Source organism: Sapajus apella, unplaced genomic scaffold (genome assembly GCF_009761245.1).
Source record: "Sapajus apella isolate SASKATOON/1434 unplaced genomic scaffold, GSC_monkey_1.0 scaffold89, whole genome shotgun sequence".
NCBI classification, from domain to species: domain Eukaryota; kingdom Metazoa; phylum Chordata; class Mammalia; order Primates; family Cebidae; genus Sapajus; species Sapajus apella.
This window is the reverse complement of record NW_022437029.1, coordinates 8392465-8534339: the sequence shown is the minus strand read 5'-3', so window position 1 is coordinate 8534339 and position 141875 is coordinate 8392465. Positions and strand designations below refer to the sequence as shown.

At 44.0% G+C, this 141875-nt stretch overlaps 2 protein-coding genes, 2 long non-coding RNA genes and 1 pseudogene across 18 annotated transcripts in view; 2 read left to right on the top strand and 3 right to left on the bottom strand.

Moving 5' to 3' along the window:
- Positions 1-21874: 21874 nt before the first annotated feature.
- Positions 21875-82830, bottom strand: LOC116534826. Of its 4 annotated transcripts, none has more exons than XR_004261890.1 (3): positions 82248-82761; positions 42657-42856; positions 21875-22198 (listed from the first exon to the last, which is right to left on the bottom strand). XR_004261890.1 is itself a non-coding variant. In XM_032255577.1 (2 exons), exon 1 carries the CDS (start codon positions 82728-82730, stop codon positions 82275-82277), a length of 456 nt encoding a protein of 151 aa, XP_032111468.1. In that variant the 5' UTR covers positions 82731-82830; the 3' UTR covers positions 21875-22198; positions 82248-82274. The 4 variants fall into 4 exon arrangements, 2 of the variants coding, with proteins under 2 accessions (XP_032111468.1, XP_032111470.1); XR_004261889.1 differs by lacking the exons at positions 21875-22198; positions 42657-42856 and adding exons at positions 80519-81231; positions 81313-82018; XM_032255577.1 differs by lacking the exon at positions 42657-42856 and having other exon boundaries at positions 82248-82830.
- On the top strand, positions 62135-70395 carry LOC116534827. Of its 8 annotated transcripts, none has more exons than XR_004261893.1 (6): positions 62135-63168; positions 63469-63628; positions 65940-68407; positions 68667-68773; positions 68918-69050; positions 69162-70395. It is a non-coding gene; the product is annotated as an uncharacterized LOC116534827 (long non-coding RNA). The 8 variants fall into 8 exon arrangements; XR_004261894.1 differs by lacking the exon at positions 62135-63168 and adding an exon at positions 63186-63344 and having other exon boundaries at positions 63585-63628; XR_004261892.1 differs by lacking the exon at positions 62135-63168 and adding an exon at positions 63186-63344.
- On the bottom strand, positions 77240-78789 carry LOC116534825 (annotated as a pseudogene). Its single transcript, XR_004261888.1, has one exon. The product of XR_004261888.1 is annotated as an uncharacterized LOC116534825 (transcript).
- Positions 77240-80341, bottom strand: POU3F3 (POU class 3 homeobox 3). Its single transcript, XM_032255576.1, has one exon. The coding sequence runs from the start codon at positions 80292-80294 to the stop codon at positions 78792-78794; it is 1503 nt and encodes a 500-aa protein (XP_032111467.1). The 5' UTR covers positions 80295-80341; the 3' UTR covers positions 77240-78791.
- Positions 82831-115862: 33032 nt separating the features above from the next.
- Positions 115863-141875, top strand: part of LOC116534828 — a 56346-nt gene continuing 30333 nt past the window's right edge. The window contains exons 1-7 of one of the 4 annotated variants that reach the window (XR_004261900.1): positions 115867-116142; positions 118435-118706; positions 119908-120105; positions 122497-122572; positions 122660-122921; positions 123131-123232; positions 127642-127911. This is a non-coding gene — a long non-coding RNA (uncharacterized LOC116534828). Of the gene's footprint in view, positions 116143-118434; positions 118707-119907; positions 120106-122496; positions 122573-122659; positions 122922-123130; positions 123233-127641; positions 127912-132227; positions 132376-141875 lie in introns of those variants that run through there. The other 3 variants (XR_004261899.1, XR_004261902.1, XR_004261901.1) reach the window with 3 other exon arrangements.

Here is a 141875-nt window from a genome sequence, read left to right as displayed (position 1 = left end):
AAAAAAAGAAAACCTCCATAAAAAAAAAAAAAAAAAAAAAAAAAAAAAAAGCCAGGTTGAAAATGATATATTCCTCACCAACCAATATTTGGAAAATATTAAATGCACAATTTTTGTACAATTTCTATCTGTTCTTTATGTTCCATTTTCTATCCAGAAAACATTCTGCACTGGTTTTAAAATCACATGATACGATTTCTAATCTTTAAGCAAAAGTCCTTGTCCTTTACATTTGGAAATGGGTTGATAGTCTCATCCCTCACCCATGGGAAGTTTGCAACGTAAAATTTTTAAAAATACTTTATTTAAAATAACCTTCCAGTAGCTGGCCTAGTCTTCTATGATTAGAGATTAGAAAATGCTTGAAAATCACTTTCACTTAGTTGGAAAGGAAAACTTTAGTCAACAATAATAATAACCCTTTAAACAAAAAAGAACATGGAGAATTCCAAACAGGCATGCATTGCTTTGTAAAAGCCTTTTTCTTTCCCTAGTTCTAAGGATAACTCTAAAATTATTGTGTATACCCACCTTTGGTTTCCTGAAGACTTTCCTCCCTGACTGCTAAAAAGCAAAAGTTAGGAAATTATGTCTGAGTTGTGTCAAATACGTTCCAAAGAATCATGAGGCTTTCCTACATGAGTATGAGGAATATTCATGTAGGAAGTCAACCCCTGAGCAATTGTCACCTTTTCTTATGTGGTGTTCCCAACTGCAGTGCCAGGCAGTGGGGGCTTTGGGAGCGGCTCCAGTTCCTGGGTGAGCCCAGGGTCTGCCCAGACGTCGGCCATCTCTGCAGGTGTATGGGTTGCGGCCCTAGGCAAGACTGTCTCTGCCTTCCCCAAACGCCTCTAAGCCCTTCTGCGGCCCAGATGGTTCCAATTTGAGGCCTACACTCAGCGCTGGAGCTGTATTGAGTTTCTTCCCCGAAACCAACAAAACCTGCTTCAGCATTTTGCTTGGATTAAAATATTTGTCCCTTTTTTTCACAGGGCAGAAGGAGGACTCCTGAAGCCTCCGAAGGAAGGAAATCATTACAGGGCCCTACAGAAGTAGGTCATGTGCTACAGCTGCTCATAGTTTAAGAGGAAGAAACATGGGACCTCAAACCTGGAACACGACTCTTTCAAAATGCTTGTGAGCAACCCAAGAAAAACATCCTCCCGAGGCTTATCTAATAACCATGATCTCTAATCGTCTCAATGTGTGCTCACGTTTCCCTAGGAGTTTGCACCCACTTCTCAGAGCTAACGAGATGCTGAAACAGAACACAGAAAAATGTAATGAAGGAGATTTAATAGTTTGTGTTAAAGCTAATATGGTCCATTAGGAGCTGTCATTTTTATAAACAATGAGGATATGTTACCTTCTTCTTTGGTGTAAAGTCATTCCAGGCAGGACCTGTAAACATTCAGTAATGATCTGTAGAACATGCGTGAACGACAATTAAAGTGCCACTTGAAAAGTCTGCTTTCCTCACATATTTGGTTTCTTGCTAAATAAACTTGTAAAGTTCACACATGTGTATGCATATGTTTACATTATAAAAAAAGTGTGCATTTCATTAAGAAAATCAACGGACAGATATCTTATAAGTGGTTTTGGTTCCCATTAGCTTGAGAAATATCAGAAGTGATTAAATGAGGAGCATAGGTTCTGTTTTAGTGTATACTGTAATAACAAAACGACCACTCTTTCATGGTAGCTTAGGAAGACAAAATTATAGTTCACAATGTCATGAAAGGCATGATTACAACCTTTGAAAGTTATAAGAAAAAAAGCTTCTATAAAACCTATCTGTTGCAAAAAGTGTATGTTCTGCAATGATTCAGAATATTTCTAGAATTTATATTTTAATTGTGGCTGATACCAAGCAGAGACAAGACTTGAGAACGTGCATTATTTTTAAGACTTACTGAATGTACTTGAGAATATAAAATCAGATTGACTCCCTCTGACTTTGTAAATAGAGTTTGCTCCCTTGCTCTTTCTCTCTTTTTTAAAGGACAAATGATTCCTTTTTATAGGTTTTAGGTTTGGCAGAATTTGATTAAAAAAAAAAAGTCTTATGGCCCCCTAACATTTTCTGCTGTGTACAAGAGTGGGTAGGGCATGAGGAATAAATAAAGGTCCAGATTAAAATTATTCTAGTTATTCACACAGACTTAAAAGCTCCAGTGACCAGTTTTGAGAAGTAGCCTTAGGCAGAACTTGCTATCAAAGAAGGCCAGGAACAAAACACATTTAAGAGCAGATTACGAGTCCCTCCTAACAAAGCAAAATCAAATCACTGATCGATAAGTGCAGCTGGGTTAAAATTGTTTCCTTAAAAAGGCTTTAAAAACTTTTTTGAGTGATAAGCTGGAGGCTGAACCTTTTATGCTTTTGAGCAAACTCCTTCTGGAAAAATCTTTTGCATCTCTTCCAGGGGGGCCTCTTTTGGGATGAGTCGGAGTTTCTCTCTTCTCACTTAACACAAGCAGGCCCTTGGCTGGAACAGGCTGGCAATGTGGTTTCCAAGAAAGGGAAAGATGCTCTTTGATCTAAGTCAAGCCCTCTAAGAAAGTCTAGCTACTAGTCCCAACAGCATAGCTGGATTCTCCATGGTCATCTATGAACTATTTGTGCAATGCTCAAGCTGGAATGACCATTATTGGTGTAAAATCAACTTGAAACCTAAAGAAAATCTTCAACAAAGAAAAGCCCTAGATTCCAGGTCACTTAAGCCACAAAAATGTGCTGGGTAGATTGTGGCTCGCTGTCTAGATCAAGGCCATGTGGACGACGTTGAGGCGTACCTCCCAGCATCAGACGTAACTCAGATGCCGGCTCTTTTAATGACTGATTTCAAACAGGGCTTTTAAAAACAAGGGAAGAGGGGGTAAAAAAGAAAACCAATGAGCAAGTGGTGTTCAATTTATTCACATATGTTCCAAATGGCACAGAGATAAGCAAAAAGGGTTCTGGTATGTTTTTTAATGATTTCATTATCACCAGACAAGAATGGAAAGATCATCCAGATGCTATTGAAAAGATAGAAAGAGAAGATTAAAAAAAATAAGAATAATATCTTGAATGGTCCCCTGCCCGGTTACATAAACAGTGAAAGCCGACCAATGAGATCTTTGAAGTTAGGTCTATTTGCAAGTCCATTTATTTAAAAACGAAGGTTAAGATGATGTAGAAAAAAGAAAACTTTTAGAAAAATTTGATCTTGGCCTGGCTGTCTTATTCTCTGCATGAGCATCGCTTGCCTGGGGTGGATTGTCATTTGAACCAGCGATTAAGCAGGGAGGGAGGGTGAAGCAAAGCTACAGTCCCCTCCGGTGGAACAGGGGCTTGGCCAGTGCCCTGCCCGGGAAGCTTGTGTCACACACAGTACACATGGAAGATAGGGATTAGTCCCACGGCAAAGGCTGTGGCTTGGGCCACAGATCTGCCCCTTCCCTTCTCGTGGCTGCTCCTCATCCATAAAAACCATCTTGGTGTGTTGAATTCCACACTGAAAGCAGCCTCTACCTATGAAATGATCGAAACAACACCTCTTCAGAAAGACAGCATGCCTTTTACAGCACCACAGTTCCCCTTGAATTTTCTTCCCGAAATCCGCTGGATTCCTCCATTCCCTGATTCTTCTGATTCACTGCCACACTGTCCCTGGGCTCTGTTAGTGTAAAACTTTCCGGTATCTGGCAAAAGTAGTGAAACCCTCATTTCACTGAAAGCACTGGAGTTGTATATGCAGGATGGATCCTCTTCATTTATGTTCGGTGTGACAGTTATTTCAACTGCTTCATCTCCATCAGGCCTTACTCGTGCTGTTTGTTTCATGGCCAAAATATTATCTGACCTATCTTGAAACTCTAAGAGAATTTCTCAGCAACAGCATTGTTTTCTGACATTGTAAATCATCTCTCCTTCCACACAATTTTGCATGGCCACGATAAAAAAAATGTGGATATCTGAATTTTATAGTTGAAAACATTAAATGGGTACTTGTAAATTAGATTCTCACAGTCCTAACAATATCTATTTATTGTTTTGCTTATAATTCTTTAATTTTTACCAAAGGGACGTCCTATCGCTTACAACGAAATAGCAGCAAATAAAATATCTAGAAGTGTGTTTAGTCCAGCTAAGGGCTGATCTGGGGCTGCCCGTGCAATCAAAACCTCTGCCTTGGCTCTCTGTGAGCCTTGAAAGGTAAAGCTCTCGCGCATTAACTCTCTTGGTTCACGGATGTGTTGCTGGAGATTTTTTTTTTTTTTTGCATATGGTACAAATCATATTGAAAAGAGGCAAATTAACCTCTTTAATTCAAAATCATTTTCTTAGTACCCACTATGTGCAACACCAGTGACAGAAAAGCTATATGTAAAAGCACATCAGTTTGGAATATGGTCATGTCCAGCTTCTGGTTCATGTAAATAATTGGAAACAGGGTGAGTGCTTCCCACTTCCATAACTGAGGTGCTGTTTCCCTTAACGGTTCTCTACGTGTTCAAGGGCAGGATCATCCCTGGTTTACTGTAGTTTTAGACAACACACTAACATTCACTAATAGGGGAAGGGAAATTAAAAATGTAAATAAGTGCTTGATTCCCCACCCCCAAATACATCAGATAACTGCTTATTTTTCACTAAATTGATGTGCTTTCAGGTTCTGTAGGCAGAGGCTAAACACATATTATTAATAGTATCCTATGTCTCCTTTTTAATAATCTTTGGGCTGGGTGACTGGATTTAAGTGACATAAGCAAGAAGATACGGAAAGTGAGAGAAATCCAATGTGAAAATCCCAGTGAGACCCTTAGTGCCCTATGGCCTGTCAGAGCAATTCTGCCTGCTTTTAAGTTTCTCCCTCCTCCATTCCCTCTTCTCCTGGAACTTCTGGTCTTGTTTTTCACTAGTTCAGACAGACACTGTGTCTTCTCACCAATCTCAGCTTCCTTTCGCTGCAGGTTTGTTCATTCTGGCCTGGGAACATTTCTCGTCATTCATTCGGAGTCTGTTCCACCTCATGCCCAAACAACTTTCTAAGGTTTTCATTTAAGTAAAAACTCTAGTACTGGTAAGCATTGGTTAAATAACGTTTATGAAATCAAATACATTTAGTCAAACTTGGGGCTTCTTTATCTGATGACAATCTATGTTATTCATTTTGTGGTGTTTCTAGAAACTCTCCAAATTAACCTCAGTGTAAATCTGGTCCTTCCACCTCCAGAGGGCCTTTGGCTTGTAAAATTTCAGTTTTCCAGTTTTATTATATTCGTGTTCTTATCTGGAGCAAGTGCTCTGCATGCTTGTGTGTGTGTTATTGTGCGTGCATGTGTTATTGTGTGGATTGTTAACTCCTGCAGGAGGACAGGACTATATCCTTTATCATCATGATCTTCTTCTTATTGTTTTTTTTCTCTTTTCATCATGAGTCCTATACTCACTGAATATCTATAATCGCAGAAGTCCCTCAATAAATGTTGTGAAATTATTGGCAGTTTTGTGCTTAGGCAAAATTCCCACGATGCCAATAAAAAACTTAACCTGGAAAAGAAAGATAGAATAGGGTAGACAGAGCAATCTAATTCTGAGCTAGTTGAAATCTATAATTATGTGCATCTAACAAGGAAGCTTAGTAAAAAATAAAGAAAATTATTAGTTTTAAACGTAAATTTTTTTCAAAATTTCTAATTTTAAATAGGGTTGGAAATGCATAAAGCATAGTTTGTCATCAGGTAATGTATTTTCCATTATCTGACCTACTTTGCAACCCCAAGAAAATTTTTCTGGCAACAGCATTGTTTTCTAACATTGTAAATAACCTCTCCTCCACAAAATTTTATATTTGCGTAGTTTAAAACATTTGTGGTTGTGTGTGTGTGCTTTATGAGTGTTATTCAACTGAATAAGTGATTACCAAAAATATAATTATATTGTTTTATTTTTTATAAGTATGGATAGGATTTGCAATTCAATTTTTTTCATTTAAAACTCTTTGGTATAGCAATTAGACCATCACACCAAAAAGCAACTGAGAAAGGGACAAAGCTCATTACCATTTGTCTTGCATTGAAGGAAACATATTTCGTAGGAAATAAAGAATACCTGCCTGCATGCATAGAGACAAAACAGTGGTGTCATCCACAAGGACAAGGTGGATCTAATGTATTCCCATCAGATGTCCTGGGAAAGCTTTCGAGTTTTGTTTTGAAATGTACTCAGATATACAAATCCCAAGTAGAGGGTAAACAGTGTACTGGAGTTCAGTAATCTAGGCGACATTTCTAATGTCTAACTTGAGAGAGAAGAAATGTATGAATGAGGTAAGGAATAGGCTCCTATTACTTCACCGGGAGATTTCTGCAGGGGATTTCTGCCAACTCCAGCTCATTACGATACGGTAACAAATGCATTTCTATAGAGACACCTACTACAATTCCTGATTAACTAGGAACAAACCCAGCTCCCTGTACATCTAATGCCACCGTATTTACCTAGAAGTCAGCAAACCCCACAATAATATACTATTATTTTCCTAAGTAAAAGTAAATGAATGTAAATCTAAACCAACCAACCCTATTGTGCTTTAAAAAGGCATATGTTGACAGCAAGTAACAGTGGGAACTGCAGAGTTTGTTGTCTGAATTTAATACAAAGTTACACACCTAAATGACTAAAATAATGAAAGTGATAGATTAGGATATTGATGCATAATCACTGCCTAGAATGCAGAACTTATGAGCAGCCTGATTTGGAGAACAATTACTTGTAATTAAAGCTGTGCTGGTTACCAAAAAAATAAATAAATAAATAAATAGAGAAGTCCTTTGTGTATAACACCAATTAATTACTTTTTTTTCAGTGAGAATAGCTCTTAAATGTCTGTGCTGCTATTTATATCTGACCATGTTCAGGAGTGGTATGAAATATGTATTGCCTAGCAGCTTTCTCGGAATGCTATTTGCAACTCACGCTTTTCAGTCAGTTTTCCTTAAACCCATTTAAAAAATAGTAACATCCGTAAGACTGTAATGTAAGAGCAATATTAAGATTCCTGTTTTCTTCGTAATTAATAAAAACAAACACCTAGACCCAGCTAGATAGCTTGTAAAACAATTTCTCTAGCTGACAACCCCACCTGAATAATGATTCAATTATAAACACAGTGATGCTTAAGTATAGCAAGTATTTTTTTCTTTGTAAAGACTCAAAATTTGACTGTGTTTTATTTAGATGCACAGCAGCTCTGTGGTTCTTAGTCAACCCAAAACAGGAGATGGTGGTTGTTGGTAATTGTGTCACTGAGCACTCTTTGGCTTTTGGGAGTGGGGCAGGGTCAGCTGGCTGTCAGGGGTTAAAAGAGGCTTGGCCACTGGCATCCAGCTGCCATCCCAGCTCCCAAAGGTCTGATTACTGGCTGGCTCATCCGCTGTCCCGATTTTGAAGTCCCTGTTGGAACTGTCCCTTGGGAGAAAGCCATGAGCAAGTATATCACTCATTCCCCTCCTCCACTTAGTGACAGAGCAAGTTCTGTATTTTTCAGAACAGTAGCATTTTTTTTCAGATGAGTTCATTATTTTCTGTGTAACCAAGAGTGGCTGAATTCCTTACCTATTGTGAATCTGTTCATAAACTAGACAACTGTATCAATTATGGGGTTCTATGTCTAGATCTGAAGTTCTGAAAAGAAAGTCACTGTAGGAAACAGAACAGCGTAAAGGTGAACATGAATTTTATTTGGGTGAATGATCTCTGGGTGTCATTTTTCTTCTTTTCTTCATTTTCTAAGGTGAATATAACATCTTTGCAAGGAATGGTGGTTGGTCTGTATTGTGGTTAGAAATGCAGGATCAGAGATTCTGCTGCCCGGGTTCAATTCCTGCCTTCATTCCTTATTGCTGTAAGACGTTAAGAGACTTATCTTCAGCCAGGAGTGGTGGCTCACGCTGGTGATCCCAGCACTTGGGAGGCCGAGATGGGTGGATCACTGGAGATCAGGAGTTCAAGATCAGTCTGGTCAACATGTTTTTCGACCCAGCTAGACAAACTGGGTCTAGTTTAGGACATTTTTCAAGAAGAACGCATACAAAACTCTAATAGCGATTTCCTCTGTGGAAAGGGAGGGTTGGGAGAAGAAAGAAAAACTTTTCTTTATCTTTTATATTTTTCTGTAGCATTTGAATTTTTACCTTGCACAGAGATATCTTTTATACCACCTATTACAATACTCATTAACCCATAAGCGGAAATACACGTTTTAAATTAACTAGTGGACTACAGGATTCTGAAAGACCAGATCCGGGAGCGAAGAAGCAGTGCAGGAGGCACAGAGGAGCCCCCAGCTCACCTTAAGGTATCACTGGGACACGCTGGGCCACTGAGCAATTCTGGGCCCCGGATGCCATTGCTGACCCCAGCATGCCCTAATACAGGCATGGCAGCACATGGGATTTGGACTTCAGTCAGACCTGATGTTGAACATTGTTCTGTCCATCAGTGATCTGTGTGCCCTTAGGGAAGTTGCTTAATTTCTCTGTGCATCAATTTCCTCACTGGATATCATTTTAAAAGGAGGATCATAATGTCTGCTTTCATTTCTCCATTTCTAAGTGTGCTGTGAATATAATACAAGCTCTGGTCTAAAGTAGGGTAGGGGAAAGTTAGCAAATCTTGGCTCTTCTTTCCCTCCCCTAACTCCTTGTCCAGTCAACTCGATATATATATATATATATATATACATATATATATTTTTTTTTTTTTTTTTTTGAGACACGGTTTCACTCTGCCACTCAGGCTGGAGTAGAGTGGCACAATTATAATTCACTGCAGCCTCAAACTCCTGGGTTTCAACAATCCTGCTGTCCCAGCACGCTGCAGCACCTGACCAATTTAAATTTTTTTTTGTAGAGATAGATGTTTCACTATGTTGCCCACGGTGGTCTCAAACACTTTGGCTCAAGCAATTCTAATGCCTTGGCCTCTCAAAGTGCTGGGATTATACCGCACCTGGCCAATTTTTTAAAAATTGTAGACATGCTCATCTTTATCAGAGAGTTAAATCCCCAACCTTTTCTCTCTCTTCACCTCCTCTCCTTGTCTTTCTCCCTGACTTCTCATCTTTGTTTGTGCGTGTCTTTAAAAAGTCACCAGAAGGAAGCATTCCTGATCTCATTGTTATGAACTGGATGCCTGTGTGTCCCCAAAAGCCATGTGTTGAAATTCTAATGCCCAAAATGATGGTATTAAGAGGAGTTTAGGTTTTGGAGGCAGAGCCCTCACGAGTGGGATTAGTGCCCTTCTAAAAGAGACCCCAGAGAGATCACTTGCGTTTCCCATCATGATAGGGCATAGTGAGGACAATCTTCCGTGAATCAGGACAAGAACCAAATCTGCCAGTGCCTTGATCTTGGACTTCCCAGTCGCCAGAACTGTAAGAAATAAACATTTGCTGTTAACACAACCCAGTTTATGGTACTTTGTTATAGCGACATGAACTGACTAAGACCCTTGTCCAAAATGGTTTCTTAAACAAACACACAAAATAGCTCCCCACTGGGAAATTCTGCCTCAAAGTCTAAGCACTTTATGGCTGGGCTAATTTTCTCTGATTCTGTCAGAGTGGGAGTTCAGCCAGAAGCTATTCTTCTAACTCTGAGGAAAATTAATAGTTTTTTCTCCTTAGCTTTTATTCTAGGCTAAATAACCACTAATCATTTAGCTTTCCTTTATGATATTACTTTTTACAGTTTTATTTTTTTTTTTTTTTTTTGCTTTTGAAGATGTTTCTCTTACACCTTCTCTAGGTTCTGCATGGCTCATAGTTGTAGCACTCAGTTCTGCATAATACAGACAGCATCTGTTTGATGGGTCCAGTGGCCTCTTCTCTACCCTCTTTTGCTTCTATTTGTGGGTTAGCGTAAGGGACACTAGTCAGGAGATTAAGAGGAAAGCTTGGGAATTTCTTACCCACTCATTTTCCTTCTTCTCTTATTTCCAATCTTACAAGCACATCCTTCCAAACCCGGAATCAATTCTATGTTCATTTTCATTTAATATCCTCTCACTTTATTCTCATGTAATGATCTGAGATACAAATCAACAAAAGTGTTCTCTAATAAACGCATAAAGGGCTACCTTTCCCAGGCACAGATGATATCCAACAATACCCACCAAAGTGAAGACTGGATTTGCTTGTGGAGAAGTTGGTTTCCCCATTCCTCTAACCACTTGTAGGCATGAGTACAAAATTCAGAATAGAAAGCCCTAGATTGCTCCAAGGTAGGCTAGGAGTGAGTATTCACTTTTCCAAGGATTGCCTTCTCATTAAAGGGCTTCATGATAGAACTTAAATTGCAAATTCTTTAAATTGCACTGAAAGTTGCTGGATTAAAATATCTTTGCAGTGCAAAAATTGCCATGTCTACAATGCTCCCTACTTTTTTTTTGAAATCTGCTGCAATTAATAAATACACAGGGCTATTTTCATAGTTCCCTAGATTCACAAAGGAAGAAGTGAAACTAATCACCTTTTACAAACTGGCAAAACTTCGGGACTGGTTAATGGAACTAGTGAATAGTGTAGCCTGCAGAGGTTACATTTCATGAAAGAGTTATATGCAGCTCAAACGTGAAATGCAAGATTTCAGACAAAGAGTAAAATCAATTCAGAAAAAGAAAGGATGAATAGATCAAAAGATGAAGACATGAGGTTATGAAGAGGTGGAAGTGAAAAATGAATTTGAAAACTGTTTTGTTTAGAGATTATAAAGGAGAAGGATTGATCATTATTCCATAGTGTTGAAAATTCTGTTAATATGAGTCCAAAGTTGTGAAATGCGGTACTTCTTGGAGACAAATCTTACAGTTAATCCAAAGTAATGAGAACAAAAGCATCAGCGTGGGCCGAGAAACGGCTGCTTGGGGGCAAATGAGTCTTTCCACGATCTTAAATAATCAATTGTGTTTGTAGACAGAAGACCGGGGTTTGAGTGTACTCCCCTCCCTGTCAATTCTGCATAGTCAAAATGCTTTTCTAAACAACTCAAATAGCATCATGTCCTTCCTTAGTTAGAACTGGTCAGTAGCTTCTTATCTTTCTAAAAGTCCAAAATCTTTCCATAGGTGACCTGTGTCCAGGCTTGCCTGGGACTGTCTGGTTTGTGCCTCTTGTTCTGGACTAATTTTTAAAATAACACATTATTAAAAATCATGGGAAAATACACATAACATAAAATTTGCCATCTTTATCATTTTTAAGTACACAGTTCAGTGGTATTAAGTACATTTACGTTGTTGTGCAATCATCACTATCATCCATCTCTTGAACTCTTGTCTTGCAAAACTGAAACTCTGTATCTGTTAAACACTATCTCCCCAGTCTCCTTTCTCCCCAGCCACCGGCAAGCACCATTCCACTTTGCCTCTCAGAATTAGACTACTCTAGGTACTTCATACAAATGGAACCATACGGTATTTGTCTTTTTGTGACTACCTTGTTTATAACCACTGCTGCTCTCTTCTGGTTACTATTTGTATAGAATATCTTCTCGTCCTTTCACTTTCAATCTATTTGGTTCCCAGAGCTGAAGTCAGCGTCTTAAGCATTGTTGAATCATGTATGTTTTTCTTTAAGTGTATTTTTGCCAATCGTCTTTTGATTTGAGATTTTAAAGTATTTACACTTAAAGTAATTAGTGATAAGGAGAAGCTCACTTGTGTCATTTTGCTGTTTGTTTTCTGCATGCCTTATAGCTTTTTTGTACTTCATTTCTTCCATTACTATTTTGTGTTAATTGATACTTTTTGTAGAAAAATGTTTAAACTCTCTTCTCATTTCCTTTTGTGTATACTCTACAGCTATATATTTTGTGATTACCATGAAGATTACCCTTAACATCCTAAGGTTATAACACTCTGATTTGAATTTACAGCAACTTAAATTCAATGAAAAAAAATCTGCTCTGCTCCTATATATACAGTCCCTTCCCTACCCCCAGGAAGTAGTTTTTTAAATTTAATTTCAAATTACATGTTTAAATATTGCATGGCCAAAACCAAATAAATACTTTTTAAAGGGATTAATGTCTTACATCATGTAGAAAACAAAATCGGAGTTACAAACCAAAGTTACAATAATACCAGCTTTTATAACTTCCCATGTATTTACCTTTACTGAGTTCTTTATTGCATCATACAGCTTGAAGATGCTCTTGAGTGTTCTTTCATTTCAACTTTAAGGACTCTTTTTGGCAGTTCTTTCAGGGTAGGTCTGGTGATAATAAATTCCTTAAGCTCTTGTTTATCTGAGAATGTCTTTTTTTTGTTCTTTTTTTGACAGAGTCTTGCTCTTATTGCCTAGGCTGAAGTGCAATGTCACAGTCTTGGCTCACTGCAACCTCTGACTCCCAGGTTCAAGCAATTCTCCTGCCTCAGCTTCCTGAGTAGCTGGGATTACATCATGTGACACCATGCCCTGCCAATTTTTGTATTTCTAGTAGAGACGAGGTTTCTCTGTGGTGGTCATGTTGGTCTCGAACTCTTGACTTCTGGTGATCTGCCTCCCAAGGTGCTGGGATTACAGGTGTGAGCAAGCATGCCCAGCTGGGAATGTGTCACTTTATTCCTCACTTTTAAAGAATAGTTTTGCAGATACAGGATTCTTGCTTGACAGTTTTTTTCCTTTAAGCACTTTGAATATATCAGCACATTGCTGTCTGGCCTCTAGAATTTCTGATGAGAAATCTGTTGATAATTTTATTGACAATCCTTTGCATGTGATAAGTTATTTATCTCTTGTAGTTTTCAAGATTCTGTCTTTGGCCTTTGACAGCCTGTTTATAATATGTTTTGATGTGAGTCTCATTGAGTTCATCCTACTTGGAGTTCATTGAGCTTCTTGGATGTTTATGTCTTCCATCAAATTTGGAAAACTTTTAGTCATTATTTCTTTCAAAAATCTCTTTGCCCCATTTTCTCTCTTTTCTCTTTCTGGAACTCCCAGAACGTATGTTGGTCCACTTGATAGTATCCCATGGGTCTCTGAGGCTCTGTTTACTTTTCTTTGTATTTTTAAGGGTCAATAATTTCAATTGTCTTAACTTCAAGTTAACTGATTTTTTTCATCTGCCTGCTCAAATTTACCTTCAAATTACTCTAGGACATTTTTCATTTCAGTTATTGTATTTTCCGTTCCAGAATGTCTTTTTGGTTTCTTCTGTTGATAGTTTTGTTTTGTTCATACATCATTTTCTTGACTTTTTCCATGATTTCCTTTAGTTTTTTTTTTTTTTTGTTAGTTTCTTCAAGACAATTGTTTTAAAGTCTTTGTCTAGCAAGTTTGTCATCTGGTCTTTCTCTGGGATGGTTTCTGTTGGTTTAATTTTTCTTTTTAAATGAACCATACTTTCCTGTTTCTTTGTATGCCTTATGATCTTTTATTAAATTGAAAACAGGACATTTGAATCTAATAATGTAGCAACTTGGAAATCAGATTCTTCCCCTTCCTCAGAGTTTGCTGATTTCTATTTTTGTTTTTGTTCTGTGATTTTTGTAGGCTGTCTCTGCACCAGGGATTCACATGAGGAATAAGCTTAAGGTCTTTTTAAAGGACTGCATCTATCCTTGAGCATGCACTGTGACTTTCTAAATTCCTGAATATTTGGTCACTTCCGAATGGCCTAGAGTTTAAATGTTTGGCTCCCAAAACAGGGAAAATGAGAAAAATGAAGTGAGAGGAGGGTACTGGCTCTTAAAATCCCCTGGAAGTTTCTTCAGTCAGAGGAGAAGGGTCCTTTTTGCCGACTCTGGATATCAGAAGCTGCTGGCAAGTATGGCTGCCTGTCTTGGGACTGGGGGCTGAGTAGTTGCTATGAGCTGCAATTGATCAAAACTAGCCATAATTTACTGTCCAAGCTTTCCCTCAGGGGAGGAGGTATGCCTGTCTTCCCTCTTCCTGATCCTGCTGCTTGGAGTATGAATGTGGAGGGAGACTTCTCGGGCTATAGGGCTGAGAGTAACACCTTAGAGACTATAAGACAACTGCAAATGACTTGATGGTGCAAAGCTACATAGCAGCTCCAGATCACTTACTGTTAGATAGTTATATAAGTGAGAACGAATGCCTATTTACTTTATGTCAGATTTATTTTATATCCATTTTACATATAGCTACATGTATAGCATTCCCAAATAAAATAGAATCTGATACTAGAAGTGTCTAAAATATGTGGCATTGACTTCAGGTGGAAGCCAGTTTCAAAGACTCAGAAATTACAGGCTGGAAGGCAAGTGCCCCTTTTTATAGTATGGTAGAATGTTTGGTAAAACCATCTTCTGCAATAACCTGGGAGCTAGATCACATTCTGACCAAATGTTAGCTCTAGGGAAAATTGGTTGGGTAAATTGAAAATTCTGTTGGGTGTTGGCTGCTTCTTGCTGCTTTTTGCAAAAGGCCTAAAAGGGAGAGATAAGCTCACATTGCAGATAGTCAGTTGGCAAGCAGTGATGGAAGGGGATTTTGTGCTGCAAAGGGTGGAACTTAATGTCTGTAGCATAAAATCTAGGTTGACTGAGAGACTGCATTCAAAAGTTAGCTGTGGCTGGGTGTGGTGGCTCACACCTGTAATCCCAGTATTTTGGGAGGCTGAGGCAGGTGGATCACCTGAGGTCAGGAGATCAAGACCAGCCTGGCCAACATGGTAAAACCCCATCTCTACTAAAAACACAAAAGTTAGCTGGGTGTGGTGGCGCATACCTGTAATTTCAGCTACTCGGGAGGCTGAGGCAGGAGAATCATTTGAACCCGGGAGATGGAGGTTGCAGTGAGCTGAGATTGTGCCACTGCACTCCAACCTGGGTGACAAAGCAAGAGTCCATCTCACAAAAAAAGAAAAAAAAAAACAAACCCAGAAGAAGAAAATAAAATAAATAAATACATCAGAAGTCAGCTGTTCCCGTGCCCCGTAATTAAACCATTGTAAGTGAAGCTACATGCTTAAGAGGAGATAAGTTTGTGATTCAAAGTCTTTTTGGGCTACCCCTGTGTGTGTGTAATTTTTCCTTTATGCCAGACAATGAGAGAGAGAGAAAAGAAGAAGAAGGAAGAGGGGGAGGGGAGGGGGAGGGCAAAGAGGAGGAGGAGGGAACAGGAGGGAAGGGGAAAAGACAAGGGAGGGGAAGAGGAGACTGGAAAGAGGGGAGGAGCGGAGGGGGTAAATAGGAGTCCGGTCAAATACATTGTGTGGCCTCCTTTCTTAAGCCTATTGTCTCAGGAATCTCCAAGAGCTGTCATTCAGTTGAGAGAGAGAGAGTAAATAGAACACAGGGCCAGTAAAGAAAAAACGAAAGCTGCAGGCTTAAAAACTGTTGCTAATTGCACATGGGATTGATAGGCCAGGAGATGACTGATGTTTTGAGGCAACTACATTGCCACTGATGTTTGGCCTGCCCAAACCTGTGACCATTCAACCCCTACAACCACTCCTGGGCCTGTGGAGTGGCGCTGGCAGGAATGGGCTCTGAAAGCTGGACAGCTGCCAAGGACAAACACACCAGTGCTCATCTCAGATGCTGCCACAGAGGCCAATGGATCAAGTCCAGAGGTCAAAGTCCAGGAATGCTGAAGACAATGGGCAGAGAAGTTCCTTCTAGCGAGCAGGATGTGGAGCTGCCAGATGGTCCAATGTGCACGCACACACAGTGCACACTATACTCCACAGGCAGGGAGGTGCGCGTAAAATGTTTTCATGAATGAGCGGTCACTGGAAATTTTTCATCTTTCTCTTTACAGATTGGGGCAGGAGAGTGTTATTACAATTACTCTATGTATTAGCCCACTAGGGCTACCCCAAAGTGCCACAAACTAGGTGGCTTAGTGTCATCTCCCAGTTCTGTGGGCTGGAAGCCTGAGATCCAGGTGTTGGCAGTATTGACTCCTTCAGAGACTGCGAGGGAGACTCTGCTCCAGGCCTCTTTCCTGGCTCCTGGTGGTTTGCTGGTGACCTTGGGTGTTCCTTGGTTTGTAACAGCATCATACCGTGTCTGTCTTCTTTGTTCACAAGATGTTCTCTCTGTGTGTTCCTGTGTCCAGGTGTCCTCATGTTATGAGGATACCAGTCACCCTGCATTAGGGCCCACCCTCCACTGGCATGGCCTCATCTTAACTAATTATAGCTGCAAGGACCCTATTTCCAAATAAGATCACATTCTGAGTGACTGAGGGTTAGAACTTCAACATATGAATTTTGGGGAGACCCAATTCAACTCATAACACTTGATTCCTTCTCTTCCATTGTATAAAAGATATGTCAAAGACAGATCATTTTTCTCTTAGTTCACAGGTCACCACAATAGAGTTCTACATCTGGGCCTGCTGGAGGGAATTCCAAATTGGAAGAATTTTATCGGCAAGAAATCCTGAGACTGAATCAGATGCAGTATCCAGATTTAGGTTGGGATTTTATGACTTGGGAAGTCAGTGAGTGTGTTCCAAAGAAGAGATATGCACAACTCTTTTCAGGGACAAAGGAACAAACCATAGCAGAGGTTATTCTTAGGTGCTATTGAGAACAGAATCTTCAGTTTTTATCTTGATACATGGGTGCCCAGAATAGACCATATTTCCACGATCTCTTGCAGCTAGGTTTGGTTATGTAACTAAATTCACACCAGGGTGCACCTTCTAGGTCATATTCTGAAAAGAAAAGGATAATATGTCTTTCTTCCTTCTCTTGCCCCATTCCCCAACTCTGCTGCTTAGAACACAGATGTGGGTGCAGCTAATATAAACTCTGAGGACAAGGGCAGCCCTCCAGCAAGGGAGGGATAAGAGAGAAGAATCCTGGCTTCCTGGACATGAAGCTGAATCATGACCCTAGTCCTGGGCTGCTTATTCATGTAGTGTTCCTGGAGAGAAAATGACTTCTATGCTACCTGAATCCAAGTGGGTAGTTTCATGAAGACACTGACCTTCCCTCACTTCCTTACAAAGCCAAGTTGCTTCCCACTTTGGAGCCTTTGCACAGACTGTGCCCACTTCTTCCCTGCTGCCCCCTTCTCGAACTCCCAGCCCTCCAAATTTCATTCAAACATCATTTCTTCAGAGGAAACTGTTACCTTCAAACTTGCTCAGGCCCCTCTCTTATATACCTTTGCAACATCCTATGCCTTGCCTCTGTAGCATATCAATCAATTCTAACTCAACACAGTGGAATTATTTGATTAACAGTTGTCTCTACAGCCGTAGTTGTTGTCTCTATGACAAGAGTCATCTCAAGCTCCTGGGAGCAGGGCAATTGTATTAGTCAGGATTCTCCAGAGAAACAGAACCCATAGGATAAGTAGTGCCATACCTATACATAGATTATATAGGAGATTTAGATTGCACACTGGCTTATGCAATTATGGAGGCTGAGAAGTTCGACAAGATGCCATCTGCAAGCTGGCTCAGGAAAGCTGGTGGTGTGGGTCTCATGCCAACCAGGGGAGCCAGTGGTGTAAGTTCTGTTTGAGCCTGAAGGCCTGAGAACCAGAAGCACTGATGACTGAGGGCAGGAGGAGATGGATGCCCCAGCTCAAGAAGAGATGGAGTGAAATCACCTTTCTGCTGCCTTTTTATTCTCTCTGGGCCTTCAGCAGATTGGTTGGTGGCCACCCACATTGGTGACAGCTGATCTTCGTTACTCAGTCTACTGATACAAATACTAATCTCTTTTGGAAACACCCTACCAGACACACTCAGAAATGGTGTTTTACCAACTATGTGGGCATACCTTAGTGCAGTCAAGTTGACCCATAAGATTAACCTTCAGGCCAGGCATGGTGGCTCACGCCTGTAGTCCCAGCACTTTGGGAGGCCAAGGCTGGTGGATCATGAGGTCAGGAGATTGAGGCCATCCTGGCTAACACGGTGAAATCCCATCTCTACCAAAAATGCAAAACATTAGTTGGGCGTGGTGGCTTGTAGTCCCAGTTACTTGGGAGGCTGAGGCAGGAGAATCACTTGAACATGGAAGGTGGAGGTTACAGTGAGCTGAGATCATGCCACCACACTCCAGCCTGGGCAACAGAGCAAGACTCCATTTCAAAAAAAAAGATTAAACCTTCACAGCAGGGTAGGACTTGCTGTCTCTGGTAGGCAGCCTCTAAGATGGCCCCAGACCATCCTTGCTGCCTGGGACTCCCATCCCTTCCCCTTGGGTATGGGCCCACCTTATTGACTTTCTATGCTAGAATATGGGAGAGATCATCAGAGGTCATTTGTGAAAGTAATGGAAAGGCTGCAGCTTCTATTTTGGGTATACCTTTTGGATCCTTCCTGCTGGGGGATGCCAAACAAGGCAGCCTTGTGGAGAGAGGCCTGCAAGAGTGAGCTTGGAAGCAGATTCCCCTGCCCTTGTTGTATTTTGAGACAAATGGAACCTCAGCTGACAGCTTGACTGTAACCTCATGGGAGATTTTGAACCAGAGGCACCCAGTTAAGCCATGCCCAGACTCTTGAACCACAGGAACCATGAGATAATAAGCTGCTAAGTATTGGGTTCATTTGTTACCAAGCAAGAAATGACAAATAGGCTGTTCATCACTACATCTAAGCACCTATCCTAATGTTTGGCACAGAGTAGGCTGTCAATTGATCTAGTTAAATAGATAATGTATAAATTAATGTATTCTTTCATCATAAACTCTTGTGCTCTCTAAATCTTGAGCTCTTCATTATTAAAGTGAGTAATGTCTGTCTTTAAATGATAATTAGGCTTCTGTATTAGAGTATCTTATAAACTGTAAGGGATGGCACAAATATTAAAATTGTTTCATTATGTATATTTGCTGTATGCTCTAGAAATGATCTGAGGATACTGATGGTTTTATTTTCAGTGAAGGGCCATCCTTGCTGTAGATGCATACAGCATATCATATTGCTTACTTTAAATACTTCACAATCAACCATGGATGTGAGGTGTGTGTGCACCTTTGCTTTAGAAGATGCCATTTAGGAATGGCAGTTAACATCTAAAAACCCTAAGCAGAACTCATACCTCAGGGGTGATGAGTTATAAGGTGAAAGATTTTCACCAGGAGCCCACACTCCAAAGGAAATGCTTCAAGTATCATTCTCTAAATGTGCCCTGGAGAGTCCAACCATTTGTGTCAGCAATGTTAGAAACAGCCTCTCATTGGTGAAATGAATGGCATTGGAGATCAGTGGTTGGCTTGAGGGATTTGGGGGATCCCCACCACCCTTATGCCTGTAAGGAGATGGTGTTGTTTTGGCCCAGTCCCCACTAGAGGACGCCTGCCAGTCTGCCACGGACATCACTGTGTGGGCCACGGAGCCAGCCTGTCATTCAGAGTACCAGACAGAGTGAGACTTCCCTACGCTTCTCAGAATGGGTCCCCATGATTCTTTTTTTATTTCTTGTGCTAAGAAATGTCTGTGTGGCATAATTTTGCCAGAGTCTTGCTTTCTGTGTAACAAAGGGTTGCGGGGCAGGAGACAAATAGCTTTCATCTACCCTCAGTCCACGGCCACTACTCAAATTCAGCTGAACAACCTGACATGGTTGAACTTCTCAGTTGTCTCAGGCTAGCTCACAAGAGCAAGTATCTGTAGGCTCTTCCTGAACTTCGGGGCTTACCTTGGCCACACTGTCTGCTACCTGAAACAGGGCACCCTGTCAAAACTCAGAAAGACTAATACAATTACTATTTAATTAACCCGATTTGCCCTAGGTCTCCCCGGATGGAGAATTCCGATGGGAATCAATTGGCTAAAAACCCCTCAGATCTTCAGGCTCTTGTCACGCCTTTGTGCAGGTCTCCAGCTCGTCATCAAGCAAGACCTTCTGAGTGACCCTATGCTACCTCATACCCACAGCTGTGTCTGCTGCCACCTATGAATACAAGTCCTGCAGGCACCTGAGGGGTTCAGGGCTCCATAGAGAGGTCAACAGACTGTCCTTGCTCCCCTCAACTCTTTGTCACCCTTTGTCACTCTAGCCCTGAAATATCCCTGCTTTTGCCATGGTCTCAGGGAGTCTCTCCCAGTTTGCAGCTTGTGCCAATGGCAAACTTCCTGTCAGGGTCAGACCTTCTCTTTGGGGGGAGAAGGGACAGGAGATAAAAACTGTCTCTTTCTCTTTTCTCTCTCCGTCCTTTTCTGCAGGGGACATCATGCTACAACCCTCTCCCTCCTCCTTCAGCTAAAGCAAAAGTCCCCAAGCTGTCTGGCTCTGAGTCAGCCAGTCTTCCAATCGCCAGACATACCAGATATACCCACACCCTCACCACTGACACTGACAGGCTCAAGCTGGGATCCTGGTTCCTTAATTAATATAATTTCATAGCAATGCTTAAAGACGTCAGACCCAAGAGGGTTCTTGGTTAGGCACAGACAGAGAATATTTTTCCCACTCTGTCCTCATAAAAAGAAGTCTTACTCCTCAGTTTCTTCCTCCAGTTCTCATGGTCCTGGCTTCTGCAGCTTGGGAAGAAATGGTCAGCTCCTATCCTAAACCAACCCAGCAGAGGAGATAGAAGGTGGAGAGGAGGATGTTTCCTGGTAAACACAAGAACATGCAGAAAGTGGCGCTAAGACTTTACATCAACAATTAGTCCTCTGTTGAGTGGATCAACACCGTTTATAAGTATGAACTCAAGAACGTACTGGAAAACAGACTCTCCAAGATGTATTGGATAGGGCCGTGATAACAGATTAACAAATTCTGGCCAACAGACCAGATATTCTGTTGTTTGACAAACTTAATAAAACAGAGATGCTCACTGATACTGCTTTCCTACTAAATAGAAATATTCCAAGAGCATATGCAGAGAGGATAAATCAGTATGTGGCTTTGACAGAGAGTTGGAAGGAAAACGGAATGTGAGAGACAATAGAAAACCTAGCTGCCTTTTCTGTACCTTCCAGGGGTTTCTCAGAAAAAAAAACTGGACATTCACTGTGAATGAGCCTCCATTAAAAGGCAAAAATTTTGTATACTTGTAGGTATTTTTTTCATTGTAACGATAGATAATCAAATGTGCTTAGCTTCTGTTTATTTTCAAAGTAGATAGAGAGCTATTCATCCCAATAAAAAGGATGTGAAAATAACGACGTGAAAATGTATCAGGCTGACGTTCAGGGTGCCTAGGTATGGGTACATTTTCTGTATGTGTGTTACATTTCAATGAAAAGGTTTAAAAAATGCCAATGCTGAAGATTGTAGCTCTCATCTGGGCCTTGGTGAACCAACTTTATTCACACACATGTGACTGAGTGCTCTGTCCTGTGTTAACTCCCACAGTAGTGCCTCTGATTGTGTGATTCCTGGACCAAGTGGCCACTTCAGCACTGGCCGCCTGAGTCTTCTGATAATACCTGCTTTTTGAGCTCTGATAGACACAGAGGATGTGTTAGGAATATCAACCACTGCTGAGGATTCTATTCTTTTCTTTTTTTTTTTTTTCTGAATTATATTTATTTATTTATTTATTCTTAGTAGATGTATTTTATTTTATTTTTTTTTATTGCATTTTAGATTTTGGGGTACATGTGAAGAACATGCAAGATTGTTGCATAGGTACACACGTGACAGTGTGATTTGCTGCTTTCCTCTCCCTCACCTATATCTGGCATTTCTCTCCATGCCATCCCCTTTAAAGAAAAAAAACAGTCAACAGGTCCACGTTCTGCATGGCATGTCAAGTCACAAGCGCTGCCTCTGGCTGTGGGCTGGAGAACAAAGCCCAACAAAGGTGTGTTTCAATTGCCCCGCATCCGAGTGGTTTGCAACTCTGTGGCCATTACTCAGTAAGCCCCACTACATGTTTTTCTTTTCAATCTAGGTAAGTGAAATAAAAATATGCATCTTGAAAGTAATAATTCAAGTAGTATGAAAATTTATTGGGTTTTAAAAGTCTAGAGATGAGTAATGCTTGAACACATTCCAGAATCTTCTGTCTGAAGCAAACCCAGACTGATCTGCAAGGTTACAGTAACATTGGCATGGTGAATGTCGCACATCTCAGAGTCAGAAGGGATGCCGACAGCATGGCATCCTCTTCCCGTGGGGTGCCCAGGGCTGCTCGCTGCCGTGTGTGCTCACCCTGGCAGGCAAGAGGCGTCCTGAGCAAACCGAATGACTGCACGTTGACGTCCAACCTGTCATGTTGTGCATATGAACCGGGGTCATGCTCAGTGTTCAGGCTTGGAGCACCCTTACATAGAAATAAAATAAAAAGAGAAAATAAGAAAATAAAGTCCATGTCTTGAGTCTTCTCTTTAAACTCTAAAGATAGGGGAGAAAAAATGGCTCCTTGGAAGTATGAAAGAGAAAATAAGCTACCCAGGTATTGAATTTGAGCAGATTATCCTTCTGTTAGCAACTCCTGTGGGGACTCCCCCTCACCACATAGTGATTTTTAAAGCATGCATTTAAATGGTGCTCAACAGCTTGGGGGTGGGAATGCAAAGAGCAGTCAAGAGGAGAAGCAGAGCTGGCTTCCCTGAGGGCTGAGTGGACAATGATGCCTGTGAGTGATCTCAGCTACAGTGGAGGCTTCCCCAGACCCAAACTCCCTCCTTCCCCCTTCTGTCATTTATTCAAAAAACACTTGTCAAGCACCTACAACACGCTAGGTTCTGTGCTTGATGCTTGCTCAGCCAATAGGAACAAACTCGGCACTGCTCTGTGCAGTGACAGCAATCAACACACTGCCCCAAATGCCTGGAGGGGATGGCTCCCATGCCAGGACGTCCTGGGTGCTGGAGGTGGAGAGGGCCTGTGGGGCTCTGGGCTTGGGCCTGTGGGTGGCGTGAACACCCAAAGAGCTGTCAAGAGACATGATGCAGTCAGGCTTGGTTTCAGGATAAAGACTTTTTGAGAATTGGCTCTTAAAATTTTAATATAATAATATTATATACTTGTATTTGCATGTTTCCTTACACAACATACTTTTCTGTGTTTCTTACAGCTTCTCCCCCTCTCTCCCATCTCTCTGTCTCCCAAGACCACTTGTGCGGGTCTCGGATAGGTGGAGTTCCCTGAATCAGCTTTTCGTGCTTCCAAGTCTCGGATGCTTCCTCTCTTTGTTGTCCTTTTCTTTCTCTTCCACATCTTTTCCTCCACTATCCTCCTTATCTTTGTTTTTTTAATTTGAAACACTCATGGGTAAATTCATGTTTTTCATTGTCTCTCTATCAGGGGGCATGTAGGGCTTTTCAAGTCCTCAGAGCCAGCCATGAACCCTCTGGGAGATGTGCGTCTCCCAGGCTTCCAGGACATGGTTCCCGTCACACTTCTTTTCCCAACCTGCAGCTTTATGTTCCACTCTGCTGTTCTACTCTGCCCACTGCCTGGGTCATCACAGGCAGCATCTCTCTTTCAGTGCATCCCTTGCAATGTCTTATGACTGTATGTAACCAAGTAGCACAATTTTTTTTTAAGATGGAATCTTGCTCTGTCACCCAGGCTGGAGTACTCATTAGCTCACTGCAACTTCCGCCTCCTGCGTTCAAGCAATTCTCCCTGCCTCGGCCTCCCAAGTAGCTGGGATTACAGGTGCCTATTACCACACCTGGCTAGTGTGTGTGTGTGTGTGTGTGTGTGTGTGTGTGTGTGTGTGTTAGTAGAGATGCGATTTCACCAGGTTGGCCAGGCTGATCTTGAACTCCTGACCTCAGGTGATCTTGTAGGTCAGGAGTTCAAGACCAGCCTGATTACAGGTATGAGCCATCGTGCCCGGCCCGTGTAGCACATTTTGACTATACAGTTGTCCGTCAGTACCCTTGGGCATTTGGGTCCAGGACCCCTTGGGCTATCAAAATCCATGAACTCTCAAGTCCCTGATATAAAATGGCCAGGTATATGCATATGACCTACATGTATCTTCCTGTACACTTTAAATCGTCTCTAGATTACTTAATAATACGATGTAAATAGTTCTTATACTGTATTTTTTAATTTGTATTTTTTTATTGTTGCATTATTCTTTTTTCTTTCTTTTTTTTCTGAGTATTTTACATCCATAGTTGGTTTAATCCATGGATGTGGAACCCACAGATACAGAGGGCCAACTGCGTACAGTTATCCTCTTTCTTAATCTCATTCTGCAAAAACTCCAGCTGTTTGTTAAACTCTCAATAAATTCAAAATCTTTCTTCCATTTGGAGAGCTTTATAATCTCCTTCAGTTACGGTAGTAAGATTAGCTACCATTTTTGGGGTTCTTCCTATGTCTTCAGCAGTCTACTAAGCACTTCACTGTCACAATAGTTGATAAATCATCTCTCAATTAACTCTCATGTTAGTACTATGAGGTAGGTATTGTTATTTTACATTTGAGTGAAATAAGACCTGGAGAGTTTACGTGATCTGCCTGTAGTTAGGTGCATGGCTGTCAGCGGAACAGGGAGAATGCAAGTTAAGGAAGGGCCCATTGAGTGGAGGAAAAAACTCAGACGTAGCATTTCTTTCCTTTCCACTTAATTCATACAGTAGAGGAGAAGCTGCTTGTAGACATTTTGCTCTTCTAAGTCTTAGGGGAGGCAAAGAGAGCTAGAACCATCACAGTTGCCCAATCTTGACCCTTTACTTGACCCCAGGGAAAGCTGAGCAGTCCAGAGAAGACATGGGCTGAAGAGCTTGAACCCCATAAAGAAAACCCACATCTCTCTGTTATAGCCCAATTTTAGTGCCTGAGTCTGTCATAGGGGCTACTGTGTTTTCCTCAGATACTTCATTATCACTAAAGCCAAGTTGTTGATTGATCATAATGTTATTTTTAGACCATCTATATAATAACAAAAATGATGAAATGGTGAAAAATTCAGTCAAGCACTTGATTGGACCTTTTTTTTTCTTGTTTATGTAATGTCCAATAAAACCAAATCTAATTTTTTACAGAATGAGTCGGGCCCACATTTTTCTATAAAAATAGATTTTCAGAGAAAATGGGAAATTGACAATTTCTCTAAGAATTATATATGAAGAAGTACTCTCTTGTATTTGAATAATGACAAGAGATTAGGCATTCCTGCATGCTTTTTTCCTTTTATTAATGAATTAGAATCCACAATTGATTTAAAATTAAATAAAATTCGCATAAGCATTGGTCACGTCTTCATTACCAGTCACTTGTGCTTTGTAAAACTGGATTTCCACTTATATGGCTTCATGTCAAAATGGGAGCTGACTGGCTGTGGGGAGCCCAGCTGGGAGGCAGCCTGATCTGGCCCAGCCTGCAGCCAGCACCCTGGCACAGGCAGCTGTGAGGGGCACAGCCAGGCGTGGGCAGACGCTGACGGGTGGGCACAGACACAGAGGGCCATGACCAGCCGGAACAGGGGCAGCATCAAGCTCCTAGGTAAGACTCCTGGATCATTGGTGCCTTAGAGCTTCTTCTCATGACACTGGCTTCTTGCAGTAACATGCACACCCCTTGGCTGGTGTTGGAGTCTTCCTTTTGTATCCCAGCGTGCCATCTGTGGGTCTTTTCCAGCATATCTTCCAGATTCTCATCCAAATTCTCAGAGGATCCTCTGGTCCCCAGTGGGACCATGGACATAGTTTTCTCCTGCATTAGGCAGTTTGGAAATTCTTTCTCAGGTGAAAGGCAGAGGCTTGGGCTCCAATGAAGGTCCTGGAGTGACTGTCTTAAGGACTTTTGGCCTCATGATTCACTAGTTGCATTGAAAATGTGAGAACACGCCGGGCGCGGTGGCTCAAGCCTGTAATCCCAGCACTTTGGGAGGCCGAGGCGGGTGGATCACGAGGTCAAGAGATCGAGACCATCCTGGTCAACATGGTGAAACCCCGTCTCTACTAAAAATACAAAAAATTAGCTGGGCATGGTGGTGCGTGCCTGTAATCCCAGCTACTCAGGAGGCTGAGGCAGGAGAATCGCCTGAACCCGGGAGGCGGAGGTTGCGGTGAGCCGAGATCGCGCCATTGCACTCCAGCCTGGGTAACAAGAGCGAAACTCCATCTCAAAAAAAAAAAAAAGAAAGAAAATGTGAGAACACAATGTTACACAATTAATTTTATTTTCTAATTCAGATTCTACTTTCAAAAAGTGACAGGTTTCAGAATAACTAAATAATATCTAATGTCATTTTTTTCTCCCAATATTAGTATCACATGTGAAACCTGGTATTTTGAGGGTTTTTATCACCCATCTGGTTCTCTAGGAATCTTTAAAAAGTGCAAATACTTAAAAAATAAAGAGAAAGAAATAAAGAAGGAAAATAATATTTTAAAATATACACTTACGTCCATCTTCCCTAAGGCTTTTCTAGTATTATCAGCAGCACACAATTTACTATGTGTCATTATCTACTCTTATGAAATAATTTAAATATTTTAGCATAACTGATGTCTCCATGCATTGCCTAGCTTAAGGATTGATTCTTACATTCTTTGCTGTAGACCATTGGAAAATCATTCAGGAAACCATGTTTAAACTGGATTTAAATAAACCTGAGTGGTTATCCAGCTGGGAGACAGGGAAATCTTCCTCACACTTGCTGGAATAGAGTTGATCCTAGCTTCTTCTACTCTGCTTATGTATCTGCATCAGATCATAGAGGATCATGAGGTCACAGTGGACTTCTTGATGAGTGAGGATAGACTAGCAGTGGGAGATTCCTCAGCTGCTCCTTTCTCCTTGGACAAGGGGGTCATGTGCTCTTGAAAATTCACTCATCTTTCTTCTACAGTTCTTGACTTCTTACTCTTAAGGCATGATTGAACCCTCTCATCTTCTCATCCAGAGCTATTTCTAAAAATTATCACTGTTTTACCATGTTATGAACCTGTGTGAAGATATAAGTTCTGAATCTCCGTTTCTTTTTCATTTTCTTTTTTAACTTCCCTTCTAGAGATGCTCTCATCCCAAAGCATATTTGTCAATGACAGCCCAGGAAAGTGAACCATCCGTGTCTGGGCGTACTCAAACATGTTGCTGCAAAGATCCTGGATAAAATATTAGTAAATAGAAATGCCCGGGTACTCTTTAAAAACACCAAATGGACTTCACCTCAGAAGGCAATAATAATTTAATACTGTATTAATAAATCTATTCATGCAATTCACCACTTTAATAAATTAATCACCAATAATTTGTTAACCCGAACAAGTACTGAAATGTGTCTTGAGAACAATATTTAATCCTGACTTTTAGAAATCTTTCTATAATAGGTCTAGATGCATACATTCTTAATATGATAAAATCACACACACTCGCACACACACACGCACACACACACAATCACACATTTTTTGTAGTATCCGTATCATAGTATCATGCTTTAGAGTAAAACCCTACAAGAGAAGTGTTTCTACTAAAGTCAATACCAACTCAAGAGGCCCTGTTATCACCAATATTATTTAAAATTATTCTAGAAGTACTAGTCAAAGTAATTAAAATAACAAAATGAGAAATATAAATGGTGGAAAGAAGGAAGCAAAATTTTTATTACTTGCAGATGATGTAATAGGATTGCATACATGGAAAATCCCATGAGGATTAAAACAAGTCTTAGTCAAAAGCAAAAGGAATAGTTACTTCAAAAAATAATAATAATAGCTTCTTATTCTGCAAATATAAGACAGGAGAAGAAAGTAGAGGCAACATCATCATATTTGCTTAATGCTTTTTTTCTTGAGAGGCTCCTTTGTACCAAGCCCCAGGGACACAGCTAAAATAGGAGAGTAGATTTTCTCCAGTCACTTGCTTTGTAATTAAAGGAAATAAGCAATGCACTAAAAGCAAATATACAAGTAGATACACAAGACTTTTCAGGCAACGGCAAGTGCTATGAAGGAATTCAGGAGAATAAGGGGATGGGATGTTGGAATTAGAGAGGTCAGGGACAGGTGATTGGGGAAAGTCCGGCATTCTCTAGAGTGGCCCAGAAAGGCCTCTCCTAGAAGGTGGAATAGGAGCTGAGATGTGATGGATGAGAAGTATCCACTTATGCAAAGAGCCAGAGGAAGGCAGAGAAGGCAGCACAAAAGAAACAGGGAAAGAGCTGCAGAAAAGGAGCTTGGCATGTTAGAGAGATGGGAAGGAGCCAGGATGGCGAGGAGAGGCCGGGGCAGGATCCCACAGGATGCCTGCTGGGTCTTTTTTCATGTTCAATATGCCACTGAAGGCCTGGAAGGTAGGGGTGTTGGTATGATTTTGTGGACTGCTGAGAAAGCCAGCCCCGACAGACATACAGAGAATAGATCGTAGAAAGTATGGGTGGAAAGCTGTGGCCCAGGTGAGAGGAAGATGGCGGTAGGGTGGCGACAGGGAAACATGCATAGGTTTGATGTATATTTCAGATGCAGAAAGAACTACCAGTACTTGCCAACAGATTGATGTGGAGAACGAGTAGGAGGAGAAATCAGGGTGTAATTCAAAGATTCCATTCACAATAGAAAAACAAACAAAAACACGACATGCTTAAGAATAAATTACTCAAGCAATGCCCAAAATCTCTATAGAGAAAACTATAAAAATCTGCTGAAAGACTTAAAGAAAAAAAATCGCATAATGGAGAAAAAACTTGGCTGGCACAGAGCAGATATTGACAGGTTGAAGAAGTCAGTCCTTCCCAGCACAATCCCAATAGAACTTCCTGTTTTAACATGACAAAAAGGTACCAAGGTTTATCTGGAAGAATGAATATTTATTTGGGATTAGCCAGGACACTTCTAGAAGGAGAAAAGAAGAGCAGCAACAGAAAACAATCTCTACCAGACACTAAAATGCAACATAAAGCCGCAATAATAAAAACTAGGACACATTGTACAGGGATAGGAATAAATGCGCAGATTAATAGATCCAATGGGCAGCCTAGAAATAAACCAACTACTGACCCATTATCTATATTATAAAAAGGACATTCCAAGCAGAATGGCTGGGGTATTACCTGCGGATTATGAGCTAGTCAACTGGCCCTTTGAAAAAAATAAAATTGGATCTCTGTTTTACTTCTCATCAAAATAAATTCCAATGGGTCAAAGACGCAATAGGAAAAAAAATGAATACACAGTGTTTCTTTAATCTTAAAGTGAGGAAGACCTTTCTGTGCAGCAAAAAAAAAAAAAAAAAGAAAAAAGAAAAAAAATTAAAAACTGTGAGGAACGATTGCCAACTGGAACTACATGAATATAGAAAACTGTTTGTATGCCAATGAAGTAAGCAAGCAAGCCAACAGAAAATTCTTTTGCCTATTTGTTCATGACTTTCAAACGCTACCACCAGCCAAATATGTTCCCATTGCTGTGGATTGAAGTATGTCCCCTGGAAAGGTATGTTGAAGTCTAAACCCCCAAGACCTGAGAATGTGACCATATTTGGAAACTGGGTCTTTGCAGATGCGATCAAGTTAAGATGGTCATACTGAAGTAGAGTGGGCTCTAATCCAAGGACCAGAATTTCTAAGAGAATATTTTGGATACAGACATACACAGAGGGAAGATGGCATCCTGCAGAGAAAAGCAGAAATTAGAGTGATGAAACTTATAGTTTCATCCTTCGCGAAGGAGGGCGAGGATCGCTGAAAGCCACTAGAAGCTAGAAAAGAGGCCTGGAACACATTCCCTCTTAAAACCTCAGAGCCACGGCCCTGCTGATACCTTGTTTTTGAACTTCTGGCCTGCAGAATACATTTCTGTTGTTTTAAACCACCCAGTTTGTGGTAATTTGTTACAGCAGCCCCAGAAAACGAATACAGCCATTAATGTCTAATAGGACACTGAGCTTAATTTTGTTAAAACAAAAATCTTCAGTTACATATTAATAAATATGTAAGTAAAACCTGATATACCATTCAGCAAACAGTTATAGTAGTTAACCCTGGAGGGTAAAAATAAGGGGACTTCCACTATATACATAAACTGGAAGCATGCAGTTTGTAAAATAGTCTATGGTCTATGTTAAAAATTGCAGATATTACTCTTATAACAGAATGACATTTTAAAAGAAAGAAAATAAGTAGTAAAAATCTGCCATGATGCTATGAGTGGAACCCAACAAAATCAATTATGTGAGATGAAAGGTCGTACTATTGAGCTAACAGACCAGGATGCACATGAGCAGCCAGCCAGCTAGGAGTTCCAGGTGTCCAGCTGCTCATTTCTAAATCCATCCTCATCCCAGCTGGGCCTTGTCACTGTGATGGCAGTTATCTGTGCCGGTTAAATATCCATGGGGTTCATACCAGGTCTTGGGGCTGGCTAGAATCTCTGGAATAATGGCTCCATTTCCTACCTGTTTCATGAGCTCACTGGGAGGTCCGGCCTGAGGAATTCAGTGAGCCCAGAGACCCACTCTCTGCCTTTCTCTAACCAAAGTGCATGATCCACCTGCCTGGCTCTCACCTCCTCCATGCTCTTCTCTTGCACCCCAGGTACACAGCCTTAAGACCTTCAGCCTTGGAGGGCTTGGAATGTGTAAAGGACAGGAACTGATATACATCAGACGTGTAAAGGACAGAAACTGATGTATCTCAGTATACATTTGAGTTTGCTTTTCTACAGGGTCTATTAAAGCAGTGTGTGTGCCGTGTCATATATTACACCACGATTTAGACAAGGAACACTATAAATAATGTTATTATATCCTACACGATTCAAAGCTCCAGTCTCACAATCCTAACGTTTGCATATTCTTGAGATTCACATTTCACAGATTATTGGTTATTAACTGGATTCATTCCACTGTATTGACCTTTGCAGTATATGCTCATTAATACTTTATCACTTGATTTTTTGGTTGATTTTGTACATAAATACAAACTCACATTTCCAGGATTTTTTGCTACACCCATTTCACTCCTCCTTTATGTACACTTTTCAGTGGCCCTGTCAGTGACATCTGATAGACTACACTGTAACAGGTTCAGATGAACTAAAGGTACATCATTTAATCACCTAAGAGAGTTTGAATGGTTCACTCTCTGATAATTAGCGCTTAGCAGTTGACCCTCCAACAGTTCCCCACAGCTGCAAAGTAGAGAGTGCCACTTTAATGTGTTACTTTGGGCTACCTAAAATATTGCAAGTCCAATTGCTGGCAACTTGCTCTTCTTCTGATAGAAATTCTGGCTTTGTAGTGTTTTGCAAATGCTTCATCCCAGCAATACCCTACCATGAAAGTCCTGTTTCATACTCTGGGCCCTCTGGAAGCTTCCCCATCCCAGAAAGCTAAGGCCATTCAGCTAAGAATCTGAATCTCACCTATGACTTCCAATCATTCCAACTTAACTTGGCCTTTCCTTGAGCAAGGAAAAGAACTTGCTGGTCATTCAGCAGACCAACTTGAGTAAGTATCAAAGCAAAATCAGAACCAGCTCTTGATGTAGCTGTTGTATGTACAAGCCAAAGAATGAAAAGCTCATCTTCCTGCAGGAACTCGCAGAGCCTCTTAACCCCCACAGACAAACGTTTTTCTAACTGAAAGGTTATAGGAAGGAGAGGCTGAATTTATTAACTGCCTCCTTGGCCTGTCACTGCCTGACTTCCTTTGGGCTCACCAGATGATGTTCAGGCGCCAGACACATATGCATGGTGCCATTTGCGTGTCTGTGTTAAAGTTGACTTAATTAGGAGAGTTTACCTCAAATAAATGCTTAAATGAATTCTCTTAGTGGTGTAACATTTTGTCTACTGCCTATTGCTGTGCCTTGTGGCTGAAACAGAACAGCACATATAAAGTGTGCAGCAGCTCTGAAGTCATGTTTACACGCATTGATGTGCACTAGGAAAAGAAAATGGGACTGGGGTCAGGTGAACTCCTGTAGGATAAATAGAGATAAATAATTCAGATTCTCATTATAATAGAGGCATATAGCACCGGTGCATGGAAGCACCCTGCCTTTGTATGAATTGGTATGCAGCGGCTGTTCAGAAGCCATAGCATGTAATCTAGCATTAATATTAACATAAATCAGAGGCAGGAATTAGCAATATTTCCAAAGTCTTATAGGATAACTGAATTCACACTATATTGTTTAGTCCTCCTGGGCATTTTAGTAATTGTGTAATAGAAATGTTGAGGTAGTTGAGATCTTCTTTATATTACACTATGAAAGGATCTTTAACACAATGTCTTTAGCAGACAGTTTTGATAGAACGCGTTGAACAAAAAGAAATATGCCTATTTTGGTAATATGGGTATGTTTCATTAGCTCAGCCTGCAGCGATATGACATTACATTCTAAAAGGAATACAATTAATAACAATGAGAGATTTTTAGCTCTCAGAGTGTCGCTGGAGGAACTAAGCACGATGTCAGGGCAATTAAGCGGAGGCCCTGCATTACCTTTGTCTGCACACCCTTAACATCACCCTGTCTCAATGTGGTGAATAGTTATTTCTTTAGTGGAGAATTTGTAATTTATTTTGATGTTTCTTATAATTCAGATCACCATTACAAAAATGATTTTTTTTTCTCCCTTTTTTTTCAGGTAAGAAAAAAAAATCATTAAACATAACTCGCTAGTATAAATTAACATTTCTTCAGATCGCCATAGCTGCCATTTTTTTGCCATAAGGGAATGAATGACTCCAAGGGAGATTCACACAGTCACTGCTAGGGATTCGCCTGTGCCATTCTCCTATGGGTACAGGAGGAAAGTGGAAAACAGCCCCAAAGCATGTACAGTCCACATATTCTATAACAGCAATCCAGGGGAAAAAGTTGTACTTTGAGACTATCAAAATAATCAGCCAGGGTATCATTTTATTCAGTGTTAACCTTTATGTTTTATGTTAAATGACAGTGAAGGTTCTGGAACACAGTGATTCCCCAGAGTCCCGGGAGCTGAGATTTTTTTCATTTCTAAAGAGACTTCATGCCACTCTGCAGTGCTGAAATGCTCTTGGCTCCCTCTTCACTGGTCAGTTTTAAGAGGCGCAACAAACGATAAAATGTTTAAAACATGAAAACTCTGGTTTTTAAAAACAGACGATGAAGAGACTGACTTAAAATCCCCCTTCTGAGTGTCCTATCTGCTTCACACTTTTGGAGTCATGATTGTGTTTGGGCAAAGAAAAGGTTGCAGGTCGTAGGTAGTGACGAGAGATGGGGCAAGCGAGAGAAGGGAGAGAGAGGGAGGTGGCGGGATGTAGGGGGAGAGAAAAAGAGGGAGCCCTCACCAATCATTCCTGACTCCCCAAGTTTCCCGATGGACTTTTCCTGGTGAACATCTACAGTCTGCAAGCGGGTGTCTAGAAATGTTGCTGCTGAGTCTAAGCCTTGGGGACATTAATACGCAACTCCATTTCCACTCATGAGTAATGTATTAAAATTTTGTAGCTAATAAATTCTTAATCTGAGAAGCTCCAGGTTATTTCTTACTTACACAGCGACTTGGTTAATGGAACACCAACCTGGACCTGGCTCTGGCTGCCTGTTATTTTCTATACTGTTTTCCCAAGGCTTTCAAACACAGTCAGCTCCACTGCTAACTCCCTCTGCCTGTGACCACTGCTTAGTTCCTGCATATATGCAGAAGCACACACCTCTTCAGACAATTAAATCACTCCAAACTGCTTGGGGACTGGAGGCCTGCGAGTGTTATGTGAGCGGTCCCCTCCCCTGCTAAGTATTATTGACAAATCCATCAAGGGCAGTGATGCATTGGTTTCCACCTTACCTAGAAGGACACTAGGGCAACGGTGACATGCTGTCACCGTGGTAACTGTGGCTGAAGTGAACAGCCTGTTAGGATAGGTGACCTCTGTTGGCAGTGCGCCTAGAGATGTAGCACTCACCCGGCTGCCGTGTCATGGGGACCCCAAGGAGCAGCCCAGTGCCCTCAAATTGATTCATTAGGCCCTAAACATATCGATCACTCCAATTTGCAGGAATTTATTATATTGATATTGGACTGATTAACATTTTGTGCCAGACTGGTTCGATATGCGCTTGTAACAGCTTTTAATGATTAATTGACTTTTATGATTCCATCTCAGGGCTGTCAGTGAGCTGTGAACTGTGGGCAGGCTCGCTCCTGGGCTGTCTCTCCAGTGGCACAGGGCAGTGATTGAATACCTAGGAAATTAGTGTCCTTGCTGTCTCATTTTATGAAAGATAAATGCTATGACATTTAATGCAGACCTTAATTTAGAACAGAACTAAGCAGATCATTTTGCAATTTAATCATAAACAGGTAAATATCAAAACTTGTTTAGCATTTTACAAGTTAAGCACACAGAAAACAGAAGTAAAGTCGAGCAGGCAACCGGGCGGGAGACAGCAAGGAGTAAAATAAAATAATATGGGCAGGAACTGCGCAGCATTTTAATAATCATGTAATTTATTAGGGCCAACATCCGAGCCCATTTTTCAGTCCAGAATATACTGCTCTCATTCAGTCGGTAGTGAGCAGAGGGTGTGCCACTTGGCACAGGCTGAAAAGTTAGCATTTACCTTCCCGGCCACAGGCAGCCTTGCAATATTGCCTGGTGAGTCAAGGAAAATACATTGATTCGCCACAAAAGTAAATAGCAGAATAAGGGACGGGCTTTAGTTTAATAATGCCACTGACATGTAATAAGGGGAATATCACATTCAGTATGGTTTATGTGTTACCTCAAACAACCATAAACATTATGAAAAGACGACAGGGGAAGATGAGATTTTATTGTGCTCGCTAACAACGGCAAGAGAAGAGTAGGAAGGCTGGGGGCTGTCAACTCACACCTTCTCGCATTCATATTTAAAGCGTATTTTCTTCCTTTCATTTTAATTAAAAGACTTAAGTTAGGGGGAAACTGTCTAAACATCATGTCAAATTATTCATGTTTGTACATATAAGGAATAAGATGGAATGGTTCTCCTGTTCACGGTTCTTCTTCCTTCTTTACCGTTCCATATTTTTCTGTGTAGCTGTGCAGCATAAGGACACCTTCACTTGATGTGCACGTGTCAGTTGCTAAAGTGTCATCTGACCGTGGGCAGTATACATCATTTATGGCCCTCGTCTGAGATACTCTCAAACCATAGTATTTTAATTTTATCTAACCCTCCTTTGGTGAAAAGAATTGAAAGTCACCCAGTCTCCCATCAGAGAGTCACTAGAAAGTCTATCTTGCTGCTCTGCCCATTTTCAACAAAGGCCAAGGCCACCTCCCTCCCTCAGTGTGTAGACAAGCTACCTGACATCATTCCATTTGAGTTTGGAACTATGGCATCTTGTGATTCTCTATCTGCTGGAGAGCAGGATTTAAGTGGGCTCCCTGCTATGTGCTTCTCCATACAGACACACACCCTCAAGGGCAGTCTTCGAATATGTGTATTTCACCTACGTGGTCGGGAGTGCCCTCACCCCAAGTCTGTCTTATGCCATGAGCCTGGCTTGGCATCCATTGCTGTTGGCCATACATGGCATCGCAATCCCCTCCCTGTTCAGCGCCCAAAGTGTAGATAGAATGAGACCTTGGAAACCCTCAAAGGGCCTCTCTCCTGTTTGGAAATTGAAAAAGCACACACATAATTGCTTTTGTTGGATCACAGTCCCGAACAGCAAGACATTTTCAACATCTGCCCTCCCTTTGATTGGTTCTACATCCTCTCTCTCTTTGGCTACTGTTCATTATTCTGCATTATATCTTTACCGAGAAATCTTCTCCAAGCCAGTATTTTCATTTGGATTCATTTGGAAAGATGACTTGGATTCAGGGTATTAACCTGATCGAGCCCCACACAAACCCATAATAGACTATGACACACCACATAGAGAATAACTCTGTAGAGAGAGCTGCGTTTCAGGCTTAAGGATCTGATCCTTTCTATTGTGCCAGAAATACCATATCCTCAGGTGCAGAGGGGGAAAATGCGTCTCCTAGTTCATCTCCTTTACTGAGGGAGAGGGGAAAGGAAAGAATCAGGGCTGTCCGAAGCTCTGCTCTGGGCTCACACAGCACTCATGCTGCAGCCCCCGAGTTCCTCTGTGGGTGTGGAACACACACACCCAGGCACACCAGGCACACATAATCCATACTGCTGATCTGTTGCTTATGTGTTGGTTCTGTGAATTTTCCTGTGTCAGGGAGGAATCATCCTTTTGAGGGTCTCAGTGGCACTTCATGCTTACCATGCTCCTTGATTAGAATTCAGATTTCTTCCCTTGGTCAAAGCTCATTGGTTTCATCTCACTGGCATTCATTCTGTAGGGAGAATTTTCAGGAGTCACTGAATACTCTCTGGCCTCCTTCCTTCCAATCACTAATCGAATAACTTTCTGTATCTATTTTATCTTCTGGTTCTGCTGTCAGATACCTGTCATACTATTAGCAGGAATTCCATGAAAAATTTAACAGGAAAAAAATGTTGATTCCCCAAAGTGTACTACTGGAATATATTATTTTCTTATCCTGTGGGTAACAGCCTTCAAAATGCATACCTTTTAGTGAACATTTTAACCCAGGCAGAAAAACGTATGAAAAGAGTGAGAAATGATCTCATTCTAAATCTAGCATCTAAGGAAGATATTCAAAAATTCAAGCAGAAAAATTGAAAGAGTCTTATTTTTAAAAAACACTTTTAATCTGTACATTTTGTTAGTAGGGTCTACCAAAGGACCACTGTTGTATGCTTTATTTCCTGATCATAAAATATGACTGTCTTTAATTAACTCTTTATATGTAACAGACATTCTAGTACCAAGTATTTTACATTTTGGATACTAGAATTTCTATTCTACATGGGAGCTTTACTTAATAATTATTGCCATTAAACTTGATGGCATAATCGATCACAGTGGCTTGAAGACTCATTTTGTTTTATTCTATAAACATATTTTTGTGCTTCTCATCTAAACAATAACATCCCCACAAAAAGGTATCTTCATTTAAGCATCTTAGTTCAGGCTGCTATGACAAAGCATTATAGACTGGGTGACTTACAAACAGAAGAAATTCATGTCTCATGGTTCCGGAGGCCAGAAGTCTGAAACCAGAGGACCAACATGACTGGGACCTGGTGATGGGCTCCTTCCAGGCTGCAGGCAGCCTACCTCTCCATGTGTCTTCACTGCGTGGAGAGAGGTGAAGCTGGCTCTCAGGCCTCTTCTTAAACGAGCACTAATCCCATGCACGGGGGCTTCACCCTTGTGACTAATCACCTCCCAAAAGCCCCACTTCCAAATGTCATTACATTGGGGATTTGATTTCAACATAGGAATTTGGAGGGGACAAGAACATTCAGTCCCTCATGTCACTTAGGAAAACATTTTTTTCTCAGACATTTCAGTAGCCACGTGAGTTGTGATTTTGAACCTAGCCAAGCTTATCTCTTAATCTGTCTTCATCAGGCTCTAGAAAGAAAGCCTTTATTAACTTCCATGTGTTTGGTCTTTGAAGGGATACTGAAATGTCAGTACCCCAACCAGCATTTCCAAATATCTAAACCTTGGTCAAAATGCATACAAACATCTGGTTTGAGGTGATGTCTCACATTTGATCTAAACATTTCAGCAGTGTGCAGACAAAAAGACTGACTTCTGAGTCATCACTGACTAATTCTCCATTCCTTTTCAGCGCTGATGATTTCTTTTGCCTGAGAGCAGAGGTATCTGTGTTCCCTGCATGGGTGGGGCTGGGGTTCATCCTGGGCCTCGGGGGGGAAGTTTGCATTGCTCACCACCAAGTGGGCTTGTGAGCTGGCTGGCAGTGCTCCTGGGGACTGGCTGGGTAGGCTGTAGGGGGAGGAGGGTTTGTCCCCTTCCTTCTTCTCCCTATTCCAGGTGGGAAGGTAAAAATAGGTGAGCAAAGGCATGCTCTGTTTTCCTTTCTCCCAGGTGTGGCTCTACCAAAATGAAAAATTCCTAAACACCTGCCAGGGTTGGGGAGTCCAGGTCCCCAGTTCTGCGTGAAGGAGCTCCTAGCAGCCTCTGTAGGAATAAAGGCTCAGTACAGTTGAGAGTTGAGAGTCTGGTTCTTCATTCTGAATTTTACTAGCTGTGTGATCTTAGGCAGCTTACTTTATGCTGCTGGCTTCTCTTTCTTTAGCTCTAAAGTCAGGTCCTTTCAACTCTAAAACGCAATGCCAACCTTAGCATCTCACTCCTGCCCTGGGGTTGACTCCCCTCCCCTCTTCCTCCAGTTCAGGACTATCAGGTATTCCTGACACAGGTCTGCTGGGATTTTAATGGTAAGCTTGTAGGGAGAGAGGAGGAAACGAATATTTAGGACAGAGACTCAAAGGTGCAATGCCAGCGTAGGACTGGTCCTGAAAAAGGGCGTCCAACAGCCGGAGTCCCTGGATTTGATGCTCTGGGGACCAGTCTGTGTTGTACCCATGTCACGGGGCCTGACCTGGTGATGCAAGCAGGCATCCAGATCCCACAGATGAAGGGAACACGACAGCGGGATTTGAGACCCTCGTGATCCCACATAAGTCCATCTTCACTCAAACAAGACCTCTCCAGGAGAGGCTGGGTGCAGAGGTCAACACTCAGGCTTCATCCAGGTTCGACGAGAGAATGAGGAGGAGAAAGGGACCAGGAAGTGGAGTGCCACAAGGAAACTGAGCAGAGGGGATGGTCTCACTGCAAACCAGGCTCTCAACCACATGATTCAGCCGCACAACCTCAGCCTTTCCCGAGGGTACCTTGTGTGCCACTTGTGGATGAAGTTGTAGAGGGATTTTTAAAACCTACTTAAAATGGAATTAATACAAAAGTATGGGGAACAATGCAGGTGGTAGAACCAGACTGAACTTTTGAAAGATGCTGTGGTATCTCATAGAACCTCCCTCACAAGCTTCTGGGGTTTCAGGAATTTTTGGCTTAGGATCCTACAGGGCTCTTTAGTCCATCTGGAATTAGACCCCATCTGGCTTCAAGTCCACATCCTTTGGACTGCGCCAGGCTGCTTGTGGGTGCAGGTGTCTGGAGCCATCATTTCCCCAAGACACAGGGCTGTGGGCAGGAGGTCCATGCAGGGACCCCCACCCAGCCAGGTTTGGGTCTAACAGGTATGGGGGTGGGAGGGTCGAGCAGAGACTCCAGAGTCTTTCCAGCTGCCTTGGAGCTGGGAGGAAGCTTCCAGCACCACACACCATTACTCAATTCTGCCTTATTCTTGGATCCTAGACCCTGGTCTCCACGTTCAAGTTCCTGCTCCCTGCTGCTCAGGTTTCTCGCTGCTGACTGCCGAGCACTGAGCCCTTGTGTGCTGAAACAGCCTCCCTGCTCATTTGCCCCAGCTGCCCACCTGTAGGGCAGTGCTGGCCCATCTTGGAGATGACTCTAGAAGCTTGCTGGAAAGAACTCATCCTCCCCAGGGCTACCTGGCCGTCAGCCATGGCCTTCCAGGTCAGATGCTTCTTTGCTCAATTATGCCCATTTGTGACCCAGCAAACAAATCCTAAGTAGTTACAGAAATGCTCAAAACCCTCAGATGAGCAAACTTTCTCCTCAATGTTTTTATCCAGTAGACCCAATGATTACCTCTGAGGTTAAATAGAAAAACTAGGGCATAGGAAGTGGAAAGTAAAGTAAGCAGCAGCAGGAATAGGGTGCAGAATTTCTCATTTGCGTTTGTCTGTCTCTCGTGGCTCTTCTGTTTTTCACTGTGTTTGGATCTCTGAGAATAAATTTTTCAAATTGCATGTTAATTACTGCATTTGTGGCTTCCGTAGTATCAGACACTTTCAGGAAATATTACAGTTATAATTTCTAGATTAATAAAACTGGAGACAAAGTTGACCCAGTAGACATAATTTACTGTACTTTTCAGAAAGCTTCTGATAAGGCCCCTCCTAAATGGCTATTAAGGAAAATAAACAACCATAAGGTAGAAAGCAAAGTCTTGTAAATTACAGCATCCCAAGGAGCTGAACCAAGTGAAGAGAATCACAGTGCCTGCTTATATTTTGTTGTTTACCTAAAATATGTGAGCAATTGGTAGTGAAGATTAAAAAAAAATACCCTTCGAGTTTCCATCAAATTTTATTGGCTTTGAAATTGTCAGACCCTGTAGAGAAATAAACATAGCAAAGGCTTTGAGGACTGCTCAGTACAAAAAGGTGCGGCTGTGTGTGAAGTATGGAAGACGCTTGAGGGATAGGGCCAGTGAGAAAACACACACACACACACACACACACGCACACACACACACACACACACACGCGCACACACACGCACACACGCACGCACGCGCGCACACACACGCACACACACATGCACACACACACAAACACACGCACGCGCACACATGGTGAAGATGCCCCAGTCTGGGCTCGGAGGTCTGATTTATTTGGATTTTTTGTAAAGCTCTAGATAAAATCCCTCAGGAAAATAGTATAGTTAAGGGAAAGATGAGCACATGCACAGAAAAAAAAAGAGAGCACCAGGCCCAGAAATAGAAGAGGCAGCCCTAGGGGAGACCTGGGAGCTCCCTGCTTATTCACACCCCTGTGGGTGCAGGGAGCAGGGCTGAGGCTGAGTCTGCAGAACAACACAGGAGGAAGGCCAGCTCCCCTTAGCATGTCTACATTGTAGCGTCATTTATAATGATGTCTATGCAGATTTTTTGGACAGTCTGCTTTTTACCGAAATAGTGATGGTCTTGGTAAAGGAACTCTTAGTCTATCTGTGTTTTCTGAATTCTGTCATGCAGGGCACAGTCTGGCTACCAGATGACACCATGGGGCGCCTGTGTCAGGAGGTGACAACATTGCTGAGGTGGACTAACCCCTTTTCTCACCCCATGGTGGATGCAGACCCAGCACTCGTGCAGCCTGCAGGGGAGAAAGAGGGAGCATGGCCTGAACTGTTAGGCCCAGACCAGCCACCCTTGGGCTGTGACCGGGAACTCTCCGGAACTCACCATCTTGTTTTTTTCACCTATAAATGGTGAAAATGGTTCTTGTCAACTCACAGGAATCACAGGAAAAACTTAACCAATCCTTTCATAAAAGGATGTGGAAGCAGTTTTTAAAGTCAGACCTTTAGATTAAAGTGATATGTTAGTGTGGTCAATGCAGAAAAAGGCCATTCTATATAACATTCTTAATTTAATAGTGATAATGCCTAACATTTGCTGTGCACCAGGTACGACTCGCGTGCGATGTATATCTGATCCTGTTAAATCCGCACAGAGACTTTCACAAAACCCCACTGGACATGCAAGGACATTGAGGCACAGAGAGGCTGAAGAATGGGCCAAGCCCATGGAGCTGACTAGCAGAGTCAAGATCTTAACCCCAACAGCGAGATTCTGGAGACCACCAGCTGACCCCCTCATCCTCCTGTGTTTACGTAATTTCATACAATATGGTGTGTACACAGCTATGCCATAGAGCTAACGTGATTGAAGCATCTCCTTGGTACAAACCCCTTGGTGCACATTGCTTTTTTTTTTTTTTTCTGAGATGGAGTTTTGCTCTTGTCTCCCAGGCTGGAATACAGTGGCCCATCTCGCCTCACTGCAACCTCTGCCTCCTGGGTTCAAGCAAGCCTCCTGCCTCAGCCTCCCAAGTAGCTGGGATTACAGGCACCCACCACCATGTCCGGCTCATTTTTTGTATTTTTAGTAGAGATGGGGTTTCACCATGTTGGGCAGACTGGTCTCAAATTCCCGACCTCTGGTGGTCTGCCCACCTCGGTCTCCCAAATTGCTGGGATTACAGGCATGAGCCACTGCGCCCAGCCACATCTTTTAATCACATTCAACTCAGTGAAGTTGGTGCAATCACCATCCTCATTGAAAACAATGCAGCAACCGTATAGGTAGTTCTGGTCCAAGATGTTTCTCTTCCTTAGGTAGGTCAACCATTGCCTTTGGCAGATACCCAGAGACTGCTTCTTTCACTTGTGTGGCCACACAACCCAGTGGTGGGTTTTGCCTTCTCTGCAGTCCAAAGAGCTGATCCAAGTAGCTCACTGCTCAGGACACTGGCCCAGGGTTTTTCAAGGTGACATCCAGACCCAGGGTGAGCACAAGAGGAAGCACAAGGGACCTGTCACTAGGGACCATCCTCACCATCAGAGTTTCTAAATCATCTTTGCCGACCTGTGTTTATTTTGTTTTCAGGAGAGTGTTAGCTGTAGCCCGGAGCACACCATTCAGTGACTTGGAGGGTTCTGAAATTCTTGCTTTATGTTTGTGTACATGAAAGTGGTATATATATAGTCATCCATAAAACTTAATTCTGCAGAGCTGGCGTCTCCTTACACATTTGGGGTTTTCTGTGAATAAGCCTGCCATTCAATTCTAGTGAAATAACATGAATGTCCTTGGCCAACCCCTGAGTGGAATTGTACAGGCCTTGGTACAGGTAACCTCTAAAAGAGAGCTGTCCTCTTCAGTCTTCTCACTCATCTTCCATCCTCTCAATCTAAAGCATGAATCGGCCTGCCCTATTGGCTCACATCTGTAATCCCAGCACTTTGGGAGGGAGGCTGAGGCCAGAAGATTGTTAAAGCTCAGAAGTTTCAAACTAGGCAGTTCGAGGGGGAACAAATCAGCCAGGCATGGTGGCACACACTTGTAGTCCCGGCTACTTGCCAGGCTGAGGCGGGAGGATTGCTTGAGTCCAGGAGGTTGAGGCTTCAGCAAGCTGTGATCACGCCACTGCACTCCAGCCTGGGTGACAGAGTAAGACTTTGTCTCAAAATGAATGAATGAATGAATGAATGAATAATAAAGCACATGAATATCTCACATGGCCACATCTTCACGAGTAAGATTATTAAGTGCTAAAATAACTCAGTTGCTTGAAAGCTGCAGCTTCTCACCAATTCTGCCACTAACGAAGTGAATAAGCCTGAGGGCGTCATCCTGGGGCAATGCAGTTGGCTGTCCGTGTCCCACCTGGAGGGCAGCAGGTATTCCCATGCTCTTGCTCTCTCCGTGATGGGCCCTCTTCATTACAGGAGTTAGAAAGTATGCCTCATTCTGTCCCATCTTGTCACTTGACAGGTGAAGGGTGCCTGGCCCAGCGGTGTGCAGAAGGCTCAGGGTATCCCGATCAGGTCTCCCGGTCTCCATCTCCAGCACTGTGTCCAGCTCACATCATCAGGGGCTTTGATTGGAGCTCAGGTGTGCACTCGTGTCACCCGGTGGAAAAATTTTTCTGAGAATATTTCCGTTTATACCTCAAGAATGTTGCTTCTTCAGTGAGCTATGAGCCTAATGCGCTTTAGGCTGTGTCTAAATGATGTATCTCTTTAACCAAAAAGCAAAAACTCAGATAGTTTGTGCCATATTTCTGTATATTTAGAAACAGCTGGTTGATTGACTGGATTTTTAATTTTTCACAGGAATGTTTGATGTTGGGGAGACTGAGCCTTTAAAAATCCTCTGAGGAAAGAAGATTTCCATAAAAGTTTTCTCCCATAAATATTTTATGTTTCACTGGATTACTATGAACAGAAATTTGGTGATGGAAGAGATGCGCCTTTTCTCCCCCCACACCAACCAAAGGCCCATTTCCAATCATGGCCAGGTTCTGCCACCTGGGAACTTGCCCACCTAAGCCCCTCTTCAGGATTCAGTTGCCTTCAAACCCCTCTGTCACATTTTAGAATTACTCTTCCAATTGATTTGTGCTATTTGCTGCTGTAATTTTGAATAAACAAGCCCGAATATTTGGTCAAAATGCTTAAGTCACCTGAGTTACAAAAAATATAGCAAAACTGATTTCATGGCTTGTGCATAATAGACACCCAATACATATTCATTAGGTATATATTCTATTAATATTAAATATTTATTAATTTTAATATACTAAAATATTAACATAATTACTGTATGTTATATAGTAATAAAATATTGATATAAATGAATGTATAATTAAGAATATAAAATATATTGAATTGAGTGATATCCCTCAGGGCTAATATATACGGGTAAGTAAAATGATTTGATTCAAAGAGCTACAAGACCCTGCATGGAAAGAGGAGCTAATATTTACTGAATATGCAGTAGGTGCTAGGAGTGGTGCTGGATGCTTCCTAAATGATCTCATTTAATCTTCACAGAAACTCAGGGGATAGAGCCTACTTTCTCCAGTTTACCAATAGGAAGCCTCAAGCCTCAGACAGGTGAAGGAACTCGCTCAGGGCTGCACAGCTAGTAGCCAGAGAAGCTTGAAAGTTAAACTAGGGCTGCACGCAAAGGCTCACGCCTGTCATCCCAACACTTTGGGAGGCCAAGGTGGGCAGATCACAAGGTCAGGAGTTCGAGACCAGCCTGACCAACATGGTGAAACCCAGTCTCTACTAAGAATACAAGAATTAGCCGGGCGTGGTGGTGTGCACCTGTAATCTCAGCTACATGGGAGGCTGAGGCAGGAGAATCACTTGAACCTGGGAGGTAGAGGTTGCAGTGAGCCAAAACCACACCACTGCACTCCAGCCTGGGTGACAGAGTGAGACTCCATCTTCAAAAAAAAAAAAAAAAAAGAAAAGAAAAGAAAGATAGTCTAGGCCAGTCTTGTTCCGTAGGCCGTGACTTCACCCCTTTATGCTCCCTGGAACCTGCTCCTTTGTAGGGCTCCAGCAGTCATCCCTACTCTGCCTGGAAAATTCTACCACTGGGTGCACTCGGCAAGATTAGAAAGCAGAACTCCAAAAGTCCATGATGAACATGCACCCACGTGGCCCGCCGTGGAACAGGTGAGGTGGGAACCTTTCTGCCTCTTTTACCTGAGTGTGGAGGAACATATCAGATGGGCTGACTATACCTTTGCACGCCTGCTAAGGCCCAGCAGCTTTGACATGATAGGACCCTCACCTCCCAGCATAATTGAGAAGCAGTGACTCAGGGGCCAGAAGACCCAGGAGAGCCAGAGAGAAGGAGGAGTGAATAACCCAGGTGTTTTTCACCAAACACTTGTGTGCTTGGAAGTATTCAGTGGGTGGCACTTTTTCTTGTGCACAGGAATGCTTGATGCCCCTTCGCCTCTCTGAACAGACGAAGGCTGCTCTTCGCACAGGCAGCTGGGCTAATGAAGTCGCTCTCCTCTGAGATGATGTTATTGTGGCCATAGAAAGGAAAGAGAATAAAGGAAGGATAAACCTAGGGTTGCAGAAAAAGTCGGGTTCTTGTCACACGACCAAGAAAGATCAGGCTCGTGGATACATAGAAGGGTGAGAAGCGGAATTTATTGGTAAAAAATGAAAAAGGAAAATCAATTCGGCAAAGTGAGATAGAGTCCTGCTAACATGCTTGGCACCTCACGGACTGAATCCCAGGTCCCCACCCAGGAACAGGAGAGGCCAGGCTCCTCCCCATTGCAAAGGGTGCAAACCTCCTGTAGCTACACCCTGTCTCCCAGTGTGCAGGTTGGTGGGAGATTCCCTGGGGAGCCCTTTTTACTTGGTTGTGTCACTTGGGACCTGAGAGTCTGGTGACAGTCAGCCACAGTAAGACATGGAGAGTTATAAACCTCGGGGTCCCGAGCCCCAGGCTGGGGGAGAGGAGGCACTGTCATGTGCTGCCACCTCTCACCCAGGCAGGCCCCCCAGGTCCAATTTGTTCCTTGCCCTTTGGGTTATGATAAGCCAGTGAGCAAAAACAAAAACTTGTAAGAAAAGATTATTTAAAAATAGATTTGCTATTTATCAGAAAGAGCTGTTAATTAGGCATGTTGAACTTCTTCCTCATGCCAGACTTTATAATGTTTATGAAAGTTGTAAACTGGTTCAAGTTAACAAGTGTTTGCCTGGCACTCGCCATGTGCCTTCTTGAATGATGCCAGGTAGGAACACGAAGAACAGTTACCTGACAATTTAACTAGGATGGTGCCCCTTCCACTGTGGGTCTCAGGGTTGGACATTCTGTGTCATCTTAAAGAGGTGGCCCTTATCAGAGGGGAAGAGCAGGCTCCGGAGGGTTGGCCGCGCTGACCAGCTCCGGGACCTTGGCTGAGTTACTCAGTTCCTCCGACCTTCAGTTGTCCCATTTGTAAGGTATATAAACACAATTGAGACAGCCAGGTGGGAAGGGCTCCGTGGCAGAACCTGCAACCACCTGCACACCGGGCGGAAGGCGCGCTAGGGTGGAGCCTGGGGAAGTTCCGCATTTGCAGCCGGGAGAATCCTGGCCCCTCCTCCTCCTGGGTGGAACGTGGGATTCAATCTGTGAGGTGGGAAGCTGCTCTAGCAGGACCTTGGCTTTGCAGAGAGTCCCTGTTTCTCCTTTTGCTCTGTAAATTCCATTGTTCCCACCCTTCAAAGTGTCTACGAGCCTAATGTTTCACGGCCATGTGACGAGGGCTTGGCTCTTTACTGAACTAAGGAGAAAGTCCCGCAATACTCTTTTTTGCGAGTACATTTGAAGATGAGATCGCATCATTAATTCAGTAGCACAGCCTCTGGCTCCTAGTAGGCGCTCATCGACTACCTACAGCTAAGGAAGTCGGCCTTTTACTTGGAGTTCTCTGTGTGGGGCAGAGCAAGCCCTGAATACATTTGTGAGAGGCTAGGTTCTGCTTATTTTAAAAAGCATCATCAAGGTTTGATGAAAGGTTACAAGTAGGACGGCTGAAAACAAACATTTTCAGTCTTTGCAGTATCGATGCAAAAAGGGTTTCCCTGCTTTTCAGTGGTGTGATTTGGGAAGCACTGACTAAAGTGTTTGGATCGGGAGAGGGAGGGAGGCGGTGAAGGAGAAAAGAGGGAGGCCTCTTAGCCAGAATTTGCAGGTGTTAAATACAAACCCCAAATTGGTTACTGTGACTCCTGAGAGTGGGGAAGGAAGTGGGTGGGTGGACGGGTAGGGTAGGAGTGGCAAAATCAGGCCCGAAACCAAAGACTCCATATGATGCATCTTAACAGATACTCCCTCAAATTTCCTTTCTTCTCATGGGGGTGGGATTTACATAAGCATTTTCTTGAGTCCAGATAACAAAACCATGCCTTGAAAGACATTTCACTTTTTCTGCCCATAATCAAGGCTGGTACATTCCAAGATTCAGAGATCCTTGATCAACAACAAAAAATGTCCTCACCAATTTCTGAAAGCCTTCCAAAGCATGGCAGAATGGAGAACAGGGAGATGGCAAACCCCACCACCAGCCTAGGGGTCCCAGCTGCCCTCCTCTCCAGAAATGTTTTCATCTCACCAGACAGCGCTTCACATGCACCCTATTCAAAACCCATTCTAGCTTCTCGATTTCTTGCACGACAGAAACTAATCTGTTAGACCTTTAATAAACGTTAATAAACGGTAATAAACGTTAGCCCTTTAAAGAGCATTCACTGTTTGCCCCCCAAGAACCTGTAAAACTATGTCCATTTGGCACACACAGAGCAAGGCTGCCTGCAGAAAGAGCGCGGTGTGTGTTTTTCCGATGAAAGATGTCTTTTTAAAGCGCAGCATTGTTACTACAGTACTGGCACATTATGTCTGAGATGGATGCTCTCTTGAATGATAGCACTTCCTTATTGTTGGTGCCCACCCATCACTCTTCTGAAAAGCACGAGCTGTATAGCATTTGCTGTGTTCCTACAAAAGAAAAATTTTAGATGATTTAAATACCTAACTGTTCCTAATTGTTATTCAGAACAAAAGGTTGCACTTCTTAAGTGTTCCCCTCCTTTAACACTGTTTTTAATACCTCCACTTAAAACTGAAAATAAAGATGCTTTTGCATGTGGATGGGTTGCTGTAAGTTCACGGACTGTGGACCATCCATCCTTGTGGCTGGGCGTGGGCTCGGGAGCTCATGCACAGCTCGCACCACCCTCCTGGGAATGCACCTGGGACTAGGCAAGGCCTTACGAGCCAGCATGCTTCAAGGCTCTCTAGAGGTCATAAATGAATGAGATTTTTCTACCCAACCTTTAGAAATTTAAAGTTGTTTTGGCGGGTAAAACCACTCCATCCATGTGTCCCCTGCTCTGGGCTGGGGATAATGAAGAATTCCACATCTAAAATGACCCCACACTGGTAGACACCAGGCTAAGTTTTAATTCCTCTTGGAAGAAAGTTTGCAAAGATCCTGCACTAGTCCACGATTCTTCCTTTAAGCTTTATCTACACAACTAAAGTCATGTCTTGATCAAATGATGGACATGCATTGTAAGAAATGTGTCATTATGTCAGAGGTGTGTAAACCAGAGCAACTCCATCTTGAGTAGGGGCTGGGTAAAATGTGGCTGAAACCTACCGGGCTGCATTCCCAGACAGTTAAGGTGCTCTGAGTCAGAATGGGATGGGAGGTCGGCACACGATACAGGTCATGAAGACCTCGCTGATAAAACAGGTTGCAGTAAAGAAGCCGGCTAAAACCCACCAAAACCAAGACGGTGATGAGAGTGACCTCTGATTTTTTCACTGCTACACTCCCACCAGTGCCATGACAGTTTACAAATGCCATGGCAATGTCAGGAAGTTACCCTACCTGGTCTAAAAAGGAGAGGCATGAATAATCCATCCCTTATTTAGCAGGTAATCAAGAAACAACCATAAAAATGAGCAACTAGCAACCCTCTGGGCTGCTCTGTCTATGGAGTAGTCATTCTTTTTTTTTTTCTTGTTTGCTTTCTTTTTCTAAATTTTTTTTTTTTGGGGGGGGGACAGAGTTTCACTCTTGTCACCCAGGCTGGAGTGCAATGGCATGATCTCAGCTCACTGCAACGTCCGCCTCCTGGGTTCAAGCAGTTCTCCTGCCTCAGCCTCCTGAGTACCTGGGATTACAGGTGTGCACCATCACTCCCAGCTAATTTTGTATTTTTTAGTAGAAGTGGGGTTTCACTGTGTTGACCAGGCTGGTCTCGAACTCCTGACCTCAGGTGACCCACCTACCTTGGTCTCCCAAAGTGCTGGGATTACAGGTGTGAGCCACTGTGCTGAGACTGTTCCTTTACTTTCTTAATAAACTTGCTTTCACTTTACGAACTTGCCCTGAATTCTTTCTTGTGTGAGACCCAAGAACTCTCTCTTGGGGTCTGGATCGAGACCCCTTTCCTGTAACAGCTATGTGATTTTCTTGCTGCGCTAACATCACAGAGTGGACTTACTTACACAAACCTAGATGGTATAGCCTGTTACACATCTTGGCTCTATGGAATGGCCTATTGCTCCTAGGCTGCAGACCTGTATAGCATGTAACTGTACTGAATAATGTAGGTAGTTGTAACACAAGGGTAACTATCTGTTTACCTACACTTATCTAAACACAGAAAAAGTACCATGAAAATATACTATAATCTTATACAAACACAGTTGTGTGTGTATCCTGGCATTGACCAAAATGCTGTTATGCAGCACATGACTGTGTTACCGGAAAGGGGTCCCGATCCAGACTCCAAGAGGGGGTTCCTGGACATTACGCAAGAAAGAATTCAGGGTGAGTCCTTAGAGTAAAGTGAAAGCAAGTTTATTAAGAAAGCAAAGGAACAAAAGAATGGCTACTTCATAGTCAGAGCAGCCTGGAGGGCTGCTGGTTGCCCATTTTTGTGGTTATTTCTTGATTATATGCTAAACAAGGGGTCGATCATTCATGAGTTTTCCAGGAGAGGGGTGAGTAATTCCCAGAACTGAGGGTTTCTTCCCTTTTTACACCATATAGAGTAACTTCCTTAGGTGGCCATGGCATTTGTAAACTGTCATGGTGCTGATGGGAGTGTCTTTTAGCATGAACGCATTATAATTAGCATATAGCGGGCAGTGAGGAGAGCCAGAGGTCACTTTCATCAGCATCTTGGTTTTAGCAGGGTTTGACTGGCTTCTTTACTGCATCATTTTATCAGCAAGGTCTTTGTGACCTGTACCTTGTGCCGAGCTCCTATCTCATCCTGTGACCTAGATTGTCTAACTTCCTGGGAATGCAGCAATGTAGGTCTCAGCCTTATTTGACTCAGCCCCTATTCAAGATGGAGTTGCTCTGGTTCAAACACCTCTGACCACTGTATATACCATTAGTAGCAGGAAGGAAAGACGGCAGACTGTCTTCAGTCATGTAAGCTGTAGTGTTCACACACACACACACACACACACACGCACCACTTCGATTGATTACACAGCTGAGAGTCTGCTACCATTTAGATCACTGGACAGACATTTTTCAGTAACATAAGAGTTTAACCTAAAATCCTTATGCTTAATGTTAAGTCAATTTCCTCCTTCCTACCCTAGTGAAGGATGGACAGTCACATTTTTTTTTGTCACAGATTGGGATATGTGTCCTGCATTTTGTGTAAAAATGCTGCCCTTCTGCCCTTTGCCCATCCCACCAAACAGGTCTCAGTGCACACTGAGTGTGTGACGAGCCATACCACACACTTCGAGTGACTCCATTTTCAGTGATCCCATGCCTCCACGTTCCCCATGAAACAACCTCTCCTTCTCTCCTTATTATTGTCCCTTGGAGCACCTAGGTTTTCCAAAACAGGAGTCCCTCCCCAGTGAGAGGATCACAAAGAGTTCCAACCTGCAAGCCCAATGCATCCCACAACGGAGCTTGGTCCTTCTGCCACAATACAGGACTACATGACCGGCTGCTGTCGGCCCTTCTGAGTCAGAGAAGAGTCCTTGTAAGATTACAACACTACACCCTTTGTGGGTTTTTATAGGGCTAGACGGTTTTGCCTAATTCGGCTGAGACATGGGTGCCCTGCAATTATCCTCGTTAGCTGCAGTGCCAGATGTGTTGAAGTGGAGCAGTGCGTTCTGGCTTCCTCAGAAAAACAGCTTCCAGGTTTCTTCTTGAGTTGGCTTGAGGGTCACAGAGAAGCTTTTCTTAAGTTGATGTACAGCCATTAGTTGGATGCCTAGGGAGACCACAACGGTCCCCTGGGGTGGCCATGTGAGCCCAGCCTCCGTAGAGAGTCAGTGCAGGGCTGTGGGAAGGGCTCCTCTGCCAGCAGCTCCAGTTTCACAAGTTCTCATCCTCCTTCTGACCAGACATCCTCTGCCGCTGGGTGCTTCCAGCCTCTGGTATTACCCTGTGTTTGTTTTCAAAAGGCTTCTTTTGATACCACCCCTGGATAAATGTGTTTTGAATCCCACCACTACTCCAAAGTAATTCCGAATTCTTGTCACATTTTATCCGGTGGAGTCACACTCTTCCCTGTCACCCCTTCCACAGTCCACTCTAGGGATCACACCAGATTGGTGTCATCTGTAACTTCATGAGTATGATCTCTATCCTCATCAGTCCCTACAGACAAGAGCAATTCTACCTCATCTGCAGCAATTTGAAAGGGACCACTGGGAACTCACCTAGGGAAGTGAGAGTTGCAGAAACATTCTTTTCCATCTTCCTCCCATTTCCTGCCCTTTCCCACTTCTGTCCGTAAGCTACAGGCAAACTCAATCATTCGGTGAAGGGATCTCTCCAGGAACCAGGGTCCCTACCATCCCAAGGACATGCTGACTTCCCACCAGTGAAGGAGCCTTTACAAACATCCCCTCACTCCTTCCCTCTGTCACCTCCCAGCATTCAGAACCATAATGATATTCATTCCGGGTGTTTGCAACTTTAGAACACAACATGTTTATTTTTTGACATTAAACACACCAATGGCTATGTGAGAGTTTTAGAAATATGTTTCCCCCTCTGTACTGGGAGTAGGGAATTGCTTTTATTAGAGTCTCCCAGATGCTAAAAGAAGAGAAATGGGCTGAGAACAGTGCGCTGGACAGAGTCCAAAGCTGCTGTGTAATCTCTCTGACTTTTCCTTGGCCAGCTCCTCCACATGTGATAGCATATTGTGCACACAGCTCCCACAGAGGAAGACCTGCCGGATTCAGCCCTAATGAGAGACCAACCTGTGTACATGGCCAATTTGAAGAAGTGGGGGGGAAAGCCAAAACTGTAATTGTGTGGCTTCTATTCCCCAAAGTGAATCCAGGGTCTTAGGCTGTTTCATGAAGCCCCAAAGCCAAGGCTGCGATCTGCCTTGGGGAGGGGTGCAGCTCACACATGAGGCTGTGCTGCTGCGTTACCCACCAGGATGACTCTGCCCCGCTAATGGCCCTGGGCACTTGGAGTGGGCTTCTTCCTGAACACAGATCAGGAATGCAGGCTCCTTTTCTGCAGTACTTCTCCTTAATCCCTGCAACTCTCCATAGGCAAGACTAGCTTTCCACAAGGAGGGGTTCATCTCCTCTCTCTGCCAGGGGCTTGCCTTGCAAACTGCTGTGGGAATGACTTTTCCTCTAGGACCTATCTAGGTGCAGAACAACATTTAGATGGCTACTATTTTCTCGTATTCAATATTCCTCTTACTACCACCTGCCATTTTCACCTGTTGTTCTGGTATTCAATTCTAATCCTCATACTCTTTGTAAAGCTCCCACTTTGCTCTGTAATATTTCTAAGTTCTTTCTAGAGGAAGAAAGTTAAATTAAAATTTAAAGAGGAAAGAAAATAATCATGTGGGAAGGTGTACATAACTCTCGAAACAGAGTGTGCATTTGTTTCTGAATTCAGATTTAAAGTGTTTTAGTCACACAGTGTCAGATATGAAGATGATAGAATTCATGGATTACTCTGACCATCAATGTTTGAGATCTTAAAAGTCAGGACAGCTTTTAATTCCAATATCCACTCTATGGAGAGCCTAGGTGAGGCTGAAGGAAGAAAAACACAGTTTAAAATATCCAGATTTTCTTGCCAACCAGAAAGATTTTCCAATCAGAAAGCTGATTTTGTCAGGCCAATACCTAAAATTTGAAACCCAGAGAGAACTTGAAAAACATACAAACAAACAACCTTTCCCTTTGAAACCCTCTGTATATATTTTTAGAAACCTATTCTTTAACAGTACATTTTATCTGCTGTAATAATCTTTTAGTGAGTCAATAGCTCTACCAACTAGGCAATGAGCAAAATAACAGCTTGATCTATCATTTTCTTTCAAGTCCAGGTTTTACCTATCCTTCTTTCTTTGTTTTCAAAGAGAGAAGAAAAGAAGAGCAACCAAGAGCTGCAGTGGGGTGGGAAGAGGGATAATCATTCAGTGACAGATATCTGGGTATGAGAGTTGTACCGCCCATGTCCGAGGCCAGGGGACTGTTCTCACCACCTTCCTAGGTGTTCATGTAGTGAACACCTCAAGCTGCAGGGAAGCACGTTGGTTCCCCTGAACCACATGGAACCTTCCCTCGCCATTATTTAAAACTTTAGTCACGATTATTTTCCTGAATTTAGGTAAATTTGTTGGTTTTATAGATACACCTATGGCTATGTCTAATGAAAATCAAGACAATCTGTTGAAAAGCCAATTCAAAAGAATACATATGTGTGGGGGGGGGTGGGGAGGGAAACGGAGGCAGAGAGACAGCCGCAGAGAGAAAGAGAGAGGACAGAAAGAGAGAGGACACATTGAACCTCCAGGTAACCATTGAATAAGAAAAAAGATCAGGATGGGTGTGGGGCTCGTGCCTGTAATCCCAATGTTTTGGGAGGCTGAGACAAGAGGATTGCTTGAGGCCAGGATTTCAAGAACAGCCTGGGCAACACAGTGATACCCCCATGTCTACAAAAAAATATATTTTTTAATTAGGTGAGTGTGGTGCTGTACACCTGTAGTCCCAGTCACTCAGTGGGTGGAGATGGGAGGATTGCTTGAGTACAGGAGTTCAAAGCCATGCTGAGCCGTGATTACACCACGCCCTCCAGTCTGGACAACAGAGAGAGACAGACAGAAAGAAAGAAAGAGAGAGAGAGAGAGAGAGAAAGAAAGAAAGGGAGAGAAAGAAAGACAAAGAAAGAAAAGAAGGAAAGAAAGAGAGAAAGAAGAAAATGAAGGAAAGAAGGAAGGAAGGAAGGAAGGAGGAAGGAAGGAAGGGAGGAAGGAAGGAAACGAAAAAGAAAAAAGCATATATATGAATAAAACAAGGTTATATGTGAAATAAACTGCATGTTATTCATCCCTCTAAGGGTCTAAAGCCTATAAGAAATAATATGTTTAGGCCAGGCACAGTGGCTCACACCTGTAATCCCAGCACTCTGGGAGACTGAGGAGGGGCGATCACGAGGTCAGGAGATCGAGACCATCCTGGCCAACATGCTGAAACCCTGTCCCTTCTAAAAATAGAAAAATTAGCTGGGCGTGGTGGCACGTGCCTGTGGTCCCAGATACTCGGGAGGCTGAGGCTGGAGAATTGCTTGAACCTGAGAGGCAGAGGTTGCAGTGACCCGAGATCGCACCACTGCGCTCCAGCTTGGTGAAAGAGGAAGACTCCGTCTCAAAAGGAAAAAAAAAAAAGAAATAATATGTTCACCTTATGAATGCAATAAGTGATTTTTGATACATTCTGTTTGTCTTATGGACTCTTTAGAGCGTTTACATGATAAGTTGAGTCTAATTCCACAACTTCTGCCTAGGGGTACAGGAGAGACTTGCATGGGTTTATCTAGTGGAATAGCCCATCATTCCCAACCCCTCCCTGCCCAGGATAAAGAAAACCTGTCCCAAGCTCTTGGTCCACAGAAGAGGTGACACGGTGCTCTCAGGCTTTGCTGAAAAAACGCGAGAACAGCACAGAACCCCCAGAGGACTGGGCCAGCCAAGTACAGCCTGACTTTTTGGAGAAAAGAGGAAAATGGAGTGAAGAAGTGTTTCTCTTTTCTGTGCTCTGGCACCTATCCATTGGCGTGGAAAGGCAAACAAGTCAGTATGGACTTGAGAAAATAAGAGTGGACTTACGTGGACACTTACAGGGAGGCAGTCACCAGCAACACTTACAGATGCGGCCACGGGTCTCCACGGCAAAAAGGTTGGGCACAGGGCAGGCCTGGGATCAGGCAGGGTTTGTGAGCACATTGGGGCCCCCTAGGCTGCTCCCCTGGAAGAACAGGTCTCACGGGCTGCACTCCAGGTGGCCCCAGCTGAGCTCATCTTTGTACAGACTACACTCTGTCCAAGCACAGAACCTGGAAGTGGAGCCAAGGGAGGGTTTTCTCCTCCTGTAACATTGGAGAGGGCATTGCATTGTTGTAGACTACGTGAATGAAGGAGAATCTGGCACGAGGACTCTTTCCATCCTCCTGGCTGTGGAGTGAACAGGTGGCCCCAAATCTGTCTATGTGGTGGGGGGCGGAGGCGGGTAGGGAGAGGATGAATCTGAAAATATAATGTCCTGAAACTTAAATCTGAACCACATAAAGGAGAAAGAATAAGCTCTAAGGTAGCACTCCCAACATTTTCCACCGAAATATCAGAAAAAACTGCTTATGCTTGGATAAGAAAGGGCAGGTGTTGGCCCAAACCCACCCTCTACAGTCACAAAATGCATCTGAAACCTTAGTTTTTGTTTTCAAATCGCATGATGATTTTGTATTCTATTGTATAGTAGATCTGTGATAGTTTTAATATAAATGTATAGTTAGAAGTTCTCAGTTATTTAGCTTGTTCCCCAAAAACCACCTGGTAAAACGATGCTTTGGGAAGACACCCCACACTTCTTCTGTGACTTGGTTTCTGCAACTTGATACCTCCCCTGCACCTCTTGATAGGTATGAATTTAACAAGCACAGCTAGGGAACAGGAGCTCTGCTCCTCAAACAAACAGAGAGAGGCCACAGCGGCAGGAGGAGGTCACACAGCAAGGAAGGAGGGGAGGTCAATGCAGCCAGCGCCTGCCCCTCAGGGCACCCCGCTTCAGGGCCACCCCGTTCTGCTCACCAGAGGACTCAACCACTAGCCGCCTTTACACACCCCAGCTCAAATGTAGAAACAACTTGCTTCTGATGGTTTCTCTTAACCTAGCTGAGACAGGTAATTATTTTTTTCAAAGAAATTGGGGAAAAAAATAAGGAGAAAATAGGCAAATAAGTAAAAGAAACATTAAAAAATCAGCTTTCTTGCCTCTGCACGTGCCCTCGCCCGTGACAGGCACAGTTACCTCAGATGAATGGAGGGCTGTGCAGTGTTTGACCCTGCACTAGCTCACGTCCCTCTGCCAGAGCTGGTCTCCCGGACACCCCGAGAAGGAACTGTCATCAGGGCCCAAGCACGGCTTAAGACATAGCTCTTCTCCCGGCTTCTCCCTCTTCCTGCTCTCTCCATCTATATGTGTCTGGTGTGTGTATTGCATATGTTCTGTGCATGTGTTATATGCCATGTGTGCATTATGTGAGCGTGTACTGAAGATTACGTGTTTTGAGTGTGCCATGTGTGGTGTGTGAATGTTTAGTGTGTGCCAGCTGTGCTCCATGTGTGTGCTGTGTGTTGTATGTATATGTTGTATGTGCTGTGTATGTTGTGTGTGCTTTGTTGTGTGAGTGTGCTCTGTGCTGTATGTGTGTTGCATTTGTGTGCTGGGTTGTGTGCTGTGTATTGTGTGAGATACACATACATAAATCTGCACATAGTGCAGTGAATCTCAAGACCAAACAGAGCCCCTACGTATCTTTGCCACCCACCCAGAACCCTCCCTCAGTAATTCCACCTGAGAAGTTTATTCTTCACCAGGAGATGGTAAGGATGGGGTGACTGGCATATTAAATAATCTCAACCCTCAGGCAAGATGTCAACTTTTATACACAGGATTTGCCTCAGCTTTGTATTCTACCAAGTGTTAAATAACACTAAATTCATACAATAAATATAACAGTCACATAGTAATTCTAGCTGTAGAACAGTAAGAGTGCAGCCTTTTCACAAAAGCATAATGCAGAGTAAAAGCACTAAGCTTCCACTGAGAATATGCAGGAGGTTAAAAGTAGTTGGATTTAATTATTTCATTAGAGCCTATACTATAGTATGTGCAGGTATACAATATTTATATAACAATATCAATGATATATTTTAGGCTTTCCCTGTAGCATAGTAAAGAAATTGGCAGGGAGGAGAAAAGGATTCACTTCGTTGGAAATGATTCATTCTTATTTCCAGACCAAATCCTACAATTGAATTCAGCTTCTAAAATTTGGGTAAATTGCCTGATTTCGTCTCCACTCTGACCTTTGGAATCTGGCTGATTAAGGCTGGGCCTGCTAACACAGCTGGTCTGTCCTTCTACTAAGCTGACCTGCTAGAAACCAGCCAATTCAGCCAGGCAACCAGCTACTAATCAGCCAGTTTCTAGTTAATCTTTACTGCTTAGGAGTTCCAAGATTACTTAACTGCCAGCAACCAGGGGAGTGAAGGGACCTGTCCTTCTTCCCATGAAAACAGGAAAGACAGTCTTCTGTGAGAAGAAGGGTCAATGTTCAACTTAGAAAAGAATCAGTGATGGCCACGGAGCCCAGAGGCTGTGCTTCCCAGCCAGGCCACATGCACTGCGCACATCACTCTCTTGCCTCTGTCTCAGCTAGGTCCCCCCCTCCCTCTGCACTATGACTAGAATGGAGCTGTGTAAATATGGGTGGCATTAGTGCACACTCCACCGCCAGTGGAGATCCTCTGATATAAAAACAAGATGGCACAATGAACTGCAGAGTCCTGCCTATGGTCTCTGGGTTTATGGGAAGGGCATTTTGCAGGCTAACTGGGTGTTAAGGATACGCTTTGGCTATCTCCCCTGGCAGGGTCAGTTGGAGGGAGAGCTAATCACTCTGTAAACAGAGAGAAGAGAGATGCTTATACTTAATAAGCCATTGCAAATGGAAAAAGCTAGCTCCTACCCACCGTGATTCTCTCTAGAAACAAATGGCTTGGATCCAAGCACTACAAAGCCCTTTCCGAAGGCTGAGAGGTCTCCAGGTCCCAGCACCCCCAAACGTAACCCTTCTGTGTTGTTCTCTTTCTTGTGGAAGTAGCTTTAACAAGGGAAGAGGCAATGACTGTATGCGCGTGTATATCACAGTCATGATTATTCCTTTTGTCTTAAGTGATGGCACTCCTGATGTGCAGTTCACCCTTCTCCCTCAGGGGCAGAGGCAGCAATTACAGGGGAGGGCCAGACTGAGGAGCTGGGTGCTGCTTCTGCAACACCCTGTCAGAGGGTGTTCCCAATCCCCTTCCTCCAAGCCCCCTGAACCCTGAAGAGCGAAAGCAGCACAGAGCTCTAGCGGTTCAGCAAGTGGCAAAGCTGGCCTGGTGGCAGAAGGGAGGTTGAGGTCTCTGCCAAGGCTTGCTGCTCTGGTTTCTCTCATCTCTGGCCTGTGCCAACCATCCTGTCAGATGAAAGAAACAGTGTGGTTCAATGCGCCAAGTCAAAGCTCAGGCTGGGAGCCGCAGCTACGACACTGTCTCCACAGTCGTTTACATTTATTATTCTGTGCCCACTCTGGATACTTTCAGTTAAAATGTGGGAAATAAAAACACAAACCTGTCTCCCCAGGCTATAAAAAGGAATGATGAATATAAAAAAGGGGAAAAAAGGATCATAGAGCATTTTGTAGCTATACTACACACAAATCCTAAGTAAGCCTGGTGTGGGGTAATGGCAAATACAACCATGTGAGGTGGTAGAGGGGCACTTTGTCCCTGAGAGAACTCCAAAACCAGGGAATTCCAGGCGTAGGATGACAGCCTTCCTGCTTGCACAGTTGCTATTACTCGGCCCTTTTCTAGGAAAAAGGACTTCAAAAATTTCTACCAATCACTCACATGGCCAGTGTCTAGGGCACTAGCATTTCTTTCCATTTCAATTTGAATACAGCAAGGAATCCAGGAAGAAGACAAGGAACTTTTTTTTCTGACTTCTCCACTTAAGAGAGGGTGAATCTCTGGTCTCTTTCTAGAAACAAAGAAAGGAAGATCACTCACTAATAATACAGCCCTTCGACCTTCCAGCTTCTGGTTAGAACGAGGGGCCTAAACATAATCATCCAATAGTGTTTGTTCTGCGTGCCCCCTATCTTTGTCATTTCTCTTCTTCCTGTTTCTAAAGCTAGATTCAAACGTTTAAAAAAGTCCAGGCATGGTGTCTCATGCCTGCAATCCCAGCACTTTGGGAGGCTGAGGAGGGTGGATCACCTGAGATCAGGAGTTCCAGACCAGCCTGGCCAGTATGGTGAAACCTCGTCTCTACTAAAAATACAAAAACTTAACTGGGCATGGTGGGGCACACCTGTAGTCCCAGCTACTTGGGAGGCTGAGGCAGGAGAATCACTTGAACCCAGGAGACGAAGGTTGCAGTGAGCTGGAGTTTGTGCCACTGCACTCCGGCCTGGGTGACAGAGCAAGACTCTGTCTCAAAGAAACAAAAAACACAACAAAGCAAAACAAAAGTTAAAAGAGATTTAAAATAAGTATTGGGATACTTCCATTCTGCTAAAACTTATAGCTAATTTGCCTAGTCTTATTTCATTGTATTTGTATATTTACAGCTAGTGCTCAACTTACGACCACAATTGGTTCCGACAGACCGGTCGTAACACGATTTGGTCGTAAGTTGAGTAGGCTATATGTACAGTACTGTGAAATGATGTTATAAAAATCTTTAAGTCATATTTTATCATAATTTTCTTTCATTGTCATATATCATAATTTTCTTTGTTCATTTTATGCCATTTGTATCATCTCTACACCATTTTGTTTCTTATTTTTACATTCGTCAGGTTTAAGTAAAACACTGCATTACCAGTACAACTGGTTTAATATTTGCAAAACATACAAAATTACAAAATACAGGTGCATACAAAAATACGAAATACAGGTGTAAAAAATACCATAGGAAACATTTTCCCAATTGCAAAACATATCAAAATATATAAACATGTACGAAACATTTTATTGGTTGCTGGTGCTTGGTCGTTGATGTCGTCATCTGAGGCAGCAGTTGGGGTTACCGGAGTTGGTTTTTTCATAAACATGGTGAGCTTTGTCTGAATTGCATGTTTCTTTTTTCTTTATAAATTTCATGATACGGACGAAACAGATCGTGCGCCATCCGTTCAATCCTTGCAAATTGTTCGATGTTTGGGTCCATTGCTTCGAAATGTATAAGAAGTTTATTCAGTAAAGATAAACCGTCCGATAATCCCTTAGTGGTGAACTTTCTTTCTGGCTCCTCCTCTTCTTTCTCTGCTTCTCTTCTTTCTTCTTCTGCCACTCTTTCTTCTTCCAGTTCGATTAGCTCTTCATTTGTAAGTTCTCCGGATTCTTTGTCTAGTAACTCTTCGACATCTTCCATTTCACACTCCAAAGAAAGGTCTTTAGCGAGTTTTACTATTTTTTTCCTGAATAGTTGCAAGTTCATGTTCACTGTCAAATCCGTCAAAACCATTAACATAGCGCTTAACACAATTTTTCCAGATGCCATTCATGCACTTTGGCGTCACAGCCTCCCAGGCGGTAGCGATATTCTTGATACACATCAAAATGTTGTAGTGTTTCCAAAAATCTACAGCGGAGCAGTCATGGCTAGCAATTGTGGTCATAAAGTCGAATGGTCATAAGTTGCATAGGTCGTAAGTCGATCAACACCTGTACTCTTTAAAGAAATGTTTCAAAACCACGACGAGCTATCACTTCACACCAACTGTTACTAAAGAAACAAAAAATAACAAGTGTTGATGTGTTGGTGAGAATCTGGAGGAATGAAACCTCCTGTGCATAGCTGGTGGGGATGAAAAATGGTGCTGCTTCTGGGGAAAACTATGGAAGTTCCTCAAAAAACAATAAATAAAATTACCTTTTGATTCAGCAATTCTATTTCTGGGTATATGCTGAATAGAATGGAAAGCAAGAACTTCAGGAGATAGTTACATCCCCATGTTCACAGCAGCTTCATTCACAATGGCTAACAAGTGGAAGTAACCCAAATGTCCGTGGACAAATGAATGGGTAAACCAAATATAGTGTGTATACACAATTGGCTCTTATTCAGCCTTAGAAGGGAAAGAAATTCTGCTGCATGCTACAATGTGGATGAACCTTGAAGATGTTAAGTGAAATAAGCCAGTCACAAAAGGATATTGTGTGATTCTACTAATATGAGCTCCCTAGAGTAGTCAGATTCATAGAGACAGAAAGCAGAATGGTGGTTACCAAAGGCAGGGGGAGGGGAAAATGGGAATTATAATTATTACTTAATGAATAGCGAGTTTCAGATCTGTAAGATAGAAAAGTTCGGGAGATGGATGGTAGTGATGGTCGCACGACAATGTAAATGTACTTAATGCCACTGAACTATGCACATAAAATGGTAAAAATGATAAAGTATATGTCATATATATTTTACTACTTTAAAAAAAGTGTTTTGAACATCGGACATTATGTTCTACCTCCATAACATTTGTGATGGAGGAAGAGCAGGTATTCTAATCTGCCCTCAACACAGGAAGGCAGGCAGAAGGCCTCAGTGCTCTAAAAGCTTTGAGCCTGGCCTGGTGAGGTCCAACATCTGCTGCTGGAATCACCCACCTGTTCAGCTACCTCCGGATGCCTCACCCTTTGCTAGGAGGCATAAAGATATGTCCACAACACTGTTCAACTTCAGGGCTAATGGCAGCTGTGGGGTCCAAGTAGAGAGGGTTTGGGGCTTACTGGCACCTCTCCTTCCCTCTGCTTTCACATCTGGCCAGGGACACTCCCCTTCTGCTAGGTTCCCAGACTCCACCGAGGCCCCCTGACTCGACAGGAGGGCATTGGTCCCAATTACCTCCCTCGACCACTGGACCACTGGCCCTCGCAGAATCCTGGCGGTGGCTGGGAACCCTGGCGGAGAGGCCTGTGCCTCCTGAAGCTTCAGACCTCTTTGGATGGGTGAGTCCCTCCGGTGCCTCTGTCCTGTGTCCAGCTTCCTTTGTCCTCTCCAGAGGTCCCTCCTGGGCCTCACCGCTGCTCAGGCTCCTCCAAACAGCAGCTCCCAATTCCCAGGACAGCTCTTCAAGACACAACCCCTTTCTCCCAGGAGACCCGCAGGTTTTAGCTCTCCTGGGGCCACTGCTGGACCAAGTCCTCAGTTGCTTCCTTGCCATTATCCTCTTTAAGCTCCCTCTCCCTCCTCTGGAAGCCCCTCTGGCTTCAGACTCCTTAATTGCGTGGCTGTTCCTTAACAAAAGCAGGTGCGCCTGCCCCGGGCCTCTTCGGACTTTCCATCACAGGCCAAAGGAAAACCAGACTTGGAAAAACTTGCAGGACTCAGGGGCCTTATTAAGACAGGCGCAAAACGATCCCTCTTCTTCTGTGCACCTTAGGGAACGCAGAAGGGAGGTAAGGCCGGGCAGGGGAAGTTCCCAGAGCGGGCAGTCAGGGTTGCCCCCAGGCCCTGGGCAAGGAGGTTTCCGGAGGCTCCGAAGTTCTCCAACATGTATGTATGTTTTTGGTGGTGGTAATTGGGAGGCAGGGGGTCAAGACCAGGAGTGCAGAGAGTGGGAGAGAAGACCCCCTCCGCCCATCCTGGGCGCCAGGTTGGTCCTAACCTCCACCCAGTGTCAACTTTTTGCTGCTCCCGTTAGATGGCGCCCAATACTTTCTAACCACTTGTGAAAATGCTCCTGGCCCGGAACAAAAAGAACCGTGGGGTGTGAGTGTGAGTGTGTGTGCGCGTGTGAGTGCGAGTGCGCGCGCGGGGCCGGGCACAGGGCACGGGCGTCGCCTGGCACTACGCGTGGCCCCGTCGCGGGTCGGCTTGGCCCAGGGCAGGGGCGCGCTGGCGGGAGGAGCTGCGCGGCCGGCGGAGAACTTTCTTCGTTTTCCCTTCGCTCTCCCTCTTGGGCTCGCGCCTAGGCCCTGGCCACTCTCCCGGAGAGAAGCCGAGAGAGCCGGCCGCGGCCTCAAGCAGCCAGCGCTGGCTCCAAATGACCGCGGGGCCACAGTGCGCGAGAGGAAAGGGGTCCGGAACTTGCGGGATGGAGAGCTGGGACGCACATGACAGCCCCTTTCTCCGCCCTGACTTACGGCCCCAGCGCTCACAGCCGCTGCTCTCTTTTTAAGAGAATGGGGCAGGTGCAGGTTTGGTTGCTGCTGTTTTAGCCGCTCCAAGGAAATTGTTTGGTGTAAGATTGATTTCCTAAGCGAATGCGTGCACGTTTCCAGCAACACAGGGCAACCTTTCTCGCCCCCAAAGCCGGTGAAATTAAACAGACTTCCTTATGAAAAGCCCCTTGGGGACCCTAGGGCGTTAGATGCGACAACTAATTTTAAAATAACTGTTTAACGGGTGGTTAGGGAGGGCGCTTTCTCTCCACTACCAAGTTCACCTCTTCTTCCACCCCCTCTAAAACAAGTGACTTGACGATAGGTGATCCCGTCCCCTAGTCCTCTCCTTAATGCCAGTCTGGAAGCGCACTGTCTTGGAGAAGGGATGCGTCTCCTCGCCCTCGAGAACCAGCGCGGAGACCTTCTTTTGTGCCTCCGCTTGGCTGTGAACTTTCCCGCGCGGTAGGTTCTCCTTTAAGAAAGTAGCGTCCCTATGAATATTTAATACTGTGCGCGGGCCGGCAGGGCGGAGGGGAGCCCACGGCCAGGGTTTCCGCGCGCGCAGAGACCCTGGCGCAGAGCGAGCGCTTCCCCACTAGCCTGGCCGCCGCGGGAACTCGGGGACTAGGAGGGCGGAGGTTAGCGGGAGGAAAGGGCCGGCAGAAGGGGGGCTGGGGACGGGAGCCCGGCTCGGGGCCGTCGCGTTCATTTCCATAAGAAAGCTGAAATCGCAGTTGGAAGCAGGATTTCTCGCCCCTGCAGCCCTTCCCCCATACCCGGTGTACTGCAAGAAGCTGGCTCCGGAGCTCAGAGCCCGAAGTGTGTGCTCTGGTCTTTGATGATGTTGATAAAATGTGGTTTCAAATGTTGTCCCGAAGAGGCCGGTTTCCTGTCTGTGTGTGGAATGGAAGTACCGCGCCGGGTGAGTACAGAGCGCGGGGAAGCGGACAGAAGGCGCAGGGCGGAGGAGAGGGAGGGCGCAGCCGGCGGGTGCGGGGCAGCCCTGCAGAGGAAGTTCTCCGGGGGGTTTTGAAAGGGGGAGCCAGGCTGAAGTCCAGTTTCCCGAGCACAGAAGATTGTGTGTGTGCGTGTGTGTGTCTCAGAGAGAGTGTGTGTTTGCTTTGGGGAGTGGGGAGCGAGATGAGGGAAGAGGTCACGAAAGCCCCAGAACCCAGGAAGCCCGCGCGTGGGACGGCCTGGCAGATCTCGCTACCTCCTTCTTCAAAGAGCGGGGGAAACTTCCGCTGGCCGTCGCTGACCCTCTTCCTGCGAAGGAATAAAAGTGAACTTGCCCAGATACTGGATTCCACTGGCGATTCAGTTGTTCAGTTCTTTCTGCGTTCGCATTGGGCATTGAGTTTCTTTTTGACTTGCAGTGTGAACAGTAGCCATGTGACCTCAATTCTATATCACACACACACACACACCCACCCCTACCTCCTAGGTACTTTATGATCCCATCTGGAAGAATTAAAATCCAGATCTGTAATGTTTATTCTTAGATAGTTTACCAAAAGCAGGGAGAAAATGTGTGAGACACATGTCTGCAAATATAACAAAAGTACTTTCCCTTCTGCTTGAAAAGTTGCCTGCAAATGGCTGGCTTCCGTTTACTGACTGCACCACCTGTACTTCTCCAGGAAGCTAAATGGAGTCAGGAATAAAGCACCAATCAGATCAAGCAATTAAATACCAATTATGACTATTAATGACTTTATTACTAATGACTGGAGTAGAGGACTCCAAATCCAATTGAGGTAATCAAACTGTTTTAAAATTCTGCTACCTAACATTTTTACTGCACTCCTTCCCCAAAATAGGAGGTTAAAGTAACGGAGGTTAGGTTTTTCAAGAGTTCTCTAGGAGGTATTTATGGCCAATGTTGAATTTATTTCTCTCAGTAAAGTTTATTGCAACTGCTGGTAAATAATGGAGTCTTCCTTTCTGGTTCTGTCAAGTTATGCAAAGTGTAATTGATGATGGTGGTTACACGATATATGGTACTTAGTTTGGATGCAGAATCGGGAAGGAGCAGGGGTGCTTTCTCTCTTCAATTTCTCTGATAATGCAGCAGACCCTGGAAGATTTTAAGGAACAAGTGTTTTAATTCTTCAGATGAAGTAATGGCTATTGGGATGGTTGGAAGGTGAGGAAATGTAGAATGGGGAACCCAAACAGCAAAGCGAAAGAAGGAATTTGGCCTAGGTTTTGAATTTTATTTTTGCTCATAGATTGAAATGGCTTTAGCATGTCATAAGCTACGTGACTGAAAAGAAAAGGTTACTGAGAGCAGTATATTGGTGTAAAGGCTACTGTGTGGCTGGTTTTATTACTGAAGATGATTTGCCAGCCCTCCTCGCCTCTTGATTGACACCCCTTCTTATCCCAAATGGAAGTCCCTGCTCATTCTGGGATGGGAGGAGGAGGCCTGGAGGGAGGAAGGGAATACATTTCTGCTGGAGACCATGAGAAGAAAGGAGGAGGGAGTTAGCAGGGATTCTTTAGTCACTGTGTAGCAGGCAGGCTAGGCAGCTGGGCACTTGGAGGAGCCAGCAGTTCATCTTGATATAGGTCATCTCAGCTCATTGTCCCATAGTTCAGCCCTTCAGGACACAGAGAGTGTTTGGAGCAATGAACTTCAAGTCCCTGGCTTGGGATGTTTCCCCATCACCTCCCTCCTAGGTGGAAGCCTACAGCAGCAGCCGCCCAGCATCTGGTTCTGATGTGTTTACTAGGCTGGTATGGAAATGCCCAGGCTGCATGGTAGAAACCCGAGCTGCTAGTGACAAGCACACTGCTCTCCTAAGCAGCGAAAAGTTTTGATACTTTTTGAGCACTGGGTGGCCTCTTCTCTTGATGTGAAGCACATGATCCCCCCCTCCCCATTTCTATTTGTCAGAGTTAATTGCCCTGCAGTGGGGCAGCTTACACCTCAGGCAGTGCCAAGAAATACAGCAGGGAATCCTGCACAGGTAACAGGATGGCATGGTATTACCTTAGACACCTAGGAGTTCAAAAAGCTCAGTGGAATGAAATGGGCCTGGGGCATTCTCCCTTTGGTGCCTCCCTAGGGACAAGCCCCTTTGGTCTGGCCCAGACTGTGGGCAGCCTATGTTTGATGACCCTGAGTCCTGAAAGTGAAGTTAGTCACTTTTGTAACTGGACAGTCGACCCCAGAGGCAAATCTAAAGAGGAGAGCTTCAGGTATCCACACAATTTCATTTCTGTTCCAGGGCACCACGAGGCACCCTGAGAACTCAGAGGACCCAGAGGCTCCCCTCAAACAAATTCCCTGCTGACCCTGGGTACCCCTTGAAAGAGGAGCAAGAGGCTGCCACAAGAGTCGGCTTATAACTCCCAGCAAAGACTCCCAGCAAATGAGTTCTGTTTGGGCTCTGCCTACCACTAAGCCTGGTTGTGGGGGAGGCAGGGCCCCTGAACAGGGCAAGGATAATCAGTTGTTCCCCTTTCTGGGGTCAGAGGCAAAGAAGCCTGAAGGGCTGGTGGTGGCGCTGGCTCTGGGTTTATTGACTCTGTGATCCTATCCAGCTGTCCTGCGGGGAGTTCCAGAGCGCTCCCAAAGTGCATGGGGAAACTGCAGAAGCAGGACTGGGGCACAGTACCAGAAGCTATTTGTCTCTTAGAACCTGGCGCCCCCTCCACTTACCTTACAGGAGACCCACATCACTCAGGTCTCAGGACACCTGGTGGGAGAGATTGGTGAGAGTTGAAGGCAGATTTCCTCTACTTACAACTTGTTTGAAAATGGACATAAAGAGGAGAACAGACACTCCATCGCCCATACAGGGCCTCCATTGTGTCAGAAAACCTATCCCCTCCTAGGGCACCCTTGACACTCCCCTAGGTGGGCCTACATATTATTCAGGACCTGTCCCCTGTACCCAAATAAATATAAATGAGTTCATTTATTTAAAAGAAATATTACCAGGCTTATAAGAGCCACGCTAGTGAAAGAAAAAAAAAAAGAAAAGAAAAGAGAAGAATTTTTTTTTTTAAAAAAAGTAAAAAAGAAAAGAAACATTACAGCTTTAAACTTTTCCCAGCCAGAATCCACCTAATTGCATCAAGATCTCTTGCCAGGAGCCATAACCCCTTCCCCACCTGTTTTCCCTTCTTTTTTTTTGTGGCTTAAAATTGCATTTTAGGAGGGTTGATATAATGTTGTTCATGTCAGCAAGTCTCCCTGCCCCACCCTCACCACACCACCCTATATGGAATTATAGTTGGAAACCACACACACACATAGAAAATCTTTTAAGATTTTTTTCTGCTATTCTTCCTGACTAGAAGAGTTGACAAGACATAGACACATTAAGTTGCATAAAATACAGTAGCGTGATCAGCCTAAATGCATCTCATTTGCACTGTTTGTAGCCAGGGGTGGGGGCTTGTGTCACTCATTGCCTCCCCCTCCTCCTCCCAGGGTAGATCAGCCCGCTGGAATTTCAGAGCAGGCCCCAAGGCAGCAGCCATTTGGGAGGTGGAAGCCCCAGCCCACCCCAGGCCAGGGGTGGTGGGAGGGTGGTTAGGGAATGTGTCTGCAGGTCTGGCCTGAGGGCTTGAACCAGCTTTGGCAGACCTGGGCTCTGGGAGGCTTGGCGGGTGGGTGCCCGCAGCTGGAAGCTGGAGGTCTGCAGCGATGCTTCTGAGCTTCTCTTGAGTTGAGTTCAAGAAAGGGGACACCAAGAAGTAGGGGAACAGTCACTGACTATATTTTATATCCAAGCCTGCCCTTTCCCAGAGTTGTGTTCTCACTATCCTCTTTGCCGGTGGACGGGAAACACTTCTGCCTAATGGGTTTCTGCACCTGCTCCTAGCCCTGAACTCGGGCCCTGAGCTTCTCACTGCCGCCTGCTCTGCGCTGAGCCCCACTCCTGAGCCCGGGAGGTGCCGGAGCAGCGCCTCTCCCACCACTCCGAGAAGCCCATGGGAGCTGCGCCGGAGCCTTCAAAACCCCGTAGGGGCGTGGGGGTGAAGTTGGGGATCATTCGGGTGATTTTTTTCTTACTATTTCCCAATCCCTCTCCCGCGTTGATGTCAACTCTCCCAGTCTCCGGGTGTTGGGGCGCCAATCTTCTCCCTCCAATTCCTACCCACCAGCTGGAGGTCGGGTCCCAGGGTTGCCCCAGGGTTCAATGGCGGCGGGGGGGCGCCGGGTAGAGGGGCGGGAGGACCTGGATCTTCGGGGACTAAAGGGGACCTCAGCAGGGTCGGAGTGCATAGCCTTGGCCGTTGGGAGATACTCCACTAGCCACTGTGAGTGCTCAACAGCGTGTCGTGGGGGCGTCCCTTCTGCAGCTCGGGTGACTCAGACGCCCCGCCAGCCCCGCCAGCTCCCCGCTTCTCGAACGCTCTTCTGCTTGCCCAGCGGGGAGGCTTCAGGGCCTGCCTCCTCAGGCCAGATTGTAGCCCGCGACCTTCCCGGGCCAACCAAGGGCGAGGCATATTGCCCAACAAGGCCACCGCCTGACTGAGCCTCCAGGGGAACAGCCATTGCCAAAGCCCCGCGGGCCCAGGCGCGGCCACCTACCAGTACCCGCGCAGGCCTGTGGGAGCTCACGGGCAGAGGCCGAGAGGCTGGACTGCCAGCCCCACACCGCTGACAGCCGGGCACATCTGCGGAGCCCGGGGGAACAATCAGCGGGCTCGGCGTCCCGGGAGCTGGGGACACGCCTGCAAGGTGTGTGATTCTTTAAAGATCCTTGTACTAGTTTTGCAGGAAGCCTTTGTTACAGCTTTGTCAGCCTGCGCGCCTTCAGCAGCTCCTCCCGGGCCCCTCGGTTCCCTCCCGGCTCGCCCCCGCGGAGAGGACCTGGCACAGGGGATCTGCCCAGAATCAACTGCCCTGTTCCACCTCCCCTCCTGCAAGATTCTCGTCCGTTGGCTACAGTCTCCCCTCCGTGCTTGGGGCAGATAAACACAGTTCGTCCCGCCTGCAGGATTGGGGCGATGCTGTCCTGGAAGAACAGGCTTTCTGAATGTGACCTCGGGTTGCTGCAGCGGCGCCATACTGCTACTGATGATCGAGGGTAGCTCGCCTGCCACCGTAGGGCGACTGCGGTGGGCACAGCAGGGCGCAAAGAGGAGGGGGTAACCTGCCTGCCCAGGCTAAATATTTGAGGATTCTGACAAAAAGAACTGGTTGAGGATGACGCAGTTATGAACTAACCTGGCTCCTACTGCCCCACAGGGCAACCAGTCCCAGTAGCCTTGGGTACCACTGCCCCCACCATATCACCGTTGTAAAGGATGGACTCCTGCTGAGCCAAGGTGCAGCTCTAGGCAGGATCCCTGAAGGATGCTCTGGCACACAGAGGGTGGAGGTAGGACTTTACATGCACACAAGCTTACATGTGCCCTGTCATATATGGTTACACTTTTCCCCATTCCCCCACAGTCTTCCTATTTAACTTGTCTTCATTCCTCCTTTCTAGGGCTTTCCGCCTGCACACAGTCATTTGGAGAAAATCAAGTGAGCGCACCTCTCCCCACAGAGGATTCTGTGTGTTATGTAACAGACTCACACTGGGATTCCTCAAGTTACCATTTTGCCCCAAATCAGCCAGGACTTGGTTTTCTGGCGGGGGTGTCAGGATGATGCAAATGGAGGTGGAAGCTTCATTCCCTGGGGGCTTTTATTCCCCTTCTTGAAGCCCCAGTTCAAGGCCCAGGAACAAAGGGGAAAGGTAACTGATCTCTCTTTTGGTCTTCCTCTCCCCTCACTTCCAGCCCCTCAGTTACAGACCCTCCTCTTTGATAAACAGAGGAAAGCCAGTGGGATCAGGTACATATATAAATACTGCTGACCTCGGCCTCCCCTTCTCACCGAAAAGCGGAAGCCCAGCCCGTTTCAGGTGCAGGCTGCTCCCTGCTTTGAGTGTCCACCACTTCTACTCCCCCAGGCTGCATGAGACTCAAGGCTACTCACTTAACATGCCTCTCTTGTTAAAAAACATTCAGGACAACTGTTAAATAGTTCTTGGAAGAGTTTAAGACCTTCTTTCAGGAGCAAAACGTTTTTAAAGCCTTGCTTGGCAGAAATCTTTAAGGCGTACAAAGTAGAATCAGTAGGCTCGCCTGAGCGATTTTGAAATTTGAAAGATTTCTCCCCATGAAATGTTAATTTAAAATAGTTTGTAGATGTTATTTTGTTGTACGATGGCTTTTTCACTATTGTCACCTAAAGATTCTCAAGACCAAGCTACTAAGACATTTCTTTTGATTTGGTTAGTTTCTGGGTGATACTATACTTTCTGATTAGACCTATTTAATTTATTTTTTTAACTCTGCAGGACAGTTTTCAACCTTGAAAATGTAAGTGAAACACAGACTCACCCTCCCTCTGAGACCCTGTTAGGTGCAGAAAGGAACAAATCTAGCTAGCCTCACTCACACCTCGAAGTTTCCCTGTCTGAACCTGGGTACAGTGAGCATGGTGGGTTTTGACACCTTTTATTTTATTGCTGGCTCAAGGAAAATTCTTTGAAATGAATATCTATTCTATTTCAGTGTGCAGTGTTCCAGCCAACTAAATGGGCCTGCCTTATGCCAAGAGGCAGTCCTGGAGGACAGAGCTAATATGTGATCTCCCAGGAAGCTCATCAGAACACCTCTTGTCCCTTTTCTTAAAAAAAAAAAAAAAATTAAAAAGTTTTTGGTTCCCTCTCAGTGTCTGTTCCATTATTTTGTAGCTACAATAATGAAACATAGGCAGCAGTGATCATTCTTTTTGTCTTTTGTAACCATGCCTAGTGTTGGGAACTCACGAAGTCCCAGACATACCTCGGATGTATTTTGTGCTTTTCACATTTATTCATTGCTGACTGGGCCACACAGATCATTCACACTTGATTCTGCCTTCTTCTGGACAACTCTCCCTCAAACAACACCCCTCTATGAACTTGCAGGGAAAGGGGATTCGCTTAGAGAAAACTTCCTGAATTAAAAAATACCAGACTCAGTCTCACCAGGTAATTGATCCTGGTCATGCCAGTGACTAGGAAGTCATCACCGAACACTCTCAGGAAGGAGGCAGGCCAGTGGGCACATTTCCACGGACTTTCTAAAACTGTGGCAACTGAGCACATTTTACAGATACAATTTTGGTATATTCCCATCCAGCTTAAGGCATTTAAAATGCAATTTTGTTCACACTCACGTGCGTGCACACATATGCACACGCACGTGTCAACTAGGGTGATATTACCAGCCCATTTCCACTGGGCAATTCTGGTGACAGCAACTACAACCAACAGACTTCCTTTCTGAAGAGTAAAAAAGAAAACAAAAACCTCTCCATCTATTTTAAAAGGTTATTTTATACTGTTTAACATTCTTTCCAGACAGTAATTGGCTGGGCGCTTCTGCTCCCTTTTCAAAGAACAGGTAAACTAACTGCTCTCCTACCCCTCCCCAGAACCAAGCCATTTTTAAAAGCCAAAGTTTCCGTTTCCAAAGGAAGGAAAAGGAACAAATTCCATTAATGAATTGTATACATGGAATGTGGCTTGTCTCGGACATTTGTATTTGTAAATAAATGGCTCTCTGTTTATTATGTATGTTTTACTGGGATAAAAAAACGAACTTTAATGCCTCTGAGCATGCTATAACACAGCAAATATTTCCACTTATGGTTTGTTTAAGTTCCACTGTTTTCTGGTACTCACTAGAAAGAAATCGGTTTAAATAGAGTCAGTTGTGGGGTTTAAACTTCCAGGCTCACTTGGGGAGGCGGCACCTCTATGTTTACCTTAGTACTGGGGGGAGGAAGGATGGCTCCCTGGGAATGTTATGGGGATTAATCTGGAGTTTCGCTTTTGTCCCTGGATCTTTCTAACGCTGACCACGGCCTCAGTTTGCAGCTTCAGAAGCGTAGCCGGCGTGCGATCTCCTTGGTGGGTGGACTGGGCACAGTCCCCTGCCTTGCCCTGCTGCCGGCGCCCGCACACCGAGGTTTCAGTCAGTATCGTCCCGTAGGCCCAGGCCTGCAATCCTCCGGCGGAGATGGGATCTGGGGTCGGGGGGGGGGGTGGGGTGACTGTCACCGGGCCAGGCACAGGCAGTCTACCCTGGTGCCTGTAGGGCTCTAGAGTTTCCCACACGCGGGAAGCGGAGGCGTGGGCCAAGCGCCGGGAGCCACCCAAGAACTCCACCGCCCAGTGCGGCGAGTAGGGCCTGGCGGCGCGAAACTTCCACAAAGCCGCCTACGGCCTATCGCCTTGCCTCCGTTCCACAGTCCCAGCTGCCTGGACCTCGGTGTCTTCCCAAACAATGAGACCTGCCAGTGCACTAGGCCGTTCTGCTCTGACTTCTGCCCGCACACTGGGACCGAGCGAAAGATTACGGGTTGGAACCAGCCAGTGCATCTCCTTCCACGCGCCGCATTCTTCGGGAAGACAAACAGAGTACGTACGCCCTCCAGGTCAATTTCAGGCCCTGGTCTGGGCCACAGTCCTGGAAGACCCAAGGGGTCACGGGTCCAGATCCGTCTTTACTTTGTCCTCTGCTCCAGGGCTCTAGGGCCCTGGGCAGCAGAGATGGGGATTTCAGAGAGAGGCCGAGACAGCCAGGCCTTGAACTCAGCCCCTCTGAACTCCACAGTCCTCAGCGGGGGCGGCAACTCAATTCTCCCGGGAGGAGGCTGCACCCCTAGAACGGAAAATCCGCAAACATCGCGCAGAGACCCACAACATTTCTAACCTTTCTTTCCACAAGCTCCCCAGAAAGTTATCGACAGAACCTCTGGAACCTGAGCCGACTCCAGTCTCCAGCAAATTCCTCAACCTTCCAAGGAAACTTTGAGAAGTTTCCCTTTCCCTCGCTCCTCGCTCCTCACGGACTTTCTCTAGGCCCCAAGTTTGCTCATTACTCTGCTGACTGGCCTTTAGTCTCTAGGGCTCCCCAGGCCTGAGTGTTTCCCGAATAATAATAATAATAATAATAATTGTTATTATGAGGCCAGGGAAGAATAGGATCAGAGGGTAGGAGGGACTGAGGGGGGGAGTGGAAATGTTTATAAAAAGGTTTATTTAAACCTGTGTTTCAAAAAGTTCAGTTGACAATTATCAGTAACCCCGATAGACAACTCCATTAAAAAAGAAGAATTTACTACTGCTCTTGAAAGCCGTTATTTTTTACATCGCTTTTTAGGAAGATAGATGAACAAAACATCGCGTTTCAAGCCATTTTGATCTGTAATTGAAAGGCAGGATCGGTTTGTATTCTCCTACGGCTTTTACAGAAGTTGCAGTGATCCAAAGTCGGGTTGCTGTGTCAGAGTGGCATTTTTATTAATGAGAATACAAAAAGCTTGCATATTCTTAGCCCTGCTTGAATTTAGTTGCTAAGCAACCGGTGTATGGTAATTCATCCGCGAAATTTAAATCTTTGAGAAAGGATCGTGCGTTTTGCTGAATGGTCGCCACGAGGAAAACAACTTGTGGGACCCGCAGCAGCTGCCACAGTCTGGCCGCCCGGCCGCCCCACCGCGACTGCCACCGCCCTACCTCTGCGCCCAGCCCTGCCCTCCCTCCCGGAGAGAAGCGAGCTTTGGACTACCGAATGCCCCGGGTCTCCCTCCCCCTCCGCCTCTTCTGATCCCGGGTTTTCACCGGAGGCAGGCCTTACACCTGACCCAGTCGCCTGCATCCCTAGGGCTTCGGGGTCCAGACTGCGAATTTCCGCATTCTCCTCCCCTCACGCGCACCCACAAGCACACGGCACGCGCACACACACTAGCGCACACAACGTGCCGCCACGAGAATGCCTGTTGCCCTCTTCCCAGACCCCTCTGAGGTCACTTCCAGAGCCGACTCTTCCTTGAGGAAGACCGGTCTCATCAAGAACGCAGCCCACAGCCCGCCAGAAGGCCAGGCGGCCGCCTCTGGCCGGCAGTGACATCATAGGCTCCTGCTCGCCAAGCTCGCGCCCACATTTTAGGATACAGGAACAAACACGGATGTGAAATCAAGAATGAAAGAGAGAGTAATCTAATTAATAGGCCATGAGCCAGGCTAACAAAATCAAAGAATCTGATTACACAAGTACCCCTCCTGCTATCTCCGCTGCCCCCACCCCCAGCTCCTCCAGCCTGCGCACTATTTCCTTTCCTAGGCTGCAAAGTTCAGGATGCAAACGCAGAGCCCTCTGCTTTCCTTATTGAAATCAACGTCAAACCTACTGTGAGGATCCCGCACCCAGGAGGTCACATGGGTGACCTTCAGGGCCTCAGACCAGCAGCCCTGTGGAGCTGAGAAGACCAACTGACCTACAGAACTTGGAGAGCCTGAGAGGTTGCCCCACAATTCTCAAATTCATCACTCTGAACAACAACAACAACAACAACACCTGTGCTGATTGCTTATGCTGTTAGTAGCAGGACCAGGATAAACGGCTTCTCCACTCACAGTCATTTTATAGATCATCGAATTTTTTTTTCTTCAATCTAGCACAACTCTTCTTTTTTCATATCACCTTGTTTCTGGGTCACTGATAACCTCAAACTCCCATCTCTTATTTCAACTCCCTTTCCCAACATTGATGTCTGAGCACAGTCAGGTATTAGGTTATCACTGAAACATAGCATCTGCTCTAATCGTTGCAGCCAGCCACGTGCATTTCATGAAAGAAGAAAATTCTTTAATTTTTGTCTTTCTGCCTTAACAAAAACAATCAGGTCCACCTTTTAAATAATTAATTTCAAGTCTGCATCCACTGCCAATTCTTGTTGCATCCATTTTAGAGTTGATTAATTACCCTGGAACTTGGGCAAACTAAACTCCATGTGGAGAGAATGTTTCTTCCTTCAATTTAGTTCTGAAAGCTACAAGTTATTAATGGATCTTACTCAATTTACATACAAATTAGTGCAAATATGCCCATCTCTTAAAGTGCATTTTTGTATAAATATATAAAAGTATCATTTTTGATTTAGCTTAAAGAGGTTGATCATTTATTACAAAAATAAACGAATAAATACAACAATATATTGTTGCTTCCAACAGGATAAATACTTTACAAATATATAATTTAAAAAACAAATTTAATTGTTAAAATTATTTAAAATATTACACTTATCGATAAAACTATCAATAGTATATACTGCATTTAATATTAGAACCAATTATTCTCTGAATGTTGAAAACCATTCATACAAAACAAATTATGAGCATGGTCATGAGCAAACACTGGAGGCTACAGGGCAGCAGAGGGAATTGCTAAAGATCAATAATGAACAGTTCTATTTTGGAACAAAGAAGTAGTCCTTGGCTAAGCACAAAAAAAAAAAAAAAAAAAAAAAAAAAAAAAAAAAAAAAAAAAAAAAAGGCAGAGCAACAACAGCAAAGTGACTATTTTAAATACACCTTGAATGATTTATCTCACAGACTTGCCAGGGGAAGATGTTTGTGGGAGTGAGGTGACCCTACGGAGGCTTGGACAACTGATCAAGAGCCACAGGAGACTGTAAACTGTAAATGGGCCTAGTTTGGGATTAGCCAGGCTGATGGAACAGAACTTTGTCACTTTCCTTTGGGTTGGAAGGGGAGGGGGGATTGGATTGAAATGGAGGAAACAAATGGGCACTTTACGAAGCACAAGACACTTGCGCTGCAAAGGAACACAATGACCAAATTCATTAAAAGGATCTGGTGATATATAACAATATTTTCATTATTTACATGTGTAACAATATAAGCCTTAGCACAAAACCTCTCAGTTATATCTGCCCTCTTTTGTTTTTCAACGATGAATTTCATTTTGTAATTACATTCAAAGGGTTGATTAAAAAAATGGAGTGCAAGCATTAGCTCACTTTATAAAATGCAAAATAATGAAACAAAATGGGCTTGCTTTCCCAGCTTCTCCAATTAAAAGTTACTCTGCTACCCCCAAATCAGGGATTCTTCCAGAGTAATCAGCAAAGTTTGCTTTTTAATAGAAAACAGTGTGAAATCTAATGTTAGCTCTTTTGTTGTCAGCTAAATCAAGTAAGCAGATACCTCCTAAATTTTTTTAATAGACCCATTACTTGTCTAATCAACCACCACCATTCCCGTAGGAAAAACAAGATTCCATCTCACGTGCCAGTTGTATCCACCACATAAAAACAACCTGACCAGTCCTGAGCTTTCCCATGAGGACTTCTTTGCTTGCCTCTGTAGACACCCCCAAAAGGGTGAACTTCTCCCCCACCCCCACTCCAGGTTGTAAATTTGCTGGGCATAGGGATTACAGCAGCAAGAGAAATGGGGAACAAGAAGGCAAAGAAAACTAAATTGTGGTTTCTTGTCTTCATTTTTTTTCTTCTCTCTGTTTAATAAATGTGGCCTTTTTCAGATTTCACAAATCAAAATGATTGTGATTTTTAGTACGATTTGGTGTTTAAAATAATGCAACCCAATACATGGCCATCTGGCTGGGCTTGATTTATGAAAGTGACACAGAGCCTGTCTGGGAGAAATAACTGTTCCTTGTTGCTCTCACAGTTTTCTGGGTTTTTTAACCCCTGCATTGATATCACAGGAGAGGGAGTGAAGATGAGAGAAGGAGGAAAGAAGTGAGTGACAGCTAAGTGAGATTGGGGGAAATCTGTCTATAAAATCCTTGCTCTATCACCACTAAATACTTTTTTTTTTAAGTACAATATGTAGGGACTCAACTAAGCAGAGCCTTTAGCGTCTTAAGTATTCACAACCTGAGGCATTGCATTTTCATTTTCCCACATTGTAAATATTGAAACATTAACTTGATCAATGTGACCGCGATGCAGGGTTTATCTGAAAGGTGACCTAAAAGCTAAAACCCCCAGCACCAGTAAAGAAGATATAGAATCACACTGGGGAGAGACAAAAACAGAGACACATAGAACCTTAAGTCTGAGTTGGTAATTGTACAGATGGTATGCAGTGTACACCACAGTCAAGATTTTAGAACTATACTCTTTCATTACAGGGGGAAAAAACCCAAAAAGATTAATAATTTAATTTTAATTACATATAGTTATTGATGGGAAGTAACTGATATCAAAATATTTTATAGACTTATAAGTGACTCTTAACAACTATAGTATTGAGAAAAAGAGAAAAGAGACAGGAACATGTTGGGAGGGGGCAAGAGAAGAAAAAAGCTGCACTTGGGAGGAGGGGCTGTATTAACCATTAATAACCAGTTGGCTCGTTTTTTACTGGTGATCTTGTTCAATCTTTCAATAAGAAACACAGGTATCGCCAAGAAAAGGGTCAGTATTTAGGCACTCTCACCTAAAAACACTAAAGACATTCACTAAAACTAAGGGAGGGGGAAATATTGTGAATTTATGGATAAACGAGGAATGACTACTATTTAAAATACTGTCTCAGCAATGTCTATGCTTTCTCTAGATTTCCAAAAGTACCTTAAGTGGAGCAGGCTCTACTTCCTCAACGCTATTACTTAAGGATTTTCATTAGTAAAAAAATATGTCCTAAAGAACTCTTTTCTTCCCACACAGTGTTTACGCATCAGACACAGACTATTTCATTCTAACAAATTTATTTTCTCGATCAGCTCTTACGGAATCACTACTCAAATTAAATTACAATCAAATGATCACATCAAAAGATACCCTTATTACCTAACAACTGTCCATATTTTCATTTCATTTTGATTTGTGCTCGTCTGAAAAAAACACGTAATACAAGATCTGGGGAAAAATAAATTACCGTTTTGCAGCAGTTCATAAGTATTCTGAATAAAATATTAAAAGAAGTCATTTAATGAAAATATAAAGCAAATATTTTTAGATCAACAACGGATCTAACAATTCTATATTGCCGTCTTTTGAAAAGTCTGTTTATTAAAACCTACCAAAAACACTGCTTGGAAATGGCAGTATTATATAATCACATCCACAGCACCCATTCAATCAAAGTTGGCAAAGGACTGAGGAGAGAAGTCCAGAGAAGTGCAGCGGCTGGTGCTCAGTCTTTCTAAATTCCTTTATCTGAGTCAGTCCAGAAATAAAAAATAAAAAATATTAATAAAAAAAATATTAGCGGTGGAATCTTTAGGCATTGTCCACCCTGAATGGCAGTCGTCAAAGACTGAGTACGCGGCCGGGCCTGGCTCGGCGGCCTCGCTGGTTCGGGCCCCGCTCCGCTCCCAGTCCGCCCGCCCGCTGCGACCCGACTCAGCCCGGGCCTCTCGCCACTCCCCTCTCCCTCTGCTCCTTCCCGATGCTTTTATTTCCAAGGTTACTTTGAGGATACTTTTCTTTTGGCTTTGCTATTCAGTCTGTTAGTTTCAGAAGCTGTGAATTTAATCATTATTATTATTTTTCTTTCTCGGAGACTGTTTTTTTTCCCCCTCCTTTCCGTTTCAGAGTTGATTTGTTTGTTTCCAAATGACTTTATTATGGCCAAGAAAAACAGGGTCCCAGAGCACGGCATCATCCCTAATGGAACCGGGTGCCTCTGTTTTCTCTCAGGTCGCTCCCAGGAAATAAAGTTTCCGTGGATCTCTTTAGGCAGCTGTTTTAGAGGAAGAAAGTGAAAGGAAAAGGGACCCTCTCTTTTTTTTCAAAGAGGAGAAGACGAGGCAGGTGCTGTCCACCGTTGCCCTGTAGATCATCTCAGGGTGGGAAAACCTCACGAGTGCAGTTTTAGTGCGTCAGGCATCTTCACCCTTCTTTACAAACAAAAACAAAAACGAAACACCACCACAGTATAAACGAGATCTCATGATCGCCCCGTTTTCTCTTCCGGTTTTGTTTGTTATATATGTATATAAAACAGTTTGGGTGTTTATTATGCTTTTTATTTTTTGGCCCCTCCTTCCTTGGACTGCAAAAATGCCTCCTGGGTCCGTCTCTCCCGTGTTTTCTCCTCCAAGGGCGGGCATGCCTGTCTCTGGGCGGAGGGGAGGGCGGCGGATGGGCCTGGGCTGAAGCCCGAAGCGGCCCAGGTGCAGGGTCCGCGCGGCGGCAGCGGCGGCGGCGGCGGCGGCGGCGGGGGCTGCGGCGGTGCTGACAGCGGCTGCGGAGGCGGCGGCGGCGGCGGCGGCGGCCCTCATCGCGCTGCGCCCTGGCTTCACTGTACGCTCGTCTGCAGCCCGTGGTGCGGCGGTGGCGTGTCGGCGCTCACGGTGCCCACCTGCGAGTAGACGTCGTCGGGCGTCTGCTGTTGGATCCCGGGCGGCGTCATGCGCTTCTCCTTTTGGCGCCGATTGCAGAACCAGACCCGCACCACCTCCTTCTCTAGCTGCAGGCTGTCGGCCAGGTTGGTGATCTCCTGTGCGGAGGGCTTGGGGCACTTGAGGAAGTGGCTCTCCAGCGCGCCCTTGACGCTCACCTCGATAGAGGTCCGCTTCTTGCGCTTCCGGCCCTGCGCCGCGATCTTGTCGATGCTCGTGGGGCTGCCGGTGCTCGAGTCCGCCTCCTCCAGCCACTTGTTCAGTAGTGGCTTGAGCTTGCACATGTTCTTGAAGCTCAGCTGCAGGGCCTCGAAGCGGCAGATGGTGGTCTGCGAGAACACGTTGCCGTAGAGCGTGCCCAGCGCCAGCCCCACGTCGGCCTGCGTGAAGCCCAGCTTGATGCGCCGCTGCTTGAACTGCTTGGCGAATTGCTCTAAGTCGTCCGACGTCGGCGTGTCCTCGTCCGAGTGAGGATCGTGGCTGTTGAGTCCAGGCCCCGCGCCGCCGCCGCCGCCGCCGTGGTGCGGGGGTCCCTGCGCGTGGTGCGGGTGCGGCGGGTGCGGGTGCGCGTGGTGGTGGTGGTGGTGGTGGTGCTCGGCCAGCTCTGGCGTGTCCCCGCGCACCAGCCCCGGGTGCACCAGGCTCTGGGCGCCGCCGCCCGCTCCGCCGCCGCCGCCGCCGGGCCCCGGGGGCGCGCTCAGCATGCCATTCACCGTGAAGCCCCCGGGCTGCGAGTAGAGCAGACTCTGCGGCGGTGGCTGCTGGCCCCCGGCCATGGACGGGAGGTGCGCGGCGGCGGCGGCTGCGGCGGCGGCTGCGGCGGCAGCGGCGGCCGCCCCCCAGCCCCCGGGGTGGCCCTGATGCGGGGGCGGTGGCGGGGGGCCGAGGTGCGGCGGCCCGCGGTGATGCAGCGCTGTGCCCGCGTGCAGGTCGTCGCGCCCCCCGCCGCCCTTCACGTCGGGGCCCTGCGGCGGTGGCGGCGGCGGCTGCGGCGGCTGCTGGGGGCTGCCTGCCATGCCCACGGCGCTGCCCGACCACGGCGAGCTCGCCTCCACGGCGGCGGCGGCGGCAGCGGCGGCGGCGGCGGCGGCGTGGGGCAGGGCTGTGACCCACTGGTGCGCGTGGCTCAGCATATGGCCGCCGTTGCTGGCGGCCATGGCCCCCTGCATGAAGTCGCTCTGAACCATCTTGACAGAGGACGGGTCCCCACGGTAAGCGCCCGAGGTCACAGCGGCGCTGCCCGGCTGCATGCCGCCGCCCCCGCCCCCTGCACCGCCCCCGCCGCCGCCGCCGCCGCCACCCCCGCCGCCGCCGGCTCCTGCCGCCTCCGAGTGCACAATGGAGCCGGCCGCGAGCAGGCTGTTCCCCGGCAGGTAGGGGTTAGAAGCCGCCGTGGCCATGCCGCTCCGCTCCCGCCACCCCACCGCCGCCACCACCGCCGCCGCCGCAGCAGCAGCCGCGGCCGCCGCCGCCGCCGCCGCCGCCGCGCCTCCCGCCTCCCGCCTCCTCCCCCCTCCTTCCCCGCCCCCGCCCCGGGCCCCCGCCGGCCCCGCCGCCTTCGCCGCCTCCTCCTCCGCCGCCGCCGCCTCCGCCCCCGCCGCCGCCGCCGCCGCCGCGGCCCCCGGCTGCAGCTGCAAGGCCGCTCGGCAGGGCGCGGGGGTCGCCGGCCGGCCTTGGTCACCAGCAGCAGCAGCAGCCGCAGGAGCAGCGCTCTGGGGAGGGGGGCTCGCTTCTCGAGGTGCGCTCCGTGGCCACCCCTTTCAGGGGGGGTCGTGGACGCCCCCCAGCCCCGGCGCGCTCGGCTGGCTCCAGTGGGGCTCGCCGGGCAGGGCGGGGACCTGCACTTGGGGCGCTCTCCCGGGGCGCGCGGGCTCCCGCTCCTCCTCCTCCTGTCCTTGGGCGAGCCCGGACCCTGCCCGGCCGCAGGGCTCCGTCCACCTGCTAAGTGAAGGTTTCACGGGAGACAACAAAGAAAGAAGCTGCTCCTTTCTTCTTTAGCCAAATTACGGATGACCAGCAACCGGTCCGCTCCTTCTCTGGTCCGCTCTCTCCTCTCCTCCTCAGGAACACATTTCACTGGTTTTCCCTTAGAGTAGTAAAACTTTTTTCGTCCTTGAAGGCGTGGTGCTGCAGGCTGCTCGCGAGTGCGGAGAGGGGAGGCTGGCTCCTGCTCTCCCCCTCTGGTCCTCTGGTTTCAAGTTTTGTTCTGTCCTAGGAAAACTTCTTGCGATGGTGCATTTCTCTGAAGTTGCTATTGCCGGAGCTCTTGGTTGCCTCTGAAACAAGAGTCCTTTTTCATTCTCCTCGCAACAGTCACAGTCTGATGCGACATCTTTCCTTTTGGGCAGAAATTAGGAAACAAATATAACAAGGAAAAAATTGAACAGGAAAAAAAATGATGTCGAATCGCTCTGTTACCTTGTTGCTGACGGTTGGGGTTGGTGTTTTATTTTTTTCCCAGCAGTTGTCTGGAGAAGGAGGAGGAAGAAGAGTGCATTGGTGGAGGTGGAGGTGTGTGTGTGCATATAGGGGATCGATCCTTGATACACAACAACTCCAGTGTGCACGTTCCACGGCTCGTAGAGTGCACCGACGGCGGGCGCTGGCGCTGGCCGTGCTGGAGCAGAGTTGCAGCAGGAGCTCGCTCTGCGCCCTCGTTCGCGCTCTCTTTCCCTCTCTCACTTTCCCTCTCCCTCCCTCTCTCTCTCCCCTCTCGGGCGCCCGCTCTCCGATCTGACAGTTCGCTCTCTGTCCCTCCCTCTCAGAGCGGGGACTGTCGAATGTTTACCCTCCGCCGCGAGCGCGCACCCACCACCACACTTTCCCAAATACAAGGAAGTCGAGCACCAGGGCCCCCGCTGATTGGCTACCCGCTGGGTGATTGGCAGGCTGGGAATGACTGGCTCGGGACGCGAGGCCCCCCTTCCGGCCGTTCCGATTGGTTGCTTTTTAATTTAGGCAGAGCGTCGTAGAAGCTGGAAATCTGTCGTCCCCCAGCCTCCCTCCCCTTCGCCACTTTCCCCTCCCCGCCCCTCCCCCGCCGCCCCCTCCGCCACATCTTAACTCTTAGTGTCCGGCCCAGACATCGGCGTTCCCTCGGCGGCTCCGGGCGTTCGCAATAGGTCTGGGCCGGGGGAAGAAAGGGGAGATAAAAGGGAGGGAGGGACGGGAGATGGGGGGTGGGGGTGGAGGTGGGGGAAGAGAATCAGAAGGAAAACGAAACGAAGAGGGAAACATGAAAAATAGCAACCTGCCCACCCCACCTAGTACGCGTCGGATTGCTCACCCCACTCCCCCCGCCCCGCCAGAGATTTGTAAAGCGCGCGGCACAGACGTACCGTTCAAGCTAATACCTATAGACAGATGTGTCCCCAGTGGTTTCAAAGTTTCCTCTTCCCTTCTCCAGCCAGCCCCCATCTCTGATCGGCGGGGGTGGGAAGCGGGGGCTCGCATCGACAAGAGCTCTGGTCGTGGCCACTACGCTCCTTGGAAATCCGCCACCGCAACTTTCCGCAGCCGCTGCGCGCCGGCGGCGGCCCCCTTTGTTTAAGTTCTCGGATGCCATCATCTGGGAAACCTGCAGCCCAGGACCAGCGCGATGCCCGCGCGTGCGAGACGGACCGCTCGCCGCCGTAGCTCGCTCGCTTCCCCACCCCCTCTCTCCCTCCTTCGCTCTCCCTCCCTTCTTCCCTCCTCCCTCCTCTGGGATTCGTGCAAGTAGCGTGCGTGCCCTTGTGAGTTTGGAGGGTGCCGGTCAGCGGAGCCGTGCGATGTATTTGAAAAGCAATCAGTCCGACCTTCCCCCATAGATTCATCGTAAGTGTATTCGACTCCATGGCTTTAGGAATTCCCGTGGCAGCAGGAGCCGGGCGAAAGAACCGGGATCCGCTAGCCGCGCCCTTCTCTGCTCCACCGCTTCGTCGTGTGTGTGTGTGTGTGTGTGTGTGTGTGTGTGTGTGTTAGCGGTGGGGGGTTTGCTCGCTCCCTATTCTTAGGCATGCATGGTGGTGCTTTTTTTCTTTCTTTCCTTTCTGTCTCAAATGGATTTGTGTGGTGGATGGGGCTGGCGGCGACAAACGCTTTCTCAGCTCTAGCCCAGCTGAAAGAGTTAAGGGGGACGGGAGGGGGAGTGCACCCAGTAGGCGAGAGAAGCGGGGGTGGGGTGGGGTGGGGTGGGGTGGAGTGGGGGGGGGAGACGCGGCCAAGCGGAAACGCTGCACAGAGGAACCTCAGCGAACCAAGAAAAAAGAGAAAGTGGCAACGAAAACAAGGGCAAATTGAACCCTCCTCGGGGATTTCCAATGAACTAACCCAACTCGGACATTCAATAAATACATGGCTCTTAATGAGCGTGCGTGTGCGTGCATCCCGCACCCCCAGCTGCGGGTGCGCCCGCCCTGCGCCCGCGGCCCCCAGCCTGCGCCTGCATCTGGCAGTCCCGAGCCGGAGCGGCGGCCCAGGACGCAGACGAGGAGCTGCTGCCGGTGCGCTTCGATTAAAATGTGAACCGGCCTGCCCTTCTCTCCCTCTGTATCGTGCCTCTGCCGAGCGCAGTTAGGTGAACTCAGTGAAAGCAGGAGTTCTCTGCCCAGCTGCAGCCACGCAGCCTCTGCGTGATCTCAAGATTAACACTAGATGCGTAGAATTTATGTAGGCTCTCGTCCAGCTCCTGCTTGCCGGGTGAGATACCATCGTAGGTAGATTTTAGCAAAGCCATTATTGCTAAGGTATAGATATGAAAGGCAGTGGTAACCAAACCTCAAACAACGGATTTTTTTCCCTCTGCGTCCCCCAAAGGTCGCTTTTTATATTTATGTATGCGTATATGTATGTATAAAAGATGGAACACAGATTTCATTGAATAAATCTGAGATCTCCAGGTGCAGACGTTTGAATAGTCGGTGCCAGCACCCCGTGTTTTCCTTTCCTGCCGATTTTGCTTGGATCCGGCTCAAAAACCGAGAGAGTCTCGTGGTTTTGTTTACACTGAATGGGGAGGATAGGAACAGAGCCATGGGGCCGCCTTTCATTAATATACAGTGAGGATTTTGTCTAAATTACTGCTATGAATTTCACAGTACACGCTTTCAAAAGCAGTCTCAGGTGGCCTGATGTAACGTGATAGCGCCTCTGCAAACAGATCCACTTTCTTTCTTTTCAAGAAGGGTGTGTGTGCGTTTGGGAAGCCCCCCAAAACGTTGTGCTCCTTGATAACAGAAATACGCTCCTGTTCCTAGGTCTGTCCCCTTCTTCCTCCTCCCTTTCGCCGTACAGAATTCTCGAATCGCTCCCCGGCCTCTCCCCCCCTCCACGCTGCCCCACCCCATCCGCCCCCCTCCCTTTGCGAATGTGATTGTTTTGTCTGGAAAAAAAAATCCAAAGTATATAACAAGGGGAGAACAGTTAGTGCTGATTTTCATTTGCATACATTTTCATATATTTTGGTGAAAATAATAGACTAGTGGAGAGCTGGGCTTCGAGGCGTCAGTGTGAAGGGAAGGCTAAGGACGCAACGGTGCTGGAGAGTTGAGAATATACCTTCCCCTCCACCCCCAACCCAGTTACCTTATTTGAAAAAACAAAACAAAACAAAAACAAAAAAAAAAAACCTTTTATTTAAAAACCTAACCCTGGAAGTTTGCTCGGTAAGTCTTTTTTCATTTTCTTTCCCTGCTTTCTCTTCTTTTTCCCCTTCTTTTTGGCTTATTTATTTATGTTCTTGTACGTTTAGGAGCTTATTTTCATTGCTTAGGACAAGAGAGGTTCACAGAGCAACTGTTGGAAGGAAGGAAGGAAGGGAAGATGTGTTGGGGGGGAGTTAAAAAAAATTCAACCCTGCTAAAATATTACATAAAAAGATGGACTCAGTCCAAAGCCCCACACAGCAAGCCACTTTACTTTGGAGGGGTGGGGGGAGAATGCTATTCATTTTAATGGTTGATTGTGAAGGTGGGGGCGGGGGAAGAAACCCTGGAAAAGAAGTGATTATTAAGCATACTGTCCATAAATATTTCTTGATTGGGGTTGTTCTCCCCCTCCCCCAGAGAATCAGGACTAGAGGGGAAGGAACCCTGTTTCTGTAGCCAGTGGTGATGTTCTGAATTGTGTGTGCCTGCCTGGATTGGGGTAGGGGGACGCACGCTGGGAGCAGGGGGATGGAGAGAGGAGGGGGACTTGGCAAAGAGAAGGCAGAGAGCTGGAGGAGGAGGAAGCCAGGCAGGAAGTCAGGGCACCCCTGGTTAATGCTGTGTCTGGGGAGCAGGCGGGGAGCTGCAGCCTCCCAGCTCGGTAGTGAAAGCCCATCAGAAAGAGGGTGATCAATCAAAACTAACCAGGACATCCCTACACTTCATTCCCAAAGGACGCTGGAGCTTTAGCATCGCAGAGTCGATTTCACTTTGTTTTCTGTTTTTGACAGCCCCACTTGTCTCCTCCTTGCCACTGTTTCTGGGTTTTGTGAAAATTGAGGGTACAGTTACTTGCTAGGTGCGGTTAATTAGATAAACATGACTGGAGGACACAGCTAGGCCAAGTCTAGGCCCATTTGAGTGCCTTACCTTGGTGAAATAGGCCAGAGAAAATGTTAAAAGCTTCTTGGTTTTGTTCTTTTAAAGGATACTGCGTCCGTGATGATGAGGGGGGAGAATCCAATGGCTGGAATTTTATTGCACTTTTTTACACAGAACACCTTGCAATTTAGAATTGGCAATTTATTTGGAAACAGTTGATGCCAAATCAATGAAACGGTTTGTAACGAGGGAGGAAGAGGTTTCAGTTGGGGAGGGGGCTAAGAATCGCCAGTTTTCCACTCCTTGTTTACGTGCTTGGCAGCGTTGCTTTTGACTGGGGTTAACTCTGTGTGCTCCATTGGACCAGATGCCATATAGAGCTGCTCCCTGAAGATCATTTGTTTCCTTGATGGGGAACATTTCTGAGCAGAGCATATTGGTTGCCATAGAGAAAGAAATAAAAGGAAGAACACTAGTCACATTAAGCTATATGTTTGTGCACTGGGCTTTAGATAAAAGGACCTTGGTCCAGCCAAAGAGAAGCCAAACTAGAGATTTCTAGTGCCACTAAAACTAGCTTTATTTTGTTTTGGACTTTTACAGTTGAAACATATAAGCTAATTTTATTGGTTGTTGTTAATTTTATGTGACACGGTTTACTGAACAAAATAAACTTTGCTCAGGAGCAGCACTATTGACTTGTCAGCAGGGGGCGCACTGACTCGTTTTAGCGAGTACTGAGTAAAATGTAGCTGTTTCAAAAGCAAATCTGCTCAAACACCCCTACCTTTCTATGCATAGTCACAATGAGGAGTGAATTCATTGCATAATACAGGGTTTTAAAATACAAGGACAATGACTTCCCCATCCCCCACTGGCCCATGTCTGTGAAATGGCCCAGAAAGAAATACAGTTCAAAAACTATTCCTCCATTTCTCTCAGTGAAGTGTATTCTGGGCTGGAAAACAGAAATGAGATGCGAAAGCAAGAATAGTTTTTGAAAATTATTAAGGGGGTTTAGTAGGCTACTTAAGAATCTACCTTTTAGGTGTTGTTGTTGTTGTTTTGAAGGAAGCGAAACAGTCAAGGAAACGAAATGCATCATAAGGTATTATCTGTTTAAATTATGAAAGTTCTTCAACCTGATACATGCTTTGACTTCTAAATGCAACTCTGAGTCCTGGAGATTTAGTCCACTGGCCCAGGATCACTTTTACTCCATTTGATATTTAGTGGCTACTTTCATTCTTGTTACCACTTATGGTTTTAGAAAGATTTTGGATTTATCCTTGAAAGGCTTGGCAGAGAAAGGAAAATACAAAATAGCCAAGGGTTAGAGGTAACTGTGGGCTTGAAACTTTTTAGTGCATTACTTAACCCAGTTGAAGAAAAGTTTCAATAGAGCACAAGGTTTCCGCCTCAGAGATATTTACATACTGCCACTGAAGACTGAACTTTATTGTGGTAAAGGACAAAAAAGATATCTGGAAAAGTTCTTAAAGTAGTGAAGGGCAGATCCGGACTGATTCAGAATTAGCCAGTTTGTCACTAAGAATTTTCCCAAGGAGATTCAGAGAGTGTGACTAGGAAAGGGAAGCCCAGAGTGACTGGAAGTGAGAAGCTGGCTTCCACGGTTCAGTAGGCGAACACACCTGTGAATGTGTCACGGAGCCTGTTAGTAAGGGCTTCATTACGTGATGGCTCTCACGTTCCTGTGCAAGAGAGGAAAAGACACTTTATTCTTTCTAACCCAGCTCCAAGTCAACCAGGTTCCAACCAGGAGAAGTTTTTCTGACATGAACTTTAGTAAGTCAGAGTTTGGATTTAAGTGGTGGGTACTCTAGGAGGGTCAAGAGATTCTGGGAACAGTATAAGCAAAGCAGGCACACTCAAACACATTTTAATCTGTGATTTTCAACCCGAGCACTCACATTTAGAGTCAGGAAAGGTACTCTCAGGTTTGCGCTAATAAGACAAAGTGGAGAATTGAGAAAACTGTAATTTGAGCCCAAACACTGCTTTCTCTTTGGCTTTCAGGACATTTCAGACAAAAGACTTCTGAGGCAGATCCACATGAAGTGGATGGCTGTCTCAAAGCTCCTGCTTCTTTGCATGCCCAGGGCTGCTGAATGCATTTAAAAATTACTAAGGAGAAAGGAAACTTTTCAATTCAGCCAGACATTCTGCAAAAAAAAATTGGTGAAGCAATCATTATATATATGTAGAGCATAATTTTTGTGTGCCACTTTTCATGAGATCTGTGATTGTTAATGTCTTGCTTGCTACTTTCCTTTTTTTGCAAATGTAATTAAACAATAAACAGAAAGATAAAATGCTTGCCCCTCATGATATCGATAGTCCTAGAGTCTTTAATGTAAAAGAAACAGAAAATAAGAAATCTGGGTAGAGCAACAAGTTAATTTGACAAGAACTGACATTATTATAGAGATGGCTTTAGCGTTTTATAATGATTTGGGGGTGGAAGTGATCAAGCTGGATATGAATTAAGATACAAAGTGCTGGGCAAAGCTACAGACTTTTAATTGTTGAGGATGGTGAAATTGCTTTTGCCAAATGAGAGAATGAAAAACATTACCTGGGTCAAATGTACAAAACACAAAGTGAGTATTTACTCATTTGTTTCCATTTGAGAATGCTAAGGTGCCCTGATATTGCTGCAGTTCGGAAGCACATTTATCATTAGCATTTATAAATTAAAATGTTAAGCATACTTGCAACCCACACTCTGTGTTATATGCAAAGAGGACGGCTCTTCCACGGAAGATTTTGGGTGGGAAAAATGATTTGCTGTCTTGCCAGTGGATAAGTTGTTTCTTGGTCTCGCTAAGTTTTTGCAATGTTTCTTCTAATTCTTTGTATCACCTTGATAACTGATTTATCTGATCTATAGAAAAGGAGCAAGTACTTAGGTTTGTGGATGGTGTCAGAGTAATTATACATTCGAAGATACTATGATTTCTTACCTGAAAGCAAGAAGCTTTCTTTCTGATACTTATAGGACAGCTTTAAACTACAGGGCATTTCAGATTGTGGGAAATAAGCTAAGAAAGCACAGTAAGTTGGTAATTGAGCCAATGCTTTTAAAACAACCCATTTCCAACAGTTTGCCCACTTGAGCTGCATGCTGGCGTGCACCTGACAAGTCTGGTAATGAAAGCTACCAATCGCCAGGGAAGATGGGGCTGACACAGTGTGATGGACTGTTCCTGCCTGCCCCCTCACCACCCTCCCTGCCTCCCCGCTGAGTGCAATGCTCTTTTTCAAATTTAAATTCATAGGGCTAGGTAACATAGAGCCCGGCTGATTGACCAGAGATGATGATGATGATGATGATGATGATTCATTAACAAAATTTAGTCATTTCCTAGCTAGGAAAACATTCCAAGGTCACATTGGTGGTTTTTATATTTGTATGTGTAAAAACAACACCCAGAAATATTAACTCAGCTTTACCAGAAAAGTGGTTTGATTCTTTGAGCTTGTGGTGATCCTAACAGAATTGAACTGCTCTCTCCGTCTTGGGGACACTCTGTATTCCTCATAAATTATTATACAGCATCGCCTTTCTGGGTCGGAACAGGGTAGTCTGGAGGTGGATAAGAGATTCATGTGGCATACATCCCAGAAAAGAATTCTTGCACTTTGGCGTCTCTGTTTTTATTATTATTAGATTTTTTTTTTTTTTTTTTTTTTTGACATTTGAACTTAGCTATTGTCTGAGGAGCTGGGTGCAGATGCAGCACGTCAGGCTGTGGCTGCTCTTTTCGGCATTCCCCTCAAACTGTGCTTCTGTGGTCTCCTCTCCAGTGAATGCTAAAACACCCAGTTCACTATCTCGCTCCTTCCCTGGGCCCTAAGCTGCCCCAGTGCCAGCCCTGGACAGCCAGCCTCAGGCGTGTTTTCAAGAAAGTGTATTTATTGTTGTTCACTTTAAAAATACAGTGCTAGGTATATTTGTTGATATTTGATACTACAAATACCATGGTTTACAGTGATACACTTTCAGCATGGACATATCTGGTAGACGCTTTGGTGGTGGAGCTAAGTGACCTTGCTCACTGCAGCTTCAGGCAGCTTGAGTTTGTTAGTCTCAAGTTAAAAGTTATGTGTCTGATGTTGCTTTGAATGCTCACCTCTCTCCCTAAATTTTCAATAGGGAGCCTGGTTACTCAATAAAGCCCAAGGGAAGGAGCTCCATTTAATTTACTTTTAATACACTTCCAATATTAATTTACTATTAAATCAGGGTACAAAAAGCCTCCAGAAATCAAGGTATATATTGTTCAAATGTCTGCATTCCCTTCATTTTTAATTCACGTCACAAAAACAAACAAGTAAAACTTCGCTTGGAAAAACACTGACTAGTAAAGTATCCTAAATTCGAAAATACTATGATTTTATTGCAGGGGTCTGGCAAGCAATTCCTTTCCAGGGTTAGAAAGTAAGATGAGAACTTTTCCCAGAAAGGTTTGTTTTGGAGGCTCCAGCGCAGAGGTCCCTGTTCCACAGCGGTGGGGTCCTCCTCTCACCCCCGCCCCCCCGCCCCCGTTCCTGTGATTTGTGGGCACCAGAAGCGACTTCTCCCGAATCCCTGGCGATTCGTGGGGCCCCAGGGCTAAGCTCCGCTTCCTTAGATCGCATTCTAAGGACGTTTTATTTTATTTAGCGTACAGTTTGCATAATAAAATTAAAAGGATCCTATTACTCCCCTTTTCTCCCTGAGCACTGCCCAGCAAGGTCTTTCAGACTGTTATTTGAACGTCTAGAGCGGCCTTCAGAAGTCGAATTAGCATTGCTTTTCTATGGGAAAGAAAAAGGGAAAGAGGTAAATAGGGCAAAGTGAGAAGCGGGTAAGGTACAAGGAGTGAGGTGGATTTAAAAATGCAGGGAGCGGTGAAGGAGACTGGGGACAGAAAAGGACCAGACAGAAGGAGATGGGACAGCAGGGAGGCGACGAGATAAACGCTGAGTCACCCTAACAGGTCACTGGGTACAGGGGAGCGAAGTGCCGCAGCCCAGGAAAACCTGGGTGCAAATCGCACCCCATCTTCTGGGCCTCCTTCCCGCCAAGCCGTAGGAGCGCAGACTTGGAGCTCGGCGCCGCCCGCTTGCCTTTGTCACTGATTTGGTGCGCGGCCGCGGGCTCCCGCGGCGGGCTTTGTTCCGGCGGAGCAGGGCAGGACCCCTCGCACCGCCACGTCCCCGCCCTCCCCGAGCTGGGGACGGTGGGGGTGGGGACTGCGCGACGGGGACAGGGAACGGAGGAGCTACGGCGGGCGCCTCTGAGCCTGGGATTTCGTTCCTTGGCTCCTTTTCGTAATTGAGCTGTTCTCCCTTTGGGGAGGGGGCCGGGGCTGCGCGGGAGGAGGAAGAGCTGGAAGGGGGTACCCACTCTCAGCCCGCAGCAAGGGCGAGGCGCAGCCCTCTCTGCCGGCGTCCGGGGATTTGTATTGTATGCATGTACGCATGCAGGGACGGATGGATGCATGTACGGATGAGGAAAACCGGTGAATTGGGTCCCATGTTCTAGGTTTCCGGTCGAGCTTTTGGCAGCTGCAGGGCGCCTCAGGTCGGTGCCTAGTTAACCCCTAACATCTGCTCTCGAGGTGTTTGGGGGCCGCGGGTGAGCGCTGTGGACGCGCCCCGGGTCGAGGGCTGCCCAACCGGCGGCGCTCAGATCCCGCAGTGGAGGCCCGTGGCGGGGGACAAAGGCGGACATCCCGAGCAAGCAAAGGGCAGGCGCGCACAGGCACCCACGTACCCACGCGCTCTCTCGCCCGGGCCCCTCCCGGCGAGCCCGGGCGACTGAGAGTCAGGGCTCTGCCTTTGGAAAGTTCCCTGCTCCCTCCTCTCGCCATTGCTTTTAGAAAGCGGCGAGTGAACGTGTGTCACCCTCTCCCCAGCCAACCCCAAAGGTGTGGGCAGATTGCAAGAGTTACTGCTCTGTTATTGTTTGTCAAATAGGGTCCTTCTCTTGGGAGAGGGTCGAGGGGCATGTGGCGGATCCCGGGCCAGGATTACATTAATCAAAGCATTATTTCCCCAGAGAAGCGGAGCACAAATGAGAGTAAATCCTAATAAAATTGGATCGCGGAGAAATGGAACGCTTTAAGTAATCTGTGCTGCCTGATAAAAATCTCACATTTACAAGATGTGGGTCTTAAAAAAAAATCCGCACACCTCTGGCCTCGGCTTGGCTGGTGGGGCCGGGTCAGAGCGGGGGACAGTCATTACAAGAAGCTCAGTTGAACTTCTGGAGTGAGAAAGGAAGCAGGACACCCTTTCGGAGTTTCACAGGCTCAGGTCTGCCCAGGAGGCACCTTCGGCCCTGGGCACCCCTCTGGAGTATTTGCGGAACCCGTGGGTCCGACGGAGTCCCCAGCCCTGAGAGGTCTGGAACTCTGTTCCTCTGGGAACGTGGCCCCCACTTTCCCTTTCGAACGCTGCTGCAGCACGGGCAACTCCCGTGGGTGGGGGCGCACAGCCCCACCGAGTGGGAAGGCAGGCGCGGCCCACCGGCTGGGCAGGGGCCAGACGCCCCGACGCTGCGCCCGCAGCAGATTCGCGGGCCCCCCCCAACCCCGCCGGGCTCTCCACCCCAGGGCCCGCCAGGTCCGCGGGAGCCGTTTCCTAGGCAGCCTGGGGTTCCTTCGGCCAGGGGAAGGGTGTGCGTTTGGGGTGACTGCCGGGGAAGCCGAGGGCGCTGCTCGCCAGCGAGACCTCTGGTACTTTCGGGCCATCCCAGCGGGAAACACGGCTCTCGATCCATCCGCCTTCGTCCCTCCAGCGGTGGGAAACTTTCCGACGCCTCCCGCAGCTCTGCGAGGAGAGAAAAGACAGGCTCCCCCTCCCAAGCCCGTAGTAACCACTGAGTGTAGGGAGCCAGCCCGCACGGAGGCAAACTCCCCCTGCCGCCCCGAGGCCTCCTCCAGCCGCGGAGACTGGAAAGCCGACTGCGACGCCGCGCGGCCCGTCATTGGTGACAAGTGTGACAACCCCGTCCCGGTCCTACGGGTGAGCACCAGACTGAGGGCTCCGCCGACCCTCCAGAGAGGCGCGCCGGGAACCAACTCCCATCCGGGTCCTCCATCCTAACCTTCCGCTGCGGGCGAAGGTGGGCGGCGGGGACCCGGCGGGGCGCAAGCGCGCCGGCGCCCCCTGCAGGCCGGCACCTGAGGGCCCGCCGGGGCGCTATTGCCGCGCGAGGTCCCCGCGCTGGCCGCGTCCCGGGCCGCCGCGCGGACACGCACGGCCGCCCGCCAGCTCAAGGGCGCCCGCAGGCGCTTTTTTCAAACGCGAGTTTCCATCGGCGGGGAGCGGCAGGGTGGGAGAGGAAGACGGGAGCGAGGGCCATGGAGCGCGGCGCGGAGCGGGGTGGGGCAGCCGGCGTCACCCCCTCCCCAACCCCTTCGCGCCCCTTCTCGGGTCCGCGCTGGGCAGTCCCCGCGTGTGCCAGCGGCCGCGCGCCTAGTTCCCGGCCCGCGCGCTCCGGAGTCCGGAAGGCCGCGCTGCCTCTCCCCAGGGACAGCGACCGGCGCCGGGCACCAGGCTGGGCTGGGCCAGCCTCGGCCGCCTCACCCCCGGCGAGCGCGCCCCGGAGGAACCGTTTCCCTTGCATTCCAGAGGGTAGAGCGGCGGGGAGCAGTGTGCGTGTGTGCGCGTGCGAGGACGGGTGTGCGTGTGGGTGCGGTGCGCGCGCAGGCCAGGGCAGGGCAGGACAGGAGGCGCTACAGGATGCTCTGGTGCAAGCATATCCTTTTCAGCCTGAGATCTAAATCTGCAACCTTAGAGCAGAGCTGATTATTCCCCCGCCCCCCTCCTCGGTTCTCTACACAGGCATCTCCCTCTTTCGCCTGAGCCTTCCCAATCTGATTCCCAAAGAGATCCCCCTTGTGGTCCGGGGATTTTGATGGACACCCTGACCCACGTGAGCCAGGGTGAGGCTGAAAGGGACAATGTTAGCCGAGGGCATGTCCATCATCCAGCCTGCTCGTTAGGCTGGATTTCACGCACCAGGAAGCCACGTTTGGGGACTTGGGTATCTGCTTTCTCTCTGTTTTGGCCTTAAAAATTGCTGCGCAGAGGCTGTTTTTAGTTTTGGAGTGATGGGACGAGGTAGGAACCAGTTGCAAATTACTTTTGGGGCTTCTGTTTATGTAGCTGACCAGTGGTAGCCCTCCTGTGCACCTTTCCAACCTACTAGTCTCTTTCCAGCGATGGGAAATTAGCGGGGAGAGGGTTCGAGTAAAGACACCCATACCTTTTCAGTTCTGAAATAATGACTCCCCTTTCCCAGTCTTTGATTTCCGTAATTTCATACAAAGCAAGGGCTGTCAAGGATCTCTCCATAAGAGAAAAGGCAACTAGCAGAAGAAAACTTGGGCCAAATTACATTCCCCCTTCTTAAAACATTAACCAGGGCCTCCCTCCCTCCCTGGTCCCACCAAGTTTGTTCTACTCTCAAGGGGAAATAGGACAGAAAAAATCAGAAAAAGGTTAAACATTCCTCTCCCTCAATGAGGCCATGAACCCAGTTGCCAAAATGTACTTTTGATAACCTGAGATTCAGAGGGATTCTAAAGAGAAACGGAGCACAGGCCTTTAGTTGTCCTGTTTTTGCCCTGTTGTTTGCATCTAATGATTTTCACGAGTTTTGAAATACCTGTGATATATATTTTTTCTGTCTTGGATTTATTAATATGAGATGATTTTACTGTTAGCCATAATTATTTATAGGATCTCTTGTGCTAGAGAAGGGTTCTAAGTAACACACTCACTAGCATCTGCCAAAGGCCCTCCCCAGCTAGAGTCTTGACACAATTTCAATCACTCTTTTTCAAAAGATAATTTATAGGCAGGTAAATTTTAACAAAGAATGTTAATAGTAAAATGTGAGTGTTTCACTGGGTGAGCTTTTGTTTTTAGAATCAAGGTTTAGCTTTTCTCTGAATTATTTATCAAGCTGTTTGCCCATAGGCCTTCCTAAAATAAGGGAAAGGTGAAGAGGAGGGGATCACTTTTATTTATTTAAAGCATTTGTTGACATAAAATTTTAAAACTAGGCTTTTGGAAAACAGCGAATTACTAAACTATGTCTATAAACACCCACCTTTAGGACTGTGAAAAGCAAAAAACAAAAAACAACCTAATTACTTTCACAGGAAACAGTACTCAGTTAACTAAAATATTGTATGGCAATCCTTGGAAGCTCCTCCTCCTCCTTAAGTATAGTACAGTTTGGTAATATACTACACATATTTATACATGATGTAAATATACATATGCACAAGGGTAGATGTTTATGTACATAACATAACAAAATATATACATACCCCAACTGAATACATTTGCATATAACATGCCCATGTGTAATATACCAAACTTCTATGATTAACAATACGTTCTATAACAGATAGTCTTAAAATAAGAAGTGAGTGAATCTTATTCATATTGAAAAAAATTCAAAATTTGTTTTGAAATCTGAATTGTGCTAACTGTAGATGGCACCACAGAAATCAGTAAATAATAGGTTCGTAGTATTAATATTTTATGCACGCCCCCTTTAAAAGTACTGTGAAGTTGAATAACTTGTTTTACATAAAATAAGGACAGTATATTTAAAATATAAACATTTCATCTAAAGTCAAGTACCTATTTTTTTGTCTTTTTTTTCCACACATAAAAAACTGTTGTCTTAGAATAAAAATTAAATTTTGGAGGCAATAAAAGAGATTAGTCCTTTTATTTTTTATTCTATTCTAGAGAAAACATTTTTAACTAGTTGATCTTATGGTCCTCTATATGCACTGAAAGACATTCAGTAGTCTAGTGATAATTCAAAATGTAAAAGCAAATTTGAGGCATATATTATACTTGATTTGTATAATATGGGATGCCAGGTTACTTATTTGCTTCCTTGAAATGGTATTTTGAATCTTTGGATTTTCAGAGGCCTTTTCTGGTTAAAATAAGAACTACAGTTAAAATGAATATATTGGCATTCATTGGCAAGGGTCCAGATGCTCATTTGTGTTAAGAAAATGCAGAGAAATGATATACCAGAATTTTATACTTTAAGTGTTATTTGTCCTAGTTGATAAAGGAATCAAAATGACAAAAATTTGAAGTTTTATGGAGCACCATGATAAAAGGAGCTCTCTTATGTAATGAGAGTTATTTGTACTAAATTATAAAATATTTTGTTTATTCATGTTTATGTAAATGTATATTTCTTTACCAAAAAAACATATATGATGTTTATGATGACATTTATTCCTACATGTGATTTATTGCTTGTTGATTTCAGAGAGTATTTAAGAGACTGATGACTCATTGGTGATGTCTAAATATTACTGATGAGCTTCTGAAAATAGAAATCGGTTTAGCCTAACTACTTTTTGAGGTTTGTTTCTTAATCTCCTAAAAAGTTTGAGGTTAAAATGATGAAAATACCGCAAGTGAAAATTAAAAAAAAAAAAAAAGACTATTACTTGGAAAGAGGTAAAAACATTTTACTCTCGTTGAGGTTTCAGATCAACTGCAAAAGTTAGTCTTTTATGTTAAAAAGTTTTATATCTGATGGTGTGAAGTGATTTGAGGAGGCATAGGCTATAAAATAACATACAAATGCACAACGTTCATTCAAAAATTTGGATGAAGAGTCATTTGCTGCAAAATTGTAAAATAATCTTTTCTGTCAACTTAATTAATGAAGTGGGTAAAGGACTATTTTAGTAGACTCAAATTACATATGTAGAAAGATTTGTAAGAATAAATACTTTGGCATTCTGTGGCCTAAAAGCAGACAGAACTATAATATAGCAAATAAAACTCCCCAGAATGTAGGCATCCAAGATTCAATTTCATTAAAAAATTTGGCAGTTAAAGAAAAGAAGGAAAAATGCTTATTAAATCAGGGCAACTATAAAATGTTGACAGATCTCAAGTTTCATATCCAACTAGGCTCTTAGAAAACTGCTGGGATATTGGTGGAGTACAAGTTTTTCTGTCAAACCATTTTTCGTTGTTAATTATTTTTTTCAATACCCTCAAATTTCAACTCCAACTTCATAGACTAACCATTTTCACTTTCTTTTTCTTTCTTTCTCTGGTTCTTTCTTTCTCCCCGTGTCTCTCCCTCCCTTTCTCCCTTCTTTCTTTCCTTCCTCCCACCTCCAAGTCTGTAAGGAGTTGGACAAGGCTATTTAGAAAGGCTTGGAGAGACACCCTAGGGGGATTGAAGGTCCTCAGTCTCAGTGGTTAGACATTATCAATGAAACACATCTAGTGTACTGAGGTATATTGATGCTCTCTCAAAACATATTTATTTTCTTTCCTCATGCAACTACCAGTGTCTTTTAGAGAGAGAAGCAGACGACGTCTACTGAAGGCAAAATAAATTGGAGAATTGAATTAATCATTTGGAAAATGCAGGCATTATTGTTCTCCCTTCTAGCTGCTAAAAAAAAAGAAAAAGACAGTGAAATCTGAACAATTTGGACTGGCTATCTGTGATTAAATTTGTAAGATATCAACTAATTCTCTAAGCTGTTGCTTTATTCTTCATTCTACCGATGTTAACAGAGATGGATACACACACCTGAATGGGCCTCCAGTGGAGGTCGTTATATGGGCTAAGACATTTACCCCAGATATAAATAAAAGGAATTGAGGGGCATGACTTGCCAGGTTTTGCTGAGTACATTGATAGCAATTATTAGATAATTGTTCACCTTTCTACTTTGCCCCATGAGAAGAGACACATGCTATATTATAAAATACTTTAAATTAATATTAAATAGTCCAACTGGGATCACTAAAGTTATTTACATTTAGCAATGGATTAAAATGTTAGCATTATACATTTATTGAATTAGGATCTTAGTCTCCTTGTGTGCTCTGACTTGAAACATTTGCTGAACAAATCTTCAAGGGTTTTTTAGGGAGAACAATTTTCTCAGTGTAATTTGGTGGCTTGAAAGGTGCGGTGCCTTTACTTTCTGTTCGGGGGCAAAAGACAATAAGAAAGGACAAGGTTAAATATTGTAGGTGGTAATTAGGCCTGTTGACTATTTTAAAGTAGCCTTTGGTAGAGCAGGATAAGATTGAACATGATTTGGGTTTAATCTAAAGAACAATAGTACACAAAAATTACAACCCATTAAAAAATATATCTAGTTGCAAATATGATTTTAGAAAGAGCACCTAGACTTTATATTAATAATCTTTCTGCTTTTCTTGAAACTCTCTGGGAAATTATGTCACTTCATTTTATATTCATCTAATTAAATAAGTGAAGTATTGTTCTAACACATAAAGCTTAAGTATTCCAAGAATAAGTAAAAATATGCGCTGGACAAAAAAAAATTGCTGATTTCATTTTTGCTATAATTTCAAGAGAGAGAGTAGCTAAGTGAAACCTGTGGGTTAGTAATGGTTTCTATTTATTTAAAAAGTTGTTTTATTAATAGAAATTGTGTTTTCATATTAACCTTTGAAAAATGTGCTAATCTTTTGAAATTTTTAATGATTCCTATTTATAGATGCACATAAAAATAGAAAACTACTTAATAGCCTTAATGTTTGTTTGTACCAAAATTAAATATATACAAAGATATTAGTGAATAAGTGCATAAAGGATGTTAAACAAGTAGGCATTTAAACCTAAGATTGTATTTTGCTGGTTACAACTATTAGTCATCCTATTCTATTTTTTTTTTCATTGAGCCTTCAAAAACTTATATAGTGTGAAATTGTTCCAGAATCACTAATTATTCTTCACCCCAGACCCTTTTCAATAAAGCGATGCCATCCATGGAAGATTGAAGGCAAAACAAAATAATAGACTTATTACCAGGAATTTCTCTTGGCATAAGTATTTACAAGATTTTCTAAAAAATAATATCTATAGGGATATTTATTTTGCTTTTCTTCTTTCTTATTTTAGAGGTAGGGTCTAATTCTCCATGTTGGCCGTTGATCGCGATGGAGACTGTTGAGAGGTAGCCGTGTAATTTCTTTATCTTTCACCTGCAAATTACACACATTATTTTGCAGCTCAAAATAAGCATTCCCAATGAGTTGCATTCAGTAAATGTCTTTCACAGCATTAGTACAGAACTGAGGTACAAAAGAATATTAATCTAATACATTCCAAAATTCAAATACTTGTGATTAATAAGCATTATTATCTATAAATAAGGCCCTAATGATACTTTGGCAGTGTTGTAAACACAAGAATCAGAGGCAATTATTGTCATTATTGTTCGGCAAGTACTTCCCATGAATACCAAATGAGTACTGCTGTCCAGCTACTTGGCAAGTAAGGTTCCTCTAAAGAAACAGATGTTGGCCAATCAGGACTGGCTACTATTAACTGCCCTTAGCCCAAAACTCAGAGTATTGAAAGAAAAACAATAACAACGACAAACAAAACAAAAAACAAGACATCTAAAACAGTTGTGATGTGATCTTAAGAAATGTCCGCTATTATAAATATAAAAGCATCTTGAAGATAATGCTCTTTTCCCATACGGACTTTGGTGAATTGGGTACATTAGACCATGTGTTATTTGGAAGCAAAGGTGTCACTTGTGAGGCTCTTAGACCTGCTGTGGTGGGATACCCTTATAGTAAAATCAGTGAACAAGGAGAACTAAGTTGCAGCTACACGAAAACCCCTTCGGAGAGCTTGGGTGTGACCAGGACTCCATCTTTTCCCCCTTTCCCAGGCGGTACAGAGCTTCCTCCTTGGTTAAGCACATTAAACGTGACCAGCCCACCAGGCCCAGCTCCAGCTCTGTTTGTGGGAGGGGGGCAGCCACCAGGCAAGTTGAAGAAAGTTCCTCACTCAGAGGGAGCTCCACACAGGCCCCTGGTTGCACATTAGTTTGCACTCTGGGCGCAGGGCCAGTGTGCCAATGAACTGATTTTAGCTTGCCATCTTAGGAAGGTCAATGGCATTGGGTAACAGCCAAATTGTTTTTTGTGGAGAGAAGAAAAAAAAGTTTTGCATATATTTTATTAAGGGATAGGTGCATTAAGCATTGAAGATAAATTTGTTTTCTATTTTTAAATTTCCTGAGCCAAGCCTTATGGTTTAAGGATGTTACAGTTCTGTACAACGGGGGTTGAGAAAGCAAGGAACTGGTTTCCCAAGCCATTGGAGAAACTTAGTGAAGACAAAGTCTGGGATGGTGGGGTTGGTGGTGATATTTCAAAGAAACAATCGCATTACTAACCGTGGTCACTGGCCATCAGTTTCAGCATGGGTGTGTTATTTATGGAGAATAGGGATGGAATGCAAAGCTACCGACTGGAGGGAAATGAGATTGGACTGACTCTACCTCTTAACCCACCAGAAAACTCTTTACTGTCACCTTAGCAGGAACTGAAACATAAGTGATTCCATTGTCTTCACTATAAACCAGTAGGGGAACTAGAGGGAGCTTTTTCCCCAGGAGATTTTCACTTAGCTCCCTGTGAAAATGTTCTTGATACCCCTCACCTCCCCACACCCTGCCTAGATTTGTCAGCAGGGTTCCAAACCCATGGAGGGGCCAGGTGGCTGGACTCCAGATGGGTTAGAGATTGGGCCCTGGGCACTCTCCCCTCGTTTTCATTTTGAACTTCCCTGAATGGGATGGAGGGGGAATTGCCCAACCGAATTCAGCAGCATGTGCTCAATCTCTGAGCATAGGGATATGAGAAAAGGTGAGTTCTTCTAAGCAAATCTTTTCTCATTTCCAAGCATAATAGCTCAAAGGAGAATTTCCATAACAACAATGCTGATTAATGGCGACAGTAATAATAATAATGACGATAAAATTTTGCTAAAGACTTACCATGTACCAGGTATTGAAACACGCCCTTCAGGTTTCATATTGTCTTATTTAAGCCCCGAAAGCCCTCTGAAGGATCATTTGTATCTAGGCTGATGAGCCCGCTGAGGCCTGTGGGCCTGAGGCACCCACCTAAGGTCACATAATGGTGGCACCGGGTTTTGAACTTCAGTCTTTTCTCTTGAGTCTTGAACTTGAGTCTTTTGAACTCTGGGGGACACTGCTGCTTTCTATGTTTCTGGGAGTTCCCCAAACATTGCCCCTTTAGGGTCTAGTGTGTGCTGGCTTGCAAAGCGGTTCTGTGGCATTTAGTGAATGCATCCCCCGCCCTCTCCCCAACTCTGTCTCCCATGCAAACAAAAGATGGTCAAGGCTCCCAAGGCCTCCTCACACACCATGACTGCACTCTTTGCCACATCTCCCAGCCCTTCATGCAGATGAGAACAGAATAAGACTGGACATAGCAACCTGAAATGAAGATTACAATTTGGTTTGGATGCTCCACTTACAATGAAGCACAGTGCATTATGAGAGGGAACTCAGAAAATGCATGTGTGTGCCTCTTTAAACTCTCTTGTGCTAAATCTATGTATAGGAGTATGTCTGCTTCTCTGTGTATGAGCATCCTAGGGAAGAAAAAGCTATTAATGGGAAGCAGTGTTCCTAATCACAATGTTGACTATTGACTCAGGAGCTTATCCCTGTTTCTAGGTTCGAGGGACACCCAGTGAGTGCTGAGGGAAGAGCCCAGAGGGCTGGTTTGGTTTTTTGCTCGTCACTGTGTTCAGCTCATGCACAACTTAGAAGGGGACTGTGTGGACGCCTCACTGCACACAGGCAGGGCTACCATCCAAACGTTCTCATTGGCCTTGGCATTGTTGGAGAAACAATGATGCTGTTTCAGGCGCACCAAGCATCAATCAGGGAGGCCAGACTCTGAGCCAGGCACTGCCCCTTGAGGGAGATCTGGGATCCTGGTGACTGCTTCTCTGTACATTGACCACAAAGCAAGCAGAACATGTGAATGCTGGTTCTTGGCAAGAGAAAAAATATGTGCCTTTGCTTTGGGCCTATGAGGACATATAATCAGCTAGGGAACTCTGAGATATGGGTACTCCACTCATGGCAACAAAGACGTGAAGTTTGAAAAAACTTCAGTAATGATTTTATTTTAAATGAAATCTTCATTGCTGTTGCTGGACCCCAAAGGGCAAAGTCTTATTCATAAAGGTTGAGGTGAAAAAGTTACTTGGCTTTTAGAAAATGACTTTCACCTAATTAATTAATTAATATTCTGCCTCATTCCAAGGAATAATGTGAGGCAGTTTATAAAAATGCATGTCAGTAAGAAACGAAGTTGGGAAAAGGGAGCCAGCGTAAAGTGAGCATCCGCTACTGTATGTCCATAGGTGCTTAAGTGCTTAGAGATGTCCACAGCCACAGAAAATGGCATGAGATTGAGTTTTTTTCTTCACAGCAAAAAAAAAAAAAAAAAAAAAAAAGTTTTAAAAAAAGCCTTACAATGAGCGATTGTAAATCGCTTTACAATAATCTATGTTAACGTCTACCTAAAAAAAGGAAAAAAGACATTGTTTTCAAGATGAACTATCCATTAAGTGTTACTTGAAAATATTTCCTAAACATCTTTGATACCTTTAACCCCAAAGAAAAATGTTCACAGGGGAATTTGCCCTGACGTCTTTTGTATTCACAATAAAAAAGCTAATCTTGAAGTCTGTTGGAATTTTACATTGGAGAAAGGCTTTACGACATTCTTCGACGATCTTTAATGCTAGCACTTGGCATTTTACTTTCTATACTTACTTCCTATAAGATAATTTGATACTTTTCAAAATGTAGGTCATGTTCTGCTGCTTCCCAGTAAATCCCAGGAAATCAATAAATGATATATGTTTTATTGCCTTCTCTGTTTTTCGTTTTGGTAGTCAAGAGGCAGATAATATGAAGACCTCAGAGAGATTCCTTATATTTAGGGGTATAAAAATTCACGTGTCCTCTGCCACAACCAGCCTGGTGACTTGGTTGCCTCTCATAACTCTCTTGGTTTCAGTTTTCTCATCTGTAAAAGAAACGTATAGGATTTAGTTGATCTTTAAGTTGCCTTCTAGTTATAAAATTCTGTGTTTTGAATTTTCTGTCATCTAGAGAATCCATTAATGTAAGCATGATTTTTTATATCTAGTTATATTTTTACATATATTTCAATTGTTATAGAACTTGCATGTAAAGAAGAATACAGGGCATTCCATTATGCAGTGTAAATCAATAAAATGAAAATGTGTCCATTGACAACATTTGTATTTTCACCTATTACAGAGCTGTGCCATCTCTTTGAATACAATACACTTTTATGCCCCATTAAAGCATGCTTGACATAGCTTTCAACTACTTGCAAATGCTGAGAAGTTGAAAAACATAACATTTACAAAAGATACATCTGGTGCATATTTATATGACTTGGAATAAGGAATCATTTAAATACTGCTGAGCCATCTCCATATTAGGAGAAAAGATATTCCATGTCCATATGTGAAATTGGTGATAAAATACATGTAGGTTTAAATTTCTCTTGCACATTTTTTCCTTGACACATGTTAAAAATATGGAAGTATTGATTCGGGATTAAATCATCTATTTGAGTTGTTGGAATTGCTTTTCCTTTGAATTTTATAGATTACATCATTAAATCTAAGTTTATATGCTAGAGGTGGTAAGTTCTCAAAGGGATTAAAAGTAGCACTTCATATTTAGAAAAACTGCGTCTTATTCAGGTGCAGGAGTTCTTAACCTGGAGATCAGGGACTCCTTAAACATTTAAAGACGGGCATCAGGGGTTCTATGAGCCCCCTGAGTTTATATGGGAGCATTGTATGTATATGTGTATATGATTTTTATTTAACTTACAGCAATATCCTGAAGTGGTTTATGGCCTAAAACTTGGAGTTATGAGAAATATCTGGGGTTACTCCTGATGAGTTGTTTCACCCTGAAGTACATAAGCCACCTACCTTCCGTAAGCCTCATCTCTAAATTTCTGTAGCTTACCAGTATTAAAATCTGATAATCTCAGTGTGATTTCCAACTTCAGCATTCTGGAGCTCTGAGTCAGAAATTTACCTTCATCTACCTAAATCTTAAACCACCAGTGCCCTCAGCGTTTGTTCTTTGGGACTGCATTTATTTTAACATTGAAATTGTGGAGGTCTTGGGTGGGAGTATGGGAGAGGTTATACTGAATAATTGTAGAACTACATATGTATCAAGTTGGGGAAAAAAAAGCACACCTAAAAATCATACAGCTCTTCTAGAATGCCATGTGGTATGGCATATGAAATATAACTACCCTCCAGCTCACACACACTTTAATTAATGTTATGGGCTGTGCTTTAAACTGAAAGACGTGAGAAAATCAAGGTTAAGGACGCTCTGTTCTTTACCATGGAGAAGAAAAAAAGAGACAGCTATGTAAATTAAGGATTTTGTATCTCCTTGTCAATTTCTTATCTGTCAATTTCTTATCTGAACGATTTCTAAATCAGAAGAATGCTGAAGATCTGTTTTCCCATCAGTTCTGAGCCCGAGGAATTTGGAGCTGGAATTCTGAGCCAGGAAACAGCCCTGTTTTGAATTCAGAGGCTCTACTGCTGAACACAGATGCCAGGCTTATGATACATTCCAAAAGGTTCAGCTTGATATTTCAACCCCAGAGGTCAGAGAGAATTCCTCAGAGGAGCAAATGAAGAATAGCAAGAGTGGCCAGGGAATCTCCAGTTATCCTCCAGGGAATGTCAGCACCTCAGCAAGCTTTGGCGATATGGCCAGGCAGGCGGCACCCACCTTTATAAAGTAGAATATTGTTCTGATGGGCCCTGCTGGCGTCAGGCTATGAGATACTTCTACCTTGTTGTATGTTTGGCATGGTGTAGCTCCAACATCTGGAAGGCTTTCCAAGTTTCTCACCTTAGTTATTAGGGTCCCATATAGACCCAACCTCCAATGCTGATATGATCTATTGTGCAAAAATTCTTAACTTGAGAGATATTAATTGAAAAGATTCTCACCCTTACAATCCTTCATGTCTGTGTGGTAGTTGTTCGTGTGGACTAATTTCACATGCATGCTACAAACCTGATTCTAACTTCAGAGGCAGGCTCCCACCCCACAATTCTTTCCTTCACCCTCTCCCCAGATGTCTAATGATATTGCAGATTTATCAAAACTCTTTCAATATAACAAGGGGCGGTACCTTTTTGAGTTTAAGCCCCCAAGGAGACTACTTTTCAGAAAGAACGGTCTGAAGGGGTCCCATAGGGCTAAGGTGTCTGCAGTCATGAACTTTCTATGAAGTCCAACTTAAATCACACATATTGCAACTTATACTGATGAACCTTGGGAGCCTGGGGATGTTGAGTTTTTTTTTTTTTTTTTTAATTATCAATCTATTTATTTATTACCAATTTATATTTCTAATGATTGACAGACCTTTTCATGACAAATTAAAATGATAAAAAATATGATTAAGGATTGAAATAGCACAAACCAAATTTCAGTGAGGAAGGAAACAGAATAAAGAGCTAAAATGAGGCTGAGTATGGTGGCTCATGCTTGTATTGGGAGGCCGAGGCAAGCGGATCACTTGCAGTCAGGAGCTCGAGACCAGCTTGGCCAACATGGTGAAACCCCCGTCTCTACTAAAAATACAAAAATGAGCCAGTGTGATGGCGTGCGCACCTGTAGTACCCTGCTACTCAGGAGGCTGAGGCAGGAGAATCGCTTGACCCAGGGAGGTGGAGGTTGCAGTAACCCGAGATTGCACCACCGCATTCCAGACTGCGTGACAGATTGAGACTCTGTCTCAAAACAAACGAAACAAAACAAAACAGAGCTAATATGTACCTTTTTTTTTTTTTTTTTTTTTGAGAGGGAGTCTTGCTGTCGCCAGGCTGGAGCAGTGGCATGATCTTGGCGCACTGCAACCCCTGCACCCCCGCACCCACCCTGCCCTGGGTTCAAGCGATTCTCCTGCCTAACCCTCCCAAGTAGCTGGGACTACAGGCACATGCCACCATGCCGAGCTAATTTTTGTATTTTTAGTAGAGACAGGATTTCACCATGTTGGCCAGGATGATCTTGATCTCTTGACCTCGTGATCCTCCTGCCTTGGCCTTCCAAAGTGCTGGGATTACAGGCATGAGCCACCATGCCCGGCCAATATGTACTTTTTTTCCCCCAAAGGACCATATCTCGAATGCTCCAAAGCATTGTCACAACTAGGAATACATTCTGCCCTGAATTTTTCCTTAAGCAATTCAGTTACCAATCTGCCTCTTACATTATTGACCTTGATGGAAAGATACATTGACTCAACCTGAGAAGGTGGAAGTTCAGAGTAAATTTGACTAATGATACTGTGTTTTCATCTTTGGTAGGAGAGGCAATAAAAGAATGCTGACTTTTGATGCCATTTTGTCTCCATTAGGAGAGATGTGAAATGACCTGTCCTGTGAGAGCTCTAGGTCCTGTCCCTCTTTGTTTCTCTCCAGCCACCCCAGCAGAGTTTCTCCTGTTTGGCAGTCAACATGTGTGCAACTCATCCGTCCTTGGGTAAACGACACTTCGGCCTTTGACCTAGGAATATTCTTGGGTTAGGAAGCTTTTTGAGCATATCATTGATAAAGCATCCACAATAAAGTGGAATGGCATGCCATCAATAATGTTAGCTGGCTTAGGTTTAACCATGACCCTGTCAGTCAACAATATCTCTTTATCCACATGCGTATACACAAGGGTAATACTATTTGACGTCAGTAGCATAAAGTCTTTGGAAGAAGAAATGAAATAAGTGTATCAAAACCTCCTTAGAAAAATCTGCTTTATGAGTCAAAAGTGTTATTACTTTCACAGTGACTCAGTGTTGTTCTGCCACAGCTGGAGATCATAAGACATCCCATGAAATGCAAGGTGATATAGAAAAACAAACAAAAGAAGATTTCAGACACGTACTCTTTTGCTATGCACCTTATTTAGCCGTTTCCAAGTCCTTTGCTAAGGCCCTGGTATTCCCTGCTGCACTGAATTATTTTAATTTGAAAACATCATTTGTGTATCGTGATAAATTTTTTGGTTGAATATTATGATTCAGAACTGGGGATGGAACTTTACCTTGGAGGCGTTATGTATTTGCATAGGTGTGAATTGAGATCCTTAAACTCAGATATCTACTTTGGGATTTGCCCAGGAAATACTTTTCATGTCTTATGAACTTTGATAGTTATTTAATTAATTAATTATTTATGTGAATTCCAGGGCAGTTTTGCTAAGTAAATATGAAACAGCCAGTCTGAATAAAAAAGAAAATTAAATATTCTGTCACCTTACTCTTCTCCAGCAAAATCTTTGAGACCAGAACTCTAAATGATTCTTCTACAGATACTATTTAGAAAATATGACCACAGCATTACAAAAATGAGGTAACAGTTTTAGTAAACTATTTTCGTTTAGGGATGGAAAATGTTATTTTAAATGTAGGAACAATTCCTTTTTTTGACTAGTTGTTCTAAGAATAATATACAAGTTCTCAAATTTCCTGTTTTCATCATATTGTCAATAGGAAGATTTTGCTGATGGAAATAATTACTAAAGGAGATCAGGAAATATTCTCTTAAAGGTATAATTCTCCATAAGAAAATACATGAGCTACAGAATTATCCCTCTAACTTTGGGAATTTATGGGTTGGTGAGTGCAATAATGAATGTTCATATTGTAGATCCAGATCTTAAGAAAAGCCATTTTGCCAATAATCCGCTGTGAGGAAGCAGTGCGAATTAATTAATATTGAAGAAAGCACATTATGTGTCTGTATGCTTAAATGGCTGGCCCATTTGGACTGAAATGAATGATATATTCAGCTATAAATTCCAGTTAAGTTGGTGAACCAGTTAACTCAGTAAACGAATTAAGTAGTTCTAAATTTTAAAAAATGAATTGGATCATTCTAGTAGATAGATCAAAATCAGAGATTGCTGTAAAGGAATATGGATGTAGCTCCTGAAATGAAGAATTTCTTGTGATGCCATTTGCAAAGATGTCACAGAACATCTTTTGTAATTATTTGAGATTAAAATGTAACTTTTTTTGGGAATATATAGTAGGAAAATAAAAGGAGAAAAGGACTTCAGTAAAAATCTGGAGGCTTACAACAAAAATATTTTTTAGAAACCCACATGTGTTTTGAATAATGAAAGGCTTTCCTTTCTTTTATTTTGGTCACAGCTTTTTAAGTAGCTAATATATTTATCAGCATTCATAACCTGAGTCAGATGAGCTGGTCATTGGTGGTTTTTCTGGTGCCTCTGATGCTGATTTCCACTTGTTTTGTAAGGAGATAGTATTTATTTACTTTTTGCAGAAATAATGTTGACTCCTTCTGGCTTCTCAGTTTTGGTTTATTGCTTTTTGCTCCTTGGATTTTCTTCCCTTTTGTCCTTTTTCCCTCTTCACATTGAAAACTAATCTTCTATTTCCATGCTTTTCCTTCTTTGCTTCACTCTTTGGTTCCCTTCCTTCCAGTGATATTGCTAGAATTTCTTCTCGAAATTTTTCTTCTCCATATTTCTTGATTTTTTTTTTCCAAGTTGAGTATTGCTCTGTCTCCCAGGCTGGAGTGCAGTGGCACAATCTTGGGTCTTTGAAACCTCTGCTTCCTAGGTTCAAGCAATTCCTCTGCCTCAGTCTGCAGAGTAGCTGAGATTACAGGCATGTGCTCCACACCTGGCTAATTTTTTTTTTTTTTTTTTTTTTTTTTTTTTTTTTTTTTTAGTAGAGACAGGGTCTCACCATGTTGGCCAGGCTGGTGTTGAACTCCTGACTTTGTGATCTGCCTGCCTCGGCCTCCCAAAGTGCTAGGATTACAGGCATAGGCCACTGTGCCCAGTCCCTTCTCAATATTTCTTAAGCATCTACTGATTATCCTTTGTCCATGGTGCCCTAGTGTCTCCCTGTGCTTTTTGCTTCTATAGTTATTGTTCGTAGTGCTCTGCCAATAGAGATTTCTATATGAAGCCATTGGAAATTTCAAACCGATGTTGATGGACAAAACATTTTTTATACAGTTTTCATTATCTAACTAATTGTAGTTGTTCCTGAATTTCTTTTCCACAGTTGCTCAGTCTTGCCTTGTCTTCCTAAGCAGAGGTCATCTCTTCTTCCTCACTTGCCTGTTTCACTCTTTCTTTGTAAGGTAGGCTCTGGTCACATCTAAGAAAATTTACGTTTAGAGTGCCTTGCCAGCTGAACCCAGGAGCGTAGTATGTTCTCAGTAATCGAATAGGTGGCATCTTCACAGCCATTTTTTTCTTTTTTTGGAACAGACTTGCCTGGGAGCAGGAAGACTATTTAGATAGGAGGTTGGCATCGTGTGTGTTGGTATCTTGTGTGTCTCTGGGCACTCAGACAGTGATGAAACAGGGGCTCTCTGCTTACCACTGTTTGTGACACCGTGACAAACCACTTAATTCTCTGCAACTCTCTGCATTCGTGGACTCACTAATGATCCCCTCATAGGATTTTGTGGAATTTTGCACTTAGAACCGATAACTCTGTAATCCTGTATGTTCTTATCTGGGTAGAGACCTCAGAAAACCTAACACTGTACAAGTTAGACACAATAGACACGGTAGATGCAGCAGAAGCTAGGAAGGGTAGAAATAATACCAGTAACGTTATCACTCTGAGTATCTGAAAGCCCACTCATGTCATCCATTTCATTTCATTGTCACAACAACCCTGAGGATGTGTGAAGGCCACAGGCTTCTCAGTAGGGAGCTGGGGCATCTCTTTGGGCCGCTGCTGCCATGTGATTCATTTGGGAGGAAAGAAATGCCCACTAAAAAACCACTGGGATATTATGAAGGTAATGGCTGGTAAGAGCTCATCCTGAGTGTGGAAAATTGGAGCCATTCAGCCTTGCAGAAAAGAAGAGTTTTATGTTTCATTCCCAAGTCCGGAGAAAAGAAAACCTTTCCTTTTCTTTCCTCTTTGTTGTTTTTGGCAAGACTCTGTAAGGCTGCAACTCACATGTAAGACACACTGGACCAAATTTTCAAAGAGCCTCTGTACTTTGCATGTGTTAGATTTTTCATGCCCAGCTACAGCTCTGGGTGGTGGTAGAGTTTGTGGGGTGGAGGGGAGGGTGGGCACAGATGGGCTTTTCACATTTGCTGCCCCACTTTGAATGTGGAAATATACTAACTTTTATGAGATTTGGTTTTCTTAAAAGCAGGGTTCTTTAAGGAGGCTTATACCTTCAGCAGTGCAGTTTTGAAATGAACGGTTCTGAAAATGATAAGGAGATCTGTGCCTGTCTGCCTGGATAATGGTAAGAAGGTGGTTTATTGTCTGAAATAGAACTCAGCCAAAAGAGATCTCCAAATTATCACAGAGCTTGTGTACGTGAGTGACTTTCAGTTCCTTGCAGGTCATGGAATACCTTTTTCCTAGGTACTTTTTGTCCAGAATTGACCTTCACTGGAGAACGATTAAATGTCTTGGAATTGGTGAGTGGATAACAGAAAGCTTGAGGGTTTGGTTTATTACAGGAGATATGTAGATCCCTTTTTCCCCAATGTGATCACAGGTGACTTCTAACTTCCTTGTTTTGGCTCTTTGCCATCTGTATCTGTTAGGATAGGGTAGGTTATGATATGGTAGAAAAGAACCACCAAAATCACAGTGGCTTAAAACAGCAAGAGTTTATTTTTTGCTCTCAATGCACATCCATTATGGGTTGGGAGGAGGCTTATCTGTCATAGACACTTAAAAACCCAGGGTGATAGAGGTCCCCTCTCCACCTGCTTCCACATATACCATAACCAGAGGAAGGCAACATGGTGAGGCTCACCCTGGCTCCTAAAGCCTCTATCCAGTAGTGACACTTGTCCCTTCTATTCTTATTGGCCAAAGAAAGTCGCATAACCATGCCTAACTGCAAAGCAGCTGGGAAACTGCCCTACGACTACCACATCATCTGTTAGACGTAACTGCACAGGGAAGGATTTCTCTGTGTTTATGATAATTAATGCTGCTAGCATGAATTTCTCTGCCCCAGACATTTCTACATTGGTAGAAAAAAGTGTTGTCACATAGCTTCACAATTGTCTCCATGAATTGGAACTCCTATATTCTTGGAATTTTATAATAAGCAGCGTCAAGGACTTTTGATACTTTGAAATCCTTTCAGTGACAAGGACTGTGATGGAAATAATAATAAATTGAAAACTCGTGCATGGAGAGAAATATATCTCTTAAGAAGTTGCTTTAACTTCACTTATTTTTCTTTCAAATGTGCTTTCGAGTTTTAATCAAAGAACAACGTATTGTGATCAGATTAAACATTTGAGGGATAGGAATTAAGACTCAGAGAAGATAGGTAGAGTAGATTCCTCAAGTCTCCAACATTTCAGTTAAAGTCTTTAATTTATATTAAATTAAAGCCATCACCACCATTATCCCCACCACCACTACCAACATTATTACCATCACCATCTTCACTGTCACCACCACCATTACCACCACCATCCCACCATCACCACCACCACTATCACCACCATTACCATTACCACCATCACCATCACCACCATCACCACTACCACCACCATCACCACCACCATCACTACCATCACCAGTATCACCACCACCACCACCACCATCACCACCACCATCACTACCATCACCAGTATCACCACCTCCATCACCACCACCATAACCACCACCACCACCATCATCACCATCACCACCACCACCACTACCAGCATATCACCACTGTCACTGCTACCCTCACTACTGCCACCATCACCATCACCACTAATACCACTATCTATCACACACTCGTGTGACCCATATAATATTTCTTTTCAGACCACCATGGGACCATAACATTAGGTAAGATTTTTTAGCAATTAAATTTGTTTTTTCTACACATTTTATAATCCAATAATTAAAAATGTTTATGGCAGAAATTGGCAATTCAGAACTGTCTTAGGGACTGGGCTTAAACTAAACTTGTCTTTCTCATTCTGTTTTTCATTTTTCAGTATTCTTCTCTCTTCCTTTAAACTTGAAAGAGAGCCAAAGCTCAAAAATGCTACACTTCATAACATGCAGGGGTTGTGTGTACTGCAGCACTGACTTCTAATTCCTTTCCTATCTAAACCACTTGGGGGTGTCCCTTTGCAGGCTAAAGATGTGGCCAGGATTTCCAAAGGAAGGGCTTTTTTGTTCTGCCAAACTCTGCCAATCAGCAAGGGGAAGCTAGAAAGACCGCTTGAAAGTAGAGTGACACGTTTACCAAATTGGTGTGATTTGGTGGAATCGTCTTTGGCAGATGTCACGTTATGAATTCACCTGTCTTTGATTTGGGTCTGATGCTCCAGGCGTCTGGGAACAGTGCTCAGAGTGGGCTTGGAGGTCATTCCCGTTGCCCATTGAGCTGTGGAGGTTAAGGTTGTGTTGTTTCCTCTGGCTTATATGAGGAGTGATGGCATCTTGGACCCCTGCTATGGCCTGTGCAGTTTTAGCAACCCTTAGCAAGGCTTCTAGGCATTTGCATCTCTAACATCCATGCAGGCTAGGGCAGTAGCAGAGAGGTGAAGATAGGGAGATTCTGGCCGATGGGTAAAAGCCCTAGAGCTTTACCCTCCCCCCTTCAAATATTAATAAGACAAGGATGCTATTAAATTACCAATCCTGGCTCCAGTTGAATATTTGCCAAGAATCCCATGCTCCCATCTCACATAATACATTTATTTTCCTTTTGGGGATTTGTTTTCTGAATCAGTTTACTTCTCTGTGGTCCAATAATCACCAAATGGAATTTGCTCCATCTTTCATCCTTCATCATTAGGGAAAAAAATACAGTATCATTTTCTGGCAGGGAATAAATATCTCAAAATGAAAGGCAATATTTAGTGGCCAAAAAAGCCCCCAAACCCTCAAGAGTACAACTTTTCTGATGAATCAGAACTGGAAGTGATTAAGGGCTCAGTGCATTAAAACAACGAGCACCCACATCCATTTCTCCATTTCTTAGGAAAATCAAACACTGTCTTTTAAGTAAGTGGAGGCTGCTTAACCAAACTCTTTAACTGAGCCATAGATAAGTACATTGGCGTGGTTTGAGGAAATGTGTAGAGGAAATTAAAAATATTTATTTTATTGAACTAATAGCTGTCTCTGCAGGAGATTAAAGTAGCAATTGAGCCCGTAACTATAAGATAGATACTATTCTGAAGTTTAGTTTCTGTTTATTTAGCTCCTAACTGTCAACTTCAACTTGAATAGAAGTTCGACATTGTAGCTTACTAAATGCTAGTGTTTCTTGACTATAAAACAGGGTTGCCTCAGATGGTATTTTTAGATAAAAATGTACTTGGAAAAAAAAAATGTACTTGGTTTGATTATTTGAATTAGTGGAGTTTTTTTTTTTTTTTAAATCTATTCAGAATTTGAAATTCCTGTGAATCTAGGTTGGCTAAAAATTTGTTGTGTTGTGGAGTATTGTGATTTTAAGACCATATATTTTGGTCTTGCGAGTTTGGAAAGTTCCTTATGCCATTTTACAATGCATTTCATAAGAAAATATTTTTAAAGGCATTATTTAGAAATCAGGGCTAGATAGCTCTTTTCATTTTATGTTGCTCCCTCTTAGCTCCTCTGATCAGAGCATACTATTAAAGCTTGCTGGTATTCAGCTTACCATTAGAATCTTCTTGGTGGATGTACAACTGTAGTGCCTATTTTGGATTTATAAAGGAAGGGATATTTGGAATGCACACCATTACACTGACATGGCTATGGCTCAGAAGGCAGATAGCAGCAACAGAAATAGTTAAGTTTTAATGAGTGCTTACTAAGTGCTATGTTCCAGGTGATAAGCTAAATGTCCACTATTTTGTGTGGACACAGAAATCCTATTTTGTAGTAACTACAATTACCATCACTTTGGAGGTGAGGAAATTGACAACTCAGAGAGGATACCTAGCTTTCCCACCGGCCCCTAACCGGCAGTGGCAGAATGGTATACTCCTGACATTCGCGACTGGGTCTTGCCACCAAATATAGGGGACCTCTCTTACAACAGGCAGCAGCCCGGGTATTTCACTGTGATCTTAAAGCTCTTGGGATGAAAGGTGACAAATGCAAGGCTCCATTCCCATTCTCCTCCACTTGGTAGAAATGCTCCTGCAAAACAACCATGCATTTCAAGCAGGCTTTCCGTGGAAAAGCTAGTGTGGGCACACACTCAATTCAATTCCCAGGGTGCTTTCTCACAGAGCTTCTTCCACAAGATTACAAAGAAAGACTGGGAACCTAGCCCATTATTATTAACATTTCTACAAAGTTATTCTGGCTTCTTTCAGGACCATATCAGTTTCAAAGATCGCTGTTGGGGTGGGAGCAACTGAAGTTGAAATAGTCTGAATGTTAAATGTAGCCTTGGAGCGGAAACTTTTCTTCAGAGTTGAAAAGTCAGTGGAATATTCATAGAAACGTAATATGAGCACGAGATACCAAGTCAGTGTCAAAACTTTGTTTCAAGCCATATTTGCTGTTTGTTAAACTGGCTTCTCAGGGACTGGCTGGCGGATAAGGTAAGAAGGCGAGTAGGTTGGATTCCTGCATGCCTTGAGAAAGGTCTAGAGGTTGGGGCTCCCCTTCCCCATGGAGGGGGATCTTTCGTCCATAGGACTTAAGATTTTGAGGGGTAGTGGTAATGGAGTCCAGCCCTTCCTGATCTGGGAGGACCATCTCTGACTCAGATATGAATCTCATTCTTTATTTTGCCACCTGTGTTGTGCATGAGATACAAACTGTAGAGGTATCCATCGAAGATCATGGTGTGGTGTTTTGCAAGTACAGAAGTGGCACGATTTGCATTTTCTTTGAAAGTCTCCTGACCAAGATATTGATTTAAAAAAAATCATGGAGGTATAGACCCAGATGGACATCATCTTAAAATTCTGGAATTATACCATAAAACTAACCAAAGGGATCAAAAACTGATGACCTAAATTTCCCTTCAAGAATGAACAAATCTCTCTCATTTTTTCCCCCTAGGAACTCTACTCATCTGTAGTTAATCTAAGAATTAACATTTAGCAAATTACTGCCTCAGTGTCTTAAATGAGGTATGTGCCTGGTGGCTCTGTTGATTAGAACCTTGTGCTAATGAGGTCATGGGTTCAATCCTCAAGAGGGCTGCTTCATTCATTGTGGTCCCCCCCCAAGCCCCAGTCAGATCTCCAAATGGCCACTGGTCACAAATGGCCTTTTGGAAAAGAATCAACAAAAATTTTTCATCATTTATGGTAAAAACAACTCAAAGCAGATGACTTGAGTTAATTTGGAATATGACAATGATCCTATGGGGTAACAAAATGGTACCCTAGAGGCTGTAAGGACTTCTTGCAGACTGTGCCAAGTGCCACACTTCCTGGGGGTGGCTTCCTTGCTGGGAAAATTGATTGATGTGTGTGGGAGATTTCAATCCTCGCAGTTAAAGGGGAGTGCCATCTAATGACAGTAGGAGGCTGAATGCTTATTGAAAATGCAGACTCAGAGGGATTGCATTTTGTTGAATTTTATTGAATTTTCACTAGTCGCTTATCTAAAATAGGAATCATTTTGGGCCTTCTGATTAACATCTGAAGTTATGCAACCCATGAAACCATTTCTGCCATTGTCAGGCCACTCCAACCATTTGTCTCCAGCTGCCAGGAGACACAGTAGCTGGGAGCACTCAGAGTGAGGGCGATTCTCGCTCTCATGTATTCTCTCCATTTTCCACTCCCAGCCCTCCCTCAGAAACCACTTTTTCAGGTCCAGCTCCAATGCCACATCTCTCCCAAGCATGACTGGATGCACTGATATCCTCCGAGGCCATTTCTTCAATTTAGGGAAGACTAACACCCAGTGAGCTCTGCCGGCTTTCTTTCAGTTACCAAGAACCCTTTTTCCAGGGCAGACACCAGTTCTTTCTCTTTTTTTTTTAATTTTTAAAATATTTTAATTGCTATACCCCTTTCACCTAGCAGAGTGCTTTGTGTATAGTAGGAGTTGAATAAATATGTGTTGGATGAATGAGTGCGCAGATTAAAGAACCAAATGTAGAACTGGTTCCATTTAGATGAGGATAATTTTTTAATGTTATAATTTTCTTGTGTTTCTTTTTACAAAAGTGTATGTGATTATTGAAAATAACTTAGAAAGAGAGAAAAACAAAATTTAGAAAATCTAAATCACCTGTAATGCTATCCCTTAGAGATAACCTTCCTTGCCATTTTGGAGTGCATGATACCTATATTCATATATATATATACATATATATATGTATATATATAAAATATACGGAACTCTTGACAGTATGTATCATTATATAATATTTTTATTCCTTATATTAATATATAATGAATAAAAATATTATACAATGATACTGTCAAGAGTTCTGTATATTATATATATATGAATATATATTATACAATTATATATGTAATACATATATGAATACATATATATTTTGCATATTATATATTCTTCCATATTATCATTAAAAAAAATTTTAGAGCATTTCATTGCATGACTGTACTTCAACTTAATCAGTTGCATATTAAAATATACTTGTAGCTAAAATGTTTTACATAACTTTATTTCCTTGGGATAAATTTCTATAAGAGAAATTGTCTGGTGCCATGGTTTTCTAATTTACTATGCATTGGCAAGGTATTAATCGAAGAGGTGCCACCAATTGTCATTCCTACTTGCAAAAATCTAGCATACCACCACTCTCCTCTTTTGCCAAATGGTGAGTATTATCATTCTTTTAAATAGTTTCTAATTTCACAGGCAAAAAGTATATCAGTGTTCTTATACTTTGCATTTCTTTTACTAATAGTGAAACTGAGTTTTTAAAAAGTCTGGTCATTTAAATGTCTTCTTTGCAAATTGTCAATAAATGTCCTTTAAGACCTATATATTTGGGGAGGCAGTATACTTACCCCTTTCTGTTTCATAGGGCTAAGAATTTGTTGAAGGAAGCTATTTGAATATGTTTGAAATCTACAAAGCAGTACACAAATGTATTGATCAAATGTGTGACCTGGTAGGGGAAGGGTCAGGAGGAATGGTCTCTACTGACAAATGAGCTGAGTACTGGGTGAGGGCTTGGGTAAGATTTGTTGGAGGAGGGATAGGGAGAGGCACCTGTACAGAAAGGAAAAGAGGCCTTTGGCCAAGAGATTTGTGACTTTGGGAAGGTCTCTGGAAATAGATAAAGTCAGAAGCAATACAGGGACTGGCAGCTGGAAATGAGAGCCAGTGAGAAAGAGCAGGGAACAAGACAGGCCAGAGGAACTGCAGAAAATGAAAGAGACTGAGTGGGAGCAGGAGACATCTCAGATGTCCCAAAACCACCAATGGAGAAGAGAAAAAAATGGCAATGCCACTTCTCTGAAGACTCACCAGTAGGCCAGTGTAACCAGTATAACCAGGGCAGCAGATGTGTTCAAAAACAGACAGGGAAACAGTGCCACCAAAGTCAGGTGTGGTCCCATGGCCACAGGATGCCTGTGCTTTCCAATGAGTCCCCAGAGGACACACAAAAGGCATGCAAAATAGGTAATTCAATAAAGACAAAATATAGCACTAAAATTTCCCCAGCAAGTATATGATCCCACTTATGTAAAATGATACATAAGATATGTGTAGTATATATAATATATATGCTATATAACATATTAGATATGTATTTTATTTTATTATTATTATTTGAGGTGGAGTCTTGCTCTATTGCCCAGGCTGGAGTGCAGGGGCATGATCTCAGCTCACTGCAACCTCTGCCTCCCGGGTTCAAGCGATTTTCCTACCTCAGCCTTCCAAGTAGCTGGGATTATAGGTGCGTGTCACCATGCCTGGCTAATTTTTGTATTTTTAGTAAAGACAAGGTTTCACCATGTTGGCTAGGCTGGTCTCGAACTCCTGACCTCAGGTGATCCACCTTCTTTGGCCTCCCAAAGTGCTGGGATTACAGGCGTGAGACACTACACTCTGCTTATTCTTTATATATTATACATGGATATAGGCATATGCATGCATGCCCTTGGTATTCTTGAGATAGTGGTAATTCAGTGGGATAGGGAGAAATAATTATATTTGCTTTTACTCACCTTCTAAAAGTATTGTCTTGCTTGTTACAGTAAGTACATGTTACTTTTCTAGTTGAAAACAGAAAAATTAAAGGAATATAAACTATGCTGTGAGTGTTGCTTGCCATCTTCCACTCCGCAGCACACAGGGTGGGGAATTCACGAGGTAATGGGAGCTAAAGTTCTGGGCCGTCATTGGAGCCCAGGCTCACTCTGGCAGGGGAGTCCCAGGGACCATCTGACAGTCACACCTGGGTTTCTTAGGGCACCAGGCTTATCGCCATCTTACACTTAGATAAGGGGTTGCTTAGGTGACAAGGGGAAGCCGTACCTCCTTGGCAGGAAGAACCCTGACCAACAGGTGGGACATTTCTGTGGGCTGGGAGCAAACACAGGTCTTCCTGCCGGATCAGGTGAGGCTGGCTACCTTGCAGGGGGAGGCACGGATTAATTGCAGGAGAAAGAATTTGAGCTTGGAACCAGGTGCGGTGGCTCATGCCTGTAATCCCGGCACTTTGGGAGGCTGAGGCAGGCAGATCACCTGAGGTCAAGAGTTTGAGACCAGCCTGGCCAACATGGTGAACCCCTACCTCTACTAAAAATACAAAAATTAGCTGGGCGTGGCAGTGTGCACCTGTAATCCCAGCTCCTTGGGAGGCTAAGGCAGGAGAATCCCTTGAATCTGGGAGGCAGAGATTGAAATGAGCCAAGATTGCACCACTGCACTCCAGCCGGGGTGACAGAATGAGACACTGTCTCAAAAACAAAACCAAAAACAAACAAAAAATATTGTGAGCTTGGTGGAGGAGGGCAAAACCTTTCTTCTCCTTCAACTCAAGGGCTGCCATTGCAGAAGGTGAAACAAAAGCCCTGACCGGTTGGGGATTTATGTTGCTTTATAGTAGGTGAGCTGCTTTGAGGCAAACCTGTTTCCTGTGTCCTTCATTGGCCAGGTACTGTGCCGGGGCTTGAAGTGCAGAAACGAGGCTGAGGTGACCTCTGCTCTCCTGAAGATCACAGTTGAGTTGAGGAGACAGATGGTACAAGAGATCCCAGACCAACAGAGTGTCACCACACGTGGCAATGATGGCTCCACAGGAAGCCCATTAGGCATGAGGGTGACGATCAGGGCTGGGACTGCTTTGGACTAGAGGCACTCTCTGGCAGGTGTTTCTGAGCAGAGAACATTTCAGGCGAGTCAAGGATGAATCGGAGGGGCTGACAGGTGCATAGTAGGATGAAGACGGCCCGGGAGGCGGGCCTGGTGCATGTCCTGTGCATCTGCAGAGCCACGAACTGGGCTGCTGGGTCGGGGTGGGTTGTGAGAGGATGGCTTCCTGTTCAGGAGTTTGACTTTCTCCCAAGTGCAAAGGCTAAGTAGTGTGCTCAGAAGTCCAACACAATGATGGAGCACCTCTCCCTCCACTTAGCGCCTAATACAAATGTGCTGAATGAGCGAAAATCAAATACAGTGTATGGATGCTGCACGCTCAGAAACATTCCATTTTATTTTATTTTTAAACCTTGGTTTCCACTTCTATTATATAAAAAGTCACTTCCATTTAGATTTGTTTTCACTGCAAGGCCAAGCTACAGTAGGAAGAATAGGGTCTGGTGCTTAGCCACGTGCCTGCAGCTAGAGGCAAGCAGCTTGAGATGCCCTCCCGCTGCCTGGACCTCCCAAAATGCTTTCTCAAACCAACCTATCCCTTTGTCATCACCCGGCATGCAAGGCTGAGCAGGTATTCATATTGTCTCCATTTTGAAAATAAGGATGCACAGCCTGGGAGAAGGGAAAAGACTTGGCAAGGTCTCTGGAACAAGTGCCTGTGTTCTGGTGAGCTTTCCGTGAGCCCAAGGCAAATGGTGGCCACGTTCAGAATCATTTGGGCTCCGACCAGGGCTTCAGAGGCCTTTTCTGGAGGAGTCTGTGGTAGCAGGAAGCAGCTTAGGGGTGGCCCTGACAGACTGTCCATACCCCTTACTACCTCCACACTGTCGAGCCCGTGGTTGATGTCTGTTCAGCAGGCAGACGGGAGACTCCACCTCTCCAGTCCCACTCTGTGCCCACTGGGTGTCCACATCCTAAACTTAGGATTCTGAAGTCCTGAGGTTGGGGCAGGGGCCAAAAAGATTAATGGAAGTTTTGGCTTTCTCTCCCTGTCCCTACGCTGAAATATTTGTGTCTGTAATGATTCTGGATGTGGTACCTGTCTACCGATGAGCATCTTGGTCCTCTGCCATCCTGAGGCCCAGGCCCAGCTTTCCCCTTGAACTTGTTTCCAAGGGAGTCTACTGTGATCACTAGGCTCACCCCTTATCATGTGACATTCATTTAGATGTGTTAGCATTTGGGGACACGTGTGTGACATTCAGACTAGCTAGCATAGACCTTCAACCTCCTTCCATTCTATGTTTCCTGACAGGATTCCACTGATAATTCTTTGGAGCAAAATGATGCCTTTGCCACTTAGTCATCAGCATTTGGAATACAGTTTCTCTTGTCTGAGCTTAAACTGAAAGAACCCACAGTCTGTGAGTTCTAGCCGTTTAGAAAAATGGCAGCTGCCGTAAGACGTGAACTTGGCATTTGAAATCATCAGAGAACGAGGAGTTAGTGTGAGGTAAAGAGACAAACGTGGGATTTGGAGATGTGGAGGGCTGGGTTCCACCTGCTTTTCACTTGCTGTCATGGGACTTTGGAGTGGACAATTTTCGTGATCTCACTAAAGCCCATTTTTATCACCTTTTAAATGGGGGATAATACCATATACCTCAAAATATATTGGTGAGGATTAAAAGAGAAGAATTAAAATACCTGGCACATAGGAAACACTCAAGAAATATTAGTTTTTCTTCCCCTTTACTCTTAATAATTTAATTAATCATTTCAAAAATAGAACATCCTTCAGAATAGACTCCTACCCATTTGCTGTTGCTGGGACATGCAAAGGGATGTGCCTTTCTTTTGTTTGGTGTACAGTAAGTTAACTTTGCGCTTTAAAAGGGGAAAAAGGAAACCTCTGGTACCTCAAACAATGAGCCTTTTAAAGTCTGCGCTGAACACCATTCTCAAAGAATATTCTATTAACATACTTTCTTATAAATGGAGCTCTACTCATCAAATATATGTAAGTTGGTAGCCTGCAAAGTCAGAGCAGTGCTTGGCAAGCCTGAGGACGTTTCCCATGAGTGCTGTGGGACGGCATAGGCAGGGGAGACCCTTTAATTTTGTGACATGGTTTGGGGGGGTGTTAACGTGAGGTACTCTTGGCATGGTTTCTTCCAGCTCTGGGCCTGATCTGGGGCTTGTCAGGACTCCACATATCCCATCCTTGAGGCGACTCCCTTTGAAGTCCATGGGAGCTCTTTGAATGGAAAACACACAACGGGGTGTTGATGCCAGTAAGAATCAGGCCTGATGTATGTGAGGAATAAAGGTGCTTCTCATCCCAAATATTAGCTCTTTAGCCTAGAAACCATGGTTTGATCATTAAATAAAAGAGCACTCCCCTCCCCTCAAAAAAACCCACAATCTACCGCCAAAGCTCTGCCATCCATTTGCTTTGGAGGTGATAAACCTGCTAATTGCTGGAGAGTTTTAATTAAGCAACAGATACAGACAATATAGGGCTGTGTTTTTACTTTAAACATATCAATAGAATAAACATTTTCAATTCCAGGGCAACTTGCTAAATGAAAAAAAAATAAACATTACTTTCTTTTGAAATATCACTCATCGGGTGTGATAATTTAGAAAAATATCTCTATTAGAGATAGTTAGAGACCTTTTTTTTTTTTTTTGGTTGAAAATGCAATCGCCGATGGAGTGCAAAGCTGCAATTTGTAGACAGGTTAAGTAAATTAAATCACTCACTGTCTTTTTTTTTTTCCAATGGCTTTAAAAGTTAAAGGTAATTTGCAAAGAAAATGCTCAGTTTGAATTGGTTTGTAATATCTGTTAATGATCTTTAAAAAAATCCACTTATTCACAATTCTGTCCCTGAGGGAATTCCAATGTGCTATCAGAAAAAATTTCTAAAGTCTGAAATGTCATTAGCTAGTGATTTCTTTGAAGTAAAAAGCCCCGAAAAAAATAAATTATATAAGGTATACAAGTGCACAGGACAATCACTTTGATGAATAATATCTCTTTTTTATAATGTTTCATACCTAAAAATGCAACAATTGAACTTCAAGCTGGTAAATTATAGAGCCATCTTTTGAATTACTTCAATGTAGGCATGCCTTCTGTTTATTTTTCACATATATTGAGTTATTCCATATATTTGTAGATTGTTGATATAAAAACAGTAGTGTTAGGAACAATTTTGATTATATTCATTGTATTTACCTTTTGGAAACACAAGGTGTTGCCTAAATACAGGCCTGCAGGTGTTACCATCCAGGGATTAAAACAATAGCCTGTTTCAACATTGAATCCTGGATCCCAGAGCCACGTCCCCGTGAGTGGAGGTGCAAATGCTACTCAGCCCAGGAGAGTTGTGCAATATTAGATAACAGAGCCATGAAATACTACACCAAAGGGAAAATTTTCTTCCTGACCCCAGCTGGTGATCAGTTTTTGCCTGGAAGCAGGGGAGTCTTTGTAATACAATACTTGTCAATGTTGCTGGTTTGGCTGCTATAAATAACTAATTTTTTTGGTGAGGGGAGTGTGGGAGGAATTGGATTTTACTAAACCGTTGGCTACAGGTTAATTATACATTTCATTTAAAAAAAACATTTCTTATAGCCAGACTAAATTTGTTACCTTTTGATCCCATTTTATATAAGACTAGAAATATATGAGCCTCCAGGAGGCTCGTCATGATTGTCATTATTTTATACATTGGACCTTCAACTCCATCTCTCTCTCTCCCTTTCTCTCTCTCTCTCTCTCTCTCTCTCTTTTTCTTTCTCCTCTCTATGCATTACTCAACTCTTAGCTAAATTGCAGAGTCCCAGTTTCATTCATTGTCCCTCACAGGGAAGGCATTCTCTTCTTCCTCCAGCTGCATGAAAATCATATGCGTGATTTTTCCTGTTTCCTGCTCTGTAGCTGACATCAGGGGAGCAAACTGAACACAGGTAAGAGCTGGCTTGGTTAGCAAATTAAAAATTGATTGATTTTTATGAAGATGTTCTATAATATTTTCTTATTCCCTTTACTTCAAGGAAAATGGAAATCAACATTGGAAACTTTTAAATGGAAGCTTTATTGGGGTTCCACATATGGAAGACTGCAAATATCAGGAGTGTGTGACTCCGTAAATTAATCTGGAGTGACCATATGCTCTGACTGCCTCCCAGGACAAGAAGGAGAATGTGGCCAACACTCCTGAAGGCCCCTTTCCCCTCAAAGATAACCACCGGCTTGACTCCTGACACCATACCTTTGTTTTGCTTCTTTTGAACTTCATGTAAATGGAATCATATGGTAGGTATTCTTTTTAAAATTTCATCTTTGTTGTGATAAGAACATTAAACATGGATAGGTGTTCTTTTGTCTGTCTTCATTCTCTCAACATTATTTTTGTGACCTGTATCTGTGTTGTTGGGTATACTAGTAGTATATTTTCTTTGTTTTATTTTCTTCTCTTGTATCAGTAATATAGCACAATTTATTATTTATTTATTTATTTTGAGACAGGGCCTCTCTGTCACCCAGGGTGGAGTGCAGGGGCATGATCTTGGCTCACTGCAGCTTTGACCCCCTCGGCTCAAGTGATCCTCCCACCTCAGATCCAGGTTAGCTGGGACTACAGGCTCATGCCCCCATGACTGGCTAATTTTTTTTTTTTCAATTTTTGTTTTTATAGAGACAGGATTTTGTCATGTTGCCCAGGCTGGTCTCAAACTCCTGGACTCAGGTGATCTGCCTCCTTTGGCCTCCCCAAGTGCTAATTACAGGCATGGACCACCGTGCCCAGCAGTTTATCCATTTTGTTCTTGGTGAGCATTTGAGTTGTTTTGAGCTTTAGGCTATTTTCAGAGAGTTCTCCTGGAAGCTTTCTTGTGCACATCTTCTGTGCTTGTGTATACGCACTATGTTTAGTCTATATATAGACTAAAGGGGAAGTTACCAAATTGTAGGGCATGATTATGCTCAACTTTAATAAATAATGCCAATGCCAAACAGTTTTCCAAAGAGATTGTGTTATTTTCCACTCTTACCAGCAGTGGGTGATGCTCTACATCCTTGCTAGCTAGCACTTAGCATTCTCAGTCTTTTTGATTTTGGTCATTTTGGTGGTATGTATGGAGTCTCATTGTGGTTTTAATTCCATTTTCCTGGATTATTAGTACATTGAGCATCTTTTTCCTGTATATTGGCTATTTGGATATTCTCTTTTGAAAATGGTCATATTAATTCTGTTTTTCTATTGGAGTTTTCATCTTTTCTCATTGATTGGTAGGAGATAGGTATTCTGGATATAGCTTTTTTGTTATATATGTTAAAAACATGTAGCACTCTGAGATTTACTTTTCATTCTCTTTATGGTGATTTTGGATGAATAGAAGATTTTAATTTTTGTGTTTGGTTTTGCTTTTTGAAATAGAATCTCGCACTGTTGCTCAGGCTAGAATGCCGTGGCTTGTTCATGGCTCACTGCAGCCTCAATCCCCAGGGCTCAAGTGATCCTCTCACCTCAGCCTCCTGAGTAGCTGGGACTATAGGCATGCACCACCATGCTTATCTAATTTTTGTATTTTCATTTTTGTAGAGATAGGGTTTTGCCATGTTGCCCAGGCTGGTCTTGAACTCCTGGGCCCAAGTGATCCTCCTAACTCAACCTCCCAAAGTGCTGGGATTACAGGCATAAGCCACTGTGCCCAGCCAATTTTAATGTTAATGTTAATATTGTCTATTTTCCCTCATGATTAATGCTTTCCATGTGTCCTATTTAGGAGAGCTTTGCTTATCTCAAAGCCATGATAATATTCTTTCATATTATCTTTTGTAAGTTGTGTTGTTTCACCTTTCACAATTAGATCTACAATACACATGGAATTGATTTTTGTATATGGTGTGAGGTTGGAATCAAGTTTGGTTCTTTACTCCATGATATCTACTTACCTTTCATGATTAATGGAAAACCCTTCTTTTCTTTGATGCTCTGCAGGGACAGTTTTATCATAAATTAAGTACCCGCTTCTTTATAGAATGATCATATGACTTTTAAATTCTGTTAGTGTGGTGAGTTATTCAATGGGTTTTTGAATGTTAAACCAATCTTGCATTTCTGGATTAAATTTAAGTTGGTTGTGATGTGTTATTTATCTTACGCATGTGCTTTGGTTGTATTTTTAAAAATAATTTTTATAGAAATGTTTATGAATAAAATTTATCTGTAACTTTCTTTTATTGTAATATCTTTGTCAGATGTGTTATCAAGGTTCCACTGGCTCATAAAACAAGTTGAGAAGTATACAGTCTTTTGGAAATTAAAACATAAATGAGGCCGGGCACGGTGGTTCACGCCTGTAATCCCAGCACTTTGGGAGGCCGAGGCGGGTGGATCATGAGGTCAAGAGATCGAGACCATCCTGGCCAACATGGTGAAACCCCATCTCTACTAAGATACAAAAATTAGCTGGGCATGGTGGTGCGTGCCTGTAGTCCCAGATACATGGGAGGCTGAGGCAGGAGAATTGCTTGAACCCAGGATGCAAGATGCAGTGAGCCGAGATTGCACCACTGCACTCCAGCCTGGCGACAGAGCAAGACTCTATCTTGAAAAAAAAAAATAAGTGAGTCTAATCTCATATAGTAATTAAACATATATGTAGTTTATTCTGAGTAAGCACTCACTACAGTTTTCTTTCTTTTCATGTTTTTGTGTGTTTTAACTTAGACTTTTAGCAGGAAGCTGATTTTGTGTGAGTTTTGCATGGGAAAGTAAATAGGAATTAGACTATCTTCTAGGAGTTTCCATATGGCACTCAGCAGTATGTTCATGTGCCCAAGGCTGAAATTTGTTACTGTATCTCAATCCTGGAACTCATAATCAAGGCTCATCAGTTGAGAAACCTTTTTGGACATATGATGAGCGTTCACATAAAACATCTGATCCCCACCAAGAATCTTTGAAGCTAATCTTATCTCTGACTTTTGACCTCATCAGTCACTGCTCCACAGACTTTTAAATTTTTATTTTTAAAATATCCTTTAGTAGCACCCATCTCATTCCTCATCCCAGCTCTCCTTTCCTACTTAGTATTGTCCCAGTTCAAGTCCTTGTTACCTCTTGCCTGGGCAATGGCAGCTGTGGGATACTGTTCTCCATTTCATCTTCTTTTCAGCCATTCAGGTGCTGACTCTGAAACAGAAAGCTGACCACATTAGTCCTTTGCTGAAAACCAGGTGATTTCTGTATTGCTCTGCAAGATGAAGTCCAGGTTTATCGACATGGTACAGGTTCTTGTATGATCTGGTGTCTTAGTCCATTCAGGTTGCTTAACAAAAATACATTAGACTGGGTAATTTATAAACAATAGAAATATATTACTGATAGTTCTGGAGGCTAAGAAGTCCAAGATCCAGGTGTCAGCAGATTCGGTGTCTGGTAGGGCTTCATAAATGGCACCTTGTTGCCGCATTCTTACATGGTGGAAGGGGCAAGGAAGCCCCCGGAACCTTTTTTATAAGGGCATCAATCTTACTCATGAGGGTGGAGCCACCATGACTGAATCACTTCCCAAAGGCACTACCTCTTAGTATGATCCCATCAGGTATTCGGTTCCAACGTGAGTTTTAGAAGGACACCAATATTCAGAGGTGAGCACCGGGCTGTTGCTCAGCTCTCCAGCCTGCTCACTTGTCTCACTCTAGTCTTTGACTTTTGCCTGTGCTGACCTTTCTCCCTGGAATAGACTATCCATATCCTTCTGGATAATCCATTCTTTAACAGTCAGCTCAGGCCAGGTAACCTTGCCCTCTACCCAGCTGGGCTGCTTGGCTCTCCTTTCTGCCCGTCTCTGTCTGTTGGACTGGACTGTGAGCTCTTTGCACGCAGGGTCTGGGTCTTAGTCGCCTATGTATACCCGTTACTTCCTGTTTGCTGGTAGATAACAGGTGCTTAATAAACAATGATAGATCCAAACAGAAGGAAGAATGGTGACTAGTTGACTATTTTGAGTTTCATTTCATTTATTTTTGGAAGGCTGAGATGGAATAAAATGGTCAAAATTCCATGACCAGAAGGGAGGCAGGAAGACAAAAGCTCAGGAAGAGCTGTAGATACAATCTCTTCCTGTATAACTGAGTTCGGTCTAGCTGATGAAAATCCTCTTATTGTGGAATCCGCTTTTTACAGAATGGATTAGCAACAAGGATTTGCTGTGAAGATAAATTTTTCCAGAGAAACAAATCTGAGCAATTTAAGAATTTAAATGAAAAAAAAAAAATCCTGCCTTAAAAGCAAATTGACCAGTATCCTTCCCCCATCTCTTATTAATAAAAGAGTTTACACAGACACTCTTTAGGAAATCATGTGAGAGATTCACAAGGATCATTAAGTCTCTGCTAGACATTCACTTTCACTTTGTAAAATTGGCTATACCCTCAAAATGGTATCACATAGAAACGGACTTTCTGGGGCTCTTATCTATGAATGAGTTCTAGCTGCACAGTGATGCCATTCATTTTATTTGGCCCATTTATTGCAAGTACATTCTAAATTTGGCCTTAATTATTTTTCCTTTCACAAAAATATTTTGTGGGATCTTTTTGAACCCTGACTACTTCCTCCTTGCCCCTTAAAACAGAAGCCAGGAGCATTATTTTTGTTCTCTTCTAATTAAAATAATTGCTTGGCTCCTTTTAACTAGATTCATGCAGTTATTAGCCTAATACATGGATGGGTGCCATGGAGTGCTTGAGAAACAAAATGAAAAGTGATCATGTAGCTTCACATGAAAAAGATTCTGTGGTGCCAAGGAGCATTATTTCCTTTCAGCCGGCATTTTATAAGGGCTTTCGTAAACCTGGCCCCCATACCCTCACTAAAAGACTATTAAGTGAAAGAATAGTTCTATTTTCTTTATGAAGGTATACAGCTAGTTCAGTACAATTTGAAGAGGGGCACTTGATATGCTGAGCATGGCATAAAGACCTCGGGTCTGGTTTTAATCTCTGCCCCAGCTTTGTCTTTCAGAATCACTGCAATTGAAGGAAAAATGTTCCATGTTCCCTCTGCCAGTTGGTGTTTATCAAAGGACAACAGAGGAAGAGAGACAAAGTGCCTGGGTGTGTGTGTTAATCAAACGTTGTCAGGACCCTGCCTCTAAAAGAAAGGGCTAAGATGATGCTTTTGACAAGACTTTTCTCAAAGTGAATGCAGTCTAAGGGTTGGAAAACAAGGCCCAATCAGGCTAGGTCTGACCTGTTGCTTGCTTTTGTAAATAAAGTTTTATTGGCTCACAGACATACCCATTTGCTTCTGTATAATCTATGGCTACTTTCGCGCCATAACATGGAGAAGTTGTGAAAGAGACCATATGGCCTACTAAGTCTCAGATATTTACTTTCTGGCTTTTGACAGGAAAAGTTTGCCGACTCCTGATGTTCTCCATGCAGTTCATTGTTCGTTTACTCAATACCTTCTCCATACTGAGAAATAAATGTGTAGGTATTTTTATGTAGTACTCGTTTGAATAAACGCTCAGGGCCTTTGGCTTTGAGTAAATTTTATGAGTATTCAGAGCAGGCATATGGATGACAGGCAGCAGGAATGATTTAAGGTGAGAAGCCATGGTTAGAGATAAGATTCTGCCATTATTGTCTCAGGGGTAGATCACTGATTATGGCCATCTTTTTCTCTGCCTGCTCTCTGAAGAAGAAGGTGTACACATGTCTGGAAATTCTAGCTTGGAGTGCACCTTTATTAACTTTATCAAGGTGTTGACCACAATTGTAGACTTCTGCCTTGAGGACAAAAGATGAGCATCCTTTCCCATCATTTGGTGGTTGGGAGGATCAAATGAGAGAATGTGAATCCAAGTGTTTTCTAAACCATATAGATACTGTTTGTGGTATAGATGCTATCTATAAAACTTTTTAATAAAATATCATCCCTATTTGGCATGTTGGAAAATGAGATTTAGGTAGGATGTCCAAGATCAAATAGTAAGCCAGCAGAACACCTGGAAGTCACATCTCCTGGATTTAAATCACTACTCTTTCTAGTATACCATGCTGCTGCTTTACATCATGTGTCTTTCCATAGTTTCAGAAATGTTCAGTCCTTTAGTTCATTGGTTCATTCATTCATCTGCTATTTAACATCATTTAAGAGCCTTGTATAAGCTAGAAAAAGAGCTGAAATTTTCCAGGGAAAGTGATGACTGTACAAAGATGAGTTGTAACTCTTTTTTTATTCTTAGACTCCTGTGGCTGGAATCCTCCAGAAATCCATAGATTATTCTGATTTTTCCTGTGCTGTCCAAAGAGTTGGCTTTTATTTGTGCTATGGAGAAAGAGAGAGTAGATGAACTTGGAGAGGGAGAGCAATCCTGCTGTTCTGTAAAATGTTGCCTGACACCTTGTTTTATATTGTGTGCATGTGCACGTCTCTTGAGTGCACATGCTGTGAAAGGAAAGAGGAAGAGAGATACTGAAATGTTGATAGCAGATTGTACTAGCATCTAAAAGATGAAAATGATCTAGGCTTGGGAGATGTGAAAGCTAAGATTTTGTACATAAAGTCCAAGTGAATCTATATCAAAGAAATTTCAGATATGAATTACCCAGCTAAATGACATATATTAAACATGGGTGTGCCAGATATAGGCTTATTTTACCATGCTGTTCAATACAGTTCTTCATTCAGGTTATATTTATTGAACATTGTGTCTTGTCATTTTTGAGATGAGATGATGCCTGGAGGAAGCAGTTTCCTCCAAAATGTTGGATTTGCCTTGTCACAGTAAAAGAAGTAAAGTTCTTAAAAATTTCTGATTTTGATATTTGCCCTTTTAGTAGGGAAAGTTTGCCAATATTTTCCTTATATTCAGTGTCACTGGATACTTGTTGTATGAGTTCGTTCTCACGCTGCTGTGAAGAAATACCTGAGACTTGGTAATTTATAAAGGAAAGATGTGTAATTGACTCACAGTTTTGCATGGCTGCGGAGACCTCGGGAAACTCACAATCATGATGGAAGGTGAGGCAGGCATGTTCTTCTTCACATGGTGGCAGGAAAGAGAGGTGCTGAGCAAAGGGGGAAAAGCCCCTTATGAAACCATGAGATCTCATGAGAACTCACTCACTGTCATGAAAACAGCACGAGGATAACTGCTCCCATGATTCAGTTGTCTCCCACCACATGTCTCTCCTACATGGGGATTATGAGAAAAACAATTTAAGATCAGACTTGGGTGTGGACATAGCCAAACCATATCGCTTGCTTTCTTCAGATTTATTGGTGAACCTAAAAATCACATGATTCTCTAAAACAAAGGTGCCAATGAAATTGCCTAGTGAAAAACACAACCTTCCAGAATCTTCCATTATACAGTTGTCACCTGCAAAGACCTCTGAGAGGAGCAAGTAGAAAGTTCTGCCCTACTCTCCTCATTTCCCCCTCCAAGGCAATCACAGCCTTGCTGACTGAATTTGGAGGTGATAGTATCAGTTCTGTGATTCATCCTTGAAGTATGATACTCTTCAGATATTCCTAGGACCCAGGACACTGCTGTTTTAAGAAACATAATTTGTTTCATCACACAAAATGTGTATTCTTAATGCTGCCACAGATAAGACATTTTGTCTGTAAGGAATTTGTCAACAAATGTATTTAACTTTCTTGTAACAGAGTGAATTTTCTTCCATTTGCTGTGGAATACACTTCTTTTTCTAATTCTATTCACTTAGCAGGTATTCTACTGAAAAAATTGTCATCATGTTGGCAATGTTTTGTAGAGGGGAAATAGATCTTTCAGCAAAGTGTAAAATTCCACTGCAGTAGATGGCCTCCATTCCCTTAGTGTATAAGTCTGCTTTTTAGTGATTAAGCTGTGCTGTGGAAGAAAGTTAAACCTTTTTGAAAACTGTACTGTATTACCACTATTACTGTGACTATCATTAGTGTGTGCACTGTTCTTAATGGCTTACATATATTATCCTGGGTTTTCCAGAGAGTACAGTTTGAGGAAAATCTCATGTACTGCCTCTTTCCTGGAGAGTTGCATCCCAGAGTAGTAGTAGTGTGGAAGAAAGGGCAGTGTGGCTGAAATGCAAGGAGCAAATACAAGGGTGTGTTATTGATGTATTTGATGACACGTCGCTGTCATCAAATGACATGTAGCTGATTGCTCCATCACCTGGGACTGTGGTAAGCTAAACACTAGCCCTCAAAGAAATATCCACATCCTAATCCCTGGAACCTGTGAATGTTACCTTATACGGCAAAGACTTTGCAGATGTCATTAAGGCTCTTGAGATGAAAGATTACCCTGGATTTTCTGGGTGAATGCTACAGCCCAACACAAATGTCCTTGCAAGAAGGACGCAAAGCCCAGTTTGATACACAGAAGAGGAGAGGGCAGTGTGATCAAGGAGACAGAGTGATGTGGTCATAAGCCAAGCCACAGCCTCCAGAGGCCAGAGTAGGCAAGGAAGGAATTCTCCCCGAGAGCCTCTGGAGGGAGCACACCCCCCGCCAATGCCTTGCTGAGCCCAGTGAAGGACTTCTGTCCTTCAAAACTATAAGATAATACATTTCTATCGTTTTAAACCATCCAGTTAGTGGTAATTTGTTACAGCAGCTACAGGAAACTAATACAGGGACCATCCTCCCAGAGCATAAGGGACTAAATCTCAGGACAAACCAATTGGGTGGAGGGTAAGGGAGGAAGGAAAAAGAATTTGTTTGCCAGTTTCAACCTCTGATTGATTGATAAGTGGTTTTCACCGTGGGTTATTAATCCTCCTTTATTTCCTCCTCTTACTTCTGGGTTGAGCATGGCTGTGCACTGAGCTTTGCTGGAATATCTCATGCTTCAGGGGCATCAGAGAAGCCTCAGGGTGGAAGGAGAGAAGCCAGGAAAGGTACCCAAGGAGAAGCTTTACTGGGTCATTCACTATAAAGTGTATTGTCAGGCAGCTCTGGTGACCAACTGGACAAAGGTCCTGGGCAGTGTGACAGAGTTGGCACCAGAGAGGTAGCTGGCAGGGGGTTCTGAGATAATGGTCTCCTTAGTTGGCATTACAACTCACAAAGCAGTGGGAGATGAAGTCTTTAACAGGCTCCCATCCTACAGTCTTGAAGGATCCTGCTGCTCCTCAGGGCTGCTGTGTCTCCCACTGGAGCAAAAACCTGTCTTCCTGTATCTCTATCATTGGCTCTAGTTTTCCTTCTTTTTTTGTTTTTGAGGCAGAGTCTTGCTCTGTCACCCAGGCTGGAGTGCAGTGGTGCAATCTTGGCTCACTGCAACCTCTGCTTCCCGTGCTTAAGCAATTCTCTTGCCTCAACTTGCCTAGTAGCTAGGAATTGCCAGCACACACCACCATCCCAGGATAATTTTTCTATTTTTAGTAGAGACGGGGTTTCACCATGTTGACAAGGCTGGTCACAAACTCCTGACCTCAAGTGACCCTCCCACCTTAGCCCCCCAAAGTGCCGGGATTACAGGTGTAGCGTTCCTTCTTCATGTACGTAAAATAAAGCTCATTCTTATACATAAAAGTTCTCTCCAAATATTTGAAAGATTTTTTTTTTCTTTTTTTTTTTTTTTTAACCAGGCAATACACTCCATTTTTTTTCAACTTGGCTTTATGGAGGAGTTTTCTTTTTGTGACTGGTGGCCACAGCAGGCCCTCCTCTGGACAGACTGCAGTTTATTTTATCCTCACCTTACAAGGCAGCTCACAGAACGCACCAGAACTTCAGGTATGGTCTGTTCAAACACAAAGGACTTTGGCTTTATGGGTATTGCTGGAGATGGATTTCATTTTATTTTATTTATTTTTGACAAACATATCATTTTTAGTTGTACTACACTTAGTGTTGATTGAAATGCTCTTGTATACTGGGATACAGATGTCTGTATAGAAGCACGCAGTTTTAAAGGAACCCAAAGAGTCCCCAAGACTCAATCTGTTTGCAAATGCTATCAACGTAGGTGAGAGACAAAAATGCCACCTCACGTCAGGGCATATCAACATTCACAGTTTTATGCTGAACTGAGGTCAGTAGGTGATTCCCACAGTTTGGTACCAATCAGCCATGCCAGCTTGGGGAGCATTCTCAGCCAAGTCTGCCTACCGCCAACCCTTCCCTGCAAAAAGCCAACTTCTGGGGCCGCTTCTGGAGGCAGATTTACCCAGGTGACAATGGTCTTCTAAAAGACTAAAAGGGCCTGGGTGGGCAGACATTCATCATCGCTCATCTTCACACAGCCCTGCGAGGTAGGAATTAGTGTCTTCATTTTGCAGATAAAGATGTGGGCTCAGCAGGTCAGACTTTCTGCCACACCAGGTGGGAGCCAGAATTAATGTGGAGCTCAAGGGGGTGGAGGTACCTTGAATTTCTGCGGTTGGACCAAGCCTGGAACCGACCGTGCTGGAGCCCCTGAAGGAGCTGGGTAGCACACAGTTGGTACAGAATGGCTGGGCCTCTGTGTTTCTGCTCAGCCACCAGACCTCCTGGAGTCATGTACGTCAGGGAAGCAAGCTCCCGTCGTATTCTGGCCCAATCTCTGCCGTTCACAAATGTGGGAGCTTCATTAGCTTGGCATGTATTCACCAAGTGCCTGTTGGGTCCCTTAGGCCAAGCCCAGGTCGGAATAGAAAAATAGAGGCCCTTGGTGTGGCTCATGCTGCCCATGAGTGAGTGGCAGGGGTTGGAATCAGAGGTCTTTGCGTCTCACTCCCAGTCCGGGTTCTGCGGTGGACCCACACACAGCTTGTGAGCGCCCTCTGGGCCGTCTACCCGGACCGAGGTGCTCCTTAACCTATGAGGTGGGATAATTTCGTATGAGCATCATCCACCTTCTTACCACTCAGTTTTTCTTTTCACCTCTACCTCATTCAAGCAGCTGGCCACTGCCTGCTCAGGGCTTCAGAGAGGGAAACGACTCTGGAAAATGCGTCTTCTCCTGTGTGTGACAGATTCTTTAGGATGACTCCCTCCATCCGCTCTGCAATCCCCATTCTAACTGGCATTTAGATATCCCCACTCTAACCAGCCTCCTGCTGCAGAGGCCGGAAAGGTAAAAGCTCCCCTTCCCAACCACCCTACAAATTGGGGTGCTCAGATGCCTACAGTAGCACGCCCCATGAGCTGCAGGCCACAGTCCAGTTCCTGCTCCTCCTCGCTCCTGAAGCAGGCAACGGTCAGCGCACAACTGACCTGATTGAAAGACGGAAAGAGCCTGGCTCCTTGCTTGTGTCTTTGAGCACTGTACCAGATATTTTTATGTCCTGTGATAAATATTATTGGTCAAGCTATTGTTGTTGGGGTTTCTGATATATTTGTCCATAGGCAAGCATTACCCAATACATTGTTTTGTTTTGTAACAACCCCAGTTATTAGGGGAACAAAGACCTCAGAGCCCAGCTGAGTACTTGAGACCATACATCCAGTGCAGTAGGCAAGTCTATGGGGAAGTGATGGTCACGATGGTGGGATCTCACGAGAGAAGGAGCCTTGTCCTTGCTCTCCAGACACCAGGGTAAGGGCCACATGGGTGGAACAAGATGGTGTCCAAGGCAGTTTGGGTAAACCAATGCCTGAGGACCAAGTGGAGGGGTTATGTGACATCTCAGAGGTTGCCTGAATAGACACATGACATGGCAGACTGATGCCACTCCCCTACCAAGTCTTAGAACTAAAGAATCCCCAGATTTAGCTATGACTTAGGGGAAGTTAAGCCCCCAAGATTGAGTTTCTGCCATTTTTAAAGACGGAGGTTTCAAAATAAAAATTAAATTATAAAAAGTTACACTTTTTAAATACCAAAGTTGTGGCCCAAGATTCACACCAGCCACTACTAGGTTAGGGAGAATACATAGAAGTACTCTGTGAAGAGTGAAATAGGTGGATGGCCTTTAAAATGCTGGGGTATGGAGGGTCTGCTTGCCTTCCACGCTTGCACAGGGTCTCAGTGCAGAGCTGAGGCCATTGGGGCTGGGTGATGGGGCGCAGCTGCTGGGTTCACATTTTCAGGGTGTCGGCTGACCTCCATTCTTAGCCCCCATTCTCTCTGGCAATCTATGAGGCATATGTCTGCCCTGGGACTGGTTTACTCTGCAGGTGGATTCTGGAGACATGGTGGTGGAAAGGGATTCTGGAAGGTGGTGGGGCAGGGAGAGGACACTTGTCTGTCTGTGGCACTCATGGAAATGTTGCTGAACACTGCTGAGATGGAGGGGGAACTGGGCTAATCAGTTTTTATTTTGGAGATGATTATAATTAAGCCAAATCATTTCCTGCCTTCTTTCAGCCCATCACTTCTCCGATTTTTCATTCGATTAAATTCAATTCCTTTGAGCGCCTACATGGTGGTTACCTGGTACTCTCAGCACTGACTGCCTTTGAATGCATCTTTAAAACCCAGTAACTGTGTGATATTGAGTCATTTTATGTCTCTTTGTGTTGTCTGGAAAATGGAGGGAATAATAGGACTTGCCTCACAAGGTCATGTGAAGGGTAAAGCCCTGGACAGGGCTGGCTCATAGCAGGCAGTCAACTAATGCACGGGCGGTCAGCGTCACATGGGCCACTGGGTGTGCTGGTGCCCTAAGGTTCCCTAGCCAACCCTATTGTTCCCTGGAGACAGCGGCCATCAGCCTCACTCTGACTGAGCTACAGAGCGAGGCACACATCTAACCCTTTTTTATTTTTTGCACACGAGCAGCAAGCAACAAGTGCATTTTATGGCTTTACCTAGATGGCCTTGTAATTGAATAGCCTCACTCTGCATTTGGTTTGAGAGGAGCACGTTTGTCCAATTCACTTCCTTTATACTTCCTTGAAAGGTAGTTTCTCCTTACTGACTCCCCACAGAAGGGAACCCTTGCTCCACCCTAGCAGGGGCTTCCAAAAATCGGCGAGTTGTGTTGCAAGGCTAAATTCCCCATTAGGGAGTTGCATAAAGTTGGAACAAAGCTCTTAACATAAAATCCCAAATCGCATCATTTATTTCCTTTGTTAAAGTCTAATAGTTTAGCTATTGATGATGATGATGATCACAGCAGCAGATCCCGCTCCAGCTCCCACCCCAGGAAAGGATTCTCGATGACAGCTGGTTTCACTCCATTGCTCAGAAGAGACCTATTCCGATGAGCTCCCACCCTTCATTCATTATGCTGCAATCATATTGGTAGCAGACAGAGATGAATGCTGTGTACTTATCTGATTAAACTGCCTGTTGTTTTAAATCTATTTTTGCGGAGACTTTTTCCTGTGATAGACATCCAATGACATAACACATTAAAAATTATATCTGTATCAGTGGCTTCCACTATTATATATATGTGGTGTGTATGTGTGTGTGCATGCATGCTCTTGTGTGCTAAACCACTGGTTCCTAGTTATGATCAATATATATCCAAAATTATGAAATAATTGCAGCTTTTAAAAGGCAAGTTTGGATACATATATATATATATATATATATATATATTTGGTTGTATATATATTTGGTTCAACATTATGAAATAATTTTAAAAAGGCAAGGTTGTATATATATATATATTATTGATCAGTTAAAACAAAACAGGAACAATTATGTAAAACATCAAATATGCAAATTACATTAAAAGGAAAAAGTACAAGAAAACACCGTATCTGGCCAGGCATGATGGTGCACACCTATAATCCCAACTCTTTGGGAGGCCGAGATGGGTGGATCACCTGAGGTCAGGAGTTCACAACCAGCCTGACTTACATGGTGGACCCTGTCTCTATTAAATACAAAAAAATCGGCTGGGCGTGGTGGTGCATGCCTGTGATCTGAGCTACTTGGGAGGCTGAGATAGGAGAATCACTTGTACCTGGAAGGCAGAGGTTGCAAGTGAGCCGAGATGGCGCCATTGCACTCCAGCCTGGGCAACAAGAGCAAAACTCAGTCTCAAAAACAAACAATCAAACAAAACAAAAAAAGCACTGTATCCACCGAAGCCTTTCCACCTGAATGACAAGAATTTCCATTGTTGTGGGCAATTGACGGGCCTCACTTCCAGGCCATTTTCCTCCTAGTTTTGCTGCTTCTTTTCAGCAGGGCCTGGGGGACAGGATTGCAGATGTCTCAGTCCTTACCCACTGCTGTCATTAGAACCTTCATTAATCTTTGAGTTCCTTGCCCCCTCTTTGCCAAAAGAATAATGCCTCCCCCAGAATTACACAAAAATCAATGGCAAAGTTAATTGAAATCTGGATCTCTTAATGTTTTTCTCTTCCTTAGGTGATTGCTTGATTTCTGAAAAGTGAGGTTGAACTCAAAGGACGGCTTTAATTGAGGGTGAGTGAATTGGTAAGAGAGAGAAAGGAGAGGTAGATAATTTTCCAAGTGACTGAAAGATAGTGTTTACATTTAGGATTCCATTTCCTTTCAAGTTTTACATCAGGGGATGAAGGAATTTGAGCAGACGGGAAGAATGACCAGGGCATTTTCACAACAGAGCTCCATGCCCTATTGTCTCCTTAAAGGGCTGAAAGGCTTTGAAGGAGCTGGACCTCATTCCTTTCCTTCCAGGAGGCCAGAGAGAGTAGGACAGAAGAGGGGACAACATGGCAGAGGAACTGCCCATTAGAAGGTAGCCAGCTTCTTGATATGAATACTTTCCTATCTTTTTGGTGATTGAGGGATTCATAATGCAGGCACGGGCCTTTCTTTGGCTTAATATTCACAATATGTTTTCTATTTAGAGAAGTTTATAGCATGGAAAGTAAACTATATTTCACCAGATTCTTACATCCATGTGTTCAGGCAAATGAGAAAGATATTTTGCTCTCTACTTATAGAGGAAGAAATGGACACTCCTGCAGATTGTAGTTAGTTCAAGGCAACCCAACCAGTGATATGGGTGCGGAGGTACAGGTCTTCAGGCTTTAAGGGGAAGAGAAATGGGGCGAGGAATTTACCTTGATGGAACTCCTGACAGCGGAGTGTGCAGGTCTCATCTTCAGCCAGTGGGGACCCACCCTTAGTCCCTACAGTGCAGTCCCCTCACTGACTGCCATTTAGGCCACTGAGTGCTGCCATTCAGCACCCTTGTTCTGACTTCCATTGGTATCTGCAGCTTCCAAAATATTCATATCAACAGCTCTGAAAGTCATCTGGTCAAGCTTTACAAGAGAAGAAAACTTATCCTCCGATTCCCGAAGCCCTGAAGTCAGGGATTTGATTACGCTTATCATGATCTCAGCTTCCACTGCTCCAAATGTGATTAGTTTTGTAATTAGTTAATGTCATTACCTGTCATCAAATCCAGACAATGTTGGTCTCTAAAACCTCTCCTGGCAGAAAATCCTACCGCCTGTCATCTTTCTCCTGTTGAACACAGTTTCTTTAATAATCCTGGCAACGATCCCTCATTCTTAGACCACAGGTTTGAAAAGTAGGGAGAAAGATGTATTTCTTGTATTTTTTGAAAAGGCAATTTAAAATACCTCAGTCTCAAAATGTTTCTTCACTCCAAGCAAAGCATAAATATAATCTTTTCAGCAAATTTGGTACCCCATTATACTTTCCTTCTTATGTATCTTGGCTATATTGCTTTGGGCAGAATGGCCAAAATAAGACCCAGTATACCATAGGGAAACATTCCATTAAGAAATATTTTCTTTATTAAAAAACACTGCTTGTCTCTTATTACTTAATTCCTGTTAAATATTGGGCAAACAGTTTTCTTCTTTGCTTCTCTTCAGTCTTTCAGCAAGTACTCACAGCTTGCAGATACTTGGAACACAGCAGGGGATGAAACTAGCTAAATTGCTGTCCTCCAGAATCTTACTTTCTAATAGGGGAAGGTAGTCAATGAACATCTAAAAGTAAAGTACACGGCAAGTGGGTGGGCCATTTTCCATTGCCTCCCTGTACCTTCTTGATACCCTTTTCTGCCCTGCTTTGTAGAGAACCCTGTGGGGCATGGATCATTAAAGAGGGCATCAATCATTTTCTTGCCCTTCAGAATCCAACTGAGTCAGCAATCTGAGACTGAAGAGCACAGCAGTGAGCTCAGCATCCCGATGCCTCTATCCTTCCTGATGGCCCAAGGGTGACACAATGGCCTTCTTTTTGGGAGGGACTCAGCCCACTCCAATATTGAGAATCAGTCCTCCCCAATGTTGGGAATTAGTCCTCCCTAAGGGTGGGAATCAGTCCTCCCTAATGTTGGAAATTAGCTCTTCTCAAACATTGTGTATCAGTCCTCCCCAGTGTTGAGAGTCAGATCTCCCTAAAGGTGGAAATCAGTCCTCCATAATGGTGAGAATCAGTTTTCCCTAATTGTGGGAATCAGTTCTCCCCATTGGTGGGAATCATTCCTCCTAACAGTGGGAATCAGCCCTACCTAGTGATAAAAATCAGCTCTCCCCAATGGAGGGAATGAGTCTTCCACAGTTGAGGGAGTCAACATTCCTGAATGGTCAGAGGCAGTTTTTCTTAATGGTGGGAACTGGCACTTCCTAATGGTGGATATTTGCCCTCCCCAAAGGTGGGAACCAGCCCTTCCCAGTGGAAGAAGTCAGCCCTCTCCAGCTGTGGAGAAGTACCATTGGGAAGGACCAGTTCCTTTCAGTCTCCATGATGGAGGGAATTGGCCCTTCCCAGTGGCACTTCAAGCTTATGAGTGATAACTGCTCACCACCGTTTTGGTGTTCCTAACCCTCACTCTACCTCTTCGTTAGTGTCACCCCAGTTTACCATTTGAATTAGCCATCTGTTTCCCACAGGAATGCTGACAACCACAGTAGCTTAGATGGTGATAAATGCTATGGAAAAGTGTCATTTCTTCCCTGCCCCCTAGTTCCGCAGTAATATTACTTGTTCTTACCTGCCACATTTGGACTAAGTGTCATCTAGCATCAGGTTGCATTGCTGTCCTGTGGTTCAATTGCTTGCTGATAAGCCACATAAATTCAGTCACCATCATTGTACATTCTAAAGCAAGAGAACCCTGAAGGCAGCAACCATGTTCTGTGACGTCTGGTGAATCCTCAGCTCCTCATGTAGTGTGAGGGGATATAAAGACCTATTTATCCACAGCCTAGTTCAACAAACTCCCAGCAGTCCACACAAGGTGGTGTCCCAGCACCTTAACGTGTTTCCTGAGACCATTCCCACCCAGCTCTGCCTCCTGCCCCTGCCAGCCCAGCCGTTGCTCTGTGCTCACGGGGCCACTTGTACATTCCTAGTCCACCTTGTGCTCTTATTTGGCTGTGAGTAAAGACCCAGTTCAAGTGTCCTCTTCCCTGAAGCCTTCATTGGTTTCATCATTTCAAAGAAGTGGGGGGGCCTTTCCCTTCAGCTTTGGGAAACACACATTTGTACATCACCAGGCTGCCTCGGTTGACTCGTGCCTTTTTGGTTTCTAAGTAACTTTTAAAGATTCCTGGGCTTTTTCCCTGTCCAGTTCACACTGGCCTGAATTGGCTAGGTAAGCCAAACCCAGTATTTGCTTTGTCTGCATTTAAGCTTATTGCTTAGCTTTGGGGAGTGAACCTGGGCTCAGAGCTCTGCAGTTCAGGTACCTCCTCTTTTTGAAAATACGTTCCAAGGATTCAGATGGTCTGGAGCTTGGTCCGTGTTTGCGGGTGGTATATAGACTTATCAGTTTCCTTCTGGAGCCCCCAGATGGATGCCATCCGGTCAAGGAGCTTTGCTCCTCTGTTCAAGTTTTTCAGATTACTCCATTACTTCCCCCCTAGAGACTTCAATCTGTGTTAAGCCCACACTAGAATTTCCTGAGCAAAAAGCCCTTGAAATGTGAAATTCCTCACTTCTCTTGATGATAAAAGTGATGCAGAAAGAAAAAATAACAGTTTTCGTTACCTGATGGTACTTATTAGTTAGCTCCCCTCAGAAGCAGCACTGAGAGATTTCACGTGCATTTCAGTTATACTCTGGGGGAATTTGTCAACATATGCCACTGAGTGGACACCACAAATGTGTACATTGTTTTCATCTGTAATGGATGAAATAAAGATAATATTCGCCATTTAACCATGCACTTAAGAATCATTCAGTGTCCCGTTTAAGTTGAAAATTCTCAATGTATAGCAGCCTATTTAAAAAAAAAAAAAAGAAAACACACCAGTCTGGCTAAAAAATATCCTCAGGAAACCAGCCTGGGAGAACAGAGGGTGAAACATGAATGAGCTATTTAGCTTTTCTTGGAAAATGGCATAATTCTCAGAGGAATGAAAGGCCAAGCATTCCCCAGATTTTTGTCAGACACATGTGCCAGTCCACAAAGTGCTGGAACCCCAAACAGAGAACCTGGATGGATTTCAACTTCAGTAATTCAGGTGTTTGTGGCATAGAATAAACACCACCCGGAAGGCAGTATCATGAGTTACCAGAAGTTCCCGTGTGTAACATAATTTTAGGCAACATTTTCAGCTTCTTCTACCCAGGGATAGTAAGTTAGTCATTCAGTTCAGATAAGCAGCAGATTTAACTATTTAAAAAAAGAAATCTGGAATCAACCAATGTTTGGAACTGATCTGCTGAATTAATTTGTTTCTCTAGGATCATGTAGACCTAACTTTAATTTGCTGATGTCTCCATTTCAATAACTCAACAAAGTGCCTGTTGCGTGGATACAATGTAGCCCCCATTGTGTTAGATGCTAGGAGCTACCAGACCCCACCACCATGGTTCCTTCTACTTTCACAGAGTGTGCAGTCTTAGCAATGAGGTAAATACTTATGAAACAATCAGCGGCTAGCCCAAGACATTGCAAAAAATGTGAACACTTATGGGACAGGAACTGAGTAGAGGGAGAGACAAGGACTACTGGACTACTTCAGAGAAGACTTTAGGCAACAGGACAATTTAACATAGTGCAGAGGAATTTGATTAGTTTGAGGAAGAGAGATAGTTTACCAGGCTGGGAATTGGCAAAAGAAAAGCCACTAATTGTAAGAAAATATGTATCTGTCAGGCGTTTCTATTTACTTATTCATTTATTTAGAGACAGGGTCTCACTCTGTCACCCAGGCTGGAGTGCAGCAGAGTGATCGCAACTCACTGCAATCTCAACCTCTTGGGCTCAAGCAATCTTCCCACCTCAGCCTCCTGCCCAAGTAGCTAGGACCACAGTTTTGAGCCACCTCACCCAAAAATGTTTTTATTTTTATTTTTTGTAGAGATAAGGGTCTCACTATGTTGCCGAGGCTGGTCTTGAACTCTTGTCCTCAAGCAATTCTCCTACCTTGGCCTC

Bases quoted from the DNA above. Each gene is read 5' to 3' on its own strand.
- LOC116534826 (XM_032255577.1), bottom strand. From the start codon at position 82,730: ATGGAGTCGAATACACTTACGATGAATCTATGGGGGAAGGTCGGACTG.
- POU3F3 (XM_032255576.1), bottom strand. From the start codon at position 80,294: ATGGCCACGGCGGCTTCTAACCCCTACCTGCCGGGGAACAGCCTGCTC.